This window comes from Drosophila willistoni, chromosome 3R (genome assembly GCF_018902025.1).
Source record: "Drosophila willistoni isolate 14030-0811.24 chromosome 3R, UCI_dwil_1.1, whole genome shotgun sequence".
Classification (NCBI taxonomy): Eukaryota; Metazoa; Arthropoda; class Insecta; order Diptera; family Drosophilidae; genus Drosophila; species Drosophila willistoni.
The window spans coordinates 2,962,760-3,106,938 of record NC_061086.1 but is presented as its reverse complement, the minus strand read 5'-3'; the positions used below and the strand labels follow the sequence as shown (position 1 = coordinate 3,106,938).

Below are 144,179 nucleotides of genomic sequence, written 5' to 3'. Positions count from 1 at the left end.
GCGAAATTTTGTTAGAAGCTTTCTCTAAATTGATTATTCATTGGGTTGAATTTGTTATCAAATATTTATAAATCTCAACATTTCTTACCCCCTTTTGGTAGTGAGTAGCTTAAAAGTTGTGATTTTTATCAATTTCTTCAGACGTTGTTAGTACAAAAACTAAAGCAGAAGCCATTAAGGAGGTTAGTCTTAAAAAGGCAAACTCATTTACATGCACAGGCACAGAAGAGGCAAGAGCACTCCGCGAAGAACAATTGCCACGAAATGTTCCCCCAGGGTGGCGGGGATGGTGATGGCGGTGGCGACTTAGGTGGCCAAATGGCGTAAAAGCATGGACGTTTTTCTTGTTTGGGTCCAGGACATTGAGTTGGAGCCGCTTCATTGGGGGGCCACACCAGGGAACGGTTGGATGATGGTGATGGTAACGGCGTTGCTAATGTAGCGAAACATTCGTTCATTTTGCTGGCTCATTTTTACATTTAAATATTTTATAAAAATGACAAAATGACAGTCGGAACAAGAGTCGGGCAACAGAAACAGTAGCAGCAGCAGCAGCAGATACCTTAAATGTGATTGCTCGGAAAAGCCAACAGACTCTGGCTGGGAGCAGAGCCATGTGTCACCTTGAGGGTTTTCGTTTCGTTAGCTACATACAAAGATATAAACGTTTACACAGACAAAAATTACACGGATTTCCGGTTACTAGCTTTCCACAAAATACTTCTTTGATTAGAATGACATGAATGGTGATCGTCTGTCAATTTGAAGGTTTCCCCTGTGTGCTCGGATTAAATCTGATTGAATTAAAGATAATCTTATACCAAAGATAATCTTAATCGAAAGGGCGTGAAATTATATGTCTGTACAGGCGACATTGACCTGGCTACACCAATAAAAATATGTATAATTGATAAATGATTAGTTAAATAAAGTAAGATAAACAGATTGTCACATTCTATTGAAAGTCAACCATGTTTTGGTAACTAGGAAAAATTATAATCGTTTACTATGACACTCTCATCGCATTCAAGTCAAGGATTTTTTTAAGTTTTTTCCTTCATCTCCCAGTAATTTGGGGATAGAGGCACATGAACAATATGTTTCTTTAAACGACCTTTAATCGATACTAGTTATTCCTCAGGGTTAGCCATCCTTTAAACTAAATGGTTGACTCTATTTATATTTCGACCTACTCCAAAGAAAAGAATCGAGACACACTTCTCTTTTTCTTCTCTTTTTGTTTCGTGTTAGTCGAATCAGAGCTGACAAAATTTCATCTCAATTTCCGATCTTGATATTCTCAACTGTAGTTAAAGCATACGTTTCCTATTTATAAGCTATCTATGATATTTTTCTTTCTGTGCATTGCTTGACTTGTGTATCTATGTATGTATGAAGCCAAAGGCAAAAGGCAGAGCGACCACATCGCAGCGTCCACTTTTCATCACGTGCGGCAGGCGACAACAGACGGTGTTGACTGACTGTAGCTTTTATTTAAATTAGATAAAAGTCCTTTATTGAGTTACGTGAGTTGCAATTTCGTCAAAGTCAACTTTGGTGTGGCTTGGTTTGGTTTTTGTGGCTAGAGCATGTTCTGTGAGAGGGATTGGGAGGGTTTGAGGGATGTGTACAATGCCAATGTCAGACATGTTGGTAATTATTCATTATTTCACCCAGTGAATGGAATTGAATAATTTAAGAAGTGGAAATGGAACTACGCATATGACAAAAAAAAATTGAATTCAAGTTTCCACACATTTCTTCGAGGGATCTTAAATATTTAGCAGGCATAAAATGTTGCCTACGTTAAAATACTTTTTTACTTTACCTTCTTTTATGCCCAGGTGCGAGCCTGTGAAAACTTCCGCCCACCCAAACAAAGCACTCATAAAGCGGATCTGGGACTTATGAATATAGCCAGCGAGGGGGGGGAAAGGGGTGAAAGGGATTGAATGGGTAACACAACAACATAAATGCGATTTCATGTGCACAACAACTCGCGGGAAATGAAGTGTTGTCAAACGGCAAGTGAAAAGAGGATGAGGACTAGGATGAAAATGAGGATGAATCATCATCTTGACATTCACTTTGTGTACCATAAGTTGCTTTTCTTTTGATGATGGGGCGACGCCTTTTAGTTGCTTGGTTGCTCTCTTTTAAGTTTGCACAGCACACACTCCTTTCGCATCCTTAAGATTTTCCTTCTGTTGGCCTCACTCATTTCGCAATATTCATACGCATACAGTGCTCAAATGTCTGACTAACTAGATTAAGCTAACGTTCATTTAAAGCACAGCATTCGGATTTTGAGTTTTTGTTCTTTTCCAGGTTGGGACTCGCTTTGCTCTCAATGATTTTGCACATTTCACGGTACAGTGACTGCTAAAAATAAAGGACCACTTCACGAAAATTTCCAACTTTAACGTTACCGTTTGGCTGAACATCATCGTAATCATCGCCATCGCCGTCGCAATCATGGGCTCACTTATTGATTTTACATAATTAACAATTGCGTGATTTGGGTAAACCGAAAATGGGTCAAGTTGGTTTACTTGATTGATTGGATTGGAAATGACGCAACCGAGGTGAGGCAAGGTGAGTTGGGCCTCGGTTTACCATATTCCTGTTGTGGCTTTGTTTGCAATTAGTGTTTGCCAAATGGCACATAAATATAAATTCATGGCTCTTTTTGAGAGATTAAAATATTTGGATTACTTAGCCATTAGCCATTGTCTAGGCATTTGTTAGGTGCTTCCCACCCCATATCAAAACTCTCAAAGCCTCATTTATCAGAGCTTAGCAATTGGCAGCAGAATCAATCAAAATTAAATAGTCCTAGCCTCCGATGATGTAAGTTTCGGCTGGTGCCAATTAAAAAGTGTTCTTAATTGAATGTGTTCTTAATGGCAAGCATGAAAGTTGTTTCATATTTACTTTACTTCTTTGAGCGAAAATCTGCTGCTGTTATTTCCTTTTCTCAGCGCTGCTTCCAAAAATTAATTAGACGACGAAAAATGACGGCTGCCGACCCCAGCGGGAGCCCATCGATTCGTCCATGGTAAACCCTTCATTAGCAGATGAGCAAAGGCAAACACCAGCCAAATCAGCGAGTTAAAATAAAGAAAAATTTGCATCTTATCCTCAGAATTTTGAACACCAAAGATAGAGTAACGAAAGTTGTATAAAATAGCCAGATGGCTAATAAATGAATTTATGCCAATGTTTCGTAAGGGTATCTAGAATGTGCTATAAAAGTTTACTTAAAAGGTTTTTTGTATTTGCATTTACCTCGATTTACCGCCCAGTTGGGAATTTCCTTTTATGCTTTAATAAGAAACTAAATTACGAAAGAAAACTAAAAAAAAAGAACTCGTTAACCGACCAAGAATACGTATACGCCCTATGAAGCAATAGAATATTAATTCTGGGTACCGCATCATGATGCTTTAAAAACTCATTCGAAAACGTATGAATAAAATTGTTTAATTCGTTATATGATCAGTGGATTCTTACATGAGATATAAATTTGTTCATATAATTCCAGTTATATATCGTAACCGGGAAAATTGAGCATTTCCGTTGAAAAATGCGACTTGTGCAAATTATGCTGACTTGGCCAACAAAATATTTCCAAGCTATGCCTCAGTAGGTTGCCATTATACATGTATGGGCACATTTAATATACAAGAACAAATTTCATAGAATTTAATGAAACTTTTTCAAGCCAACCATGCTCAAAATCCGTAAATTGTTGTATACTTTAAGGGGCTTTGATTGCCCTCCCGTGATGTGTCATTGCTCAAGTTGGGCCCAATCGAAAGGATTACAAGTGTTGGCAAAGTGAAGACAGAAAAAAAAACTGTGACCCTCCATCAGCCACTGCTCCAGCCAGATATATATTTTCCCACGACAAAGCCTTGTTTTATGTCTTTATCCGTGAGAGTTGGGTGTGTGTGTGCTGGTTGAGAACTTTATTGCGCCGCCTTCACTATTAAGATTACTTAATCATAACGCATACCGGAGTCTGGACACGCCTCTGTTCCCGTGCCACTACATATACACACTCATATATATATGTGCAGTTTATAGCACATTAACACACACATATCCTGGAAGCAACTAGAGCTGGGACTGAACTGAAGCCCCATAACTGTATTAAGCCCATAAACAAGGCCATGTCTTTTGACAGTAACTGTTTACGGCTCCACCACATCAAATATAATATCATTCAGATTGGAATCATTTATGCCGCACATATTTCTTATATACATGTCTGTTGACTGATGCGTTTTATGATTTTCAAATTTAATGGCATATGTAAACAAAAAAAGATCTTTCTTCGGTTACTGCTTTTGGCCTGCTAAACCTTTTTTTCATGTTCTGGTCCATCAATCACAAAGTTTTTATGTTCAATTTAAAATGTTTTATATAAATTAACTAAAAAATTTCACAACTTTTCTTTTTTCGTTATTCTTTTTATGAGTTTACACTTTTTTTGTTAGGACCATATTGATTTTGTTCCAAAGTGTTTGTTCATTTAAAATTTTCATTCTATTGCACCCACATAATTATTCAAAACTGATGGCCCGCCCCTACCAGCCAGATGATGTTGGATGGTATATAAAGTCAGTCAAATAAGTGATATGTCGAAGGATGAACACGACCACCATATGTAGCCCACTTTATGCCCTGAATATTTACATACTTCATTAGAATACTAATCATCTCGCATATTTTGCGCCCATTATAAAATATAAACAAAAATTCGAGGATAAACTTCATATATGTACTAATCATTTCGAGTATCTTTTTAAACGAATGAACAGAAGAAACTAATTTCAGAAACACCTTTTCTTTCTTTACCATTTTGATATTATGTTTTCCTGCAAGTTTCTCTGCAGTTCCACAAATTTAGTGAAATCTTCATGTACAAGCAGAAGAATTTTAAAATTCGAAGTGTTAATTTTAGCTTACAACTAGAGTTCTCAAAAATAATTATAACTCGTTAAAAATTCGTTCATATAAGAAGATTGCAAACGACTGAATAAAGCCATGCTGTAAAGATATATACTTAAGTTACCAATTTGTATGTAACCAGCAGAAGTATGTATTGCAGACTTCCTAAAACAGTTAATAAATAAGTAAAATAATTACAAACGTTTTTTATTTGGTTAAATTTTATTTGGTTAGGAAGTTCTTAGTGCAAAAAGTTTATGTTTATTCTATTCAGATGAATAAAATGAGTTATCTCTACTACAAATAGTACAACTATTCTATGCTTAGAGCCAAAAACCCATTTGTTTGATTACTAATGTATAATGGATTACATTTTAATTAAATTATTGAAGTCGGCAAATAAATTTTGCACATATTAAATTAAGCTATAGTGTATCTGAGTTCTATTAATACCTCGAATTCAAAATTAATTTTTATATTTGTCTCAACTAGTAAGCAGTGGTTCAAAGTTTTGGTTAGCTACCCATTATTAATTGAAATGATTAAACTAACTAAAGCCATAAACAAAATAAAGTAATTCATTTACTTGGCTGTTGATGTTGATCAGTATTACTACCTTTATACGATACTATACATACATACGCTTCATCCAGTTAGTTGCAATTCCCAATTTTTTTTACACTTCTACATTAGTTAGCGAGGCTGCTAATATGAAAACTATACGGACAACGTGTTCATTTTTGGTTTGCTTTAAAAATGACCTCGAGCTTGCTCATTCGACAAAAATATTAATATGAAGTTATATACTCGAAATGGTATACTAACGAAATAAGGATAATTATATCCTTGCAGTGCGAGCCATTTTAAAATCGTTAATTTCTTTAAGTTTCCTTGAATAGGCTTTGCTTTTTAAATATTTATAAAATATAAATTTTTCAATATTTTTACTGAGATATTTCTTAAATGAAGTAAGTAAGTCGTCTCGCCGACTTGGGTATACCATACACCAGGTGAAACAAATATTTAAAATTTCGAAAACCAAATGTATGTCTATTTAATTGTTTTAACATGCCCTCATACCATATGCTATCTCGCTCACTCTACAAACACACGAGCACTCTAGCGCCGCCACTAGCCAACGGCCAATTCTGCCCTTATGGATCGCGTAGCAAAATACGTTCGTACGTATATTTTGTATGTTTCTAGTCCGATTTTAATCAAATTTGGTAGTTTGATAGAAATAGATAAGATTTATTAGTCTGCCAAATTTGATCGCGATGGTCAAAAAATTGCAAGAGCCAATCGTTTTTTTCTAAATTATGGAGGCGGAAGTGGGCGTGGCAACATATTAAAATATATGTATTCTGCGCGCATGCTAAGCCAATATACATACTAAATTTGGTGACTTTAGCTTTGTTAGTTTTCGAGAAAATCAGTTTTGTTTAATTTTCGGGGGCGGAAATGGGCGTGGCAAAATTTTTAAATAGTCAATATCTGCGCGTCTATTAAGCTAGCTTACATACCAAATTTAATGTCGGTAGCTTTCATAGTTTTTAAGAAAAACAGTTTTATGTAAATTCCGGGGGCGGAAGGGGGCGTGGCAAAAATTTGAAACAAACTCGATAAGCGTACAGACTACACGAGACTGCATACCAAATTTGGTGGCTCTAGCTCTTATAGTCTCCGAGATCTAGGTGTTCATACGGACGGACGGACGGACAGACGGACATGGCTAGATCGACTCGTTTTTTGATCCTGATCAAGAATATATATACTTTGTGGGGTCGGAGATGCTTCCTTCTGCCTGTTACATACATTTTGGCGACTTTAATATACCATTTCACCCTATGGGTGTATGGTATAAAAAGTGGTTTCTATGGTAGCCAAATTTGATCTCAATTAGGCAATAAAAGGCATCTAAGTACCAAACTTCATTTTCGTAGCTTTCTAATTGAGGGATAATGGGACTTTTTTTTATTTCGACTCGAATTCCCATAATTTTCAAGAAGAATATACAAAAACCAAATTTAACTTTGATGCAATTAATGAAGTCTTTGTAACCGAGGCTCACAAATCGCTTTTGACCCACTGTATATTTTGTGTACAGATGCCACAACAAGATACTGTGGATATTCTGTAATATATTTTTATAATTTCCGGGAATCGTCATCATTTTGATTATCAACTTCATCTTCTCTGGGCAAGAAGTTAAGAGAAAGAATTGCATAAATGAAAGCATTCCTGTTTTTTGTTATTTTCATTGGTTTTGGTGGGTGTTCCGTATAAAGATAGATGAAGATAGAGATGGGGATGGAGAAGCTATAGTTTCATGCATTGATCATGCTGATATAATTGAATGCAGAAAACTGGTCATGGTGGTGGGCGATGAAGCTGGCTAACAAAACTGTGTGGCCGAATCATATTCAAATTGGTTAACAAACAAACTTTCGCAACCAAATCTGAATAGCAATTGTGGAAATTGATTGAATTCCGTTTGATTGTTTGTCTTGTATTCAATTTCACAATTCAACTGACATGTCCACTGCCATTGTATACCCACAAGCCGAGATGACATCATTGACATGGCCCAGGCGCAACTATTCTGCGACCGAGTGGAGCCAGAGTTTTGTCTGTGTGTATTCCTTTTTCCTCTTATAGCTTCTCTCTTGGCTCATTTAATTTATATGCAAAGCTTTTAAAGTCCAAAAATGTTATGAAAAATTATATATATGTGTGTATAAATACAAAAGTATGTACATATATACATCACGATGGAAAGATTGAACCGCAGCAGGAGCAACCCTCAATGATGGTGGTGGATTTACCACCGACAAGACCAAAAAATCCAAGGACCACAAGCACTTGAGGAATCAAGATTTCATCAAAATGGCAGTGACAAGGAGTTCATTGACATGTTGTTTGTTGGGGCTGCAAAAATAACAACACACACACCCTCCTCACATACACAATTCTCAAAGAAAATTTGCTTAAGTCAGCAGCGCACACAGAGCCAATGCCAATAATTTCTCATAACATTCTCGAGCTGTTTGGGGTTAGCATAGTCAGTGCTTAAGAAATTTATCGATTGATATACATATTCCGCTGGTATTATATTAAATATACATATGTAGGGTATAATTTGTACATAGGTACTGAAGCATATATAGTATATTATATACATATGTACATATGTATATTCAAGTGAGTACTCACATGCATGAGAGTTAAGTTATTCAAATTGCACTCGCAACATTTTCCATGTTTTTAATGGGCCGTGGCAAAAAAAAAAAAACTAAACGGAAAGAAAAATTCTTTGGCACGAGACCGAAACCAGGAACCGGGACCACCGAGTTACCCACACAATTATACAATATACCTATAGTAGGGGCACAAAAATACTGTTATAACTATATGTATAAGTTGTAAGACATGTTATTTTGAACTTTTGATGGCGGCAAATGTCACGCGATATTTCGTTCACTGTTTTAAGCACTCAAAATTTCAATTTGCCGTCGGTTAAATTTCTATTTAACTTACATTTACGTGAGATGCGATATTTTGGCATTAAATTTCAACAGAATGAAACCGGAACCGCAAGAACCGTTAGCTTTCGATGATAACTAACAACTGTTGTTGGTTGTTTACGCTTTGCGTGTGCCAGCGTTGCCAGACCAATTGCCAGCACGCAGGCTCTGTGGCCTGAAAGAGAGGGAGAAAGCGAAAGTGAAGCAAAGAGAAAAGCGAGTTTAAGAGAAAGCAGTTAAAGGGCATGTGAAATGTAGTATGCTTGGCTTATGAATGAATATGTCAATTAGGCGCAACTTGTCTGCCCAGATTTCACTATAATTATGCTTACATTTAGACACACACACGTGTATGTGTATATTTTGGTGCATCCTGTCTCTGTATGTAGTATACATTAGGGCGCAAAATAGTTAGCTTGCCGGAAATTGGCTTGTTCAGGATTTAAGATGAGAATCTCAACCACAAAAATCGGATTTAAATTCATGTCGTATAACAAACATCTTGTTCTAACTAAGAAGTCCCAATTTGCGTTGTAAATGTGATTTTTGTACCTTGAGCTCGACCTTGAGGCGCACCCATCCTATCCGCCCATGCCGCTGATTCGGCTTCCTCGATCTCACACAATTGTATGGGCATTGTTTATATGAAATTTCATTGTTTATTATGTTGATAACGCCGCAAAAAGATGAAATCCTCAAAATGAAATAACAAATTTAAAATGCCTGCCCCAAAATATTTACCCCCTGTCTCTCTCTCACACGCTCTCTCTGCTACCAGCATCGGGTTTGGTCTGTGCTTAAAAGGCTATTTAAATTCAACAAAGCCAAAATTGTTTGTTTTACGCACAGTCAGTCCAATAATCCAATGCCCCACTGACTCGCACTGTGTGTGCGTGTGTGTGTGTGTGTGTGAGGGAGATTTCATCTGTGGCAACAAAAGGCCTTAAAGTGGTGTCTGCTTTAGGCCAAGTGGCTGCCAGGGTTGTCTACATTCTTCCCATTTCTAGAGCACATCAACTTGGTCATCACGACTGCTCTTGTCCAGGTTAATCATTTTAAAATTAGACATAAATAAAAAAAAAAGTTTTAATTAAACAGACTTAAGAGATGAGGGAGTTTCCAGTAATGTCGCTAATTCAAGAAATTAAAAAATATATTGTAAGCAACAGCTCTAGAGTTGCATGCGATACCCAGCTAAAACTGGTTGCGAGTTGCACCTTTAAAATTCAAGCCCATTAAAACTATAAGAGGTATTTCAATAGTTAAAATTCATTGGTGCTTGCTTTAAAAAGGGGATTTCTAATTCGGGTTGCTGTAAGTGGAAAACGTTTTTCTTTTCTCTTTTCCTACTTTCCATATTCTTTTGTACCTCAATATTAGCTTTTGCTTGGTCTATGCTGATGCTAATGCCGCTCCTTTTGTGTGTACATTTCTTTTTTGTTTTCGTGCAATACAAAACGTCAACACACACTCACACTCATACAAGCTTCCATACTCACTCACTCACTCTCACTCTCACACACACCCACACCAACAAAACACTCAGCACACACACAAAGTTCTGGTATCGAATAGGATACGTTTTTTCGCTGGAAACGCGTTTAAAAGTGTTCTCCAATAAGTGCTTAAGGCTAGGGTTAACACAAGGGTTAGGGTTAAGGCTATGGTTGGGTTTAGCTGGGTGTTTTCGGACGCTTTGCTTGTTTACTGAGTGTGTTTGATGAAACCACAAAGCTTGCCACTTGCCTCTCCAGGCGGCTATAGCGCTTGAAGGCTTCGTTTGGCAATACAATTAATTCAATTAAATGTGCTATTTGAACGTACATTCAATGCCGACCTGAATACTTGAAGCATACTTCAATTTCCATTGCGCCCGCTTATGTTTGCTTTGGAAAACTGCGAAATGAAAACTGGGAAAATCCATAGTGAAAAGTCAATTACTGCAATCAAATTGATAAGACACATACAATACCAATTGATTCTAGCAATTTCCATTTGCTTATGTTGTCGCAACCAAAGGACTCGTTTCATTTTAATCAACAATTATTTCCTTTTTGAAAAAGAGATTTACACGATATGGCTTTGTGATAAAAAAATGAAGTAAGTAAGTCGTCTCGCCGACTTAGGTATACCATACACCAGTAAAGCAAATATTTCAACTGTATTAAACAAATGCATATTCACATGCTTCTTACAATCATATCTTAGTATCTCGCTCACTCAATCATACGAGCACCCTAGCGCCCTATGGAAAAACGTTTATATGCATAATTCGACTGTTTTTTGTCCGATTTTGATCAAATTTGGTATTGTGCTAGATATTAGTATTAAATTTAAGTGTGCCGAATTTGGTTGCATAAGATAAAAAAATACGGGAGATAATCAAGTTTTTCAAATTACGGGGGCGGAAAAGGGCGTGGCAAAATGTTCATACATACAAAATGTGTGCATTTACTAAGCGAATATACATACCAAATATGGTGTCTCTAGCTGGAATAGTTTTTGAGATAAACGCTTTTTTTAAATTGCGGGGGCGGAAAGGGGCGTGGCAAAAATTTGAAATAAACTTGATCACTCTACATACTACACGAGTCTATATACCAAATTTGGTGGCTCTAGCTCTTACAGTCTCCGAGATCTAGGTGTTCATACGGACAGACGGACAGACGGACGGACAGACGGACATGGCTAGATCGACTCGGTTGTTGATACTGATCAAGAATATATATACTTTGTGGGGTCGGAGATGCTTCCTTCTGCCTGTTACATACATTTTGGCGACTTTAATATACCATTTCACCCTATGGGTGTATGGTATAAAAATACAAAAATACAATGTTGTGCCGTGTGCCCTGTGCCTCTGATTTTTCTTTTCCGGCTTCAGTAAATTGAATATTCTTTTAAAGTCTTCATGAAATTTAATTGTCTTCCTTTTTACGACGAGGATAAGGAATAATCATATTAACTAGTAGAATATCTAAAGCCATAATTGAAAGCATTGACTTGACTTATCGCTTAACGTTGGGTAAAATCTATACAAGTTATACATACATATTTATAGACATATATAGACCATTGAACAAAAGCAATAAACGAATAAATCATAATTTTAATACGAATTTCCTTAAAGTTAAACCAAAATTCATTTCAGTTGTACGGTATTTTGCAAACTTTCTATCTATTTGTTTTTCTGTTCGTTTGGCTTCGGTTTTTATGATGTTGGCTTTCCAGGACCATTCCAAATGGCAACGGCAAAATAAAAGTTTTGACAGAAAATCTGCAGTTAATTTAGTCTTATTGCAACTACAATTTTGATGTATGGCGATTCCCTATGGAAATTGAATGAAGCAGCACAATGTGTTTTATACACTAATCAAATTTGTTTTAAAAACAATAAAAAGTTCGGAAAATCAATATTATATTCACTCTTAATTAGATGTACATAAGATGAATGGGATTCTTGTGAACCGCTAAAAATTTACAGTAAATGAGAAGGCTGGTCCCATTTTGGCCAAGCTGAAGTTCACATACCCTTGCTAGCTTTCGTATTACTCCTTGGAGGCCAGGTGATAAACATCTAAAATTTTGAATTGCTTGCAATGAATGACCGACCAATAACACCCACAATTTTCGCGAGGTTTCAGCCAACAGTTAGTTTCTCTTTATTACCCAGTTTGATGGTAGATAGGGAATCAATAAACAGTTTTTTGTTGAAGGAGTCCGACCTTGATGAAATTCTGGGAATACGTTGATCACAACATATGTATATACAATGCTTTCTTCTATGCGTCGAGCACCTTTGTGCTTAAAAATATTTAATTTTTCTTTTATCGATAAATGTTTTTTTGCAGAAAATTATGTTTATTTATTTAAGGCAATATGTTTGTTTTTGGTACATGTTTTTAATTGCTAATAAAATAAACCTTTTAAATGATTGTTTCAAATTTGCTCGCTCATCTTTCAATTTTAGTTTCATGCAAAATTTCAACAAAGTAATTTGCTTGTTTAAACTATATTCACCCGATCTTGATCAATTTGATTTGGCATAGTCGTTTATATGTGTAATTAACTCACCAATATTCACCAGTCACCGACAATAGCTAAAAAAATAAGGAATTTATTGAGAAAAGTCACTGTTCGTGACATGGCTATTTGAACTCATCTCGTCGTGCTGATCAAGAATATATATACTTTATTTGGTCGGAGATGCTTCCTTCTATGCGTTGCACACTTCTGACCAAAATTAATATACACTTTTTGCAAGGCTATAAAAATATCAAAGAAGCTAACTTAGGCTATGCCGAAGTTTGTATACCCTTGCAGTCCTTGGCAATAATATTTTTACATTTTGAAATTTCTTTCCCACTCAATACATCAATACACAAACAAAATATTATTATTCTATTTACTACAATTTTTTCTTCTTCTTCCATCATTCCCTAAGCAAAGCACGGCACGCATACACATACAGTTCATGTTGCGTTGGGTCGCGTCTGTGTGTGTATGGGTGTGCTCTGTTGATTTGATGATGACGTTGCAGCGATTGAACCGATTTATATTGACTGTAACTTGTGTTCTATTTCAGATTCAAATTTGGGATCTGAGGTTTTATATCCAATACTATCACATTAGTAAATTTCATGGGGATACTCCAATTTTTATGAAAATGTTACTTCTAGAGCTATATGATATAGTGGTCCGATCCTCACATACTTTATCTTACCCGGGCTATAAGCAGCTCGAATCTCAAGTTTCGTCCCAATAGCTCTTAAGATTGCTAAGTAAAGCGCATACGCACCGACGGACGAACGGACAGACGGACATGGGTATATCGACTCAACTTCTTATGCTGATCAGGAATATATATACTTTATGTGGTCGGAAACGTCTCCTTCTGTGCAAACATCCGTCCAGTTTTTTAATACCCTCTGCAAGGGTATAAATATAAAGATGTTAATTTTTGGTATCTTTTCTAAAGTCATAAAATGGTCAGTTCTTGCAAGGTAAAATGAACCTCAGCTCAGGTTCTGTTTCTACCGTTGTAGGATCGATTGGTTTCATATATGTATACATGTTTCGACGTCGATATTGGCATACAAATAATTGGAATTATCTAATAATTATTAAAGTCCCTATAGCTATAGATAATCATATGGCATATTCTATGTTAAAGATTTTAATATTTATGATTGTTTTTGCAAAAAAAGAAGATCCAGTCAAACATATGTATATATATATATGTATATGTGTATGTGTATGTATATGTGTAGGCACATAGGACACGTGTATATGTACAGAAGGCCAAACAACAAAAATTCGGCAAGGCTGGATGGCTCAGAGCAAGCAATTTGTGTTCGACTGGGTGCGACATGTGAAGCGTGGGTACACGTACACGTACACACACACACACATACACAAACATACAACGGTGATGGAAGGAAGATTCCGTCGGCAGATGCCGACGGGAATCAAACAGAGTACACCAAATATTTGCGACATAAACGTGAACGAACAGGAAAATACATTTATTGCTCGAGGAGGCAGACATGTTGATGCCGTTGTGGAGTTATTGCCGCTGAATTCCCCAAGAGACAAGCCCATACACCAATATACCCATACACACATGCACATGCTTACATGCACATACCAGTATGAATGTAACTGTATGTATACATTATATGCGGCAGAGTTTGTCATTTAAAGCCCTCATAATTAAAAGTTACAACATTGTGTAGCTTACTTTTTTGCGCACACCTACACAAAGTAACTTACACACATTCAGATACATACATACTTGCACACAGGACAATAATTGTATCATTTTTTATGTCAAATTAATTGCGTATTAAACGTAAATGTAAACGTCAGTTGCCTCCCCCCTCACCACATTCCCGCACCACGAACTTTTGACCCCGCCAGATTGCAAACTGATTGCAAAATTTGTTCAAGGTTTATTCCATTTCATTAAGCAGGAAGACAGACAAGTCTCCTGGGCGAGACCTCGTTGCAAATTGTGTGTAATTGCTTTTGAGTGCTAAATGTGCTGGCATTAAGCTAATTGTTTTGCATTAATAAACAGTACAGCCAGCCAGCCAGCCAGCCAGCCAGCAAGCCATCCAGTCGAGCCGAAGAGTCGAACTATCTGGGCATAGGCACATCACTGGAGCCAAATGTCATCTGCTATCTGACTTGGTTGACTTGAGTTGAGTTCAGTCAGCAGCAGGCGTTGGGCCAAGGCGTTGGTGTTATTAACGCTTCATAAGTTGCCAAGTTGAGTAGCATGCATACATACATACATGCAAACATATGTATTTACATGTGTACATGGATAGACATAGTGATACTTGTACAACATTTTATTACCGCTGCAGGCTCTGTCAGGGATTAGTTATGTATGCATAAGCCAACCACGACAGCAAGAGCAGCAATAACAGCACCACCAAGGACAAGTACAATAACATGGAACCTGGCATATGATAAGTTAGGTAAGGGTAAAAGCATGGCAATGGCGTAAAAGTTAAAACCGCAAGTTAGTTATACAAAGTTTTTTCCTCACACCCATTAAAGGGCTCACACACTCGCACACACAAATGTTTAGCTAAGCCCGCTGTAGTTTCGGTCGGTTAGCAAAGCAATTTGCCAAAAGTTGATGTTTTCCTTTGTTTATTCATGCTCGTTGCCCATACGCCCCATTGGTCTGAAGCAACACTCGACCCAATATGCCTTCATTATGCATGAATACAAAAGGGCATGGAACTATAAACGTCTAATCTCGTGTGAATTGTGATGTCAATATCTTCAGTTTGCATTTACAATGTCTACCTAACTCAAAATGATCATAGCTCAATTATTCTTAATAAGCTTATATTTTCCATGACAGTGTCTACCAATAAATAAATTAATTGGGCAGCTGCCCATGACGATAAAATAACTTCAATTAAAGAAGATTATTTCAAAGACATCTCAAAAAGGATAGAAGTATATATTTCGGTCTCCTGTGAAAGTCAGGGAAATCTTTTACACTTTTGACGTTTTTTTATCGTCATCGAGTTTTAAACTAGTTAAGAATAACAACCTAATGAAGCGAACTATTATTATGCAAGATTTTAGTGTAAGAGCTTTGCCCCTAATCAACAAATCATTACGGTTAATTTTCTATATGGTACAGCAACATACCAGAATAGATATTTGTTGAATTTAGATTTCGACCAATTTCAACATCAGTCAAGACCACACGCAAAAAACGTGTCTTCTTTAATTGTTGTCTATCCAGGCGTTGATCTTTATAATATGTATTAATTATTGTATATTATAGCTCGAGGTAAATTTTAATGCAGATAATAGGTCTTCGCAAAGCCTTCGGAATAAAAACAATGGATGCGAACTCGTAAGACGAATATGGCTGTGTCGACGTTAATATACATGGTTTGAAATATATGTATCTGCCGATGGCTGCATACATATTTTAATTCATTTGGAGCACAAAAAGCCATGGCAATACTTCAGGATATAAAGGAGGAAAAAAAGAGTTTGGAGTGAAATAAGATATAATGACTCCTAAAGCTCAGATTGATGAACGTTTTAATTTGAATTCTTTAATTTTGTACCTCACATCAAAGCTGATAATCGATGAAACTTTCCTAAATTTTTTTAAACATGCTTAGTTGATAGTTTAAAACTACATATATGCATTTGCAGGCTTTGTCGGAAATTCAGATTTAGATCAATAACTTATTTGTTTCTTAAATGATTTATTCCTTCAAATTTTTCCACTTCATATAATCAATAATATCGGGTGAGTGAGACAGATCTGGGCCAAATAGAAATACAGCCTCGATCGTGGTCAAATTGGAAGATATATTTTGCAGACTTTCGGAAGTTTATTCGGCATATTTTTAAATTTTTGGGAATGTTATGAGTCCATCGATGATAACGTCGTTTGTTCTTTCTGTTTGTTACTTTTCCATTAGAAACACTGAATTCCTTAAAATCGGAAGGTTATTTCAGATAGGCGCCATTCCAGCTCAAGTTTGTATTCCCACCTTTAGCAAAAATTTGAATTTTCAGAATAATGTTTTACATTTTGACAGTTGTAGGTAGGGGAAAAGGATACAAAATAAGATGACTCCCTATTTTTTTATACCCTTGCAGAGGGTATTATAAAATTTATCAGATGTTTGTAGCGCACAGAAGGAGACATTTCAGGCCCATAAAGTATATATATTCCTGATCAGCATGAGAAGCTGAGTCGACATAGCCATGTCCGCTTATCCGTTGGTCCGTCTATGCAAATCAACTTCACCTTCAACAAATGCATTTTCACATGCTTTTTACAAGCATATCTTAGTATCTCGCTCACTCAATCATACGAGCACTTTAGCGCCCCCACCAGCCAACGGCCAACTCCGGCCTTATGGAAAAACGTTTATATGCATAAGTCGACTGTTTTTTGTCCGATTTTGATCAAATTTGGTATTTTGCTAGATATTAGTATTAAATTTAAGTGTGCCAAATTTGATTGCATAAGGTAAATATCAAAGAAGCTAACTTCGGCTATGCCGAAGTTTATATACCCTCGCAGTATACTTGGCAATAATATTTTTCCTTTTTGAAATTTCTTTCCCTGCAACTCAATTCATCAATACACAAACAAAATATTATTTCTCTTTTTACCACAAGTTTTTCTTCTTCCATCATTTTCTAAGCAAAGCACGGCACGCATACACATACAGTTCATGTAGCGTTGCGTCTGTGTGTGTATGCGTGTGCTCTGTTGATTTGATGATGGCAGTAGTAGGCAGCAAGCAGCGCTGCCGGCAGCGTTTGAACCGATTTATATTGACTGTAACTTGTGTTCTATTCATCGGATCAGATTCAAATTTTGGGATCTGAGATTTTATATCTATTACTATCATATTGGTAAATTTCATGGGGATACTCCAATTTTTGCAAAAATGTTTCTTCTAGAGCTATATGATATAGTGGTCCGATCCCAAAGATTTTCATACTTTATCTCACCCGGGTAAAAAAAAGCTCCCAAAAAAAATTTCATCCTTAAGCTCTTAAGATGGCTGAGTAAAACGCGTACGCACCGACGGACAGACGGTCAGACGGACAGACGGACATGGCTATATCGACTTAGCTTCTCATGCTGATCAAGAATATATATACTTTATGGGGTCGGAAACGTCTCCTTCTGTGCGTTACAAACATCTGACCAATTTTATAATACCCTCTGCAAGGGTATAAAAAAATGTGGTACAAAGTACAAAAACGTGGCAAAATTTTTATATACACAAAATGTGTGCATTTACTAAGCGAATATACATACCAAATATGGGGTCTCTAGCTGGAATAGTTTTTGAGATAAACGCTTTTTTTAAATTGCGGGGGCGGGAAGGGGCGTGACAAAAATTTGAAATAAACTTGATCACTCTACATACTACACGAGTCTACATACCAAATTTGGTGGCTCTAGCTCTTACAGTCTCCGAGATCTAGGTGTTCATACGGACAGACGGACGGACGGACGGACAGACGGACACGGCTAGATCGACTCGGTTGTTGATCCTGATCAAGAATATATATACTTTGTGGGGTCGGAGATGCTTCCTTCTGCCTGTTACATACATTTTGGCGACTTTAATATACCATTTCACCCTATGGGTGTATGGTATAATAAATTGGCTCTAGTACGTCATTGCTTGAAATTCACGGAGCAGCTGAGCACACGCATTCATACACAGACGCAACGCTACGTAAACTGTATGTGTATGCGTGCCAATTGCAGCGTGCAGCATGGGGAAGAAGAAGAAAAAGAAATGGAAATGATATTTGGAAGGTTTTGTCTGTGCGTTGATTTATTGAATTAAAATTATTATGGCCAAGGACTGCTAGGGTATATAAACATCGGTACAGCCGAACTTAGCTTCTTTGACATTTTAAGCTTTTTATACCATACACCCATAGGGTGAAATGGTATATTAAAGTCGCCAAAATGTATGTAACAGGCAGAAGGAAGCATCTCCGACCCCACAAAGTATACATATATATTCTTGATCAGGATCAACAACCGAGTCGATCTAGCCATGTCCGTCTGTCCGTCTGTCCGTATGAACACCTAGATCTCGGAGACTGTAAGAGCTAGAGCCACCAAATTTGGTATATAGACTCGTGTAGTATGTAGAGTGATCAAGTTTATTTCAAATTTTTGCCACGCCCCTTTCCGCCCCCGCAATTTAAAAAAAGCGTTTATCTCAAAAACTATTCCAGCTAGAGACACCATATTTGGTATGAATATTCGCTTAGTAAATGCACACATTTTGTATGTATAAAAATATTGCCACGCCCTTTTCCGCCCCCGTAATTTGAAAAACTTGATTATCTCCCGTATTTTTTACCTTATGCAATCAAATTTGGCACACTTAATTTTAATACTAATATCTAGCAAAATGCCAAATTTGATTAAAATCGGACAAAAAACAGTCGAGTTATGCATATAAACGTTTTTCCATAAGGCCGGAGTTGGCCATTGGCTGGTGGGGGCGCTAGGGTGCTCGTATGATTGAGTGAGCGAGATAAGTACTAAGATTTGCTTGTAAGAAGCATGTGAAAATGCATTTGTTTAATAAAGTTGAAATATTTGCTTTACTGGTGTATGGTATACCTAAGTCGGCGAGACGACTTACTTACTTCATTTGAGTTGACATTATCGATCCATTTCTTTTTGATCGGTATAAATCCCTTTACTGAATATTATTTTTAAAATACCATATTTATTTACTATATTAATTTATTATTTTTACAAAATTTATATATGTACATTCTTAGATAGCTTCAATCTTTATATCTTGGTCGAACAAGCATCTGAACGGACTTGAGAGAAATGGTATCGCTCCAACTCATACTTTCGTATGTTCGTAAATCACTTTTAAAATATATTCCGTTGAGGTAGCTAACATTTAATATGAAGGAGATATATTGAAATTGTTAATTCCTGTTTTCTTGAAGTATATAAATAGTTGTTTACTCACACATAGCCACAATCTTTGTGCCACCAGGGTCCATGTATTTTGGCACAATTTAAGAATCCCGATTGATCATTATCTTGATCAAACGTTGAGAATTTGCTATTCAACAGATATTCCATACTATTGTTAGCTGTCCCCCAAAATTTTCCCAACGACTCCAACTTATATTGCTTGTTCTCATTACCAACCCGAAAATCATCATAGCTCGCAAATTTCACCACTCCATCGAAATATTGCATTTGTATATAAAGGATATAAGATACCGAATTGAGTTGGCAATCGGTAATGCGATGCAATTGTTCGAGCCCAATAAAAAACTCCCCTGTCAGATTACCGAAACCATTACGGTACTCAGACCAATTCCTATTGAAGTCGAGGCTACCGTTAAATCGCTTTAGAATAGTTATCCACCCACCACCTTCTATATCTCTGTTGCAGAGAGCAGGAAATGGATCAAGTCCAGGAATTTCAATTTTACGAATTCCCGTTGGGAAGCTTTTGCAGCCTATAGCCATTAGATCTGCTTTGCACTGAGTCAACTGGGACCTTAATTTATCAATTTCAATTTTAAAACTATTTTCCCTATCCTGGAAATCTCTTATTTCTTTTTGCAGAGCATTTTCGATTTCTATATTCTCCGTATTGTTTGTATAAGTGATGAGCGATGAATAATTTTGTTTCAGTGCCTTGATAGTGTCTTGTAACTCGGTCACATATAGAAGCGTAGGCTTGACGAATTTATAGCAATCAGATGCACAGCGATCATCTTCGAAATCCTATATACGAATTTATCAATCAAAATTAATTTCACTTCGCACTAATCACTTTACCACTTACCTCTTGGGGACCTAATATTGAGGAGGATAACTTTGACGTTACTCCTAGAAGGGGCAATAAAGCCAAAACTAAGCACCCACTTTGTAGAATCATTATGGAAATTTGCACGTCTGACTTGACGACTGCCACAGGGAGCAATGATTTAAGTTTTAATTTATTCACTGTATTATATATACGAAAGTTAAACCTGAATGTTCGAGTGTGACAAGTTTGTTTTGTTCCATCAGGTTCGAATCGGGTAGTCGTGGTTAGTCCACAAAAGCTTGTTTGATTCCATTTATAGTACTCGAACTTGTAGACGATTATTGTTGATCCCATAAGAAGTGGTATCTTTATGACCTTTGTGAATTTCGGCATTTCGTTTGCCTTCATGTTAACCATGAATAAATTCTTTATATAAAAAAATATTCAGTATAAAAAATAATGGATTGCCATTCGCACTCTTTTAATGTTGGGGTTTGATTTGGTTAAATACGACATTTTAGACCTTTGATATCATATTGGATTTGCTATATTTATCATTTGCTCAGCTTGACTCAAGAATTTTTAAACTTGCAACCACGTTATGAGTTTATCCTGACCACAAAAACACAAAGTGTTTATAAATAGCTTTTGAAACCTTGTATTATTTTAAGTTTTTAAGTGAGCAGATAAGATGAACTCTTGGTCATTCAATGGAAACAACAAAGTTAAGCATAATGAGTTACATTAAAGATATGTCATAAAATAATAATGACAAATGCGTAATTTGGCCCAAGATACCGACGAACGTGGCTAAAGAAGCCCCATCATGCTGATCAAGAAAATTTATCTATGTATATACTTTAACTTTTTAACAACAATAAATCTGATATCTTTAGCTGGGTCATGTATTAAACATCCAATGAGTCAGTCTTGATTGTAGGGACCTGGAATTTTGCAAAGTTCATTTTAACAGATTTTAGTTTTTAAAGCTCGTTTAGAACAATTAAGCGATCCAATTAATCGTTGAAATATATTTTAAATTGAATATATGATGTCTCACTTAGATTATCTAAACACAGACTGAACATAACAAGTTTTCTCATGAATTTAAGAGACTTTAATAAAATATGTCAATCGAAGGTTATGAGAAATACAATAGATAGGATCTTTGAACACCGAGAGACCAAAATGACAAAGGACTATCGCTTAAAACCATTTTATTAAAAATAAATTTAATTGAGTAATAAAAAAAAAAACAAAAATTTCAAGTCTTCTAAGATTGAAATATATAACGAATTTTTGGCAGAAGGAAAAGTGTCGCCTATAATTGGAGGCATTCAAAATTAAAGTGGGCAGAAGTAATTCATAGAGAGAGATAGAAAATGGTATACTGGTATACATATGTATGTATACGTACATTGAAAACATTTTAATTTGTCCGAAACACGTAAAGATAGTTGGAAACGCTTGGACTTTTTGACAATTTTTTACCGAAATTGCATTTTTTGCCCCTATGTTGGGACTGATTACCGCATTTAAATTTCTGATTTTACTGTTCACCAAATTAAGTGGGCGGGACCGCACCATCACCACCATCTACCGCCCAGAGGCAGAACGTCACACAGATATGTGGCTACATTAATTGCGCTCTTTTAATTACGTTTCGAAGTCTCTTCAATTGCATTAAAATAAATGGACCATCATTTAATATGTTAATGCATTTTATTTTTCGATTTATTTGCTTTATGTTAAAAAAAAAATTGTGGCGAGTAATAAAAATGACAAATGATAATGCAATTAAATATTTAAATTGTAAAACTTTCGTTCGAGTTAAAAAAAAGGAAAATAAAATGAAGTAAGTAAGTCGTTACGCCGACTTAGGTATACCATACACCAGTAAAGCAAATATTTCAACTTTATTAAACAAATGCATTTTCACATGCTTTTTACAAGCATATCTTAGTATCTCGCTCACTCAATCATACGAGCACCCTAGCGCCCCCACCAGCCAATGGCCAACTCCGGCCTTATGGAAAAACGTTTATATGCATAACTCGACTGTTTTTTGTCCGATTTTCAATTTCGAATTTCCGATCAAATTTCGTATTTTGCTAGATATTAGTATAATATTAAAGTGTGCCAAATTTGATTACATAAGGTAAAAAAATACGGGAGATAATCAAGTTTTTCAAATTACGGGGGCAGAAAAGGGCATGGCAAAATTTTTATACATACAAAATGTGTGCATTTACTAAGCGAATATTCATACCAAATATGGTGTCTCTATCTGGAATTGTTTTTGAGATAAACGCTTTTTTTAAATTGCGGGGGCGGAAAGGGGCGTGGCAAAAATTTGAAATAAACTTGATCACTCTACATACTACACGAGTCTACATACCAAATTTGGTGGCTCTAGCTCTTACAGTCTCCGAGATCTAGGTGTTCATACGGACAGACGGACGCACGGACAGACGGACATACGGACATGGCTAGATCGACTCGGTTGTTGATCCTGATTAAGAATATATATACTTTGTGGGGTCGGAGATGCTTCCTTCTGCCTGTTACATACATTTTGGCGACTTTAATATACCATTTCACCCTATGGGTGTATGGTATAAAAACCACATACCATTCATTTCAGTCATTCGATAATCTTTTGTTCAATTGTGAATTGAGAGAATGTGTTTTTCCCCCCTAACCAAAGGCTACCAATTAATTTCTTAGCCCAATCTACGACAGGTGGGCGCGGTACGTACGGCAGGTGTCAATCAATCCGACGGAAATGCGTTAGTGATAGAGTGTTTGAAATTTCTGTCAGTCAGAGGCGGTGGTCGATATCGATTAGGATGCGCCATCAATAATTGCCCTAATGGGCTAGCGACTAAGCAAGTCAGGCAGCCAGAAACACCACTACATACATGACTCATAAAAGTCAATCACTGGCTGCCCGGACAGCCCTTGGCCTTTGTCTTTGTTGAACAATAAACTTTGTGCTGAAAGTGAGCAGTCACTCGGCGGACTCATGCAAGTAGGTGGCAATTTTGTGGCCACATTAGCTTTTATTATCAAAAAGTTTATATCGTTCGCGTTCCCGTGGTTGGGGTGGGGTCGAACCTCATCCTTGTTATTTTGGTGCTGTTTCTATACCCTTGCAAAAATGGTATATTCATTTTGGTCAGAAGTGTGCAACGCATAGAAGGAAGCATTTCCGACCATATGAAGAATATACAGATATCCCTCGTATAACGCGATATTTACATACGTTCCAGAAGAATTGCGCGTTATGTAATTGCGCGTTATCTAAAACATAATTATACCATACACCCATAGGGTGAAATGGTATATTAAAGTCGCCAAAATGTATGTAACAGGCAAAAGGAAGCATCTCCGACCCCACAAAGTATATATATTCTTGATCAGGATCAAAAACCGAGTCGATCTAGCCATGTCCGTCTGTCCGTCCGTCCGTCCGTCAAATTTGGGTTATATACTTCTTTAGTTAGCGCGCAGAAAATAATTGTTCCAACTTTTTGCCACGCCCCCTTACGCCCCCGGAATTTACATAACTCTGATTTTCTTAAAAACTATGAAAGCTACCGACATTAAATTTGGTATGTAAGCTAGCTTAATAGACGCGCAGATATTGAAAATTAAACAAAACTGATTTGCTCGAAAACTAACAAAGCTAAAGGCACCAAATTTAGTATGTATATTGGCTTAGTATGCGCGCAGAATACATATGTTTTAATATGTTGCCACGCCCACTTCCGCCTCCAAAATTTAGAAAAAACCAATTGGCTCTTGCAATTTTTTGACCATCGCGATCAAATTTGGCAGACTAATAAATCTTATCTATTTCTATCAAACTACCAAATTTGATTGAAATCGGACTAGAAACATGCAAAATATACGTATGAAGGTATTTTGCTACGCGATCCCTAAGGGCAGAATTGGCCGTTGGCTAGTGGTGGCGCTAGAGTGCTCGTGTATTTGTAGTGTGACATACATTTGGTTTTCGAAATTTTAAATATTTGTTTCACCTGGTGTATGGTATACCCAAGTCGGCGAGACGACTTACTTACTTCATTATACCCTTGCAGAGGGTATTATAAAATTGGTCAGATGTTTGTAACGCACAGAAGGAGACGTTTCCGACCCCATAAAGTATATATATTCTTGATCAGCATGAGAAGCTAAGTCGATATAGCCATGTCCGTCTGTCCGTCTGACCGTCTGTCCGTCGGTGCGTACGCGTTTTACTCAGCCATCTTAAGAGCTATCGGGATGAAATTTTTTTTGGGAGCTTTTTTTTACCCGGGTGAGATAAAGTATGAAAATCTTTGGGATCGGACCACTATATCATATAGCTCTAGAAGAAACATTTTTGCAAAAATTGGAGTATCCCCATGAAATTTACCAATATGATAGTAATAGATATAAAATCTCAGATCCCAAAATTTGAATCTGATCCGATAAATAGAACACAAGTTACAGTCAATATAAATCGGTTCAAACGCTGCCGGCAGCGCTGCTTGCTGCCTACTACTGCCATCATCAAATCAACAGAGCACACGCATACACACACAGACGCAACGCTACATGAACTGTATGTGTATGCGTGCCGTGCTTTGCTTAGAAAATGATGGAAGAAGAAAAACTTGTGGTAAAAAGAGAAATAATATTTTGTTTGTGTATTGATGAATTGAGTTGCAGGGAAAGAAATTTCAAAAAGGAAAAATATTATTGCCAAGTATACTGCAAGGGTATATAAACTTCGGCATAGCCGAAGTTAGCTTCTTTGATATTTTTTTTAAATAAAATACATACAAAATAACAGATGTACATATATTTTAACTCAATACTAAAGTTCATACTTTCTTATACAATTAAATACACAAGATATGAATAATAATACATATGTACATACATATTTCGCGTTATATAAGCCTAAATTATGCGTTGTACTGAAACCCCTAATTTTTCCAAATCGCGTTATATCGAAAACGCGTTGTATAAGACCCCGTTATACGAGGGATACCTGTATATTATTGATCAGCATGACGATACGAGTTCATATAGCCATGTCCGTCCGTCTGTCTCTCTGTCCGTCCGTATGGATCAACGCAAACTCCTTCTAGACCGTTGGAGCTACAGAGTTAAAATGTTGCATGCAGGCTTACAGGGGTTGTATGTCTCGGATTCAGCCGGATCGGGCCACTTTATCATTAAGCTTTCATACAATCTGCAAAGTCACGAACAGTGACTTTTCTCAATACCTTGGTTACTTTCTAAACTATTGTGAGATTTAATATTGGTGAGTTTATTACACCTTTAAACGACTGTGCAGATCGGAGTACTATATCATATAGCTCCCATAGGAACGATATGTCGAAAACAGTGACTTTTGTAAATAACTTCGTTACTTTTTTAGCAATTGTCAAAAAAATTTACATTTCTCAGGTTAACATAGCTATTAATGACTGTGACAAATTAGGGTGACTATATCATATAGCTCCCATAGGAACGATCGGTCGAAAACAGTGACACATCAAAAAATATTTCTTTGTTTAATATATCTGTTAATGACTGTGTTGAATTTGATAAAAATCGGGTGACTATATCATATAGCTATTATAGGAACGATCGGTGGAAAACAATGACTTTGATCAATATCTTCGTTATTTCTTATACTAAGATTGTAGGCCGTTCTTTCGCAAACATTAGCCTTTTTATACCCTTGCAGAGGGTATTATAAAATTGGTCAGATGTTTGTAACGCACAGAAGGAGACGTTTCCGACCCCATAAAGTATATATATTCTTGATCAGCATGAGAAGCTAAGTCGATATAGCCATGTCCGTCTGTCCGTCGGTGCGTACGCGTTTTACTCAGCCATCTTAAGAGCTATCGGGATGAAATTTTTTTTGGGAGCTTTTTTTTACCCGGGTGAGATAAAGTATGAAAATCTTTGGGATCGGACCACTATATCATATAGCTCTAGAAGAAACATTTTTGCAAAAATTGGAGTATCCCCATGAAATTTACCAATATGATAGTAATAGATATAAAATCTCAGATCCCAAAATTTGAATCTGATCCGATGAATAGAACACAAGTTACAGTCAATATAAATCGGTTCAAACGCTGCCGGCAGCGCTGCTTGCTGCCTACTACTGCCATCATCAAATCAACAGAGCACACGCATACACACACAGACGCAACGCTACATGAACTGTATGTGTATGCGTGCCGTGCTTTGCTTAGAAAATGATGGAAGAAGAAAAACTTGTGGTAAAAAGAGAAATAATATTTTGTTTGTGTATTGATGAATTGAGTTGCAGGGAAAGAAATTTCAAAAAGGAAAAATATTATTGCCAAGTATACTGCAAGGGTATATAAACTTCGGCATAGCCGAAGTTAGCTTCTTTGATATTTAAATAAAAAGTTTTTCCTTTTTGATGGCTACAGATAAGGAAACATTTCCGGAAAAGTTGCAAGGGTATACAAACTTTGATGCGGTCGAAGTAAGCCCCGGCCCTCTGTTTTTTTTTTGTTTGCCGTGGTTGGTGGCAGTAGATTATTATGGCATATGTTATGACAAGGCCGCCCGCAACTCCCCAATCCAAAATCTAAATGCCGCCACCTAACAGTGTGTGGGCAGATAACATAATAACAACATGGTCATAAAAAGAGGTTTATTTGCCTCGAGCAAACAGCGGGCCACAATTCATTACAACGGCCTTTGGAAAAACAAACTTTGGGCGGAGCTGTATAGAGGGGTTGTTGGCAGGACCGGGGCGGGCACCCACATCAGGGCCGAAACAATGCTTGTTGGGGCCTTAAGACAAGTACACATGGTTTTAATCGTAGTTTATACATATAAAAGGACTACTTTGTCAATACATATTAAAGAACAACTTAAAGTAGTCAGTAGTAGTATGAGTTTTCTGTAGTTAAAGGTATTTTTTATGCAATTCACCCTATAAACCCAGTTCTTAAATTATGTGTTTAAAGATAATTATTATACCATGCATCAAGTGGGTAAAATCGGACTGCTTTATCGTGTAGTTATCATACATATGATCCATTAATTAAAAGTTTAATTCGAATTTTAGCTTCAGCTTTAGTTTGTTTTTCAGTAAAGATTTGATGATGATTTACAAGCATCCGTCATTTAATAGATAAATGAAAAAAAGAAAGAAATGCATAAGTTGCCAAAAATTTAAAAAAAAATTGCACTGCTTTTCCGTTAGGAAAATAATATATTGGAATAAAAGTCAGTGTATTCAGTGTATATATTCACATCAATATATCTAAAAAACAATCAGGAACAAGCCATGTACAATTATTGGTGTATGCTAAGATGGATTTAACTCGCCACGGGAATATATATGAGTCTATAATATAGTTTGGAATCAATACCCAATTAAAGGGGTATTAAAACTAATTATTAATTTTGTGTGGAACTGCTCTTCCAATTTAGTAATGATTTTCTAGAGATTTCCTTTCATACGATGGCAACTAATGTCCTGGGATTAAGGCGTAATGCGGCTTTACTGAAAACTTGGTTACACTTGCAAACTAACAAGTCTATGGTTTAATTATGGCTTAGGTCAAACGGTTGAATGCATACGGATAAAATCAAAGAAGTTTTCGGTTTTGTTGACATTTGTTTGCCTTTCTTCTTATAAATCGAGCAATAAGCAAGTGCAATAAGCTTTAAGTGGGAGACAGATATGGCGAATATAAACTTTTTCGCAGTTGTTATGTGAAAAATTACTTAAAACTTTTAATTTGGCCAAGAAGAACTTAAAGTCGACAATGCTACGGTAGACAAAAAGTTTTATTTATCTTTCGATGCTCATCCAGAGGCATGAAACTCAAGTGAGCAGAGAAACTTTTACGCATTTAGGTTGAATAAGGTAAGAAATGATTGCCTGACATTACGTACATATACGCCCTGACATTTGTTTGTACGGAAAAAAAGGGATCAATAAGGCGAAGCCAGAAGGCGACAGGCCAGGACTGACATTGAACTAATGAAGTGGGTAATGCTCTGTAAAAGGATATAAAACATATTCCCTTTTGCCTGCTTCTTGCTTAAGTAAACAAACATTTCGGTGCGAGTTCAGTCAAGAGCTGAGTCAAAAGTCAAAAAAGCAAGCAAACTTCAAATGAGATTTGCGTTCAAAAGATGTCCCTTTAGCCAGTAATCAAGACCAGCACCAGGACCAGCATCAGTACCAGTACCCATTCCCAGTGAAGCAACTAAAATGTTTGCTAGTCACAAAAGTCAATAATGAAGCACAACTTTAACGTTCGGTCAAAAGTTTCGAAGGACGAGCAGAAGGCAACAGTTAAGAAAGCGTTGTGCTACATGCATCTAAAGGAGTGTGTGGGTGTTTGGGTCTATGTCAACGAATTCTACTTCTTTGAAAATTTCTGGCAAAGTAACCATTTAAACATGTAAGTTAAGATCTTAATAACCGATTGGTTATGGTAATGGCTTGCAAATGACATGGAAACATTAAACAACAAATTTAAAACAAATGGATTTATTATACCAGAGCCTTTGTTTGTATTTGGAGATTTCCAAAAACAGAGCAAAACTTATTTAATGGGTAACCTGTTGATGGTTGAGGCACATTTCAGTTGATATATCGGCAACTTGTAAATTCAGAAAACTACATCTTCTAAATGCAAATCATGTTTCACAGTCATTATTAGAAAGTGAAGTTTGGCTTGACTAATATTAATTCTGACTTTCTACGCTTTTATCTAAAGGTACCGTATACTGGTATCAATTTCATGAAAATGTAAAAATTTAATCGGAATAACCATCGAAAATGCGGCACTTTTGCGCGGCTTAATGGCAAAATAATTCTGCATCTCATTACATGGGCTATTTAAGTGTAGATTCTGCTCTTTAATTGTATATTAAGTGCTACTTAAGCCGAGTATCTGTATAATACCTGGGCAATTGATGCACACGGGATGAAATTCCCGCCAACTCCTCCACCTCCTCCTCCTCACATGCGAATCACGATTAAACGCTTAATGAACATATTTTACATAAGTTAATGAGACACATACGTGACAGCTTTGACGCAGTGAAGACCCTTTGTCTTGGCGGGGTGCCAACATATAAATAGAATTCAATTTGTCATTCCCTGCATAGTGGGAGTGAGAAACCCTTAATGTGTATGGACTTGTGTGTGTGTGCGTTAATTATTAGTCGCGAATCGTCCTTGTATTCTGGCCGACAAGTGTATAACTCGCATTTTATGCTAATTAAGAGATGCAATTTCGACTCATTAGTGCAACAGATTGAACCCCCAACCTTTGCCCTTTTGACCTTGCTTTGCCACCGAAAACTAATTAAAACTATGACTCGTTATTTGAAAATAGAAATAAACAAAGACTTTTGTTTCACAATATTTGGGTCAGCAGTCCCAGCACCAGGAGATTAAGGAGGATCCGGCAGGGATGTCAACAAATATTTGCATAGCCACAACAAAATAAAGGCTGTTGCTATCTTATATTAACCTTCCCCGCTTATATCCTCCACGAAACTTGGCTGTATATATTGGTGACGAATTTTAAATATCCCTTTTGTTGGATGACGAAATCCAAAATGCTGGCAATTTACTTGTCTTTGATGGAATGGCAAATGGCAAGCGGCACTTTGATGCGGTCCTATTTGGACCAATGCGAAATGACAGTAAATGATGAGGGGCTATTTGAAACTCTAGACAATTTGTAAGGGACAAAAAGGTTACATCGGTCTGGGCTTTGACAGAAAACATTTTCATTTAAAACACAAGCACGGAGAGTCGGCACGGAGAATCGACAAATACAGAGAAAACGAGAAAAAATGCAACCCAGATCAAGTTTTCAGTACATTTTTACGGGCCAATGTACACGAATGTCGCATTATTAGGAAGTGGTTAGCAGTTGCTCGCATATTTCAGTGTATTTTTCTCTTTGTCTCTTTGTGTTTTAAGCTTTAAATACTTATTATGCATCCAATAGAAATTATTTATTTATTTTTCACTTCAGACGATCATACAGATCCAATCCAAATTAAGGCACGGAAAGTTTACTAAAGTCAAAGTAAATTAAAAATAAAAGACCAATTAATATTGGAGCTTCAATAATAATTTGTGTATGGGAATCATTGTTTGATCATTTAATAATGTGGGTATGCTCCAATTAATCAAGGCTCATTCATGGTTTGGCAGCTTTTGCAATAAATATGAACTTTGTTTTAAATTTCATTCTTGACCTTAAAAATCAGAATTAATTTTAGTTTCAGGAAGGCCAAATAAATTTCTTTCTTCCACAACTCGGCAATGATGTATGAACCGCTTAAAATAGATTAATATGGGTAGACTAGAGTAGCATGGGAACACAAGGGACTACACTTAGAGGTGAGGCAGTTTATGGTTTACAACAACATCTCATAAATTAATGTATTCATTAAGTAAGAATTCATTTGGTTTAATAAATTTTAAATACACTGTAAGATTGGCAATATGAGCAAATCAAAAATCCCACTAGGTGTGAAGTGATCAACTTTTTCATTCTAAAAAATCCAAATTTTGTCAACAAGGCCCATTTAGTATCCATTTTTGTATAATTTTGCATGACAGTTACATGTATAATATGGTCGTCAGATTTCAATAAAATTTGTCGAAATTTCTGCTAACCATTTTAAGTATTCTCTTTGCTGATATTCGCATAAGATCCAAATTATTTTTGGGGCTATATATATTAATAGATAAACACCTCGAATTCGAAAATTTCGGTCTTGAATATCTTGAGAACATGAACTCCTTATATCACCTCTTATCATATATAAGGGTGACTATTAGTTGATTTAAACGACAACTCCAATCTGCTAACTTTGTTGAAATCTATTGTTTCAAGCTAAACTTTCCTTTTTTCGCTTCACCTGCATGTAATTCCCCACTACTTTTAGCGCTGGCTAAATTGGCATGGAGTTACAATTGTATAGTGGTTCTCATTTTTTTAACACAATAGAATCAAAAATCATGATGATTCAAAAATCTAAGAATTTATTGTTCTTTAGGTAGAGAAAGGAGCAAGGTATATAAAATTTAGCATGGTTAGAGTAAGCCTGCAATCTTGGCCTAAAATAACGACACACAGAGTTAATAATTTTCATTTTGTACTCATTTTCAATGTGTGTGTTTATAATCTGATTAAACGTGGCAATTATTGAAAATTGTTTTGCTTTTACAATCAAAGAATTTTGTTTTATCTATGGCAATTGGAAGTTATAATTCTGATGCCATCATACATATATACGTATGTACATTGTATATATGTATATATGTGTTTTATTTTTGTTGTTTAACATTGAATTCCGCATCTTTGCTTTTCATTGGCAACTTACGGGCTTAAGTTGCACATGGAACATTCATGGAAATCAATAAATTCATAATCTTCTTTGGAAAATTCTGTGCTTTCGTTTGCCATTCATCATTTTTGAAGCACTCTCTAAGCAATACCCATCGACGTGTGCTATCAACAAATCGAAATCACATAAAAACCAATCAAATTCAATATAAATATTTGTCGTAAAACGTTCTCTACGTGGTGGCAACATTTTATTTGATCCCCTCTCAAGTTGCATATTGACCAGTTGGGACCCGATTGGACACCAGATTTCGTTTGGTCACGTGCTAAGAAAATGGAAAACCGAAACCAAGTATCAAAATGGTTAAGAAGAATATTTAATTTATATGCTTTTCGATATATGTATGTATGTGCATACCTACACTAATTCAAGATAAGTTTCTTTCTCAGTGGCTTAGTGGCTGGCCACTGCTTTGCTAATTAAACTGTCAGAAACAAGTGGCCAACTGGTGAAAACATCAAAGCCTCCACACCACAATCTGGCCAGAGTTTAGGCAAATCCGGCTGAAATGCTCATTTCCCTTCGACTAAGATGGCGGCATGAATACAATATCCTGTTTAAAGCTAAGCAAACACAAATCGCAGCTCAGGCCATATTCAATTTTGTGTTGCCAGCCAACGGGAAATGAGTTTTCGTATTTTTTTTTCTTTTTTTTTTGGTTTTTGGTATGGTAAACGGAGTGGAGGTTTGGGTTTTTTTTTTTGGTGGCGAGTATTCTCATCCCAATAAACCCGAAGTCTTTATATAACAAAGGGATTTCAACTCGAACTAATGGCCTAGCATCCATCAAGCAGTCAAACTACATAGGCACACGTGGGGCAACCTTTTCTCTGATTAATGTCTAGATGTTATAGCTTACATATGTATGTATATGTATACATATATGTACATATGTATACCAGCCATACATAAGTTAAATTTGTATAACAAAAATAATACATATATGTATATAAAAATAAATTTAACTGGCCGGGGAAAAATGTATGCATAAATCATGGCCAAATTCAATTAGCTTCAGCTGCAAAGTAGGCATTTCAACTTGTGTTTTACACTTATCAGACAAAAGGAAAGTTTAGTTATTTGTGTCTTACGAACCTTTGAAAGAACCAAAGCTCCAGCTTGGCGTTTTGGTTATTTAACTCAATTTAAGATGCAAGGCAACCAGCCGACAGAATCATCATCATCATTGTTACTCTCTGGAGGATGTTTATGCATGTAAGTGATATTTATTTGCACTTTGCCGGTTGGCGCCAGTCTTTTAGCTAACACACACACACACACAGACAGAAACGCACCCACTTGCCTCACATTCGCGGTCTTAGTGTCTACGTAGTTTAAGGATTTCGATTCAATTATCGCGCATTTCACTCTGAGACAACGATACTGTCCGCACTGCTGCTAGGACGAAAGCAAACTGAAATCAAATCACTCAAATCCTTGCTCATTTTGTGGTCAGCGCAGGCGCCGGGCCAAAAGAAGAAAGAGCGGCTTTGAGGAAACAACCTTTCCCAATCCTGTAGCGTCATAGCCGTCTTCCTGCCCCTATACTAAGCCCCAATGCTTGTTTATTCCTTAAAGGCAAGTGCAAGTGTTGGTTTATCATGTTCGGCAACTTACAAATATTTTGATATTATTTCATTTTATTTGTTGCACTTCTTTTGTTTGCCGCTTTGCGCTCTCGTTTTAAGTGCCGGAAAATCATTGTTCTCGATGTGCCCCGAGTGCGGATGACGACGCATTAAAATTAAAAGAAATTCGCCAACTAAACATTTGGCAAATTGTTTACACAACTGCATTTGCACCTCACTCGAATTTCCCCTTTGGTTTGCTTGTTAAAACATTGCACAGAATATTCCATTCGATTGGGAAATTGAACATTTCGAGATAAAATCAAATTAATTATACAATTGACAACGGGCATTCATAATTAATTTCGTTCTACCGTACAAAATTTAATTAGAACAATTGCATATTCCATTGTATTATTCATGATTTGGTTTAACCAAACTACGGCATGCCTTTTTGGAGCAGACATTATTTGTAACAAAGAGGCATCTGATAGAGAGCCATCAATTGAATATTCCATCTGTTGGGCGTTATAATGGGTTTTTAAAAAGTCCGTTGAAAATATTTCATTGAAAAAAAATCAAAGAAGCTAACATCGGCTATGCCGAAGTTTATATACCCTTGCAGTCCTTGGTAATAATAATTTTACATGTTTGTTTTCTGCAACTCAATTCATCAATATACATACATACATACAAACAAAACAATTTTACACTCTATTTTACAATTTGTTCTTCTTCTTCCCTCATTCACAAAGCAAAGCAACGCACGCATACACATACAGTTTATGGAGCGTTGCGTCTGTGTGTGTATGCATGTACTCTGTTGATGACGAAAGACTTAGTAGACAGCAAGCAGCGCTGCCGGCAGAGCTGGGAGCAGAGCCGAATATTATATTGACTGTTACATGTGTTATATTTATCCGATCACATTCAAATTTTGGGATCTGGGGTTTTATATCCAATATTATCACATACGTAAATTTCATAGCATACTCCGATTTTTATGAAAATGTTTCTTCTAGTTCTTCTAGAGCTATATGATATAGTGGTCCGATCCTGATGGTTTTCATAATTTATTTTTCCCGGGTAATAAAAAATGCCGAAAAAAAATTTCAGCCCGATAGCTCTTAAGACGGCTGAGTAAAACGCAAGCGCACAGACGGACGGACGGACGGACAGACGGACATGGCTATATCAACTCAGCTTCTCATGCTGATCAAGAATATATATACTTTATGGGGTCGGAACCGTCTTCTGTGCGTTACAAACATCTGACCAATTTTATAATACCCTCTGCAAGGGTATAAAAATGATTCTGTGTCTTGGCAGATGAGAACTTAAGAACTTGGATGTCTGTAAACAATGAAAGATTTCAACACCCCTTAAATGGCTTTTTTGCTCGAATTACATTGTAAGTGAAGAAATATTTTATATTTCCAAGACCAAATGTATGTCTATTAAATTCTTTTTACATGACTCATACCATATGCCATCTCATATTTCAATAAAATTTGGTAGGTTGGTAGATATTAATAATACTAATTAATACATAATTTAAAGTAATCATAATTGGTTTCATCTAATTTTCGGGGACGGAAGTAGGCACTTACCTACCAAATTTGATGTCTTGATAAATGAACTCTTTTTATTTACATACTACATTAATCTTGGTACCAAATTTGGAGGCTTTGGCTCTTATAGTTTCCCAGATCTAGGTGTTGACAAGACATGGCTAGATCGAGTCGGACGTTGCCTCTGACCAAGAATATATACACTTTACGGGGTTCGGAAAAGCTTCTTTCTGTCTGTTACATACATTTAGCCGACTTTAATATACTATTTCACCCTATGGGTGCATGGTATTAAAATCTGAACCCCGAAACGACATTACTTGGCATAATTATAACTTCATAATTAATTTTATTTTAGAAAAAGTTCCTACTTTTTCTAAAAAGTTCCTACTTTTTAGCCGAAGTATTGTTATTCACCTTCGCTTTTGTATTTTCAAAAATATGAAAAATTAATTAATTGGACCTAAAGGATCAACACAGATAGAAACTTTAGCTACCTACAGTGGATAGATATAGCAAATATTTTAATCCCCTTTTTATTAATATCATCAACAATTGCCTTTTTAAGGAAATCTACAGAATCAGAGATAGTCCCACTCTGAGCTCGAAATACCCAAAAGACTAAAAACGAAAAGTTCTTTCATCATGCGTGAATAAAGACAATTTTCGGAAATCAGGGAACTACATTAAATTGTATTGGACTAGAGCTGTGGCAGTGACACAACGATATGTGCATTCTTTGTCCTGCAACAATCGCTAGTCACTTGCAATGTTCATTTGGCTGACAGCTATACAGGAGAGGGAGAAAAGGTACGGTTACAATCATATTCCGAAAGGGCATACAGAATGAGAAGAAAGATGAATTGAAGGTGATGGTGAATGGAGGAGATGGGACAAGACAAGAGACGGAGCAAGCTTTAAAGGCGATTGTCCTTCTTGCTTTGTTCAACCTAAAGGAGCATGAATTTGACACATTTCAACTGTCGGCCAGCATTGGCAAAGAAAACTGGCATTAGTACAGCATTTCCACTTCAGTTTTTGCTGCTTGTCCCCCATTTCATATGACGATACAAAAGGTTGTCACAATTGCATTGTCTCCGCTTTCGTCTCTTCCCCACTCTCTTCCCCCTAAGCAGTTAGTCGTGCCTTTCCCCATTCTTGCTCCATGCTCAGTCCTACACAAGTTTCGCCTCTGTTACACATGGCGTATGCGTGTTATTATTCTGTTTACCAGTTCAAATAACAATAACAACATGCGAGAGGACAATGTAATTAATTGCCAGACACATATGCATATGTTTGCGTGTACAAGTGTGTGTGTCTGAGTGTGCATGGTAAATGGCAACAATTTATGCTCAACAGACACACAGACAGACAGACAGACACAGGGAAAAAGTTCTGCTCCCCAATGCTCCCATGAACTGCCATAAAAGTTGACGCAAAATGCGATCTCTATTGTAAATTCCATGTGAATAATGGCAACTGTTTTTATTCAGTATTTGTGATTTCTGTGTAAACGATTTCGTTATATCTGGTTGCAGTTGAACTTGTTGCTGATAAAACAATTGGAATACCCCATTTGTACGCAAATAGTAATATTTTTATACCCTTGCAAAAAGGGTATATTCATTTTGGTCAGAAGTGTGCAACGCATAGAATGAAGCATTTCCGACCATATAAAGTATATATATTCTTGATCAGCATGACGAGACGAGTTCATATAGCCATGTCCGGATCGGACCACTATATCATATAGCTCCCATACAAACGCCAAAGTCACGAACAGTGACTTTTCTCAATAACTTCGTTATTTTCTGAGCTATTTTCGTGAAATTATTATTAGCGAGTTAATTACGCCTATAGACGACTGTGCCGTATTTGATAAAGATCGGGTAAATATATCATATAGCGCCCATAGGAACGATCGGTGGGAAACTGTGACTTTGTCCAATAACTTCGTTATATCCTGTGTTAAGATTGTAGGTCATTCTTTCGCAAACTTTAGGCTTTTTAGATAAAACGTTTTTCCACTTTGATGGCTATAAGTAAGGAAAGAGTTACCAAAAAAGTTGCATGGAGTGAGGCTTTGTGTTGAATTTGTTTAGAGTACAGAATGTCATAACTTTCTCTATATCAATAGGGTGAAATAGCATCAACAACCTAGTTGAGCTGCACCAGTCTGTGTTTCCGTCTTTATTAATTCCTAGATCTCTAGAACTATCCTGTTGAATGACTGTCCACTTGCCATCGCTGTTAGTGGTTTCCATCATCATTGCAGGAAACTCATAGGCTAGTACGTACATGAATAAAACTTGAACCTACTGAGAGTTTATATTTTGTTTTGTCTTACCATATCGCTTCTAGGTGAGACTAGTGACTTGTTATACACGCTCGAATTAATGTTTTGTTCGTCGAATTTTGTTCAAGATACACACATACATATGGCCTTTGACTTAAACATGTTTTTCATTTCGTAACAAACAAAGAGAGTAGCAAAGGACACATGTCACTTGGCCACTTGGCATTACTGGCATTCAAATGACTGTAAATCTTTGCTGTGTTCGCTCAGACCTTTATTCACATTCCCACAGCACCGGGCTCCCAATTCATGCAGTCCCGGTAAATTCGAGGAAAATGAAGACTTGTTGCAACCAGACCTGACAATGTGTTTGCTTGTTCCATTTTGTGCTTGGATATTTCTGTGCTGGTTCAGTCAGGCAAGGGGGTGAGTCAACAAAAGCATCGGACCAGAGGGACATTAGGAACTTTAAGTTACTTAAAGCGCTTTTAAATTCAGGAAACTACGACATAACAAGCAGACGTGAGATCGTTCTGTGGCCAAGCGATTCGACGGTAATGGTAGCAATAATGCTGAAAATAAGGACAAAAACTGACACAAAGCTCCAGTTGCTATGGCCCCCTTGGCGAAGGCTTAGCAGCAGACATTGATACTGGCGTCTCTATGATTGCACTTGCACAAGCATCGAGTACTTTGGATGTTGAGGAGCTTTAGCCGGCATCTTGCAATGCAATTAATTCTAATTAAACTTTATTTAGACATACATAGACAGACATTGTGTGTTCCACTTGAAGCTTTTCATTAATTTCATTAGAGACGCACTCTAGTTTAAAGCTAGTCCGCTTATGGGTATTAACTTTTGGCGAACTTTTGGCACAACTATTCGTTTACACAAAGAAGTACGAGTGCTCACTTTGGCCCACTTGGTTCAATACTATTGATATAATTATGCGTAATTAAGCTCTTGGGGCTAAATGCTGCGCGAATTTGACTTTGATATCCATTTCCATTTCTTCGACGCTTTTCTCATCAAATATGCAAATGGGCCATCGGACAGGCAGGATGACGACGGCAAGGCGCCAGTGTCTTTCTGCTTGAGATATGTATGTATATGTGTATTGTACAGACTTGAATCCATATTGTATATATCTATATAAAGGTACATATAAAGTATGTATCATTTGGCTTCAAGAATCAATAATCCTGATTGTGCTGTCGCCGCTCGTCTTTGACTTGAGTGAGATGATCTTTTGCAGTTTATAGATTGCAAAGAGTCCACTATTATCTGACAGCAATATACATAAACTTTTGCCTTTAGAACGGAAATTTTATAACGAAATTAATGAGGTAATTTTCCACTGGCATTGACAAAGTTAATGCATTTTGAAAGGTTTTCCCCCTGGCACTCCGGCCATTGATTTGAGATTGTCGTAAATATTTATGGTGTAAAAGGCCAAAAGAAATATATCATTTGAAACTCAACCACGTGGAAAGCACTTGAGCTCTGACAAAAATACCAAAATGAATACCTCCATACATACATACATACACATATGTATAATACATACATATGTTTGTACTCGAAGGTAGATACATGAATGAAAGTCAATAAACTTCAAAGCCAACATCCTGCATGAACTGCCGAGAACACTTGTCTCTTTCTGTATAGAATACGTACCTGGACATATGATTCTTATGTATATATGCATCTACCCACAGCAGATTAACAGATTCTGCAATTTTCAAATAAATAGCACACAATTCCTCGCGTCAAAGCAGTTGAAATCGCCAAAGGCATACTGTCAACGTCAAGGATAAACAGAAGCAGAGGCAAAGGCGGAATAAAACGCAGCAACTGTCCAAATAGCCTTCAGTCAAATGTTGGACGCAACTGCACAAAGAAACCGGAGGGTCAAGCAAAACTTTGCAACAAGAAGATTCTGTGCCCTTAAAAATCGAAAATTCTCTGTCATGGCCGAATGAAAAGTCAAAATACATATTAGCAAATAATATCACAAAGACCGTGCTTCAATTGTAATTAAAGCGCAAGAATATAAGCCAAAAAACGTTTATTTTACATGTTTATTATTTTCATATCCATATATGTTAATGAAGACAAGAAAAATACATAAGTCACATAAGTCAAATTTACAAACAACATATCATTTTTTATGAACAAGGGCATATGTATTATCCCGAATACGAGTACATTTCGTGTCGTAAGAAAGGTAGTTTAATTGTGCAGTTATTTACAATATTGGCTGTCGTGGCCTCAATTCTGGATGTGGTGCCTTATTTAGTTTCGGGCATCTTCGGTCAGGTTAACAATCTCCATTAACAACCATCATTTCACTTATAATAGTTCGAAAAGCTTTTGGTTTCTTTAAATGACCACCTCAGCCCTACAATCCAATTCCTTAAATACCTTGATTATTTATAAAACAATTAGTATGTCTGTCTATCCTGCAAGTTTTATTACAAAATGAAGACAATAATTAAATTGTCCAATTTTCACTATTTGAAACAATTTAAAATAACAGAATCTAAAATATACATTTCTTGGTTACATATTGCTAAAGGAAATTCGATTCTGGTCGAATAATCATCTGAGCAGATCTGAGATATTCGTTAGGTCACTAAAAATTTTATACAAAAATATAAATTTTACTTGGATTACACTTTAATTAATTATGTACTTACACCCAATAACAATCATTCTACCACCAACGACAAGTGTAGTCAATTGCACAATTTGATGAATCTATATGATCATTGTCACGATCACTTCTGATGTAAGTGGTAGCCCATATGGTTTCGAAGTGTCCCTTTAAATTCTCTCCCCTGCAAAAGGGGTATATTAATTTTGGTCAGATGCGTGAAGCCTTTCCGACCACATGAATAGTCATGTCCGTCTGTCCGTCCGTCGGGATCAACGCAAACCTTAAGTGCTAAAGACCGTAAGAGCTACAGAGTTGATTTTGCATGTAGGTCTATACTGCACAGTTTGTTTATCTCGGATTCAGCTTCAACTTCAAAGTCACGAACAGTAATTTTTCTCAGTAACTTCGTTATTTTCTGAACTACTGAAATTTAATATTGATGAGTTTATTACACTCACAAGCGACTGTGCCAAATTTAATCGGGTGACTATATCATATATATCATAGGAACGATCGATCGAAAACAGTGAACTTTGTCAGTTCAAAAGAGGTTGGGACCTAAATTCTATGGGGCTGAAACTAACGCTGGGTTAATTTTCAATTTCGAGTTATCCTTGCCACCAGCAGGATGCTTTTTTATACCCTTGCAAGAAGTGCACATTAATTTTGGTCAGAAGTGTGCAAGGTATAGAAAAAAAAGTATCTCCGACCATATAAAGTATATATTCTTGGTCAGCACGCAAACATTAGACTTTTAAGGTAGGGAAAGAGTAACTTGCAAGGCCCTCTGGTCTTGGCTTATCTTTGGAGGCCACAAACTTGTTGAACAGCACTCTTATTCTTCTTTATTTTAATTTTTTTCACAAAACTGGCATTCAAGAACCAAGAATACTCCCTTAAAAATTGGCAAATGCCACATTGTAAAACAAAAACTGGCAACAGTGTCTGGTGCTGTCGATGGATATCCCATTGTAGTCCCATATAGACCTAATGTAGTCCGTAGTGTTGCGGAGGCTTGTATCTGTCACGATATGCGTGTGTCTGGCGAAGGCCAAGAGTTGGTAGATTGTTCGTTTGGTTGCATCCTGAAGCGAGTTCAGTAGATGGGCTCCCAGGTTCAAGAGTTTCTGGAACATCCGTCACCCTTAATCTCCCGCAGTTGATGCAGTCTAGTAGAATTGTTCCCATGAGTTGCTGTAAGGCAGTGTCCGGTGAGTATGCCTGTAAGCATCATACAATCCGTGCGGTTCAGACCTTAATAAGCAATTATTTTTAAAAATTTTATGGAAAAATAGCTCAATGTAGTTAAGATTAATGTGAGACATGAGGTGAGACATTTAATTGACAATTAAAAATTCCATTTAAAAACGATCTTCTTTCATGTTTGTGACACAATCCAATGTTCAGTGGATAAACTACATAAATATTTTTGAACTATAGTTATAAAATAATTGAAAGGCTGCAGCTTTGCACCTGTTTAGGTTCCTTTCCCCATTGGCTGGTGAAGTATGTAAACATCACAAAGATTTAATTTCAATTTGCTGAAATTAGCACGCATTTATTAAACCATGAAAAAAAGAGTAGTGTACAAAAAAGCTTAAGTCAAACAATTTGTTTCGGCTACTTAATTACATTTCGTTAGGCTAATAATAATTCATCTTTTATAGAGGTTGGATGATTTCGCTTTCCAGTTACTTATGTTTAGAATTTTTAACAAAAATTGCTTTTGTTCAATGAGTTGCAATTAACTAAGACAAGGATGCCAAATTTAATTGATATAGGTTTTGTCTAGGAGCGATTGGTCAGTTATTGGTTAGGCCCTGCCTTTTGGTCGCTCGGCCTTTCTGGTATGAATGTATATAAAATTTGAATAAATTAACAACTTGCTTGGGTTAAGCTTAAATGCGGTCTTGATTCTAAATGTTGTTATTGTTGCTCGTTTTATTGGGAAAGGAGAGGAATAGGTTGGGATAAAAAAAGGTTAGTTTTTTCTGCTACAGAAAAGATAATCGCGAGATGGCCAGAGTAAATTAAAAATACATACAAAATATTCTCTTTACAAACTAATATCAAAGTTTAGTTATCAACAGTTTAATTTGTGGTCTACGCATGCAGCATGCGACTTCCCTGCTCTCTCTCCAACTATATTCTTATCCATACATATGTGTATGTACTTTTGTGTGGGGATTTGTTTTCTATCCGTTTGTTATGTTTTTTGTGGTTGTAGTTCTTCGTTTGGCTTTAGTTTTTGGATATTTTAGTTAGACATGTGCTTTGCTTTCTCTTTGTGGATTTGTTATTCTAGTTCTATGTGGCCTTCTGCTAACTTAATGCAATAAATGACTTTGTATGCATTACGCGTTTATCACAATTTCATATTCACTTTCCATTATCGTTTGTTTTCAGTTTCATGATTTCTTTTAGTTTCACTCAACAACTTATTGCAATCACTTGCAATGCATGGCGGCTCTTGCTTTATGAATATGTATGTCAACTTTTTTACAATAAATTACAAATGATAATCAGGCTTCTCAGTTAGATTGTACAATTATTGATTTACGGTATTCGGGTCTAGTTGTTCAATTCACAAACATCTAGGATAAAGTAGTTATGCCAAAATATCTTCATGTAAGAATACAAAAAGGGGCGAATCGGAGAAAAGATGTCAAATCTGATTGTTGTGATCGGGTGGTATACTCGGTGTTGTGGCAGTTGTGCCCGACTGTTCTGGTTGCGCGGCATCTGGTTTGCCAGCATTTAATTTGGCCTTTACTTTAAGTAACAGAGCCTCAAAGGAATCCTCCTGCGGCTTTGGAGCTGGAGCAGACTTTGGATACACATAAGAGTGGTAAGTATCCATTCCGGCATTGTCTGCAAAGATTTAGCTGTTAGTCACGACTTGAGGCAATAGATAGTTTATAGCTTACCCAAATCGGCATAGGAGGCACGACAAAAGGCACGTCTACCGCCAAAGCTAATGTCATACATATTGATTTGTGGATCCCTGGCACTTGTATCGATGGCTGTGAAGGCGTCCTGTGCTCGCTCGTATGTCACAAATCCGTACTTCATGCTGTCCGGAATAAAAGAAACAATATGAAATTCTCAGCTAAACCAATTCAAGTTGATTGCGGGGCTTACCCATTCTCCTTGTAGTGTATCGTGATTTGTTTAATGCTGCCATAGGGCAAAAACTTACGGCGCAGCATCTCCTTGGTGGTCTCCGTCTCGATGCGGCCCACATAGACAATGCGACGCTCTTCCACCGCCGGTTGTGATACATTTCGATCAACGAATGCCCGACGATTGTTGTTGTTGCTGGTGTTGTTGTTGTTATTGTTTGACCTGGCACGGGAACATGATCGAATTGGACTACGGCTACGCTCACGATCACTGACATCGGAGCCCGAGCTGGAAAAGTTGCTGGTCCGAGCGTTGGGATTTTTTAAGCGACGCTTGTTGTAGCTGGTGCGACGTTGACGTCTCTCATATTTGCCAGCTTCCGAGTAGGATGAGGAGCTGACCGAGCTGCGATGGCGATGTGTACTGCGCGATGAGTAGCCACCATGGGCAATACTACTGTTTGGAGCTAAGCTGTCCAAATGACGCAATTGCTCTAGGGAATTGGAACGTGAACGGGAACGGCTTCTATAGGATTCCAAACTACTTGAGCTCGACGATGAGGACCCTCTCGAGCTACTAGACCCCTCTGATCCCGATTGGCTGACAACCTGACGATAATTACGATTTTTGCGCAGGCGCTGCCGCGACTGGCGTTTGGTATAGACCGTCGTGAGCACTGGAAATTCGGGTTGCAAATCTGTTTGAGTGGACATGCTAGATAAAGGCTTGCGGACGCGATCTTTGGGCAAGTGCATAATGACCATATCCTCGCCATGTTGCCTGGACTCGGACTCACCAGCTGGCTCACATGGTGCTGTTGGCTTTTTAAGAGTTGTGCAACTGGTCTGCTTGACCACCTCACTCTGTATGCTCGCTATGAGGGAGCTGTTAATATTCTTGTTGGCATCTTGGCTATTGGAAATGTTGTACAACAGCACCGACGACTTGAGCAACGAACGGGGGGAGGTGCGGCTCATTTGATTTGGTGGTATCGTAATTTCCGTATTGCATCCAACCGAAACGATGATTATTTCCTCATAGTCTGGATGCAAACTGTTGTTTGGCTTGCTGCTGATGCTTGTGTCCAATTTCGTTTCAGCGACAGTCTCGTCCCCCTCCTCCTGCTCCTGCACCATGCAATATGTGTCTTTGACAATGTCTTTGAGGGGTGGTAATTTTGTTACTCGCGGTACCTTTGCATTGACACGGGAATCGATTATCTTCAATTGTTGTGCTCGTTTCATTTCCAGCATGCGTAGCACTTTGTTCTTTGCTATGGTAATTGGATCCATGGGTACATTGCTAACCGGGACTTTATCAGGGCACTTCAGACTATTAACAATACTGGCAATCGCCAGTTTCTGCGGCGATGGCTGTACCAAAGGCTGGACCAATTGTTTCGCCACCGCCGTCGTCGTCGCCGTATTTTCAATTCTTGCCTGTTTGGCTGGAGTAGGAGAGGATGTGGCAGTGGGAGCAGCCTTAGGTTTGGCCGCTAGAACTCCGCCACTTCGACGCTGCTTGTATTCCTCCAGATTAAGTTTACGCTTTGGCGGGGCAACTTTGGGCAGCTGCTCTGCTACTGCCTCTGCGGCCGCAGCCTCTTGTTCGTGCTTGAGTAGCGCTAGATTCTTGCCGCCCAATCCCAAACCAGTGAGTGAGCTGCTACATGGAGCTGCGGACAGCGTGTTGTTTGGTTGCTTGCTTATACCAGATTTTTGAGCCTCTGGCCCTTTTTTGGCAGTTGCCATCAGCTTGGTCGATCTGCCGCCATTGACTTTACGTTTCAGAAAGTCGCATTGCTTTTTGCTGGGCACCAGGCAAATGTTGTTACTGGATTTAGGCTTTGCTGTGGTGATTACAGCTGCAGCTACGGGTTTCTGCTGACTATCCTGCATGAGTTTTGGCTATAAGGAAATTCGAAATTCATTTATTTCCATTCGTCAAGTTGGAGAACCATATATTATACTCACCTCTTTGTGAACTCCGGAAGCAATGGTCTTTTTACTGGCGCTTGATTTTGGGGACCAAGAGGGATCAGACTTTACATTGTCCACATAACGCAGATCATCTGGTCCTGCGGTCTGGTTTTTTGCCCGCCACACGGACTCATCTACATCAATGACATCTACCGTTTCGACATCTATAATGGAGTCCGTGTCATCATCGATTGCCGCTGCAACTGCCGGAATTAAAGCGTTAGCAGTTATCTCAACTGCACCTGGCTTTGGAGCAGCACACGGAGATGCCTCTGGTGTCTGTGATTTTTTCTCTTTTAAGCGAATTGTATTTAAGTTTTCAGCAAAATCGTCTTTGGTGATGAACTCGGCCAAATCAAAGTTGTTAACATCAATATTTAGACCGAAAGCATCGGTTTCCGAGGCAATGGTATTGGTACTCAGAGTTCGATTCTTGCGCTGCCCATCCGGATCCGGATCATTGTGATCCGGTGCATCGTTTTCGTCGTCATCATAGTCACTGGTATGCGATTCATAGTCACCAATGGAGGAGCTGTCAGTGCGAGTGCGAAATGTCGAATTGCTGCACTGACTTTGGGCATCATCGTCGTCGTTTCCCATAGCCTTTCGTTCATATTCCACCAGCGCACTTAATTGCCTATGTTGCTCATAGGCCGATTCCTGATCCATATAGTCACTGAAGATCAGCTGCTGTGTCATACGATCAGGGATTACAGATCATTTGCATTACAATCTCTCACAGTGAGACCTACCAAGTTTTTTCTGTTTCCCCCATGGTCCTCACCATCGCCATCGCCATCATCATCATCGTCATCATCTTCCTCACCATGGTGACTGCTGAGTAGTGATACATCAGTTGGCGCTATGGGTAAAATTCCATTTAGTGTATCCGTTAGCTGCAGCCTAAAAATGTATACATATATATCTAGTTAATTATATCCGATCGATGAATTTGAGAACTAGCAACTTACTCATCATCATTGGCTGTCCAGAAATTTGGTTCCGTCTCGTACTTGGCGAAATTTCCTTCAAACGGATCCTCATGGAATACATTCAACATGCCCGAGTCCATGTCTTGGCTAAACAAAGGAGGAGACAAATTTTGTGTCATAAATAATTTCTTTCTAGAAGGCTATGCGAGAAATTTTAAAAATGTTGCTCGAAAGTCATCTTTCATAGACCCATTTATCTGCCATATTTCATTGACAACATAATTGAATAAAAGTAAATTCGTTATTAACTTTCGACAAGAAACAAATTTTTATTGAACAAAAAAAAAATTAAAAAAAAAAAAATAAACAAAAATGCCGAAAAAGGTCATCACAAGACGTCAGCGTAAGGCCGCGGAGGCGAAACGACAGGCTGATGAAGATGCTCGTCTTGTCGTGCCGGGAGATAAGGCATCTCCAGTAGCTGCCGATCGAGCTGCAGGTCCCACCTCATTGCCTCCTGTGGGAGGGCCACGAGGTCAAAAAAGGAAGGCTAACAATAACATAGAAACGTTGATGACGGCCAAGAAGTCGACTCGGGATTCGAATGTTGTGGAACCATCATCATCACCAGCATCGCCAATGGTCCGTACATCCAATAGATCACCCTGTTACGAGACAGGTAAACCAATACCGATGCCCCAATTACCCCCAATCAGTGAGGCGCTAACGGAAATGGATACACAACGATCGTCGGAGCACACAAACAGATTGGCCGCAATGCTTCCATTTGGCACTAGACTGTGTAGACGTATTGCCCGCCGATTCAGGTCTGTATCTCTATCAGGATTATCTAATAAGGAAAACCCGCCTCAGCAGTCACTGGAGGAACCCCAACCAACCCTCAAGCAGCTCAACGCCCTCCATAAAATGTTAATGCAAAAGAGAAAAAGACCATGGCAGGATGATTTCTACAGCAATCTAAAATATCCCGGCCGGAATCGCTCAGAGGCGGTGGAGTGTGGTGAAGTCGAAAAGCAAACTAACGAACTCATGCAAAAGTATTTGCAGCGATTTTACGATGGATGTGACGACTACTCCGAGGCCAACCAGATTAAAAAGCCAACGCCAAAAGCTGCAAATCCAAGCAAACAAAATTGTGAAAAACAAACTGGCACGACCCATCCTCGTCATCCGATGCCCGTCGTTTCCAGGTCCGCAATGGAGCAGCGTCCTCCACTCAAAATTATTGGAAACACGGGCTACTTTATTTTGACCGGAACCGATTCGCAATTGGCGCAGCAGCTCAACGATTTGACCACTGAACACGAGTCCCTAGGACAATGCCTGCTCCTCCTTGGGGGCATGTCTGACCATGTGGAGGACCAATTGTACACATTGGAGGAAAATCGTGATCAGATATTTAAGCAGATGGATGACAAATACGCCATGTTGGAACCAAAACGAGAGCGCCGCCAAAGGAGACCAAAAAAACACAGTAAATATATTAAAAAAAAAATTAACAATCTAATTCTGTTAAATGATCTCCAACATTGCGTTTATCCAAAGAAAAAAACGTTTCTCCTTCTTTTTCCCCACCTCAAATTTCAAATTTTAGACAAGGTTGGCAAGGCTGCCGCTGCTGCTGCTGCTTGTGCTGCTGGTAACACGAATTGCAGTCGAAAAGGGAGCCAGAAAAAACAGCGTGGCACGGGCATGGGCACGATGGTGGCACCAGCCGCTGAACGAAGAGCAGCAACGTGCTGATTTTTATTTTTTTTTGTTATCAAAACATTACATATAACTGTACTTTACCTAAATGCGAATATTGTGATGCAGAATAAAAAAATTCAAACTAAAATCATAAGGGAACGAACTATCATTCAATAATAACAACAACGCAAGCGTAAGGAAGCACATTTCGGACCGTTTAACAACTGTGCAAACTTTGTCATTTATTTAATAAAGTTTATTAATTGCAATTAAATCGGGCCATGGCCAATATAAGGAATAAGAAGAGCCAGTTATTTTGAGTAGAAAATAACAAAAGTTCATAAAAGTTTGCACATATCTTTTAAATGATATCGGTGACTCTCACGCACACATCTCTAGACCCAACCACGTGCGTATGTATGTGTGCATGAGAGCCGCCGATGTGCCATGTGCTTTTTTATGCCCAACAACAAATCAAACACACACAATACGCATTTTTTGCTTTCTTATATTAAACTTTACTATCACATTTCACAAACTCACTAACACTCGGACACCCAGACTTCACATGAAGTGCATTTTGTTTAGAAAGCTGTTTTCAAAAGAATCAAACGTTGGCGAATCGAAAAGGGAGAAAATCAGAAAACTGATACTGGTTGGGAGCCGGAGCACCCCCTCCACAACCGTGATTGGAAACACTTGTCATCAAGACATTACCTTTAAACGATTTCGAATTGCACACTGCACTTTCTTCACTTTTCTGCACTTTAATGTAATAGTCCGTTGCTTTTCCTTTCAATGTTTATTTCTCGCCTTCGCCGTCTGTTTGTCTGCTCTGGCTTAACCTCACATGTTGAGCCGCCGCGAATACTTTAATATAATAAATGTATAATTTTTTTTTTATTTCCAACAGGTGTTCGATATAATTCACAATATTCTGTTTATCAGCAAACGTTAATACAATTTACTGCACGCTCGTGGTCTGTTTTTAGTTAATAATACTACGTGAATCACATTGCTGAAATATGTTCACGTGGAACGTGGCGGCAATTTTTTTTTAAATGTTAAATGGGCCTCGACTGTAAAAATTGAACATTCGCTGTTAATTGGCTGTTAGTTCCAACTACAAAACACCAGCGAATTTAACAGCTGTACATTCGAAATATATATACATTTTTTATTTGTTGTTAAGTATATTTAAAATCACAAAGTTCCGAACATAGAAGGAGCGATGTTCCACCAAAGCAGCCAAGGCCTAATCATATCGAGCTGCATGACCAAGATTTGAAGATTGCTACCAGGAGTTCGTGCGACTGGTGAACAGGAAGGTCAGCTGTGTAGATGGGGCCGAGGACGCTGCCCTAAGAGACACCCGCCTTGACTTTTTCAATGCAATATATAGAGTAGTATGTCGAAATGACGGTGTGTTCTACAACATATTCAAAATTCATCAAAATCGGTGATTCACATACCTGAAGTTCCCCTTGTGAGTTAAGCCAAAAGACTCAGCTGCGAGTCTGTTAAAAATAACTGGTTCATAGAACAATGGCGGGACATGAACACACATTTAAAATTAAACGAATATAGTTGTTTGTCAAAACTTTCCCAAACGGTAATACAACTAGAAATTTTAAAGTAAATTAAAAAAAAAAAAAAAAACCAGAAGATACGAGATATTTCGACATGTATTTTATTCGAATGAAAATACAACGCTTACAGTTAAGCAATTGATCAATTATTTTGAGAACTGATTTATTTTGATTAAATCATGTTTAAAACGAATGAAATACTAACGAAAAATTAGGAATATTTGTTTAAATGTTGGGATTAATGTTTTCCTATCCTAAATTATCTCGAAAAATCTAAGAACAAGACTCTTCTCTAATACTTATTTTCCAAATAATTTCTCACTAAATATTGAATTTGAAATTACGATTATATTTTATTATTTGATCTTGTTAGAATAACAATTATAAATTCCGTTCTTATTATGATGTTTGAATAAGCCTTTTACTGGATGCAGCCGATTTTAATGACTATACGCGTGACTTGTTATCAAATTTCCAATTGGCTGACATAAAAACATTTAACTTGTTCAAGATAAAAAATAAAAAAAAAGAATAGAATAAATTTGTTTCCTTTATAGATTTCTGCAGTACGAAAATGCGGGATAACTCTACAGATTACTTGGCATATTTAACGGCGCTTCACGCTAGTCCATTCGCCATCATCGCCGGCCTTGTTTTCTGTAACAGATAGTTTAAAAGATAAGTTGGAAACTTAAAAGAATATTTTGATTTGTTCTTACCTTTGTCCTGGGGCTGATCTCGCTGCTTGGTGGTAGGTTTCTCGTCCCGAGGGGCGGGAGCTGTGCGCCAATTGCCACCACCGCCGCCGCCACCTTCCTTAGGACCAGCTCCGCGTACGTCACGATCTCGGTCACGTCTATCGCCGCCGGCAGGACGACGGTTGTCACGGTTGTCACTTTGACGTGGAGCGTCGCGCCAATTGCCGCCGGTTTCGCGCTGCTGTTCCTCATTACGACGTGGACCATCGTTGCGGCGGAAACCACCACGATCGCGATCGTCCTCACGGTCTCCTCCACGGCGTGGGCCCTGTCCATCATTCCGGAAGTCGCGATCCCGCTCCCGATCGCCACCACGACGCCATTTGTCATCGCGGGAAGGTTGAGCTCCACCAGAGCTGCCGCCACCATCCTTGGGTGCAGCATTACGCTGAGAATCGGGCTCGCGGCGTACGCGCCAAGAATCGGAGGCACCACCAGCTTCGTTGTCTTTGCGGTCACGATCTGCTCCACGTTCACGATCTGCACCACGATCACGATCAGCTCCACGATCACGATCTGCACCACGGTCACGATCAGCTCCACGGTCACGGTCGGCACGATCGGCTGTTGGAGCGGGCCTACGCCATTCGCTGGCTCCGCCTCCTCCAGCAGCGGCGCTGGGTCGTCCTTCTGGACGATCACCACGAGGACGCCAAGTATCGCGTTCCTTGTCGCTACGCTCACGTTCAACGGCCACCTCACGGGCCAGACGATCCCGATCTTCCTTGATCTTGCGCTCGGCCTCCTCCTCCTTTGCGCGCTGTTTCTCGTACTGAGCACGACGCTTCTCGTCCTCAGCTTCGCGCTCCAGACGCCGGGCCTCAGCAGCAGCTCGTTCTTCAGCTGCCTGGGCCATACGAATTTCCTCCTCTTTGCGGAGACGCTCCTCTTCCTTTTCGCGCAAGTGAGCCTGACGACGTTCCTCGCGGCGACGGATTACACGATCGGCCAAACGCTTCTTCCGCTCTACTTCCAAGGCGATTTCGAATTTCTCAACCTTTTCCAAATATAGCGAGGCGCGTTCCTTTTTAAGTGCCTCCAGATACTCATCTCGATCTGGATACATACGCTTCAGACGTTCCTGCTGGCTAACCGCATCCTTCCGCTCGGTTATGGCATTCTCGATACGCGTCTGCTCCGTGGCTTCCCAGAACTCCTTGTCCTTCACTTGCTTCTCGGTCAGATACTTCTCGAAAAGTGGAATCTCTTCCAGGCGTTTGGCCCGTTCGAAGTAGTCGATTTTCTTCTCTTGCGATTTGAGCTTGGACTGCAATTCCTTCGCTTCGCGCTGCAACTCTTCGTTCTCGCGCTTGGCAATCTGCTCCGCATCGAGTTTCTTGATTCCCTCCTCGTCGAGCTTGGAGAGCATCTTTTTGCCATGGGCTGTCTGGGAAATCTGTTGCACCTTCTCCTTGAGACTCTTCTCGCGAATAGCCTGAATCTCGTTCTGGTGGCGTTTTCGTTCGCGCTCCTCCTGTTCCTGCTCCAGACGTTTCTGCTCGGCCAGTTTGGCTTTGCGCGACTCCTCCTCCTGGCGACGGGCCTCCTCCTCCTCGCGTGCATTGTTTTGCTTCTCAATAAACTCCTTGCGGTCCTCGATAATTTTCTGACGCTGAAGAATGCGCTGGTGCTCCCGATCCTTGATTTCATGATAATGGTGTACCATCTGGGTGCGCAACTTGGCTCGCTGCTCGCGCTCCCGGTCGGGATACACAATGGAGACGGCACGAGTCAACACAGTAGACATGTTAACCAGCTGGGAGCGGATCTGCTCGGAGGGCATTGACTGCAGGGTCGGACCATCCGGACGATACTCACGCTGGCTCTCGGTGAGATCAGTGCCGAAGTAGATGCAATGTTTCTGGTGATCGATACGAATCTGCATGTCATTGTGGCGCACCGACTCCACCAAAAGCTTTTCCAACTCGAACACGTTGCAGAAGGATGCCAGTTCCAGCAGCCGCTTGAACTCGATACTCTCATAGACTTGAGAGATTTGGCGAATTAGCCGCATTATAGTCACATCTTTCAAAGACTGGATGTACGGAGTTAGAAGTGATGTTTCAGCTGGTCCGCTCTCAATGGTGTCCACGACGGACTGAATGCGCTGGCAGAGATTCAGTGGGTTGAAGTCAACCTCCAGCCAGTTGTACAGGTTGCGGAAGTCCTCCGATACGAGCTGGGGTACATTTAGACGCACAACTTCACGAATGAGGGACACTCGAGTCGGTGGCTGGGGCAGACCCAGCAGAATAGCCAGCTTTTGGGCTTTCTCCAAAGGACTCTTGTCGGCCTCTATGAACCGATCGAATTCCGGATGAGCCGATGGCAACGGGATCGATAGAGTGGCCAACAGAACATGAGCGGCCATCCGCTGCAGATCATCCTTTGTCAGATTCTTCTTCAATTCGCGTGTTAGTTGGAACAACTTGAGCAAAGCAGCTGCATGGAACAGTTGGTTGCCAGCCTTGCTGAAGACCATTGCAAGTTTTTGGTAATAGTTTGCCATGGTCTTGGGCACGGGCGTCTTCTTGGAGAGAGCCATCAGACCGTGAATATCCTCGATGGCCTTGTAGGCTTCCTGCCATAGCTCCATTTGAATGGCTGAGTCCAACAGATAGAGCCTAGTATCCAGGCAGAGCTGCTGGGTCTCAACCTTGTTAATAGACACGCCCGTGGTCTGGTTGCTGCTCTTGCAGATGTCCTCCAGATGTTTGCGAAGCTTGTCGCACAGACGACGGAATTCACTCTTGCGGTTGTACTTCAAGCAGAACTGAAAGGCCATGCGAGCAATATCATGGTATAAAGTCTCGCAGTGAGTGTTTACACGCAGCAACTCCAGACACTGGCAATAAGACTCCCACAAAAACTTGACCCAGGGCAAGAGAATGGTGCGATCTGAACGATCCTGGGCATCTTCACCGCACACAGCACTCATTAAAATGCTCTCTGGCGTTGCGATATTGTCCAAATCGTCCAGCTCGAGGACTGCAACAGCAGCCGATGACTGGGCCTGGGCAGCCTCAGTGTGCTCCTCGGCCATCTTGAGGTAGCCACGGATCACATTCTCCAGCGAATTGACGTTCACCAGCTGGAACATGTTGCGGTACTGAAAGAGACCCTCCTTGGCTATGTGCGATTTCTTGAGCTCCACACACAAGTACAAATACTTGAACATAAGCGGCTCAATGACCGTCTCCGAGTAAGCATAGTTCCATCTCTTGTTCCGGAACACTTCCTGCAGAGTATCCAAGGCCCGCAAAGGTTTGCCCACCTCAATAAATTCTGCCGGCAGAGAGAAATCATCATTAAATAGAAATATCAAAGATACCCAGTGATAGAGGCAGAGAGCAAAAACGGCCTGTCATTTTGACATTTCATTTTCTTTCTCTTTTCCACTGCCGCATGGAAAATTCTGCTTGTGCCTTACCATTGGCTCTTTTCAGAGCATTTTCCGGACGTTGCGTGTAACGCGCCATGTTCACTTAATTGCAATTCAATATTCGACCGCTTAAAATTTACTTTTCTATTAATTTTTAGCAGCTGCGAGGCTTGCTTTAGCTGAAAATTTACAAATAAATTTTCGGCTCGCCTACGTGTTGACACGAGTTTTGGCAAAATGGCCGATTTATTCATGCACAGGGTTGTACGCCAAGGGTCTCATCGAAAGTTATCGATAACGCATTAGGTTATAAATGTAAACAAAGTGCAATATTTTTAAAAAATAAAACTAAAACAAAGCATCGAAATGAGCAAGTTGTGGAAGAAGTATATACTCTGGTTCGCCCAGGAGCATGTGGACTTTCGTTTAGCTGAATTTGAGTCACTGTCAAAATTATTTGGCTTCAAATTTCAGCATTTATCCGATCAGTTTTTGGTACAATTCGTTATTGTGAATGAGAGTTAAAATAAAAACCAATTTTTGTTTATTCTAGAAACCGTTTTGGCTGGTAGAGTTTCCCAATGACGAGACTGCCCTGCAGTTTGCCTCCAGGTCCGTTGCCCTGCGTGCCATCTTCGAGTTGTATGCCCACGGCCAAACATTGCACGCGTTTCATGAAAGACTTCGCAACCATGTGGAATCGCACCCAGCCAAAGTTGAGGCACATTTTGGAGCCAACACGAGCTTTAAGATCACTGTGGAGACCTATAATAAGCATTTCAGTCAGCGCGAAAAGATAGACAAGATTGAAACAATGAATTATTTACCATTGTCTGGTCCTGTGGATCTTAAGCATCCTAAAGTGGAGTGGTGGTATATTGAATTCTGGGGATTGGATCCCACGGCCGTGCCGCCCGTTCCAGATGACATACTCTTCGGACGCTTACTGGCCGCAGGCCAGAGGCATTTAATCAAGGACCTATCACTGAAGCATCGAAAATTTATTGGCAACACCAGCATGGATGCCCAATTGAGTCTACTTATGGCCAACCAAGCACTGGTAGCTCCAGGAGATCTGGTCTTCGACCCCTTTGTGGGCACCGGCTCATTGCTAGTAAGTGCAGCTAAATTTGGCGGATATGTAATGGGCGCCGATATAGATTACATGATGCTACATGCCCGCTGCCGCCCCAGTCGTATAACCCAAAAGGTGCGAGAGAAGGACGAGAGTATTAGATCAAATCTCAAACAGTACGGTTGCGCCGATCGCTATATGGATGTGGTAGTTGCTGATTTCTCCAATCCCCTGTGGCATCCGCGGGTATCATTTGACAGCATCATAACAGATCGTGAGTACAATTCTAAAAGAAAAACAGAATAATAAATTGATTTTTTGATCCTTGCAGCGCCCTATGGCATACGCGAGGCTACAGAAAAAGTGGAAACAAAGGTAACTGTCAAAGAGGGCACGCGAAACTCTGATATGGCTCACTATCCCTCCACATCGCATTATGCTCTGCAGCAGTTGTATGCCGATCTACTCGATTTTGCATCAAAGCACTTGAGAATAGGCGGTCGTCTCGTCTGCTGGCTTCCATTTCATCGGTATATCAGATTTATCATGTTAATTTTACTCGATTAAGATACGACTATAACTTTTAGAGAGGACTACAGTGAAGCTACATTACCGCAGCATCGTAATCTCCAACTTGTGGCAAATTCAGAGCAATTGTTGACGGGTCAAACGGCACGACGTCTGCTCACTTACGAGAAATGCTCCCAAACGGAGCCAAGCGATTGGTCCGTACCGCCCCTACACGTTGCCACTCCCTCAGAGGATTTTCGGGACCGTTACTTTAACAATTGTGTGGAGTCGCGTCAGGATCGACGCATGCGCAAAGCCGAACATCGGGAGCAGGGACGCCTTGAAATGCAAAGAAGAGGCAAAGTCCCATCCGATAGTCGGGCCAAGAAATGCGATTTAAATAAATCACGCTTTGATTAGAAATTAATATTGATTTACTAGAAAATTTCATTATCGTCACATTGTTCGGCCAGGCGACAGTCAAAAATTTTTGCAAATTTCGCCAACAGCACTTCACTAGCCACATCCACACTTGTGTGCCTCCCCAGCTGCTCGGTTATGGACGTTACTCCTTTGCCCTCAATACCGCAGGGGACTATGTGATCAAACCATTTGAGATCAGTGCAGCAATTTAGGCCAATGCCATGAGTGGTGACGTAACGAGACCCGTGTACGCCAATTGCACAGATCTTTCTGTCGCCAACCCAAATGCCCGTATCCTGGGTTCTTCCTGCATTTGGTATGCCCATCTGTTGGCATGTTTCAATCACCAACTGTTCCAGGGTGGCGACATACCACCGCATACTAGGCTTAAACTGACGCAAATCCAATATGGGATACGCGACTAACTGGCCAGGACCGTGGAAAGTAATGAGACCACCGCGATCCGTGCGGTGAAAATCTGCGCCCAGGTGACGTAAGCGCAGCTCATCCTCTGTCGTATAGCCACGGGTGCGTATGCCAATCGTGTAGACAGGATCATGTTCCTGGAGTACAATATAATTACGGAAAACGCCGAAATCCGGCCTATTCTTGGTCGACTTGGCCAACTTTCTCTGTAGCTCCAAACCAGCGGTATAACTATGGCGGCCAGCACGCACTATAGTTACCAATGGCTGACGAATGGCCATTCGTTAGACGTTAAAACTAAAAATCTTTAATAAACATTTAAAATGTTGTGTTATATCGATAATTTCTGTGTTCGATAGGCAGCCGTGGAAGTACACTGCCTTACAAAATTGTGAACTCAAATGTTAATCTACGTGTTGCTCAAGTCCTTTATTTTTCTAATTTATACAGCAATTATTGTGTTTATAATGACCTTGGAGCAGACTACAATAGCAGAATAGAAATATGTATAAATTAATCCTCATCGGACTCCTCTGCTTTCTTGGACTCTAACGATTAGGTGGATGTTCTATGACACAGATCCTTATCTACAATAAGATCGTTTAGCGTTATGTGGTTTCTATTGTTACATCCTAGTATTTCTAATAATCTTTTTCGAAGTTCGACATTTTCCTGTTCAACCTCCGATGGTTTTCCTTCCAGTCCTTTGATTTTCTCTTTTAATTCCATAATATATCCGAGAGAAAGCTTCACTGAACTGTAGCAATAACAGGAACACAGTTCCTCCTCAGCATTAACGAATCCGCAATACTAAACAAGCCTTATCATTTAGGAACAATTTCACACTTCTCTGTTCATATTTGTACTCACTCCTTGGTCATCCAATATTGTGGTAGGTGTTGAGGCTACTTTTTGAAATCCAAAAAGGAATAAAAAAACACAAAATAAGACGGCACTTGACCTTTCTCTTGGTAGAAATAAATAAGATTACATTTTTTTTTAAAAATTCAAGAGCAATGATTTCAATTTAAATTTATTCATTCAATTGTTTGTGTGATAAGGTATTATATATAATGACATATGTACCTATATTATTATATATGCACTAGCAAACCCGGCGAACTTCGTAACGCCTAACAGTCAAAGAATTTCGTGTTACCTTTTAGCTTGAAACTTGCCATTTGTATTGCAAACTGTATTAACAGATTTGTATGACACAGAGTCTGTTGGCAACAATTGTTGTATCTTGAAATTTAATCCATGAACGTCCACATTTTTCGCTGCTAAAATGGCTCTTTCTGCCAGCCACTCAAGATTTATATATTGTGTGTGTACATCGGGAAATATACAGTCGATGAGAACATCTTGCGAGTGGACGATTGTGCAAAAACCGGTTGGTAATTTTATTGATCCAGTATTTTCATGTACGGCAACTTTCCCATTGCCAATATCTAATAGCTGTTTCGAAAAAGTTTCGGCGGATGGATCCTGAAGCGTTTGAACGCGCATGAAGAGTTTTCATATTCTTAATGAATGAATTACCTGTTACCGGATCTCGTTGCTTAATTATTTCTTCTTCGAATCACGATTTGTCGCGTAGCTGTATGGTCGCCAACCATGATTCCAGCCACGTCGTCAACAACAGGTGCGTTGAATCGACGTATATGCCCTCCAGCTGGTGTTCTATCAGGATTGATGAAAATAGCGTGATTGTCACTTTGTAGCTTATGCATATGTGATTTGAATAATTTCAACAATTCGTTGTGCTCATTTAACAGAGCGTCCAGCTCGCTGACAATGCGCGTTGCAAATGGTGAATTGAGGTGATTATAGTTGCAACGTGTATTCACGCGATTGGCGAGTGCCCGTTCAGAGTCCTCGCCACCCATAAAGTAAATTTGTAAAAATTTATAAGGTTCGTTTGGCATTGGTAGTAATGAGCCGACTTTGTGGTAAATTTGGCCTTTGATTTTGAATGTAGAATTAAATTGTTGACCATTTGCAGCAGTATTTTTAACTATTTCCGTTGCTCCGAACGATGTCATTTGAAAACATGAATTGAATTGCCGAATTGAGCGCAAGAACAGCGAAGAATTTGGATCAGTACCAATAAGGAGGCCGTGCAATGGTTCCGGCGGTGTTTCAATTTCTGGAAGTTTCACTTTTCCTGATGAGCAACACATCCCAATTGGCTCATTTTTAAATTTAAGGGCTTGACAGTGCGGGCATTCCTTGTCCAATGTACCAATTACCACTTTGGAATGAGCGTAATATTCAACATCAGGCTCATACTGAAATGCTAGTCGAAGAAATGAATGTGATGTAAATGCTCGAAGTACTTGTTGATGTTGGTCAATCCCTCTACGTCTGTTGGCTACGAATCTGCGCGATTCTCTTCGTTCCAATTGTCTTTGTTGGTTTCGCTCATCTCGTACCTCTTGTAATTGTGATGCACGTAACTGGGCCATTCTTACACGGACATCTGCATTACTTTGTTGCCTTTCTGCATCTGATCTTATTGCTCTTCTATCTTGCATGCCTCTAGATCTGTTTGTTTGACGACTCAAATTAGCCCCCCTGCGTGTTCGTGGCATTGTTGTAATAAATCAAGTTGGAAAACTGATTGGTGTATAACGTGTATTATTTTCTTGATCAATAATTAGCGCAGCGAGTTCGGTCGCACTCGAGTTGTAACAACGACTGAACTCGAGACGCACAATTCTTGTGCGCGCCTTCCACCGAACCACACTCGGCGACAGCGACAGAACGCTTGTCCTGAAATTAAAAGAAAATTTCAACTGTTTGTTCCGAAAAAAAAACTGGAAAATTAAATTTTTGTATACGGAAATCCCCAAGCGAAGCCGTGTGAACTCAACAGTGTACATCACCTTACTGAAATCTAGAAAGTCTCAACGTTGTATATGGTTTTTCACGGCCTGTTTCGATTGGAAGATTTAAATTATTTTTGTTGAATTTCATCTCTTATCAAGTAGGCCGTGTGTCTAATTTCACTCGTATAAAACACAGGGTAGTTCAGATATCCAGCACAGTTAGTCAGTTTTAATCGTGAGCTCGTTATTATTTGGGTATAAAAAATAGATGTTGGCCTATTCTCAGTCCTACACGATCTGCATAAAAAATTTCGTGAGAATCGGTCGAGCCGTTTCGGAGTAGTTTTGTAACAAACACAAACACACTCGAGAATTTTATATATATAGATTATATATAATAAATATAATAAATAATAAATATATTTTTTACTGTTGTTTGAAAATTGAATAAAGTGCACAAGTGAAACAATTTTTTAATGCTAATATTTTATATAATACCACTTCCGAGGCCTTTTCGTCTCGTTTAGTGATAAAATTTTTCCTACGGAAACTTTAGGAATGAATTTATACATGTCGTTTGGAGTGACTGCTATGATTGGCAAATCGCTATGCACAATTCAATGAAAAATCAAGCAGTTAGTTTAAATAAGTTAGTTTTAAATTACTCAATTACTTTCTGTGTTAAACTGATTTATATGTTTTTGTATATACTGCATACACTTTTAGTTATTCAATCTTAATTTTAGCTTTAGATAATCAAATAAGAAGCAAGTAATTAGAGGTCAACAATTTATATATACTGCCAGACAAATGAATGCTTTTTTTTACAAATTGACATTTTTTACCAAAAAGAAACAAAATAAACGTTAAGCCACAAAGGATAGTGAATCCTCCAGCACTAATAGAAGGTGAGGCGCTGGTAAGTCGGATCTTCAAAATGTCACCTGTTGAGGGAAAGTTTTTAAGTACAGTCTGGAATTCAGAATAGATACCACAATTAGAACATTAATACATTAATTGACAAAATATGCACAATTATTTGACACGCTGGAAGTGCCAAAAAATTGAATCTATAAGAGGCAGTATGCGAAACAATTATTTTATATACAAAAGAAGGATCAGCTTTGGTTTATATTGCTCAAGGAACGCAATATGCTGATGACCATATAGCACGAGTGCAATGATAAAATGAATATCTTTCCAAGTCCAATGCCTTTGGCCTACGTGGTTACTACAAATCCTTTGACCACGTTCTGCCCGCCTTCATGACCAAATGGATTAAATCACGGCAATTGACCCATGGCGGACGAGCAGTACACAAATTCCTACTTAAATATCGAGAAAAACATTTACAATGCCAAACGCAAGTCCAAAAAGTGGGTTAACAATGATAATGGAAGTCGGCTTCTAGGTGCCAATTTTCCATTTACAATTCTAATTTAATGAGCTAGTTTTAATTATGCCTTATCCTATCGTTTTGAGTCGCTCTCGCAATGAAGTTATGATGATATTGCGTCGGAATCCCAAGTTCCCCGATGTAGATGTGGATAAACTGGTTAATGAGGACAAAACACGGTGACATTATGTGTCCAAAGTAGACGTTTAAGAACCAAAAAAAGTCCATCGAATTTAATTTTAGTTCCTTGGCAATTTTGGGTTTCCATTTTTGTTTTGCCCTCCCCTTGAGTTGCGAAACGACATGATACTTGACATTATATTTTTACAAGTTTCCTTCTACCAAATTATTTAATTTCAATTCGTCCAGCATGTTTTGAGCACGAGCAAAAAAGACGTTTATTCTTTTAGAGCATATATACACCTAGACCTCGCTTTGCGTTGGGGATACGTTCCAAATAAACACGACGCAAACTGAAACGACGCAAAGTGAATTAAGATTTTCTATAGGCAACCATGGAAAGATCAAAGATAGGTTCCCGGGGTATGAAAATACTAATTTCTAAAAAGAAAATTGAACAAAGTAAACATTTAAAAACAAAAATGTTATTGCATTCATTCATTAAAAAAAAACTGCTTCCTTTAAATAAATTTCTTGGTAACAGTTGATGTTTGCAGCTACCGCCTGGGATACCTTAAAACTTCTGTCATTGTCATGATCGTTTTTTATAAAAATCTCCATTGCTTCGTCAATCAAGCCCATCGCTTTTGAAATTTGTTTTTAGGTTAAACACTGTTCTACAAACATTTCTACTAAACAATCCCCGAGTTTTGATATCAAGACGCAATTATAAACAGAAGTAAGTAAGGTACAGTGGCTCACAGCTTATTTCGTGCAGGGGTGTAGAAAAACTTTAACAGCGTGTACCTCTTAAACTATTGAAGATATCAAAAAAATTTGAATGCAGTTTTATTTAGTGATCATTTATGCTATATTTAGTTACTTTATTGGTTTTGTTACTTTAACCCTAAAAATTTATTCACAACAAATTAAACTAGTATTTGGTGTGTCCCTTATTTTGTTTAATGACCTCTTTAATGTGTGTTTCCATCAAGGAAACCAACTTTTTTGGGACTTTAGTAGATATTTTTGGCCACTCTTCCATTATGGAATTTTTGAGGTCACAAATTTTCAATCACATTAAGGTCATGAAACTGGACAGGAGGACTGACCATATGTGGGCAATCCCAGCTCAACCAGGACTTCACAATCCCGGATTTGTGTTTTAGGTCATTGTCTTAATAAAATCGGAATCGGCCCTCTAGGCCTAATTTCTCTCCACTTTGAAGTAAATTCTCCTTTAAAACTGATAGATACATATGTCTGTCCATTGTTCCTTCGATCAAAACCAGGACACTTCCACCGACATGCTTCATAATTAAAAATTAACATTTTAATAAACATTTCATATGTTTAACATAATGAGATCCTTCATGGACATAGTAAATCAAAACAAATTTGAATAAAATTAAAATTAAGGATCAGTCTTCTGCCAAGATCCGAGAATTGTGACTAAGAAAAAGGAGCATGTCCACATGCTTAGCTTTTAAGGCAGCTCTTCGTTCCGTTATAATTTGTCCAGCTTTGCTGAACATTCGCTCCTACTCTGTCGATGAAGCAGGAATGCAAAAATATTTCGTAGTAAGGTCTTTTATACTACTTTCGTTATGCTGTAAATACAGTAACATTAAACATTTTTAAAAATTTTTTGTTAAGCTACATACCTGCCATTATTTGAGGGGATCAACATCGCCCAAGGTGTGATGTTTCCCAATATATTGGTGTAAATCAATTATTGCATCGGAGCGCTTGGTCCTAGGCAAATTTTCTATGTTGATTTTTACAAATTCATAAAGAGGATGTCGTGTTGGTTTTGGTTGATCAATTGGTGTTGGTGGCTCTGAGGTGGGAGCTGAAGACTTGCTCAGATGAATAAGTTCTTCAATTAAAAGTTTTTCAGCACTTTTGGCATTGAATTGCAAACGGAAACCTTGTTTTTTAAACCTTGGATCAAGCAATGTAGAAATGTTAGTTACTGTGCGATCTTCGTACTTGTACAACCTTTTGATTACGCAATCAATTAAAAATTCATTCACTTTAAGGCCAACTTCGGTAAGAAGATTTTTTTGTGCTATTTTCCAAGTTGTTTAAGAGGCCACAAGTAACTGGAATAACTAGTGATACCGTGACTATAGAATTCGATGACACTTCTTTGGAAGTAATGTCAAAGGGAGAAAGTATTTGTGACAAGTCTTTTAAAATGTTGATTTCGTCAGCTGTGAGATGCTGTGGCGCTTTCGACAAACTTAGAAGTGTTATATTGATTGCTTCATGTGTTTTTAAGAGTCTTTCAATCATTAGGAATGCACTGTTCCATCTGGTGGCAACTTCCTGTATTAGACTATATTTAGTTTCCGTCAATTGAGAATCTTTAAATTTCTTGTAAGCAATCGTGCTACTTTTAAAAAACGCGACAATGAACTTGCATTTTTTAAGTACTTCTTTTGTGGAATCCAGCTTTAGGCAATCTTGCACAACCAATTTGATAATTTGATTTGTTGATAAAACAGCAGAGCGAAGACAGTAACTATCTGTAATAAACGAGCATGTGACTGTCATATAAGATTCATTTGCCAGGGACGTCCACATATCAGTTGTGATGGCACAGTGATTTATTTTGCTGAGCTAATTTTTTAATTTAGGTTTCTGCTCATCAAATAAATTTGTCATCATGACATTAGAGAGGGTAATCCGCGACGGTAGTTTGTATCGTGGGTCGAATAGTTTGATAAAGTCGCGAAACTCAGGATCCTCAACTATAGAAAAAGGTTGCATGCCTTGAGCTACAATCTTTATGAGTCCTAAATCAAGCTCTTGTTTGCGCTTTAACGTAGATTCATATATTGTGTTTAAATATGTATCTATTTTACCAGAAGTGATTGGCACATCGTTAACACGCTGACCGGGATGCGCACGCTTCAGGTGGTCAAATAAATTTGAGGTATTTCCGCTCGTCTTATACACACTTTGCCGACATACCGTTGTTAATTTTTTCGAAATGGCCCCACACCGATGATCTTCCGACTCGCTGCCTTTTTGCTAGCTGGTTGTCCTCCTCAATTGCCTCAATGCTGCTGTCTTGTCCATCTTAACAAAGCACATGCATACATAACATATGTAAATTAGTTACTTGCGTTGCTGAGCAGTAAATGGAACTTACCCTGTGAGTTTTTCTAGAGAAATTTGTCCATCCTTCCGCCACCAATACCAACGAAAATTTACCTACAAATAAACACTTATTTTAATATTTAATTACCTTTTCAAAATTTGCTGCCGACCTGCAAAGTTGCGCCAAAACAATAACCATCGATAGCGACGCAAAAATATGAAAATTCGATATATCGATAGTGCCATCGATAGTTTTACAGCTCTATCTCGAGTGGCGAGAGGGCAAGAAATTGCGGCAATTTTTTATGGCTCGGGCGAATTTTTATGGCTCGGGCGAATTCGAGATGTTCTCTTTACGGCGAATATTCTCTCTTAAGAGAGTAAAACGTGCAAGCATGTTGCAGTTGGGCTCATCTGTTGCGGTTCGCCTCGTCGGTTGGAAGTTCCATGCTTTTGCCGCATTTTCGCTCTTTTGTTCCATGCTGTTGCTCTTTCGTTGCATGTTCGGCCTTAAATGGCTCGGTTCGGTGTGGTTCGAAAGAGTATTCGTAGGGTATTCACTTTTTGTGGTGCGATTTAACAATTAAATACATTACAATTAAAAAACAACTTTAAATACTTTCAATTCATTCTATATTTACAAAATGTTTATGAGAGATTCCAAGATGTCATAAAACATGGCAGAATCCGAAAATCTTTAAGATGCCTAAAAATATATTGCCACAAATATATTGCACATCACCATCACGTGAGGATTTCCCAGAAAATGCGTTGCAATTATTTAAAATGACCTCATTTGCAATTATACAATATTATTATCCATTTTGAAAACTTTGTTAATCAGCAACGCATTTTGATTTCCCGCCCAGAATTGTTTGTTTGCAATTTGCATCTGGCAATGCCATGTGCTTTTCAACATGTCGTGATATTCGGCCACACTTTGCCCGGAAATAACCATCGAAAAATTTACATCGATCTATCGCACTTTATAAATTCCATCGATACTATCGATGGAGCCATCGATGGATTTCCCAGCTCTAGCGATTTAAAACGCGTGAGTAAACCGCTCGAACATGTGAGTAAAACGCGCGAACATGTTCGAGTTCGTGAGTAATGTTGGAGTTGGGCTCATCTGTTGCGGTTCGCCTCATCGGTTGCGGTTCGCCTCATCGGTTCGAAGTTCGATGCTTTTTTTCGCTCGATATCGATACATCGCCATCGAAATCGATCTATCGCACTTTATAAATTCCATCGATACTATCGATGGAGCCATCGATGGATTTCCCAGCTCTAGGGTTGTTGTTGCGCGAGGAGCGTATATAATTTTAATCTTAGTCGTTGGGGAAAAAAAAATATATATATATTCAGAATTCAGTATATTGTCTATACAATTTAAATAAAGTTTCGGTCATTCTTTCTATCCTGCCCTTTAGGGCCACAAGACTCCTGCTTATTCGCCAGCAGTTTAAAGTGCGTGTCGGGATTTGCAAAAAGTGTGGCAATTGTCAATACCTATTGATTTGCCATCAACGAGGCAAAGGACACAGCAAGCAGAATTGGAGGCATTCGAATGAAATTGGCATAGTAGAAGGAGGAACCCAGACAAGGGACATGACGACACGTCAGGATGAACGCGTCGGCGATGAGATTAATATTGGAGGTGGCGTTGGCAATGAGACTGCGGCCGCCAATGCCACTGGATATCGCAATTTGCCGCACAGTCCAGAGATGGCTAACTATTTGGCCCATCAACAGCACCTGCTCCATCACCAGCAGCAGCACCAAGGCCAGGGGCCTGGTCCAGGAGCAGCTCCAATGATGTGGCCCCCGCCTCCTCCACCACATTTGGCTGCCTCATTTCAGCATCATCAGCATCCACAGCAACCACATCAGCAACAAGCACCGCCGCCACCGCCGCATATGTACAACGAATACTTATACAACTTGACCTATTCCGGCCAGACTGGTCCGGAAACCTATTCTGTGCTGCCTGTGGGCCATGGCAACTTTCTCAAGGTCTACCACCGTCCCGAGAATCCGGTCAATGATGCTAATGCTGCCCTCTATACGCATATCAATATGACGTCACTAAACCAGCATCCCCAACATCAGCACGCCCAGGTGCAGCCAGCACCGGCGCAGGCACAGCCCACCCCACTCTATGAACTGTTTGCCACCAATCCCCTGCTGCCGAAACCCGAAATGAATTTGGCAGGAGCAACTCAACCGCAATCGCAGCCGGCAATTCCTCATGCTCCTCCTGCATCGGCTGCACCGATGTATCAACCATTTGAGGAGCCACCGAGCAATGCCAATCTGCTGATAAATAATCTGGTAAATAATTGGTCACCCAATCTAACGGGAGGCAGTTACATACAATTCGGTGGCAGCGATGAGGTCAAGGAGAATGTCAATATCAATATCCAGAAAGAGTCCTCGCCCAGTCACCAGCAGCAGCAGCAGCCACTGCCACCCGTGGTATCTGAACCGCCAGTGTTGAAGTCTGTCCAAGCTATGCCGTCTCCCACACCGCCACCAAAGCCAACAAAAACGATTCCCCCATTGGCCAGCAGCATTCCTCCCAAATCCACATCCACTGCCCAAGGAACCAAGTCGCCAATTGTCGTGACAGATCGGCCGGAGGCCAAAAAGCGGATAGTTGCCGAAGTAAAGCCCATGCCCATGTCCTATTCGGATGTGCTAAGTAAAGGAACACACACCAGCAGCAATTCGGCCCGAAATGAAGGTCGCTCCGAGAGTCTTGGCCAGCAGCAACAACAACAACAACAGCAACGGCGGCAAGGCAAGGATCTGGGAGATGGCAGCAATCGAGAGATGCGCATGTCAAAGCGTTCACCGTTACATGAGCCGAAGGATATGCAGCAATCTAATCAAGTGACGACATCCACTGGACATGGGCGTAATAAGAAGCGTGGAGGTCAGAATACCCATCAGGCAGGAAGAGATCATAAACTGCCACCACTACAACAACAACAGCAGCAACCCCAACAACAACAGCAGCAGCATCAGAATCAACTGCCATCCGTTCAAGCTCCTCCTCAGATGAAGACAAGCAAGGCAAATGCGATTAATCAGGAGAAGAAACGTTTCATCCAGCCAAAGATTAACCATAATCAGGCCAGCAATGGCTTTGCCCTCAAATCCTCAAATGATCATAGTAAAAATAATTCATCCTCTGCTTCCTCCTTGGCATCATCGTCGGCATCGTCCTCATCAGCCTCCAGCTCCAGCAGCCAACCAACACCAGTTCCCACTACACAATCTCGCAGATCCAACAACAATAACAAAAGCAACTCCAATACCAATCAATCGAATCAATCAGGTAGCAAACGCTATTCATCCTCGTCAAACACAAACATGGGCTCGAATAGCACCAGTTCCGGCTATTCATATTCATCGAAACGCAGCAATCGCAACAATGTGTATGCCTCCTCATCCTCAAACTCACCATCTCATCACGCCGGTGGCCTTAGCAATGGCAGCGGCAGCAGCTTAACATCCAGTCGCAATTACGAGCTGGCCAAACGCATTCTTCGCACCTGGTGGATCTACACACTTAAACTGCTCACCTGGCTATTCTATCTGGTCTACGACATCATTGTTCTCGGCTGCAGCATGGCCTATGAGCGTCTAACCATTGGTTATGTCTCCGGACTGGCCTATGCCCGGCAACTGCACAAGGAGCTTAAGCAGAATTCTGGCAAGCCAAGCATCTGGTGGCGTAACTATTGGCGTCGCTTTGACGCTCGCTTTGCCAAGACATCGCGATGGGCCCTCTGGCGGCGTTTCTATAAACGTAAACCGCCCGAGAACACTGCCGAGCAGTTCAAGACTGGACGCCTGCCTCAAACGGGCGAAGAGGCCATGTATTCGCTACTAAATTGTAAAGGCAAAGATGCATACAGGTAAGAGAATTGAAATGGTTTGCTATCCGCTTTCGGGTTGCATATTGCTTTTTGCTTTTTTCTATTGCAGCATATTGGGTGTTCCGCCGGACAGTCCACAGGAGCAGATACGTAAGCATTATAAAAAGATTGCCGTGCTGGTGCATCCCGATAAAAATAAACAAGCTGGCGCTGAAGAGGCATTTAAGGTGCTCCAGCGAGCATTTGAGTTGATTGGTGAACCGGTAAGCTAAATAAAAAAAGGATCCTAAACAAGCAAATCTATAAATTAACTCATTGATACAGGAAAATCGTCTGATTTATGACCAAAGCATAGCCGAAACGCTGCATGCGGAGAAGGCCTGGACAGAGTTGCACGATTTGTTGTCCCAACTGCAAACCAAAATGGCCGAAGCAGCCAACACTATAAGGTAAAAAATGAGCGAGTTTTAAGTGAAAATAGTCAGAAGTTTCATGTAATCTTACACAGATGCAGCACCTGCGCCCAGCGTCATCCGCGCAAACTGACCGATCGTCCTCATTACGCGGCCCGTGAATGCGCCTCCTGTAAGATACGTCACTCGGCGAAAGATGTAAGTGTTTGATTTAGATATTCTTGATTCATTAAATAACTCCTGCTTGCAATGTGACACAGGGCGATATTTGGGCTGAGACGAGCATGATGGGATTACGCTGGAAATATTTGGCTCTCATGGATGGCAAGGTGTACGATATAACCGAATGGGCCAATTGCCAAAAGGGGGCGTTGTCCCATTTGGAACCCAATTCGCATATGGTTCAGTATCGCATTGTACGTCACTCTACCCAGCAGCAACAGCAGCAGCAGCAACAACAACAACAGCAGCAACAACAGCAGCAGCAGCAGCAGCAACAACAACAACAACAGCAGCAGCACCATCACCAGCAACAGCAACATCACGACCGTGGCAGTCATCATCCTGGCGCTGCTGCAAGTGGCGTGAGGTGACTAAACCTGGTTTTTCTTCCCCAGACTCACAATATATCACAATCTTTCCTCTCTTTCTCTCTCTCTTTGTGTTTGCAGCGAAGCAACGTTGCACGAGTTTTTGGATAATTTGTATAGCGGTCAGCATCCAGGTGCACCCAATGCTCCGCCTTTTGCAGGCAATTCACGTCGTCGTACGCGCCGTAACTAACCGGAGCACTCCGCCCTCCCTAGTGTGGCCTAATCTTAAGTGTTTTTAAAATCTCTAACCTAACAATTAATAATGATAACAACATAAACATATAATATACAATATATATGCCCATGCATTGCAGTCGGCTGCATGGTTTTTAATCACTTTTCTTCATACACAATGTACATGACTGCACTTGGCAGTCCTCCATACTCCCCTTAACCCCCTTTGATTTCTTTATAAGCGTGTCGAGCCCAATTGAATTCCTTTTTTTTATCATTTCTATCAATTTCCCACTTGTTTATCTTTCTTTTTTTATCTCTAGATCGTACGTATGCAATGCTTTACAATTTTTGTGTTGATAATTCTAATGAAATTGTCGTACAATTGCTTACCAATTACTATATAGTTTACATTTATACCACCTACTATTTAACTTTTACATTTTTTTGCCCACCATTCATGGACAGATTAACACGCCCACATAGCTCGTAGCAACTATGCATAGATTTAAGTTACGTACATACATATAAAAACAAAAAAATATATATAAATATTATTGGCCCTCGCCGATTTGCATACGTCCGTCGTTTGACGTACGCGGCGTGCGGCGAGCCGGAATGTAAATTCTAACGCATTCAAATTAAACACAAACATAAATGTTGATTAAAACAATATCGAAAGCATAAAAAAGCAGAACAAGTGACTTTCATTTCAATATAAATTACTGATTAACTAAAAATTAGCCGACTCTTTGATATATTTTTCGTGTAACAAGTCAATTTAGATTCTACTCGGATTCTTCATTAAGATTTTGTAATGGGAGAGCCAGGCTAATAGCAAAAACCCGCCCTATGCCGAAAGAACTAAGAAACTACAGACATAAGGAGGAAAACTACCATATGTGAACTCTGTGTTTCTCCAAATTAGGCATAAAAAAATAAATATTACATTTACATTTTTGGCGGATTATAAAATTAGTGACGCAGTTTAACTGTTGTCAACTGCGAGATCCATTCCTTTCACATTCGTTGGTATTTATTTTCGGCTGAGCCAATAAATTTTCGTGGATTTCATTATTCACTTGGGATGATCCATCAGTTATATTTGTAATCAATACATGACGATATCACCTACTTGGTTTCGAAGGCCGTTTGTAAAGGCTCCAAAACTGGGAGTTTGACTTTACCACTAAGTTGGCACAGTCCTGGTGTTTCTTAAGGATACTTTAAGGCACCATAATGGTCTAATGCTGATGCGATGCCTCGAATCCTAATGGTTAATAACGTCACAATTGGCAATGAATATTATAAAATTCAGTAGTAAAGTTGGCATTTCGAGATTGATAGTCTCTAGGCTCAATGGGCATCTAGTTGCTGGCTTTCAGATCCTAAACAACTTAAGACTATATTTTTTATCTATTTTAAGAGTTTCTTTCATTAGGAAGCCCATTGCCAATTTGACAAATTTCTGAATATGTGCAAAAAAATGCATAGAGACAAATCTATACTATATCAATATCAGATGTTTCATCAAAAATAGAATCCAAGCTAATCCCTTATAATGATGGGAATCCTTAACTCCCCAACGCAATGTTGCCGACTTAGGTAAAAAAAACGATATGCAATGCAAATATAAAGAAAAAAGTGGTAAAATTTTTACACATTCCTTTTCTATCTTCTCAGTTTAGGTCAAATTGAATTGAATTTGATAATTTGATTTTGTGATTGCCTCTTTTTCAATCCCATCAACGAGAAAGACTTGGTAAACCGAATAAAGTGTTATCTCTACTTACAAGGAAGGTTTCCTTTAACCACAGATACTGTGCTTTTAACATGAAAATCGTTATTCCAGTTAATATACCCATCATCATCTTCTCACCAGCTCAACCATCCGATCATCCTTGATGCCTTCGGGTTATTAGAGAGTATCAAAGTCTCCCAATTTTGTTGTTTTGTTTTGTTGAATGAAGATGGAGAAATACAAAAACTTGCTATAAATTTAGAAAAAACCAGAGGGGCTAACTTCGACCGCGTCATAGTTTGTATACCCTTGCAATATTTTTGGTAACTCTTGCCATCAAAGTGGAAAAACGTTTTAGCTAAAAAGGCTAATGTTTGCGAAATAACGGCCTACAATCTTAGTATAGGAAATAACGAAGATATTGATCAAAGTCACTGTTTTCCACGGATCGTTCCTATATCGGAGCTATATATTACAGTTGCCCGATATTTATCAAATTCGGCACAGTCATTAACAAATATATTAAATTAACAAATTTTAATTTGAAAGCAATCGCGTTAAAAGTAACGAAGTTATTGACAAAAGTCACTGTTTTCGACCGATGGTTCCTATCGGAGCTATATGATATAGTCACCCGATCTTGATCTCTAAAAATTTGGCACTTCAAGATCACTTCGAAGATTCACCAGACTAACGTAAAGACAATCGAAAAAAGTTACTAATTTTAGAAATATCCGTATTTTGGCAAGTGTCCGGACTGATCTCCAAGCATACTTGAGGAACTCCAAGACCAATTGCTCTAATAGATGATTCCATTGATCCTATTTCGGTCTAGAATCTTCTGTCATTTAGAAAGCTTTGATCAGTGGATAATAGGGTGTTTGGGAGGATATTTTGAGAGAATATTTACAGGAATATTGAATATTCTATATACTTTATTGAATAGTACATATTTTATGTTTTCGAAATATTTGTTGTATTTAAAATCTTTACTAAATGGATAGATGATGGGTAAACATTACGTAGAGGTGAAGGTCGTGCAGCTTTCTTCCTTCCACTCCGTCTCTGGTCTAAATGGCAGGTCAAGGGGGTGACATCTTTTCAGACGTCTGCTATTGTTCAGAAGATTAATTGCCAGTACATTGTCATGAGCTTCCAGTCTGCAGCAGTAACGAATTCCATACCTCCGGATCTCGCACTTGACTGACAGGATGATGACAGATGATTAAAATGGCCTTGTATAGCTGCAATTTGTTCCCGGTGCTGAGCTCAGATCGCCTACCGAGTGACCACTGCATCCTAGGCAATATCAGGTTGAGCTGTGTTATATTGAGCTTGATGTGAACTTTCCAGGTTAAATTTGCAAAAAATACTCTTAAATAAGTTTGGTTTTTGAATTTTTTTTGTTTTTTTTTTATTGAAAAAATGCTCCATTCCACTTTCGCCTAATTCTCTACACATTTTATTGTTGGTTTTTGCTTTTGTTTTTTTTCTTTTCCGTTTTGTTTTAATTTCATAATGGATTTTTTTGTTTCTTTTTGTTGATGGTTTTGTTGTTTTGTATTTGTGTTTTTCTGTATAATAATAATAATAATAATAATAATAATTACATAATGTTTACATACTGATCCACAAAAATGGCTACTACGCATACAAAACGTAATGCAATTGCATACCCTATAGAACCTAGAGTGTGTGGGACTTACAGTCTATTTTGTTTGTTTTGTTTGTTGCTTTGCTGATTTAAATTGGATTTATACTTACATATACGTATATATATATATAGTACATACATCATCATCATCATTTTTATATAGAGTATGTATTTATATTAATTTGTGGGGGGATGTTTCGGAATTTGTTTCAATGTTTCTTTTGTTTATCGAAATGAGAGCAAAAATTTGCACATGGCTGCGGCATAATTTATTTATAATAAATTAATTATACACAATCATTTAAGTGATTGTGGTTTTGTGTGTATTTGAATTGGTTTTGTTTTTTGTTTTTTTGCTTGACTTAAATAGCTGATGACTATTTTTGCTTTGACTTTTAGTTGTAACAATTATTGTGCCTTAATTTAAATTACAATTTCCTTTTTGTGTTTGGGTTTCCTTCTCCATTTTTTTTGTGTTTTTTGTTTTGTTTTTACAAAAGTTGTTTGACTTTCGGTGTGCCACATTTATCTTGTATATATAATTATGCAGATTATGGACTAAATTCTATGCTTAAATAGGTGAATTCCATGTTTGCACATTTTTAAATTTAATAAACATTAATTTTTAGTTTATAAACTGCTTCATGCTGGGCTGCCGTTGTTTTTTTTTTTGCTTTCCATTTGTTTTGTTTGATTTTTTTGTTTGTTTTTTGTTTTTTTTTTGTTTTGTTTTATACAGTTTTGTAGTATGTACTTATAATTTATAAGCTTTGTACAACTAAAGTAGTTAAAAAAAAGAAAAAAAGCAACAAAAATGTATTTTTTAATCGTTAGTTAGAAGTATGAATGCATTTAGCAATGCCTATACAATCTCTATATATATATACAAATATTTGTGTATATATATATTAATATGTATGCATCGAATATGTTTAGCAATTGCTTCTCGATCGCCAGCTGCAGAAATACATATGCACATACATATACATATATATACATATATATATTGGAATATCGATTTTCTATCAATAACAATATGTCCCTTCGAAAAGTGTTTCCCCGCGTTTGTCCGTTCTTTCGCTATTTACTTAACATTTCTCCACAATGAATGCGGGTGAGAGGGTGAGTGTGTTGATGTGTGGGTGGGTGGGTGGTTGGGTGATGGTGGTGTGTGGTTGTGTGGTGGTTGGTGTTGTGGTTGTTGTTGTTGCTGTTGTGTAATTATGACTCTGACGCTGCTGCTGCGGCTGTGCTCCATCCTCCCTAAGCTCTGTGTTGGCGCCGACCCGCTTTCTGCCGGTATTATTTCTGTATCTTTCGCTGTGTCAGCTCCTGGGCCACATCGTCCAGCAATTTGGTGGCATGTCCATTGGCATAGCCATTGGCCAGCAGTGTGCCATTTGTTTTGTGCGCACTGCCATTGGCCAAGCCCGACGTCGTCGTCGTCGTGCCATTTGCCAGTGGCTTATAGCCGTTCTTGACTCCATTGACATGGCCATTGCTAAAGGTGGCATTGCCATTTGCCTTGGATGCGATCGTGTCGGCTTGTGGCTGCGGCATGGCCAGATCATCGTGGGCATTGATACTCTTGCAGTAGCCATTGGGTTTGGCGTGTCCATTGGCCGCTGCCAGAGCGGCATTCTTTTTCTGCAAGGAAACACAAGAAGACGCAATCAGAGAGTGTGTGATGAAGAAAGAAACGCCAATATGTTAAGATAGTATTATGCAATCAACTGAACTAAATGATTTGTAGACCCTCCGCCCCCTCCCACCACAGCACTCTCGATTCAACTTTCACTCCGCTGCGGCGGATGCTGTGTGGCCGATGCTGTGGGTCGTTAAACGGCATTCGTTTTGGCATTGTTTTCTTTTTGGGTTACTGCTTTGGGCACCTTTAAAGCCCCTCGTTCCCCTTCGGCAATCGAGTTCCCAGAGACCCAACACTTGACGAAATCTTGTTAATGAATTTGGACCACAACATCAACGCTTCGGTTTGCCATAGGCCCGTCGCAAGGTGCAGAGCGTTGATAGCGATGATATAATCGTTTTGGTTTTGCTTTTTGGTTTCATTTTCATTAACGCAGACCGGAATCTGGAACAACGACGTCGCCGACGACGACGTCACAACTTTGCCGCTCTCTCAGAGTAAAAGATGCTTTTTCTTATTAACGTGGGAAGTGCCACCACCACTTGAATAAGACTGATAACAATGGTCTCTAGGCACGGTGGCCATTAACGATAATGAGATGATCATAAAGGTTGCTAATGTCGTCACCTAAGTGCTGGCCAAAAGTCATTTCCGGAACACTTACCATGAGACGGCTTCTGTAGGCTGCCTTGTAGAACTCGTTGAACAGGAAGAAGAACATGACGGCATGCATTCCGATCCACCAGACAAAGGCCTTCGGGTAATTGCAGTCGATGAAGAGCAATTGGAAGGCGTGCACCATGATCAAAATGAACTGGACCTAAATGGCAATGCAAAAGCATTAATTATCATAACCATAAACTGGGAGATTGCAGATTGAGATGGGGAAAAACGTACCATTTGCAGGGTGGTCAGGTACTTCTTCCACCAGAGATACTTCTGATATTGGGGACCCATGGCCGAGAACATATAGTAAGTGTACATCACAATGTGAACGAATGTATTGAGCAGACCAAAGAAAGTGCTATGGCCACCTAGATGGGATCGGATAGGATTGGATTGGATTGGAATTGAATGACATCGCATCGATTTACAGAGTCAGCACTATTTGGTTACGTACCTGGGGTGAATTTAACGCCGAACCAAACCGACATGGGCATACAGCCGTGATGGATGACATGCAGTGTTGTTACCTGGCTAGTCTTCTTGCGCAACACGAAGAAAATCTGAAGAGACACAAGACAAGCGAGCACCCGCCATCAAAAGTTTTTTTAACGTTGATTTATGAAAGCAATTATTATTATTATTATTATTATGACGATGCGACAAGTCTGGACAAATGACTCCATTTCACATCTTGTCGTCGTCGTCGTGGTCGTCTTTGTAGTCGAAACTCGCTACTCACCGTATCCATGAATTCTGTGAACTTGGAGAAGTAATACCACCAACAGGCATGGACCATCTACACATAGCGGCAGCAAAAATAGATTAAATAATGAAATTAACATTAATTTCAGGAATATTAAGTATATATACTTTATTTTCATTCGTTTGTTTGTGTCAGACATATGCAATTAAGAAGAGTTCTTGAGTTTGCCTTAGCCAAAAGTGAATAACTTTAAAGTGTTATTTTATTCTTTAATAGGTTGATATCGAAATAGAAAGCGAATTATAGGAAATATATAGGAATATTTCCAGCTAACGTGCAATAGATTGTTGAGATCGGACAATATTGGTTAATTCCATTTGCCTTTCGAACCGATTATGTTAATATTTCTAAGAAATATTATAAATTGCATAAACAATCAAGAGATATTAATAGGAATTTATATGTTTACCTACAATATAGGCACAATTGTCGATAATCAACAGATTTGGACTTTTTGTAGATGGAAAGTACATACTACTTACATTAGATGTTTGTTTATTTTAAAAAAGCTTGCGGCTCATTCAAACTTTTGGCTATAAGGGTATAACAAATGATCGGCTATGCCGAAAGATATATTCAAGGGCGTATCCAGATATGGGTAGGGTAGAGAGTTGAATTTTATACTTTTTATTAGGTACTAATGAAACTTCGGTAAAATTGTTTTAAAGTGAATTTTGATAAGAATTTATTACAAAACTTAAGTCAACAAAGTTTTTCGACTTTCTCAATCTGAATTTTGGCTACGCTCTTGAATATATTCACACACTTATACTCTCTCATACACACAGACACACACTTGGGAACTCTATTCTTGATACTATTTAAATTAATTCAAATTCAATTCAAATAATAATTAAAATATAGATTCATCATGCACACACACACGCTTTAATAAACGGGCGGGCGGGGTAAATTGTATAGAAGAAGTTCAATACGATAATTAAAATATTTGATCTAATTAATAGTGGATATATATTGAAATCATTCTTGGGGTGATAATAAGAAAGTTGTGGAGGGGGCAAAGGGATAAACATTCAAATAATTAGAATTGCATAGAGAGCCAAAGAGTCCTAGATAGATAGATAGAAAGTTAGATCGAGATTTATCGTTATTTAGATGAACTAACTTTTGCATTTAGTTACAGAAATATGGGGTAAAAGGGGGGAGACAAAGGGTTGGTTGACAGTTATATACACGGCAGACACATGCTTAATTCGGGGTTATACTCGTAATCGGTTAGTTGTCCATGACAATGTGTTTAGCTTTATAATGATAAGGCCATTAAAACATTTAATATCCATACAACCAAAGAAAAAAATGAAAAAAACAGGGGCTTATTAGGTAGAATATAGTATGTACATTATAGATATATGTATGTACATATTTGTGGATATATAGGAGAGTATATAATGTAAAGACTCCATTTGCACGCACTCACACCAAGCAAACCCCAACACTCGAATACTTAACCAAGTTAAATTAATATAATTGTTATCATTATCGTTATCTTACGGCTCATATTACTTTGTATGTGTGTTTTTTTGTTTTTGTCTGTTTGGTATTTTTGTTTTTGTTCGTGGATGAGGTTAACACATACCCTTAATGTTCTAGGATTATTACTATAGTCGACTGGCTGACATCGGAAGCTATAATGTCCAGTTAGCCAACCGGAAATGCCTATCTGCAAATGTATAGAGATACAAGAGAGTGGCATTTTACATTACATAGTCGATCTTCAGTGGTTGAGTACGATTTTCGTGTGGATGAGATAATGTCATCGACGTTGTCATCGGGTCGAGGTCAAGGACGGAGATGTTACGTTGGCTTCCATGGATGGATTACTCACTCTGTTTTTGTTTCTGTTTCTGTTTCTGATTCTGTGGGCTATTTACATTTGTGCAAGTTGCAATTATTATTAATTTTATCGGGGCCGATGGTGTTGGGTTAGTAGAAACAGCGTTTAATTGTCTAATTTTATTAGGCATCAATGATAACGGTATCAAAGGAAAGCATAAATGTGTATATATAAACGAATAAACAATAAGCACATTTTGCTTAATAATACAACAGCAATAAAAAATAAAAATAAAAAAATTATAAAAATTAAAAAAAAAATTATTATTAAATATATGTATAAACATATATATATATTATTCACCAGTGTTGCTTGGGGTTTTTGTTTTCTGTTGTTTGCTAGCAATTTATATACAAAACAGATCTTTGTTTGTAGCGACTCCGGTGAGAGAGAGACAGAGACAGGGATTAGTTGATAATAATAATAATAATAATAATCGTAGATAACCCTCCCAAGGCTTCTATATGTATATAGCTACACATTTGCTCGTGATCGTGTAGTTAATTTAACCATAAATCAATTGCAATTTAAATAATGTGTAAAAATAAGAATAACTAAATATATTTTATATAGAAAGCATTGTTTGTTAATATGGCAATTGCTTAAAGTAATATGAATTAACAATATAAAGCTTGAGATATGTTGTCGTGTAATCGAATAACTGTAAAAAGAAATATCTTCAATCTAATGCTCAAAGAGATGGCTGACAGTGGATAAAGGGGCTGATAAGATAGGGGGCAGGGCCTAATACAGACACTGAGAGCTAGGCTAGATCACAATATGGACAATAAAAAATATATGGGATGACACTTACTCTCCTCGATGTGGCACTATCTGTGTAGTCCACCGGCTGGCAGCGGAAGCTGTATGCGCCCCACCAGCCGCCCATTAAACACTAAAATTAAATCAAAAGTTAATTGCAAATCAAGAAATAACAGAAAAACAAATGGAAATCATAAATTAAATGTTCAGTTATCTTCGGTTTCCATCTCGGCTTCCTCTGACGACGATGACAACACTAACAGACGCGATGCGATCGTGATGATGATGTTGATGTTGGTGGGGAAAAAGGATTATCTTTGAACTACCTACCTCATAGAAGAGCCACGCGCTAAATACCACCTGTAGGGCATTGTAGACGACCAGCATTTGTTGTAGATGAAACGGTTTCCGATTCTCCATTAATCGTGGCCCCAAAACCTGTGAATTTAAACATTTCTTCGTATATTTCCTTTGACTCATAATCATAATCAGAAATTAGTATTTTTGTGTTGGTTTCTTGATTCTTGTTATCAGGGGCGTTGATTCATATGTCGCCTAGTCTCCCTATTATAAATAAACCCAGTCTGGGTCGGGGGAAGAGTATTTCAGCGTTATCGGCGGCACGCAACACCCAGATATATATGTACACGCCCACAACCACACACAACAAGATATGGCCAGTCTCTTCCGCATGGAAATAACACTTGAGATTGAGACTGCCAGCGATTAGGCGGCTATACGGCGATTAGACGATGACCCAATTCAATGAGCACCTGTTGGCACTTACCTTAACCAAGTAGACATATGTCATACACACAGCCAATGTGGGAAAAGGTGATGACATCATGGGCCAGTCCTTTGTCCTTGAATCTGCAAAACAGACAGAAATGTATGTACATATATGAACTGTAGTTGGGAATTTGTTTGTGGCACGCATGAGTTACATAACAAGTGACAAAAAGTGTTTACTTTGAGCCCTTATCGTTCTCAAATCAAATCACATTTCGAGCCACTGGCCATGGCCATGATGTCTCACGTTCAAAGCCTTGCTCCTAACCCTTTCTTTAGCCACATGAAATCTATCTATGTATGTATGTACATATTTACTACTTATGTATGTAGCATTTCTTATGTTTATGTATTTGCAACTTCATTTCGCATTCAAATCAACTCTTTATGCATATGATTATGCAACTTATTGTGAATCCGATTGGGTAAATAAACCAATATTTCCATTTATTAACAACAAATTATCAAAACGAAAATAAAAAAACATTTTCACGTTGATAACAAAATCCAAAGCCAAAAATCGATTTCATTGCAACTGACGCAGTTTAAATCAATCAATTATAAAAATATTCGATTGTGAAATAAAAAATTAATTAATATTTGTCTACTGAAATTTTGTCTCTTTTGATTTGAACTTATTTTTAAAATATTTGTAACATTAGCCATAATTAGTTGGTATTATTTAATTTCTGTTTATTAGGGTATATGCCACCTTCTAATTACGATTCATTCGTTGCTCCAATTCTTGGTAGCAATTACTGCAAGAAACTGACTTGACTTAACGAGGGTGGACTGATAAGTAATCAGCATTAATCTAATCTACTAATCAATGCATTGCAATGCATTTAAGTGGTACAATTTAACCCAATTCCTTTCCCAATTTTCCATTCATATTTTAAGGGACTCAAGAATGCTTTGTATCTGATAAGTACACGAATCAATCAAATATATAAGAACTTCCATTCCATTCCACAATCTACAATCAGGGAAAGAGCGGGAAAAAATGTCATGAGTTGGTCAAGTTGTTGCCCATCTTGTTTTCTTTATGGACGTTCACACAGTTGGCCAAAGAAGGCTAGTTCTTGAATTCATGTTACTATATGAATTTCAATTGATGGAACATGATATAAATGGAAGACATTGAAAAACTTTAATAAGTAACCCAGCAAATAATGTAAAAGTGAAAAGTTTAATTTAAAAATTGTGACTTCTGTTTTTTCTCATATTTATTTCTCTTTTTCTTTTCTAATCTTGTGTTGCATCAAAATTGATTACATTAGAAACTGTTTCAAGTAAATTGAGACTTCATAAATTCCGAACTTACAATGGGGCAAAGCTGTGTAAAACCCACTTAACCACAAGTGTAAAGGCTGAAGAGCCTCTTAATAGTAAATTACATACTAAAATGTGTTATTATTATTTCAGCATTTGAAATAATTAATTAGGGGATCTTTCCATTTCTTCATATTGTTTTGGAATTGGATTATATATTTAAATGTTTTATTAAAAGGCAAAGGATTTGAATCAATCAAGGCATATATTAATTCGAAATTTAATACGAATATTTTAAAAATCTGCCAAAAAAAAGTAAAAGAAAAAACAATCTTTCTTATCTCTGATTCTTGCCTCGATTTCTGTTTTGTTGTGATTTGAATCTTGGAAAGTCCTTTACAAACAATACGAGTAAGGATCCGTTATTCTAACTAATTACCCTCCGACTGCAGTTATATATGGAAAGAGTATCAGAAAACGAAATGTTTAAAATGATTAGGGTTTAGATAATGGAGCAGTTAGTTATCTGACACCTGATAAAATATTTTGACCTGTTAGGTTGTGTGAGTGTGCATATGATATCTATGATTTTATTTTTGATATTATTGCATGTGAAGACCCTCAAAATAAGAGAGACACACAAACACACGCACACACACATGCACATGTACTTGTGTATATAAAGACAGCGTCTATATATAGTTGGAAGTATATAAATGAGTACATACATCTGATGTTGAAACATAATTTTAACACGTTTCTTGTCGTCAGCGAAGGAATTGCTAAACATTTGTCAAACGTGGTGAGAAGTGAAGGGTGTTTGGTATACCAAACTGAATAAATAAATAAGTGTATACCAATGGATGGATATACCATACATATACATAAGTAGAAAAGAGAGCACCGCATTAAACGTTTGGTATATAAAGTGGAGAATATTAAGCACGTGAATTGCGAGAATAATGTTTTTAGTATATACAAATAAATAAAAATGTAAATTTAATAATTCCGAAACTCTTTCTCTCAAGCTGTATGCCATAAAATTATATATCTTTCTGTTTTTCTCTCTCTCTCTCGCTCTCCCTCCCTCTCTGTCTCTTACTCTTTCTTTCTTTCTCTTGGCCAATTAGTGATCTGGTGTTAAAAATTATTCAATCATTTGTGTGTTAAACCTTTGGCCGTTTTGCAGTGAAATGGGTGAAGGGGGCTAGAAAAGAGGCAAGGCAAAGCAAAAACAATTTATGGTCTAAGCTCACTCCATCAAGGTTAGACAAATTAGCAGATGGAATACCCATGCCAAGTCCATCCATTCACAAAGATGCCACTGAAATGGTTAGATTTGGTCCGAACGATTTATCATCGATAGATCGATAGACGGGCACACATTCTATTCAAGATAGAAAATAATAATCACGAAAAGGGCTAAATGTTGTCAACTAGTCTTCATAAGTCTAAAACTCAATAAAATCCAAAAAAAAATTTTAAAATTTTCTCAGCAGGGTTTTCTTAAAAAAAAATAAAAAAGATCTCACTTAAACAATCAAGACTATGTAAATGGATTGCATTTTTTGACCATGAAGATTTAGTAATGATCTAAACTCTGAAATCCATCTAAATTTATTTTCACAAAATTTGATCCTCTATTCCTGAAAAAAAGAGTTTCTACAAACAAAATTTACAATAATATTTGCTGCGCTTGGATGGTTGAAAAACTTCGTCTTATTTACTTATGAAAATTTTAAAAATCAAAAGTCGTCCAAAGATCTAGTTAAAATTTGAATTATTTTAAAAGTTATGCTTACAATATGCTAAGTTATGCTACGTGCTTAATTGGAACAGATTTTTCAACATTTTAGACATAAAATTTGAAGTGCTTTTTAGCCATTTGATTTGAATCCCTTCATGAAGGGATATACATATAAACGATTTCGACACTAAAATTCTTTCAATCAATTATCAATTCAAAATTTGTATATAAGTAAATAAGTGTGTGAATTGTTGAATTCTAGGACTTCTGATTGGGAAGAGTTGAAATGAAGAACATCTTACATGTCTTCCGATCTCTACTTTAAAGGCGCGTTAAATAGTTAACTAAATTTTGTTTCTTCCTTTTTACATATGTATAATTTTTTGTATTTTAGAGACATTGATAAATGGTAAGAAAATATTGATATCACAAATAAATAGTTTTAGATTATTTTAAGGCTTTTCACTAACTTTAGTGGCTATTTGTTAAGCTCTTGTAGAATACATTCATTAATAAACTTTAAAATTATCAAATTGGCTTTGAATAATTTTGAATTTTTGGGATAGTCTCACTTACCACTATATGAGTCCATATATCTGTTTATGCTGTCGATGTATTTCATAATTAAGGCCATTGTGTTGCTGTGTAGTTGTAGTTGTTTTTGTTTTTAATGATGTTGTTTGCTATTTAATTCAGAAAACTATGTTTTTGTTGTTGCTATTGGTGTAATGCTCGTAAATGTTCTTCTGGCTCGAAACTCTTGGCTAAAGAATCATAAAAGAACAATTGAATGCAAACTGTTTAAATTCCTCCAATGCATTTATTGAGCTGCAACGAGAGAGAGTGAGAGGGAGAAATAAGATTATTAAATTGTTTTCACAAAAATAAAACTAAAACACACACATCTGTACATACTCATACATGTATGTGCCCAAAAGATCTTGGCACGTGATTTGGTCAAGTTTATTTTTAATTTCATTAACATACAGATGCAAAAAAAATATATAATTCAATATTCAAGCGGTATCTCTGCTCAACGTCTATCCACAAAAGAGCCCTGCAATTCCACTACAAATATTTGGAAATCGAATCGAAACACAGAAGAAACAGCAGCAGCAACTGGCAACCTCAACGAAAACGTCCACAGAATGAGGTTAATAAACTAAAAGCCAAAAGCTGCAAAGTCAGCATTTCAGCGACATATTTACATGTTGTTTATATTTGACGTTCGTTCTTCGATATTCGAACGCCTTTTTATTTTTTATTATTGCTATATGTTTTATATATTTTATGTGCATTATTTACGTTAACGATGATAAGCGCAGACTTTGAACAGACGCATTATCGCAAATCGATAAATTGTGTTTGTGTGTGTGTGTGAGTTTTTTTCGGAGATACAAACAAATATACAGAGAATGTTTTTCCCCGTGCCACATTCAGCCAACCAACTAACGAACCAACCGACCAGGCTTATGAGTAATATTTATGAGCAGAAGGGAGTAGAAGAAAGGTTCAAGGACAATGAGCAAAAAAAACGCACACACACACACAAAACAAAAGTGCAAAAGTCTCATCATTACCATCGTCATTATGATGGCGATGATGATGATCAGCTGACACAGTGGTTTTTCAATAAAAAGACACGTCTTGCATAGCAATTGTAATTGATTTGTTGTCCAAAACAAGTCAAAGCTACTTTACATCGAAAATGTTGGCTTATATGGGGGACAACAGAAACAAAAAGTAGCCTAAGAAATATTCACTAACATAGTCGACAATTTTATGCCCATTAATTGGAAACGAGAACTAGAAAAAGTACATTTGTTATTCAGTTCAAGTGAGATAAGAATTAGTTAACTCGATGGTTAGTCGTGTAGTAAATGAATTCTATAATTAATCCTTTCCCTGTGTTAGCCAACTTTTCTCTGCCCATTTCTGAAGAAGTTGGCTTGCCTTTTAAACGATGGATCTTTAATTCCATCTGTGAGATCTGCCCAACAATACTAGCCATGGGTCTCCTTCGATTGCGTTGATGTCTCCGACAAACACTCATTGCATACGTCATAATCACGGACGTGGACTAGAGACTGACCGCACTATCCGTAATATAAATATTTAACAATAATGCTCAAAGGAATCTGAACAAAAGGGCGTGTAAACTATAATTATGCCAGGCAAAGCAAAGAATGAAAAGGGCAAGAGGCATAACCCAACTCAATAACTAAACAACAATGCCATGAAAGGATCCCATCTATGTATGTACAGGCACATACATGGCATAGCAACTGGGTTCATAATTAACTACGAAAGCGTCAACGGCCCTCGACAATCAATGAGCAGAAGAGTGAATAGAAGGAAACTTTCTAAAAGTGGGTGTGGGGGCGACAGGACACAGCTAATACTCTCCTCTGAGGAGAATTTATGATTGTCACAAGAGTCCTTTGATGAGGAGTACAAGCGATAAATCAAAAATAATTAGCGCTCCCTTGAGACGGACAAGAACAAAGAGAAATTTAATTTAATACACAAAAAATAACAACCAAAGCTCTCTTAAACGTTCAGTCTGCCCAAGTCCATGCGACTATACCCATAGATCATATTTCTTAGCAAATACTAACTGTTAAGACACTTAAAGGAAGGAAGCAACAAATCTTAGTAGTTGATTTGACACTATTATGGCTATTACTAATTTGTTGTTTTCCAAACTTCCGAGTAAAAAGTCAGCTGCTGTTAAGGCCAAGTGTTTGACTTTTTCCGCTTATAGAACTATCGAGGTTTCCAAAGCAATTAAAATTCACTTAATATCTTGAATTAATTGCACAATTTTTTTGTCACTTACATGGCAAACATAACTTAGAGCATGTGAGAATTACTTTTCACTTGATTAATTTAGATCAGAGGCTAAAGTTATGCCGGCTCTTTCCTAAAAAGTAGTCTGTAGTAATCAATAAAAGTTTTTATCTAAATAGAGACAAACAGGATTTTGTCATTTGAACAACTTACAAGTACATTAAATATAAATGACAATCTTTTTTCTCCTTTTCTCTAAAAATAAAATGAAATGTGGCCAATAAATTGAAATCAATCACAGCTCTAAAGACTAACTAGCCAAGTAAAGTATTGGTTCAACTATGTCAAGTGTAACGAAATCAAATAAACAAAATAAGCTAGGAGAAAAAAGAGACACAAAAAACAAAGCGAACCCTCCAATGTTTGCCCATCAGTGGAATGGATCTGGTGTTATGGGCTTGGCGGCGGCAAAGGCAAACACCTCAACCAACAACAAGGCAAATTAAGCCACTGCCACCGAAAATCTAACATTTAAACGTATTCAAAGTCAAAACAAGCCATGTCACAACCTAGGGAGGATGAGGAGGATGAAAAAAACAAACATTGTAGTCGAAAAAAGGGACCATGGGCTGGGGGTGCGGGTGAGGGGCAGATGTTAATACCACCTGCCCACCCTACACTCCCATTGTAGTTGTGAGAGCGTGTTCACCTTCATTCAGGCAGCGAAACCCAATGAATAAGAAGAAGGCACTGAAAAGCGATGCCATCCAAACGACTTAAAGCCGTGCCAAATATTGCTATTTCATTGACCTGATTTCGCGGTTGTTTCAGTTGCTGTTGTTGTTTTGGTTGCTGTTGTTAGCCCCCATGTAAGCCCACACAAAAGCCAAGCCATGAAGCAACAATGCAATACATGAGCATGTAAGGCGACACCCTCAACTAAATCCCCCTCCCACTGTAGCCCGCCCACTCCGGCGATTTGGCCCAACCCCCAATATGCCGCTTAACCGGCGACAACGGAGGCGCCACGTTGTCACACACACACACACACACACACACACACACACACATACAATAGACACACACAACCACGTGATGATGGTCCCCAATCCTCCGTTTCTCCACTAGGGTTTCTCTTAGCTCTCTTGCGCACTCAAATTCGTGGCGAAATTTCTTGAATGAAAAACTCATCGAGGAGAGCCCGAAAAAATGTTTTTTTCTTTTCGCTTAGGCCTAGGCTCTGTCGCGTGACTCACCCGAGGTATGTATTAGCCACCCCAAGCCCCTTTAAAAAATGCTCATTTTCCCGCCGCCGCCCTTATAAAACAAATGGTTGCTGGAGGAGTGAAGGGCTAGGGGGAGGGGGCGTAAGGGCAGAACAACTGAAACGTGTTTAATACTCGCCAAGCACGGCATGAATGACGCCAAAAAGGCGCTCAGTGCGTAGTGAGCTGTCGTAAAAAGGAATTGAAAAAAGGGATTGCTTAACAGAGGACACTAAGAGATGAATTTAAGTTGGATCACGTGCGATTTTAGTTATTGATATGTTAAGCGAAAAACCAACAACAAGTTCTCAAACAAGTACATACATAAATTTATTCTTTGACTTGAGGTCAAAGGGGATCGCGCAGCAAATATATTCCAAACCGATTAAAACTTGATATTCATTGTGACATTGTACATACATCTTTTTTTTCTCTTTTTTTTATTGTGATTCTCTTTTCTTTTTCTTTTTGTTATTTCATCTAATTAATAACAATGAAATAATTGAATTTCATAAACAATGATCAATTTGCATTCAAAACAAAAGTTCAATCACTTCACCAAATGCCATTCTCATACAAAATGAAAACGGGCAATCGAAACTGGTTGACTGGTTTTTGGAATTCATTGAAACTCGGATTCGGATTTAGATTTGGATTGGAAGTCCGACTCTGACGCTGACTCAATTCCAGACACACACATATACATATATTTATTTTTTTCGCCTTCTCATTTCAAACTAATTTATGTACAGGTATTAGAAATAGTCGCATGGTCGAACTAAATTGCAAAAAAAAACAACCAAAAAATTGTGTCAAATTAACGGAATTTGTTTATTTTTTTTTGTTTCGAAACTTTTTATTTATTTGCATATGTTACGATATACGTATTTGTGTGTATGTGTGTCTATCTATATATAACTTTTACCCAAAAAACTTAAATTGATTAAAAATTAAAAATTAATAATTGAAAATTGACAAGGAGGTTTAATTAAAAAGTTGTCATCATTGAGGTACAAAAATTTAGCGAAATGGGGAAAAATATGTACATACATTCATACATGTACATACATTTGTATAGAATGATCTGATCTATCGCCTCCAATTGAAACTGGTATCCTTATGATTGAGTCCGGGCTATATGGTGGAAACCTAAGAATTTACCGAACGAACTAACGAAGTATTCCACAAAGTTTTACATAATTCCGTAGTAGATTTAGATGACTTTAATTTTTTGAAAGTATTTACTTTAACTTAAAGTTTATTAAACCAACAACAGTTTTCGAAAATCAAAAAAGTTGTTAAGGATCAATTTGGTCAATAAGGACCTCTAAAATAACAAAAGTTTAAGACACATAATGATAATAAATTACAAAATTTCTTTTCCATTAAAAGACTTAATTAACTATTTGGTCCATTAACTGAATCGATTCGGTTGATGGGATTCGTTAGCTTGAAGTGTACCGAAAATTTACCTTTGATTTTTAGACGAACTTGTGTGGGGTCTTTGTGCCTGGATATCTGTTGCACTTGGCCTATTCTCGCGCTTTGTTAATTTTCGGGGGAAAACAACGAAACTTGGTCATAAAACTACAAATAAAAGCTATTTTGAAAAGCTCGAAAAATTTCTCTATTTTATTGCTCTTTAAACACAATTTAATTTTCGGGAAATTCAATCGCACTTTTTTTTTAAGTTTATAACACTTTACCGATGGCCGAAGAAGGGGGAAAAGGGGGCAGGGCCTTTGGTTAGGGACAAGGACCAAGGACCTTGAGCACAGGATAAACAGGATGTAGCATTTAGTGCACTTTTAGAGACTTTTAGATGCTATCAATTATTAAGCGTTCGCTTTTATCGTTGTTTTTATTTTTTTGATTGCTCTTTCTATTTTTCTTGCCGCTTTTGGTTATTTTCTTTTTGTTTTTATTGTCGTTCAATTGACACGGCGATCCGGCTGGCACGGAGACGCTAGCAGAGAGACGGAGGAGACACACGACCGAAATATTGGACTAGCAAACCACGACTAACTGGATGCCACGGTGACTTGGCCAACTAAGGCCCAGTGGCAGTCACCGTCGCAGTCGCCGTTGACGTTGGCTTTGGCGTTGGCGTTGCTGGTGCCGCCGTTGCAGTCGCCGTCAACGTCAGCTGAGCAGCGAGACAGAGCCGAGCTTGAACCGATGTTGAGTTTCGCATTAATATAAATTTCTAAAGATTTCCGAGTCATAGCGTGTGTGTGTGTGTGTGTTGTGTAATGATGTGTGTCTGTAAGGGGTGTGGGAGGTTACATTGGAGTCGGAGAGTGAGAGATGCTGTTTTATTTCTTATTTTTTTAAGTTTCTTGGCGAAATATAGTGGCAGCCCTTCTATTAACAACAACAGGTGCATATGCCAACAGCGACGCCAACGCCAACGTCGCTACTGAGACGCCGACTTCCTCTCTACTCCCTTCTTGTACCCACATGGTGATCGGTTTCCGAGGCGAGCGTTGCCTTGCATACCAAATCAAAAGCTCCGCACTTGTCGATCAATTAATTATTACGGCATTTCACACACACACACCACAGACAGCACACACATATGTAAATGCTTGGAGCTCGTGGGTTTTTTCATGTTTTTTCGGGTTTTCATTTCACGTTTCTTTGTTTTTTTTGGGGACTTTTGCATTCAAAATCGAATTCATGGTCAAACTCTTTACGAATGTATGTCGCCAAAAACAAAAAAAAAAAATCGAAACGAAACAGGTAAAAACTTGACGAAATGGAAATTGAAACGCGCTTTGTCTTTTGTCGCAATAATCTAATTTTTGTTTTTTTTCGTGTTATTTAAGACAGTCATTTAATAGTTTTGCCAGGCCACAAAAGAAGAAGAATGATATTTCACAATTTTTCCATAAGAAACCGATTCAAAACGAAGAAATATTTCACACGGCCCGCGGAATTATTCAAATGCGCCGGCATGCAAATGCATCATAGTGGGTGACAGAGATGGGGGCGGATGGAATTAGGAATTTAGATTGGGACATTTCCGTTAAGCAGATTGAATTGAAGCAGCCCAAGAAAAGACTTGTTGAGGGGTCAAGAGTTTGAATCCATGTCGAACTTGCACCTGATGTCTAGCTCTCTTTCGATTAAAGAGAAAGAGTGCGCCAAGCGGGAGAGATAGAGAGAGCGAGATTGGCTCGTGAAGAGTGCGAAAGGTGTGATTCTGTTTTTATTCCGTTTCATACTCTCTCTACCACTCTCTCTGTATCGCTGTGCTTATACTATACATACATATATGCATGTACGTTTGGATGTGTCTGTGTAGTATTTTTTCGCTTTTTTTTTGGGTGCTGCTGCTGACTGAATGTCTTGGAATTATGTCATATCTTTTACACATGTCTTACAACAGCATGCATGCCTTCTCTTTTTCGCACAACCCGAGTGGAAGTACACTTCAAAATGTAATTGCAAAGATTTGGCTCTTATCACGGCTTAATGAATGCCAAAAGAAAATCAAAAATGATGGGCACGACAATAACTGATAACTGCAGGTGACAAGGCGCGCACAGCAATGAGAGAAAGAGATAGAGACAGACAGCAGAGAGAGGATGTGTGTGTGTGTGTATGGGTGAGTGAATATTTGTAGTCGTGGTTGACGACTTTGTTGTCGCACTTGGGTCAATTAATGTTGAAAAGGCGTGCAAGGCATGCAAGGGTCGATGGGCACGGGGGTGGTGGTTGGGGAAAGGTGACAGGGCTCAGCTAATTGAGCGCATAATGGCCAACCTCCGTGCACCTCCCATCACCACCAACACCTCCACCTTCTTCCATCTGTATCACAGGTTCAGTTCGCATCGGATCGGTTCGTTTCGAGCCCGTGGGTCTGGCGGCATCACTTAATTTATCGCATTCACTGGTAGTGAGCAGAAATTCGATGTATGACAAAAAAAAAAACTGCAGCTTTCGGTAAAATGTTAATGGGTTTTCTATGGCGGAAACCGTCACTCGAAAGTATTTTGTGTCTGTATTACGTGGAACCCCGTCGAAAAGGGACAGACAGGGTGATAGATAGAACGTGTAACGCAACACCGCGACCAACGAAATGCATAGGGTTTTATTCGTTTCATTTTTCATGTTTTCTGCATAAATTATATTAGACTTTGTGTAGATTTTGAGCCACAAACAACACTTGGTTTTGAAAACACATTACTTTTTGCTTATTGCTTTTTGCAATTTTCCGTAGGCTTCGACTCCGTGGGCTAGCAATTTCAATATTTCAATATATTGCTCAGATCTGACCCAAAAAAGCGAACCAGAGACGAGGAGAGGTACAACCCAAAGCGAAACGAAAACTGAGGCGAAAAAAATGGGCGAAGAACAGGCAACCCGTGAGATACTTTATTAACATTGTGGAGGAGCGAACGGCAGAGAGAGAAAAAGTGAGAAAGAGAGAAAGAGGGAGAGCACGGGCGAGTGAGAGAGCATAAACCAGCAAGAGAATCAAACTTAGGTACATCCATGTGTGTAAGTGTATCTGTATCTAACCATACCGCATGGGCCAAAGGAGCAAATGGGAGAAGAAGCAGATAGTTGCGTCACGCGCACCACCTAATCGCCAGCTCTCTTGCGCGCGTTCTCTCTCTCTCTGTGTGTTTCTCACTCTCTCTGTTAGTCATTTGCTGACTTGCGCTATCTCTTTCGCAGCAAAAAAAGGCCGGCTGGCGAGAACCACAGTTAAAGGCGCCAACTCTTAGACACTCTTAGTTCGAGTTTCAAAACGCTCTTTGCCAACATTCTCCAGCGTGTATCCGTTGAGTGAGGGTTGTCGCCGTTCTCGTTTGTCACAAAAGGCACATGCTCATACGTCATAACAACAACATTCGTATACTTATGCTCAAATAAATGAATTCACCTACAAATATTCACAGAAACACTTTTATAAATACTGAAGAAACTTTGATATGTCTGTTATTGAAGGTATGACCCAGAATTGCCTATTGGATACTAACTAGATTAAAATGACAAAAAGCTATGGAGTTACTTTTACTATAAGTTGAGATTGTCTCTTCACGACTTGGTTACGTCTCCAAGAAAATTGAATGGAATCAATAGATAGTACAATAATTTTCCACTTTTGTTGGTAACTTATTTGTTTGTTAAATAGCATTTCAAGTTTTGAGTCATAATTAATATTTTATTTTGCTTGTATGGCGATGGCTTATATTCAAAGACTTTCTAATATTAACTGACTTAGTTTTGTGAGCATAGGTGTACGTACTAGGCATTATGTCATCCAGTTAGTCGGGAGAGGCCTGGCTGTTTTATTTTGTATGGTGTCTGTTGAGTTGTTGTTTTATTCTTAATTTGCCACAAGAGCAGCCACCCCTTTGGCTTGGCAGGACACAAACACACCAGGACACGGGTCACTTGGTTTATTTACTGGGTGTGTGCTTTCAGTTTTTTTTTTGTTATTGCTCTTTTTTTTGCGGAAATGAACCCGGATATGATTCTACTTCCCGCCTCACTTATATGCCCCTTTCCTTTGCGTTGTAAAGCTGTTCGAAAAAATGTTTTTTTATGATCAAAAACTGTGGAACTTGACACAAAATTGACAAAAAAAAAACTAATCCATAGGATTAAAATTATCGAAATTATTCGACTAAAAGTTACTGTTTTCACTACAAGAAGCTCTACAAGAAGTTGTAAATCTAATTTAATGGATGCGAGTAGCTTTAAAGTTGACAAACTTTACTTATGTATTTATCTATCTATTTGCAATAACAAGTTAATTTGAACTAAAATAATAGTTAAATAAGAGAGTTTCTCGAAAGAGTGGGATCAGCATTGTGGTCAACAACGAATACCCGTTCCAATGGCCATAAAAGTCCCAAAAGTGCCACCACCTTGAACCATCACTTTGCCCACATTGTTGATCAGTTCACGTCCACGTAATCCATATCGAAGAGCTGAGAATCCTCCGAGTAGAGCTCCACTGGCCATACCCACACAGAATCCAATGATGAAACCAGTTTTCATCCTATCAAAACATGTGGGTCCTTGATGAGAGAACGAGCCGGTCGGCATTGGCATTGTGCTTCCCAAGAGTCCTGTCAACTTGGTCTACTTTAGCTTATAACTTGGACTCAGAATCATGTGCGAAATACCTGCGTTTCTATCTAGGAAATAATACGATAACTGATGTGAGAGAATCGAGATATTTTTGAATTTATTACAGCAGCACGTGTTGACAAACTGAAATGTCAGAAAGTAAAAGCCTTCCAGACTACTAATTATCGGGTAAATTTACAAATTACGAATATCAACTTGTTTACACGAGATCAACATGGGAAAAATGCATTTTTAAAATCCATTTCAATAGGTCAATAATAAGTGGCCTATTTGGAAAAAGAAAGTGCGAGCAAACCTACTGAAGAACCAAATAGCTGAACGAGCTCTAACTGTGTGACTGATGTGACAATTCGCAAGTACCCTAGAAAAGTGATTTGACACACAAAATGTGTCACTTCCTTGCATCAGTTTTACAAAGTTGTTCATTGACTCACATGATTAATTGTTCCTTTACCTTTTTCAATTTCAATAATCTAGTTTAATACAAAAGGACATTCCATGAATACAGCTAAGAATAAATTAAGTATCCATTTTAATTTTAAAGCTTGTCAAGGGTTTTTTAACACATTCTGTTAGCACCGGTGTAAATCATCATCTATTACCAGAAAATAATCGACAGCTGAGACAGTGAGCAAATGAGTCAATAAACAAGTGAGCAGCAGCTGCGAGCTAAACTTATCAACTGGGTGATCAACTGAACAATTAAGTAAACATATTCAATGCTTAAAAAGTGAGTAAATCGATGAGTTCAACAAAATTGAGTCGTTTCTTTCTGTTAACCAACAAGTTTCTTGGTAATTCTTAAAAATTAATATGAATGCCCTCTAAAGGCCTAAAGGAAAATCAGAAATTTATCAATGGTCGCTGTCCACCCATGTAAATCTGATTTACTTTATGATTACACGGTATCTAAATACATATCAAAGCATTCGAAATCTAAACACATACACATACACATAGAGGTTTTGTGTGTGTGTGTGTGTGGCAAAACGACAACAACGCGTAGTGCTAGCCCAACAAACTATTTCAAATAACCAATTAATATTGCATTATTACGTAACTGAAATGAACAATAAATAAATAAAATGCGACTTACAAAAAGAAACAGAAAAAGAAGAAGAAAACCTAAAAACCAAACGAAGTCAATTCAAACGAAACTGAGCATGCGCCAATGCCTTTTCCCTATTCGCTTTTCGATTTGGATGATGACGATCGGACTGTATGATTTCGTAAGGGGCCCCCACAATGCGTAGGGGAGGTGGATGGGTAGGTAGGTAGCTAGGTAGGTAGATAGGCAGGTAGCTAGTGGGCGTGGTTTGACTTGGAGCTGGTGGCCAATATTCTTTGGCTGTGGCTTGGGCATTACAATGTCAAAACTAAACATGTCAAGCGCGCGCCATAACCACTTGTGTCATCGCAAATGCTAACGGTTAATCAACCACGTATATACGAAAGAGAGAGAGAGAGAGTGAGAGCAAGAGAGCAAGATAGAAAGAGACAAAATTTACATCTCAACCTTGGATCGCCGAAAGAAACTGTCCACAGAGGTGTGTGGCACACCAAACTCAAGTCAGTCAAGTGGCTGGGTCTCTGGGGCTATCACTGGTGGCTATGCTTTGGGCGCTTGTGTGCCAGCGCATATAAATCGATTAATAAGTTTCGTAAATGAAATGCCATTATCAATCAAAGGCGGACGATTGCGTTGTCCGATGACGCTGCGCCTGCGCAACTTTAACTCGAAATTCAACTCCAGCTTCAGCTTCACTAGGCACTTCCACATAGACAGCATCACAATTAAAATTAGCTTAATTTAACTAGCGTTTCACCGCCTTGTTGCCTCGTTGCAATGAAATATTGCATTACCCTATCTAGTGGTGGGCGGCTGTGGCTGTGGCTGCCGTCCAATTAGTTAATCATCATCTCTTTAATTATAATCATACTCCTAATGGGTTATAAGTAAGCCATAAGCGTCCACATACTAAATTGCCTAGGCCAATGTCTGGTCGGACGGTCGTTCGGTCATATATATGTACATATGCATTCTGCACATGTGCCACGGTCACCTGGAAATGGAGTCAAGGGCAAACGAATTGTACAAACGACAAAAATCACGAAAATTCATATGTATGTACCTGCAGGTAGCTAAAAAATCACTCACGAGTTGACTATCAAAGTTTTCTTTTTTATTTCCAGCCAAACACGTACATGAACACGCATTTTTCTTGTTATTCTCATTAAACTGTAAATATGTTTGTGGCTTGACGTTATTTATCGCAATTTGAAGCGTACAGGACGTGGCCATTAAGTGATTTAATGTCTCAATAGATCAATTAAAAATCAAAGACAAGAATAAAAACTTAAAATTGGTAATACCTAAAAATCGGGTTTTTAATATATTTACCTATCAGCAGATTCATGAAAAACAAACAATTATGGTAAATCAATTTTCAATTAAATGCTTAAGACTGGGAAAATATTAAACAAAAGCCTGCGAAATATATTATATATATATATATATTATATATATATAAAAGTCATAATATTGCCCATCCAAAAGTTCAGTTGAAAATCTATTAATTAATTGTGCCTAACACAAACAAACCAAATCCTTATGTGTTGGAGACTACTTCAAATATGAAATGTAAAACCCAAATCGAATTTTAAACCAGAGGGCCGGGGCTAACTTTAACCGCGTCAAAGTTTGTATACCCTTGCAAGGCACAGTCATTAATAGTTATGCTAAACTGAGAAATATAAATTTTTATGACAATTGCTTCAAAAGTAACGAAGTTATTGACAAAAGTCACTGTTTTCGACCGACCATTCCTAGGGGAGCTATATGATATAGTCACCCGATCTTGATCAAATTTGGCATAGTCGTTTATATGTGTAATAAATAAATAAATATTCAATTTCACGACAATAGCTCAGAAAATAACGAAGTTATTGAGAAAAGTCACTGTTCGTGACTTTGTCATTTGTATGGGAGCTATATGATACAGTGGTCCGATCCGGCTGAATCCGAGATATACAAACTGTGCAGTATATACAAGCCCACATGCAAAATTTCAGCTCTTTAGCGCTTACGGTCTAGGAGGAGATCGCTTCGATCCAGACGGACTGACGGACGGATGGACATAGCTATTTAAACTCGTCTCGTAGTGCTGATCAAGAATATATATACTTTATATGGTCGGAGATGCTTCCTTCTATGCGTTGCACACCTCTGACCAAAATTAATATACCCTTTTTGCAAGGGTATAAAAATCTCAATACATATTCAGGTAACCGTATCCCTGAAAAACTGCATTTCTGCAGTATATAGACAGTAAAAAATTTTTTGCGATATGACCCATAATAAAACGGTTGTAAAAATTCGTGAAGTGTACGATTTAGTTTTAAAGACCGTGTGTTTAGACTGAGACTAAAGTTATAAGTTTCCTTATCTCCCAGGCCACTCCTTTGAATCAGTCTCTGATCCGATATGATTACTGCGTGGATTATTGAGACAATCAGTGTAGTCCGAGTGAGAATGAAATGAAATGGGTCAAAATTGGAAACACTATAATCACGGACACGTTTCACATGAAAATCTATAACATTAACTTGGAAATCATTGCCATAATATGGTAGAAATAAGCTTAGGCCAGGAAGAAGTTAAATTTTCTCGAACTATTAGTCAAAGTGAAAGTCCTTAATCTAAACAAAGTGGATAATTATGAGGGAGACGATTTAAATAAGTGAAATTGAAGTTGATATTATTAAATGCACTTAAAATGGGAATCGTTAAGAATTTCAAAACAATTGTATTTCAATGCATATGTCCAGCTAAAAGGTGATGTTTTTTTCGGTCCCGGAACATTTGGATATCGGGACAATACATTAAAAAATAATAGCCATTTGGAATCCTTTTTCTTTAGAGACTTACTTTAGAAATTACTAGTTATATTATCTTTGAAAATATGATAAACATAAACATTTGAACTTGGCGATATTATTTTAGATAACCATTAACTTATTAGTAAGATGTCTTTATGTTTATGTTTTCCATCGTAATAGATCCTTAAACTTCATCTCCAGGACACTATATTAACAAGATTGCCAAACAAATCTCTGGAAGGATACGACGACTTATCGGTAGAGCAATTACCAACAAATCTATTCGTGCTGGATACACGAAATATATAGTATATATAATAATTGTGGGTATTCAAGATATTAAAAATATTTAATAAAATTTTTTAAAATTTGACCACCCTTTAATAGGTTTCACAAAGTCCTCGATAGATGAGTTGTCTAAGTGGCCCACCCATTTAACAAAGAGATTTATGGTTTATCAAAGACGAATGCCATAACTATATCTTATACTGACAATAATAAGAATAATAAATGTTTAACAAGATTAAATATTTTCATATTATTAGTACCACAGGGTAATTAAATTTGGAACAACAGAAACTACTATTCCAGAGTGTTTGAACTTCCCTGTTTTCCATTTCCCTGGATAAAATGGTCTGCTTTTAATTGGAATGTGTACAATTTGTTTTCTGTTGAAATTCGAAAATGTATACGAGTCCTTTTGAAGATTAACTTGTGCGACGGGATTTGTCTGTTTTACTTAATTGAAGTGGCCAACAATAAGTTCAGTTTTAAATCGACATGCTAGATTTAACTTCCGACCACTCTCCAGTGCTATTCACACTATTAACTAAATCTGTTGACAAGCCTAGGACCCGGCGGATAGAACAACTAGTAACGAAAAGAGACGTCTAAGAAGAGAATAGCAGATTACTCGCTCACCAGCAGCAAAACTTCGCCTAAGGCATGCCAATCGCAACCTCTCCAAGGCGTTAAGCCAGGAGGAAAGCTGGGCTCAAAGGAAATTCATAGAAAAGCTCAGTCCAACCAGCACTAAACATCCTCTGTGGACAGCCCACCCAACTTTAAGCGCTCGTACAGAGACCGATAAGGAGTCCAACTGGTGGATGGGCCCGCAGTGACGAAAAGAGGGCATCCGTATTTGCCACACATCTTAAAATAGTTTTCCAGCCAAATCCAACATCAAACTCATTTAAAAACCACTTAAAGCCGAAAAAAGCCCCTGGCCATGACCTAATTACACCGAAAATGATCCTAGAACTCCCTATCATCGCCATACAATGCATCTGCAAACAGTTCAACGCTATAATAAGAATTGGCTACTTCCCAAGAGAAAGGAAAAGGTCCACTATCATCATGATTTCTAAAGTGGGAAAGGACAAAACCCAGCCATCATCCCATAGGCCAATTAGTTTGCTGCCATGTCTTTCGAAGCTTTTTGAAAAGGTCCTGCAGATCCGACGAAACTCATTTCTGGCATTGGAGAACACAATCCGTTCAAACCAGTTCGGCTTCCGCGAAAAACACGGGACATTTGAACAAGTCAATCCAATAACATCCGAAATACGAACAGCATTCAAACTAAAAGAATACTATCTTTCTCATTGTTGCCCAGGCTTTGGATAGAGTTTGGCTGGAGGGTCTAATGTTCAAAATCCGGCAAAAACTCTGCCGGTACACCCACAAACTCAGGGAATCTTACCTTTACAATAAGAAATTCGCTGTAAGATGTAATGGCTCCGTCTCGGATGATTTTGAAATCAATGCTGGTGCACCGCAAGGCAGTGTATTCGACCCATTGCTCTACCTGCTGTACACTGCAGACTTAACAACGAGTTTAGGACTTAAACCGTCCACTTTTGCCGATGACACGGCAATCCTCAGCAGATCCAAAGGCCCAGTACAAGCCTTTGCAAAATTAGAGGAACACCTCAAGGTGGTAGAGGAATGTCTAGCAACCTGGCGTATCCGGGTCAACGACCAGAAATGTAAACATGTCACATTTACGCTTAACAGAAGAAACTGTCGAGCTCTAATGCTAAACAACGTACCAGTTCCTCAAGCCGATGTCACTTGCCTTGGCATCCACCTAGACAGAGGGCTAAATCACAGCTTAAATTGAAAGCGAGTAGCTAACATTGGATCATCAATGCTCGCTCCCCTCTACGTATGGAGTATAAAGTCCTCCTATACAACTCCGTACCAACCCAATAATAAGTGATTAGGGCCGCCCAGGATTTATCTTAAGTACTACACTAAGAAAAATATCTCAAACTTGTTGTTAGGATCTAATTTAAGAGTAGTCTCAACAAATATAATAAACGTTAAAAAAAAACAAAAAATCTATATCAGGATTTTTGGATTATCCTCATGGCAAAGGTTTTTGGGAGGATTTCAAAGTTGTCATTGTTCATAAATGGGCGACCGGCAAATTAAACTTATTGTCAAACTTGGTGAATTTGTTGCCCCGTCGCTTGGGTGACTTCATCTCATTTAGATAAATTCCTACACTTTACTTTAATTAGTTCAGTTAACAAATATCGACTTCTCACATATATAAAGCGATTGTTTTAAGCCAATAATTGCAAGAAACCAGAGAGCCGGGGCTAAATTTGACCGCGTTAAAGTAATACAATCTTAGCATAGGAAACAATGAAGTTATTGATCAAAGACAATAGCTCAGAAAATACCGAAGTTATTGTGAAGTAACTTAAGAAGGGTATAAAAACATTGTGTTTTAGATAATCAAAGTCCAATACTTATTAAAAATATCAAAGAAGCTAACTTCGGCTATGCCGAAGTTTATATACCCTTGCAGTATACTTGGCAATAATATTTTTCCTTTTTGAAATTTCTTTCCCTGCAACTCAATTCATCAATACACAAACAAAATATTATTTCTCTTTTTACCACAAGTTTTTCTTCTTCCATCATTTTCTAAGCAAAGCACGGCACGCATACACATACAGTTCATGTAGCGTTGCGTCTGTGTGTGTATGCAGCGCTGCCGGCAGCGTTTGAACCGATTTATATTGACTGTAACTTGTGTTCTATTTATCGGATCAGATTCAAATTTTGGGATCTGAGATTTTATATCTATTACTATCATATTGGTAAATTTCATGGGGATACTCCAATTTTTGCAAAAATGTTTCTTCTAGAGCTATATGATATAGTGGTCCGATCCCAAAGATTTTCATACTTTATCTCACCCGGGTAAAAAAAAGCTCCCAAAAAAAATGTCATCCCGATAGCTCTTAAGATGGCTGAGTAAAACGCGTACGCACCGACGGACAGACGGTCAGACGGACAGACGGACATGGCTATATCGACTTAGCTTCTCATGCTGATCAAGAATATATATACTTTATGGGGTCGGAAACGTCTCCTTCTGTGCGTTACAAACATCTGACCAATTTTATAATACCCTCTGCAAGGGTATAAAAACATAATTTTACAATAAATAATTTGCCGATAATAGAAATTGGTTATTTCTCGAAAAACTTGATAGTTAACCTGCTCACCTTTTATGCACTTACCCAAGAATCTGTTAGTAAATTTCATTGAAAAGATACTTCCCAAACTCATTTGATTTTGCACCGATTTTATGTCTCACCCAATGCTACTCGCCTTAATTGAGTGAATCAATCTTGAGGGAGCAAAATAAATATTGGTGCGCATTCGTTAATTCCCAGATAAAACCATTGTGACAATGCATACACTTTCTATTTTCAAGATGGAATTGTGTCTGGATTTCCTGCATTTTATGACCAAAAAGACAAAAAAACGGAAAGCAGCAAAACAGCTTTTCGAAATGTCTGCTGATAGGTCAACTCTCAAATTGCAGCATATAATGAGCGGTTTTTCAAATTCAAAAACCAAAATACTTATGACAAAATACTTAACAGATCTCACAACCTCACAATTATTTGGCGGTGACAGGCATACATTCACACTCACACAGCTATCGCAACTCATTACCAAAGGAACTATGATTCTTTTGGCCATCAAAATAACACACACAACAAGCTTACTGCAAATGATTTCATTAAATATGCAGCAAAGGCAAGACCGGTGGCCAAAACCGAATGTAAACTATTCAAATTGGATTCGAGACCGCTGCTGGGCTGTACTCAAAGTACTCACCTGTGCAATTGCACAATGGGCGTCGAAACCAAAAAAAAAAAGACAAAAACCAACCAAAGAAAGAAAGAAAGAAAAAAGCAAAACAATACATAAAGCCACCTTTCAAATTGAAGGCTTAGTTAGCTAATGTGTGGTAATGATAATGATTAAGCTTGGCAAATAAACCAAATGCCAGATATGCACAAGCCCATGGCCCTCAGTCGTGGAAGAAGCGAAAGTGTGATGGTCAGTAAATGTGACCATGGCTTTCCAAATGGTTCACTCGTGTCACACGCCTGTGGCCAAGTGACTACTTGTTCTATGCCCATTAAAATGGGCACTTACGGGAGTAACAGCTAATAAAACTTTTAGTTTAGCCATCAAATATTTGAGTCCAAACAAGTTCTAGAGCCTGTAGAAACGCGTGAAATTTGGCTAAAAATTAAGCGCATTTGATAATGAGAATCTCATATAGCCAACATGTATGTACATACATACATATGTTAATATATATCTATATATGTATATGTATATGAATGTGTTTGTATGCCGGACACGCCCAACAATGTAGACCAGCTGTTTGACTAACTACCGGACAGCAAAAGGCAAACATCTAAAACCGAACAAGCTAAAAATCAAATTCACTCATGCGTTACGATTTCGCAATTGCCAAACAAACACAAAGGCTAACACACGGAATTCCAGCTTAAGATCATGTCAACCTGTTGGCTACCTTAACCATTATTCCCAAAACAGCATCCAGTTCCAAACCACGAAAGTCAGTAAAGAGGTTTGCTCAATTCTACAAATGTCTAAATCACTTATTCATCCGAATGAATGCTAGCCAATGGTTTTATGTATCTGAGCCTTTGAATAAATAGGTACACCAATTCATTCTAGAATTTAGACTCGACGATGGTTTTGGCATACTTTCGACTTGAAAAATGAAGTAAGTAAGTCGTCTCGCCGACTTAGGTATACCATACACCAGTAAAAAAAAATATTTCAATTTTATAACAAATTTACGTATTTTAAAAAAATTCTCTTCACATGCTTTTTACAAGCATATCACACTATCTCGCTCACCCAACCATATGAGCACACTAGCGACACCACCAGCCAACGGCCAACTCTGGCCAAAAAACGTTCATATGCATAACTTGGCTACTTTTTGTCCGATTTTGATCAAATTTGGTGTTTTGCTGGATATTAGTATCAAATTTAAGTGTGACAAACTTGATTGGATAAAGTAAAAAAATAACGGGAGATAATCGAGTTTTTTTAAATTGGGTGAAATAAACTTGATCACTTTACATACTACACGAGTCTATATACCAAATTTGGCTTTTTATAGTCTCCGAGATCTGCGTGTTCATACGGACAGGCGGACGGACAGACGAACGTTCGGACGGACGGACAGACGGACATGGCTAGATCGACTTGGCTGTTGATGCTGATCAAGAATATATATACTTTATGGGGTCGGAAAGGTTTCCTTCTGTCTGTCACATACATTTTGGCGACTTTAATATACCATTTCACCCTATAGGTGTATGGTATAATTATGGATTTTATGGAAGTGTTAATATCAGACATAAGAACGGTTAATATGCTTGACATTTATTGCATACTTTAAGGCATCAATTGAAAGCGGAAAGCATCAATTGAAAGAGATACTTGGCATTTAAATATGGATAATCTCCTTAAGCTGAATCCAAAAAGACTACCTACAAACTTTATACTGAATATAATCATATATTAACATGATTCAACCAAGTCTATGTGGGATCTGTATAGTTAGGTCATTAAAGGTAAATCTTTAAAACGTTGAAACGTATACATTTTAGCATTTACTCGCGACAATGGCTACCTACTAGAGCCAATATGCCTTGAGCAGTCGACTAATGAGATTTGCAGGGTGCACACAAAAATTTATGTATGGGAAAATGGTAAGTTTTTAATGGAATTACGATTTTTGTTTTTTTGATAATTAAAAGTGCGAGAATATAATTGAAAGTTTATTTAAAATACATACTAAATGGGGAGACGCGGCCGTCCCACGAATCGCGCAATTGCTGGCAAAATTTATCCGAATAAACAGGCAATGTGAATAGTTCAAGGTAAGCAAAGTTTATATGAAGAGGGCCCCCTTATGAACACACACTTACCCATTCTCTATAGGTATGTAGATGCATATACATGTACATATATTTATTTGTCTATGAGTATTCTCTGAACATCCGACGTAGTATTTGCCTAAAGTAGTGTACCTTTAAGGTTAAATATTGGTCAAGTTGTCTGTTGTTTTGATTTTCCCCATTGTTGAATATTTTGGCCATAAATTGGTTAATGCAATCACTTGGATTGGATTGGGAAATATTTTGCGAGTGCCCACTCACACGTAATTGTCAATAGTTAGTGGGCGCGGACACTTCCCTCAATAAGTGCCAACATCTATCGCACGTGTCAAAGATGAGAACGTTAATTAACCGAGAACGCTAACTATTAAAAAATGCCAATGCAATTTCCTGCAAATCAATGGCTCAATCTGTGAGTTAACAACAAAAGTAACGTCGTCATGTCTATCGATTAGTTTAGTTATAGTATAAACAAAATGCCATATAATAGTGAGAAAATTATAGACATCAGCAAAAGTTGTTTTTCAGTCAGTCGCAAGTCAAGCTGCAAAGGCGGGACCCCCATCTAAAGCTAGGATCTTGTGAAGATAATGATTTCTATCATTTATTAACGCCCCTTTGCACACCTGATTGTGGTCCAATCTTTTCAAATTCAACATGTATTTAGTATAATGCTAACAACCTTTTGTTAACTAAGTTAGGTAGAGTTTTTTCTTCTTTTTCATCTTTTACTAAATAGACTACGACCCTTTTGTAATTTAAGTCAAACTTTGCATTTAAAGCGGATCGGGGTAAATCTTCAAAAGAATAATATTTTAACAGCAACACAAATGAAGTAAGTAAGTCGTCTCGCCGACTTTGGTATACCATACACCAGTAAAGCAAATATTTCAAGCATTTTCACATGCTTCTTACAAGCATATCTTAGTATCTCGCTCACTCAATCATACGAGCACCCTAGCGCCCCCACCAGCCAACGGCCAACTCCGGCCTTATGGAAAAACGTTTATATGCATAACTCGACTGTTTTTTATCCGATTTTGATCAAATTTGGTATTTTGCTAGATATTAGTATTAAATTTAAGTGTGCCAAATTTGATTGCATGAGGTAAAAAAATACGGGAGATAATCAAGTTTTTCAAATTACGGGGGCGGAAAAGGGCGTGGCAAAATTTTTATACATACAAAATGTGTGCATTTACTAAGCGAATATACATACCAAATATGGTGTCTTTAGCTGGAACAGTTTTTGAGATAAACGCTTTTTTTTTAATTGCGTGAGCGGAAAGGGGCGTGGCAAAAATTTGAAATAAACTTGATCACTCTACATACTACACGAGTCTACATACCAAATTTGGTGGCTCTAGCTCTTACAGTCTCCGAGATCTAGGTGTTCATACGGACAGACGGACAGACGGACGGACGGACGGACGGACGGACAGACGGACATGGCTAGATCGACTCGGTTGTTGATCCTGATCAAGAATATATATACTTTGTGGGGTCGGAGATGCTTCCTTCTGCCTGTTACATACATTTTGGCGACTTTAATATACCATTTCACCCTATGGGTGTATGGTATAAAGAGGTAATCAGGTTGTCTCTTCGCACATTCCAAAAATTAATAAGTTCTGTTATTAGCAGACTTTGCTAAATATCTCCAGAATTGCAATGGCCTAACAATATCTTTAATGCTAAAACTAGTTGGGAATTGCAACTAAATAAAACGAAACCAGATGGCTAACTTCGACTCCCCCAAAGTTTGCAAGTTTATTGTGTTAATCTTTCCTTACCTATAGCCGTCAAAATGAAAAAGTTTTATCGAAAAAGCCTAATGTTTGCGAAAGAAGGGCCTACAATCTTAGCATTGGAAATAACGAAGATATTGATCAAAGTCACTGTTTTCCACCAATCGTTCCTATGGGAGCTATATGTCACATGATCTCTATTTTTAAAGCAATCGTGTCAAAAGTAACCGTTTTTGTCCGATTGTTCCTTTGGAAGCTTTATGATATATTCACCCGATCTTGATCAAATTTACCACAGCCTTTAACAGGTTATGTTAAATTGAGAAATATACATTTTTATGACAATTGCTTAAAAAGTAACGAAGTTATTGACAAAGTTACTGTTTGCGAATTATCGTTGATATGGAAGCTATCCCAACATCAAAGAGTATTTCCGATCAAAATTATTTTTCGGTCTGTTCGTTCATATGGAAGTTGTATGATATAGTGCCCTGATTTTGAAGAAATTTGCCGCAATCATTAACCATTATATAAGACTAATAAATGGTCATTTTTTGACAATTATTTGAAAATTGAAAAACTTTATTCAAAACTTGGCTTAAGTCGGCGTCAGATCAATAAATCAGGCAAACTTATATGCTCTTTATTCATAGATATCACAAAAGGTAATCAAAAAACATGAAATTCTTTGGACTTTGCGAAAGAAGTTACAATTGTAAAGGCCTTACCAAATCTCCAATGCTCAACTGAAGATTCCGAGGACCATCAAAACTAGATTTTTATAATAATTTTTATACCCTTGCAGAGGGTATTATAAAATTGGTCAGATGTTTGTAACGCACAGAAGGAGACGTTTCCGGCCCCATAAATATATATATATATTCTTGATCAGCATGAGAAGCTGAGTCGATATAGCCATGACCGTCTGTCCGTCCGTCTGTGTAAATCAACTTGACGCCCCCATCTTAAGAGCTATCTGTATGAAACTTGACATTTTATCTACTTATAGCCCGGAGCAGATAAAGTATGAAAATTGTCAGGATCAGATGTAGAAATTGGAGTATCTCTAGGAAATTCACTGATATGATAGTTTTAGATATAAAACATCAGATCCCGAAATTTCAATCAGATTGGATAAATATAACACAAGTTATAGTCAATATAAATCGGCTTTACTACGTCATTGCTTGAAATCCATACAGCAGCTGAGCACACACACACAGATGCGACACTACTTAAACTGTATGTGTATGCGTGCCAATCGCAGTATGCAGCATGGGAAAGAAGAAGATAAAGAAATGGAAATTATATTTGGAAGGTTTTGTCTGTGCATTGATGAATTGATAATACAGTAAAAGAGTTTGGAACATGTAAAAATAATATGGCCAAGGACTGCAAGGGTATATAAACTTCGGCCCAGCCGAAGTTAGCTTCTTTGATACTTTTAATTATACCATACACCCATAAGGTGAAATGGTATATTAAAGTCGCCAAAATGTATGTAACAGGCAGAAGAAAGCTTTTCCGACCCCACAAAGTATATATATTCTTGATCAGGATCAACAACCGAGTCGATCTAGCCATGTCCGTCCGTCCGTATGAACACCTAGATCTCGGAGACTGTAAGAGCTAGAGCCACCAAATTTGGTATGTAGACTCGTGTAGTATGTAGAGTGATCAAGTTTATTTTAAATTTTTGCCACGCCCCTTTCCGCCCCCGCAATTTAAAAAAAGCGTTTATCTCAAAAACTATTCCATCTAGAGACACCATATTTGGTATGTATATTCGCTTAGTAAATGTGCTCATTTTGCTTTTGTAAATATTTTGCCACGCCCCTTTCCGCCCCCGTAATTGGAAACTCGATTATCTCCCGTAATTTTCTACCTTATGCACTCAAAATTGGCACACTTAAATTTAATACTAATATTTAGCAAAATACCAAATTTGATCAAAATCGGACAAAAAACAGTCGAGTTATGCATATAAACGTTTTTCCATAAGGCCGGAGTTGGCCGTTGGCTGGTGGGGGCGCTAGGGTGCTCGTATGATTGAGTGAGCGAGATACTAAGATATGCTTGTAAAAAGCATGTGAAAATGCATTTGTTTAATAAAGTTGAAATATTTGCTTTAGTGGTGTGTGGTATACCTAAGTCGGCGAGACGACTTACTTCATTTTAATTACTTTCAAAAAGTTATAAATCTAAAAAAAAAAAAAGTCTTTTTTTTCGATACGTTTCGAGCTATGACATAGACATTTGATTAAGCTGTCCGCAGGGTATAGAAACTCTTATGCAAAATGCATACTACTTGATTTTAATATTATATTATTATTAGAGTCGTTATCAGTGTTACAATAAAATAGGTCTTAAATGTGAATAAGTGCTGTAAAAACGAAGAGTTTCAATAAGAATTGTGAGTTTTGGTCTTGTAAGCAATATATCTTCAGATAAAATAAGTTTTTCCAAACATTAATATTTTCTTTAAAAAGAATATTTTGCTTAAGCGTGTCTTGAGAATTCCATGTACCTACATACATATAAGGGTTTTCAACCACAAAGTGTGAAATGCCTAAAAACATATTGAAACAATTATTCTAACAATTAACCTTTGCTTAGTGTTTTTTTTTTTTTGTCGAGTAAATTAGACTTTTATTGCATTACTTTTTTGCTGAGGACAACACGCTAATGATCAGCAGTAATTGCAATGCTGGAAATGCACTATCATTTGTGAGCACAATTGTTAAAATATTATTTTTCTTAATTTTGTTTTTGTGTTTGTGGCAATTAGGCACTTGAAATGATGTAAGGTCAACGGTTAGGCTCATTTTTCACCACCTGAAGCATCCTCAAGGTAACTCTCTGCTAATAAGTTACTAATCTGTGTGCAAACTCGGCTATAGAGAATGGCCGACCTATATACTCGTTTATATAAGATGTGTGTGTATATGTACATCTCGCGAATCAGACAATAGAGTTAATGCCAAAAAGTCAGCACAACCGGCCAAGATCGAAAGCCAGACAAAGACAATGTCAAAAGAGTACTATATAAGTATAATATTTGTATGCTTCTTTTAGGTTTTTCATTATGAGCAAATGTATGTACATATGTATATATATGTATGTACATATGTAGTATATAGTATGTATTGTATTATTGTGATAGTTGTTGTTGGTTTTTGACAACTTAATCAACGTCTTCGAACTATGTGATCTTCGTCTCATTTTCAGCCGCATTTCAATGTCAAAATCTTCAAGTGAGAAGTTTTTGTTATTTCCTTTTGTTGACAGATTTATAGCAAGTTAAATGAACGCAGAATGAACATACATATGTATATACATACATATATTAAATGCGGTTACCAAAAAGGTATCTTTTGCACAATTACCTTTTTTTGTTTTCGTTCAACTAATTTGAGCATAAGCACTTACTTTATTTTATTTCAATTTTTTGTTTTCCTCTTCTGTTTTCATTTGCGCACTTATCAAGGCCCGTAAAAGGGTCAATGTCACGGACATGCTTTGACGGAAGTCATTCAACTGATTTAATAAATAACAAGTATGTAACTAAACATAAATATATCACTACGGTAGTTGACATATGTATATGTATGTATGCATGTAATAACTCTTAACTAAACTGATGACTTAAATATATGCTTTGTTACAGAACAATTACATCGACTTTAGCCTTACATATCTTGCCATAAATACAGTAAAGAAGCTGTTAAGACTGTTTGTCTGAAGAGTTGTATTCCTGTAACTATTTAACTCTCTTCTACAAAATTGAAGGTAATTTGATCACAGATTAAATATATCGTACGACAAATTTGTAAAAAAGGCAAATGTTGCAGTTTTCCACCGTTTTATATTATAGATTTGGAATCCAGGGTTTTCATAAGTGGTTTAGGATGCAACATGTACATATCTACTAGATATTATCTAGAACCATTACACAAAAGTTTAGTCCTTTGCCATTGCCTCAAGGACAAATCTTTCAGTCAAACTAATACCACGTAGTTTATATTCTTTTTAATGCTATTTTCTGCGTCTACAAATTTGGGATCATTAAAAATATTGGTCAAATAGGCTAAACGGTTGGCTCACTGTGTTCACAAAAATATGTCAGGGTTAAGATACTTTTTCAACCCAATCAGGAGTCGTTGTTTTTCGTGTCTTTCTTTTGTTCTATATCTGCCATAAAATTTGGTATTGCTAATAAAAATTGACACGGCCGTACCAAACTTCGGCTTTTTAAAAAATGTGTTATGTTTTCTTTTTTAACAATAAGCTAATTTCGTTAATCATGAAATGGGAGTGAAATTTGATCAAAATCGGATAAACTAATTATATAGCTGTCATATACGCATACAAAATATGAAGTAAATAAGTCGTCTCGCCGACTTTGGTATACCAGGTGAACAAACATTTTAAATTTCGAACGCCAAATGTATGTCTATTAAATTCGTTTTACATGTCTCACTCGCTCTCGCTCACTCTCACAAAAACAAACGAGCACTCTAGCGCCACCACTAGCCTACGGCCAATTCCGCCCTTAAGGATCGCCTCATGTTTCTAGTCCGATTGTAATAGAGTTTGGTAGGTTGGTACATATTAATAGGGCTAATTAGTGTGCTGAAGTTGGGTAAATTATGAAAGTAGGCGTGGTAGAAATTTTTAAAATTGTTAATCTGCACGCAAACAAATCTTCATACCAAATTTAGTGGTTCAAGCTTTGTTGGTTTTTCGAGGAAACGAGTTTTTTTAATTTTCGGGGGCGGAAGTGGGCGTGGCAAAATTGAAAAGAGCAAAATCTGCGCTTGTACTAAGCCAGTACACATTCAAATTTGGCGTCTATAGCTAGTATAGTCTTTGAGTATATCAGTTTTATGTATTTTGTGAGGTGTAATAAACTTGAACACCGTAGGCATTACAGGGGTCTAAGTACCAAATTTGGTGCTCTAGCTGTTATAGTCTTCGAGGTCTACGTGTTCATACGGACAGATCGATCGACTCGGCTGTTACACTTTGGCGACTTTAATATACCATTTCACCCTATAATCTAATTTATTTCGGAATACTTTCCAACATGAATTTACCAAGAGATTCCTTTTTGGATTCCAAAAAGTAGCCTCAACATCTACCACAATATTGGATGACCAAGGAGTGAGTACAAATATGAACAGAGAAGTGTGAAATTGTTCCTAAATGATAAGGCTTGTTTAGTATTGCGGATTCGTTAATGCTGAGGAGGAACTGTGTTCCTCTTATTGCTACAGTTCAGTGAAGCTTTCTCTCGGATATATTATGGAATTAAAAGAGAAAATCAAAGGACTGGAAGGAAAACAATCGGAGGTTGAACAGGAAAATGTCGAACTTAATATTGCGAGAATTGAAGATTTTGTCAGCAATGTGATTAATAAATTGAAAAATAAGATTGAAGAAGGGCAGCTAAAGATCAAAAACATTTTAAAAATAAAATTGAAGAATTACGGAAAATCGAAAAACAACAAATGGAGGAGATAGTGAAAAATTTGAAAATAGAAATATAAATTTTAAAAGTGAACTTGGCAAACGTTCTCTTACGAACTGCAGTTCGTAACTCCACGAAAAATTGCATCGCATCACCAAATCTGAACCCTATGAACTGTATATACAAATAGGATTCTTTAACGGAAGTGTCGGATTCGCGAGTTATGATAATTTTAGAATTGGTAATGAATACGAGAAATATGAATTAAAGTCGCTGGAGAATATAAAAGGACAATTTGAAACCATATGGGCTACCACTTAAGTTAGAAGATGAGTATCGACTCATATATCGATAGCCATGTCCGTCTGTCCGTCCGTCCGTCCGTCGTTTGCGTATGCGTTTTACTCAGCCATCTTAAAACTATCGGAATGCAATTTTTTTTGGTGCTTTTTTTTACCCGCACAACGGCCAACTCCGGCCTTATGGAAAAACGTTTATATGCATAACTCGACTGTTTTTTGTCCGATTTTGATCAAATTTGGTATTTTGCTAGATATTAGTATTAAATTAAAATGTGCCAAATTTGATTGCATAAGGTAAAAAAATACGGGAGAAAATCAAGTTTTTTAAATTATGGGGGCGGAAAAGGGCGTGGCAAAATTTTTATACATACAAAATGTATGCATTTACTAAGCGAATATACATACCAAATATGGTGTCTCTAACTGGAATAGTTTTTGAGATAAACGCTTTTTTTAAATTGCGGAGGCGGAAAGGGGCGTGGCAAAAATTTGAAATAAACTTGATCACTCTACATACTACACGAGTCTACATACCAAATTTGGTGGCTCTAGCTCTTACAGTCTCCGAGATCTAGGTGTTCATACGGACAGACGGACGGACGGACGGACAGACGGACATGGCTAGATCGACTCGGTTGTTGATCCTGATCAAGAATATATATACTTTGTGGGGTCGGAGATGCTTCCTTCTGCCTGTTACATACATTTTGGCTACTTTAATATACCATTTCTCCCTATGTGTGTATGGTATAAAAATTGTTGTAAAAAGAGTAATAATGTTTTGTATTGATTTATTGGGTTGCAGGGAAAGAAATTTCATAAAGTAAAAATATTATTGCCAAGGACTGCAAGGGTATATAAACTTCGGCATAGCCGATATTAGCTTCTTTGATATTTGTATACAATTTTTAGCTCAACATTATCGTTAACAGTTTAACAATATGGAATCAAACACCAAATATTTGGAAATTAAAATTAAATAAAATTAATATTATGAATGGAATTATAAAGCGAAAATGGATTTGACTCTGATTATTCAAATTATTATAAAATTTCATTCTTTTTTTTTGGTGTAGAAAAAGCTTATTGAGCTATTATATGTTAACCCGATCAATCCATGGCTTACAAGTATTATGGTCTTTCCAAAAAAGTTTGAAATTTAATTTGAACAAAATTTTGTATTTGTTCGTCCTAGCCAAACTTTAGATCAACATTAATTTGCCAAGAAAAAGAGATAACTAAATTACTAATTTATTTTATAGGAAAATAAATGCTAATGCCTATCGTACACAATAGAATCAAAAAAGACAGGAGCTAGCGTTAAGCCGGAGTAACTTTTGCCATTTTATCTTATGTTTTCATGATAAAAAAAATGAATGGATGATTCAAAATGGTTTAAATTATACCTATAAATTGAGTAGAAAAAGCTAAAACTTTCAGACTTTCTAAAAGCAGTTTAAATATATTAAGAGTAAATTTAGATAATGAGAAGTCATATCGTGAGAAAAGGCAAACGAAAAAGGTTTTAGATCTCAAAAAGAATTTTCAACTCCCTAAATAATATCTAAATTATCACAAGGGAAATATCACAATCACAGCTCATTGCCCCTGTGCAGGTAAGTGAATGTAAGTGATTGTTTAAGTAAGTACACGAATGTTAGTAAATATATGTATGTTTGTAGTGTCTTGGACCTATTCATTTCTATGCCAGTATTTTACAGTAGACAAAGTATTTTACGACGGGGCATTAGGTCAAATTGTTAACATATTGTTACATATTGCTGTAATGTCTATTTCTGCTGAAACTTAACTAATCGATTGCAAATTGCAAGTGTGAAAAGTAACAATTAGCCGATTTGAAAGTATTCATTTGGTAGAAGTGGATAATGCTAAACAACCAAATAAATAAATTCATCTTATTGCAAACTGTACGACCGATGATATAAAGGCAAGTTTTCTTTATTGTTAACACCTTATGTAGTCCTGATTGCTGGTCCAGCTGGTGCACCCTGCGTATGAGTAACGAACCAATGAGATGGGAAGGAGAACATGTGAGAACATTTTATGAGTAAAAAATAAACAAAGGAAAATGGAGTGGAAAATTACGTTCATAAATGCAGCAAAAATGCAAAAACTTCCTTAATTTAGTTAGCAATTTGTTTGCTGTAATTGAGTTTAGTGTTTTTTAATCACAATTTACATGTTTATAATTTAGTTGAAATGTGCAAATCATGTCATAGGTTAGCTAATTAAACTACCTTCCGCTCCCTCTCTCTCTCTCTCTCTCTCCCGCTCACTCTTTCTCTGCCTTTCTCTTTGTGCTCTTTGCGTATCTTTACCTAAGTATTGAGTTAGCCTGCTGACTGACTAATACACTGACTTTACTCACTGATCTGACATACACACAACATTTGAGGCAAAAACAAATCATTTATGGAAGATTTTGTAATGATCAATTTGTTGTTTTAGCTGATGTTGTTGTTGTTGTCGTCGCTGTTGCTTGTTCGCGCTTTGTTTGTGTTTAGCGCGCTAATTACGGCTATTAACAGGCAATATCTGTGGCCAACATACAATACATACACACAGACATATACAAACATACATACATATATGTATATATCTACAGATATACCTACATATGTATGTATCTTTCACTGTCTGAACATTTTGTATTTCTTGACGATTTTGTGAAATAGTAAATAAAGTGGGCCAACCAGAGCAATGAAGTTCAATCAGTTCCGAGTAGCAATCCAAATTTAATTATGCATACTTAGTTGCAATTCCATCATTATGCTTATTGATTAAATGATAATACGAAAGGAAATGTACACTCTACACACAGACACATACTAACACACCTTTTAAAGCTTTGGCAACATAGTCTGTCAACTGATTGTTGGAATTGCTGATCTGTCTGCTCCCGGTCTGGTCTATATGTATGCATCACACGTCCAAAACTCTGTTAATTATTTTTATTAGTCACAAAAAAAAAAAAATAAATAAAACCTCATCTGTCTGACAAATGAAATGATATATATTTACATATTGTAGCGAGGCATTTTCCATAATTAGTCAACAAGTAATACGAGGGCTAGTCATGGACTTTTTTTTGGGTTTTAATCCTACTCACAGTTGTTGGGGAGGAAACTTTCCCCCCACCAAACCGAGATTTCACTTCTAAAACTGATTTTATTTTAATATACAAGGATGGATTGATTTCATTCATCAAAATGATTAGCTTAGTCCGAACTGATTCATAGCCATAATATATTCATAATAAGTATATGGGAAAAGACTAGAGGTTCTTTAGAACTTAAACATCTAGTACTTAAAAGTTTTTCAAATGAATTTGAATCATTAATAATTTATTCAAATCAGTCTAAAGTTTTAGAATTTATATTTCGGTAAATATTATGATTTTATTGAATTGGACGTAAAGTGGCAAATTCCGATAGTAATAGTTTTAAATCAATATAGAACAATTCTCCTAATTGTTAAATTTAAATATTGACTCTAGAAAAACGATCTCAAAAACAATTTTTTGTATATTTATAAGACAAAATAACGCAAAAAAAAATATTTTTAAAACAAAATAACGCATAAATATTTAAAATATTTATAAAACATAAATATTATTTTTCGAATTTCAGTTTAATCGTTCATACATTGATTATCATTTACAATTAAACCAAATGTTTGTTAAAGTAATCAACCAACTTTCAATTTTTAAAATCTAAAAAAAAAATAAACATCAGCATCATCATTTGACAACGTTTCTTTTTTTTAAACTTTAGTTCCCTTAATAAAATTACTTGAATTAGTTTCGGTTTCCATATATGTATATCTAAATTTTACATTGCTCATTTAGATCACTATTACAGTAGTACGATTTTTCTACATTTCCATTTTATGCGACATTTTTTTTTTAAAAGTTGACTTTTCGATCGATGGTTTCTTTGGTACCTTTAGTGGTTTGATCCGTCCAATTATCATTCTTGATCTCAATTTAACAATAAAAAGCTTAAATCGTAATTTCTCAAGTATATGGCAAAAATTATGTGTATAAAAACATATTTTGACTTTAAGCTCAGTTAATGTTGACATTCTTAATTTCGGAGTGCTCAAAACTCTTTGAATGACCCTCGTCTACGTGCTTGATTTCACAACAGTCTGAGTGCAAAGTTCAAATGGCCAAAAACAAATATGACGTTTCAATTCTAAAATAATTATTTATTTATTTCCACCCATTCGGTCACGGCGTCTGAACAATCACCAGCTATTTCCCCTGAAATTGCTACAGTTTGAGAGCCATTGTCTATACCTGAGTTAGCTGTCATTCGGCATAGTTGTTTGTTTGGAGTGTTGTGTGTTATGCTTATCAATTAGCAAGCTCCATCCCCAAGCCCATTTCCAACTTTGGCCATTTGACGATGATGATGATGATGAGGAAACATAGCACTGGCAGATCCTGTTCTGTGTACACTTTTAGTACTATTTATAGAGAGTGAGCCATAACCAGCCGCGTGTAAGTCATACCCACGCGAAATAGTCAGTCAGTTCGTCGGCCAGTCACTCAGCGGAGTGACAAAGTGTTAAACATTTAAATGTTTGGGTAATTTTGTTCCACGACAGCTACCACCGATCGGGAGGCGGGCCTTAGATCTTCGAGTGCGATCACTGGGAAGCGGGCATGTGAGAATCGGTCTGTGTAATTCACTTGAAATGTATTCTACGTGCGCAGCATTCCCAAAAGTCCGACCAGCCAAAGGCACTCAAAATATAAGTGTATGGAATTTTTGTAAGCAAAATTCTCAGGTGATAATCGAAAAATTCCCAGACAAAGGAATTGACTTGAGTAAGAATGACTGAGGCGAGAACTGGATTTGATATTGAGCATCAATCTTGGCAATCACTTATGAAGGTCCTAGTATCTAGTAGCTAATCAAGTCCAACCAATTATCGTCACTTAATGGCCCTACACGGAAGTGGGGAATGGCACATGGAACTTTTATAATAAATTTCTTGAAAGTTGTTCCAAAAGTCGTGTAACAGAGAAGAAAAAACTGCAAAACAAAACCCACATCCCGGAAAAGGGAAAACAACGAGGCAGAACCCGACAGGTTTGAGGGGGCGGGGGGTAAGCATTCATAATGTTGTCAGATGCTCGTCAATGCCAAGTCCAAGGTCGTGTCTGGCCAAGACGAGCTTAATGGAATATTTTTCCTACTTGCATTGATTCTGTTGCATCTCGTTATGTATCAGGTGGATGCACTGTATCCACATTAACACTAATTTGACACCTATTTTGTGTGGGCGGGAAGTGTACTCAGCAGGGTAAACAGAATACAACTAGCCAAGATTTGTTACCTTACCTGGCTTACTATTTTGCAAGAACAACAACAACAAAACTCGGAAAACTTGAATCCGAGGCGAATGTGAAATGCCCAAGAATTGGCAACATGGTAAATTGTGAAATTTCAAAACTTTAAAGTAAACCAAAAAAAAAAAAACAAAACCCGCTACATGTAAACACTTTAATTTTGTATACTTCGTGTTGATAAACTTCTTGTCATAGGGAAAATGATCACTTAAATTAATTAATGAAATTTTAATATAGTGGAGTTTAGCTTAGTGTGTGTGATTTCTGTGTGCGGGGTAATATTTGTCTTTATTATTTCTCGGGTTCAGTTACCAAAATTTATATTGCTGGCGTTGCCAGATCAATCGAAATATTGACAAACCCCCCTGCCAAATAAAAAAGAAAAAGAAACACCACATGTGAAATAATTGGTGCGTCGGCGGGTGGTGGGGCTAGGGGGGAAGCAAAACTTACCAACTCTAACTACATACATACATACTCAGTCACTCACACTGACACACACACGGGGAAAATGTTGGCAAATCACCGCGCAGAAACCGCACTCAGAAATTGCGCGATCTGGCTTCGAACTATTTCACAAATTTGTAATTGTTGCCAAAGAACTTTGTTAAAATAATTATTTTCGCAAGTGCACACACACTGCACATACCAATGCAGACTCACATACACCGCACACACACTCACAAACACGTAGGCACCGTTTCGTGGCGAATGCAAGAAGGAGAAACAAAAAGGAGAGAAGGAGAACCTCGTCGTCGAACGCGCGACTTCAACTTCTGAATGAAAACTGAGCTTGTCGAAAATTGTGCAGCCGATTAAAGCCAAAATCCGGGCTTTGGACGGAACCGCCAAACGTCGCTGCGCAGCAGCAGAACTTGGACCGAAACAAGCAAATGTTATGGGTGGGGTGTGGGTCGTAAGGGGGGTTTCTCGCGGCTTGGGGACTGTGTTGTGGCCGAGGGGCCGGGGGTGTTAATAATTGCAAATGCATCGACAAAATAAATCCAGCTGCCGGCCAAAGGTGAGTACGAGAGAAAGAGGGCGTAAAGTGCATAATGCATATGTATGTATGCATATGAAAAGCAAATATTCTAATTGCTCCAGTCCAAACTGAGCAAGCGGACCTAGTGCCTCCTCCTGCTGCTCCTGTTTGTGGTACACCCCCCTCCCCCACCCACTGTCCAAAGTTCATGTGAATGGAAATCGGTTTCTCCCATTGAGTGGTTTTAGGAGATCATCTAGAGAAATTGTATGCATTAGCTTAGAATCGCCTCTAGTCATTAGCCACCTCACGTTATAATTATTCCACCCAAACTATTAACTAATGCACTAACAATTAGTCAAGGCGACTGGAATGGCAATTTAAAATTGGGTATTAAAAAATTTAACTACAGTTGAGATCCAGTTATTCAGATCTGTGATTACCATATATACCTACATATTTACATATGTATATATGTCTAGACCTAGGCCCATTCATATGGAAAGAAACTCCATTTTTTACCTCAAGTCATGTTATAAGTCGCCATGTACATACATACATATGTAACAAGCAGGATAATTATAATCAAACTGATGGGCCTTCAGTTCCGTTTATCGTTGGAAATAATTTTTAATTTTTTGATCCGTATTATGCGATAAAAATAAATAAATAATAAATTCATACATATCAATGGCACAAAATGACCGAATCGGCCACTAGGTGCGCTAGTGTGCTGAAAAAAGCAAGCGTTTGCTATTGTTGTGTAAAACTGGTAAAGCAAAAATATGTTTAAAACTAAAATTTATATTCAGAAAAGAATACCGAGATAAAAAAATAAGTACCCAACTGTCTGTTTTGCTGGCATTAAACACGCAAAATTTTATTTAATATCTGGACTCCTTACAATACAATGTGCCATAGCATTTGAGTTTTTTCTTATTTCTGCCACGTTCACAAATTGAACCCACTTTGGCACCAAAATCAGTATCAAAGTTCGATAATCAATGTGCTAATTTGGTGGCCGCCACTGTACAAATATCAAGTGCAATAGGTGTCAAACGAGTGGAATTTGTACCTATTTCGAAAATTGTATACCGGTGTACTAACGGCAAAGACAAAGGCATCCTTAGCCTTATATGTAGTATACTTCATCAACGGGAGGCAATGTTCTAATCGCTTCCATAGAAGCAAACAACTAAAAAATTAATTATTTCGCCATAGTGAGTGAGTGTGATAAGATTTAATATTTCTTAAGATGTGATAAGATTTAATATTTCTTCAGTTTCCAGATAGTTGCAAATACACCTGTGAAATTGAGAAAAAAAATGAATCTTATTTTCAAACTCTTTATGCTACATTCATGTTACATACCATTCTGTCTGAATACTTTGATGTTGTCAAAAAGCCGATAGAGAATAAGTTTCTGGTATATCTTATTAACTGTAAGAAACTGCATTTTGTGTTAAATAAATGTCTTAAACATGTCTTAAACATTCTACCGTATGGGTTAAAAGAAATGTTTGTACTGATCTTTTTAAGCTTCCTTCCGTCCATGTCCTATAAATTGCTTACAAAGTGTGGTATTTTTTCTAACAGGGCTTCATTCGTCTTTACAACGATCATTTCCTTCCCCCACCAGCACACATTCTTAGTTCCAATTGATATCTAACGATTTGGCTGTACACACTATTTGCCTCTTGATTGAATACAATAAGTATGGGTACTTAGTTTTAAAAAATTGTAGGTTTCAACTTAACTTTTATATTTACACTTCAATCAGCTGTAGGTCTATATGAAGCAATAACCATTCCTATATCTTTCTAAAGGGTATGTTAATAATGGCCTGATGTTTGTGCAGGAAGGAAAATAGATTTTTTAATTATTTAATAGAAAACTATCGAAATACTTTTTGATTGTATGTGGTGATGATGATTGATAATTACATTAATTACACTTTTAAAAATGAAATTACTTTGGAAATTAATAGTTATTGGAACGCATAGAGTTCTAAATGGGGAAAACCCTTCAATGCGTAATAAGCTATTTGAATACACGTGTAAGGGGATAAATGTATGTAGGTAATTAATTCAAATGAAATTCTCCCTTTGATTCGAGAGGGGCAATTTGATGGCGAACAAGGAATATTTGTTGCTTTGTTCGGTAACGTTCGGTAAAGTTGTAATGGCAAATTACATAACAATAGAGCTAGAGTGACAAAGTGCATTCGTGAACAAGGGGACAGTGAGACGTGGACATGTCTAGTTGCCTAGTTGGCTGGCTCATCGCCACTTTTAATCGAAGCTGCATCTATCTATTCATCCCCATTCACATGCATTTAGTTGTGCAAACTATCAGCTGCCCGCACTTTGGCAAGGTCAAGTGGGTGTCAAATATTTACCAGCCAAGCGCTCATCCTCATCATTAGCATCCTCATCATCACCTTTTTGACTCGGCACACGCAGTGATCCACACAAAGCGTCAAGATTGCATTGCTGTCGGCTCCATTTGTTTGCCAATAATTAGTCAATTAAGTAATCGCTAATTTTTACATTTAAACGATACCAAACGAATCAACGTTATAAACTTTTACCCAACTCCTACCTCATGTGGCACGCTTCTTTGCCTTTGGCCAGCCAAGCGGCAAGTAACGACCTTGGCGGTTTTTACTTTCGACTCCAGGTGCATTTGAATTTGAAGCCAAGTGTACTTCGGGCAAAGTGTCTTACTATAAGATCACACTGCGGAATTTCAACTAGCCCCGGATGCGACAGTGCGGGTGCAAAGTTAATCGATTTGACAATTTCCGATTTTAGAATTTTATTGACTTATTAACGAATTATTTGTATTGCGGTTTCGGTATAACCAAACGTAATCTTAAATCGTAACCCAAAACTTGCATTTGCAATAATAATTTACTTAACTTATTTTTACAAATTGAATACCCACTTACTTATACCTTTGTACTACGACTTAAAATAGGAGATGATTTAAAGCCAGACCCAGAGACTTACTTTGTTTCAGCTTAACATTGAATACCCTCCACTAATGAAACAAAAACTATCAGGAATATTAAAATGGATAGGTTCAATTGGTATCAGGCCCGGACTGGGCCCTAAGGGCCCACCGGGCACAAGTTGAAGGGCCCCCTATACTATATTCTTTTTTGGGTTTTACATCAAGTATGATCGTTTATGTGAATAAAACAAAAACAACTTCTTACAAATAAACAAACATTTTTATTTGAATATTTTTTTTAATGCGTAATTTTACTAGATGGATTTGAACACTCATCAAACAGTCAAATGCTTTTTAAGTAAATTGCTCCGTAAGGATAAGGCGTTAATAATTCGTTCATCTTCAATTTGATTCAAGTTTTTTTTTCAACTGCCATACGCAAGAAAGTTTCTAAATGCTTTTGCGTCAAACAGCTTCTCAATCTGTTTTTGACATATTTTAACTTGGAAAATGATCTTTCAATGCAAGAAACAGCATCGATATGAGGAAAATTTTTCGGGTCGAGGCATGAGAAATCTGCTGTTTTCCATGTTTCGTAAACCGTGATTTGATTGCACAAATGGTTTTATCAATAATGACATTGTGAACTTCTACCATAAATTTTTATTGAGGTTCATCGATTGGTTCATCACGGTTTTTCTCACCCGGTAACCTTTTCTTTTTGTGCGGCGTATTTTACTAGGAACCTTGTGTATTAAAACATAGTAAAAATAAATAAAGTCCTCTGCTACATAATACTTCTTCGCTTTGGAAAACAATGCCTGAAAATCGAATGTCTTACAGAGCCTGTGAACGACAGGGGCCCCAGCGCCCATCGATTTATTATGGTACAAAAATGATTCTTAGTGGGAACCTCGTACGAAGGGCCCTAGTGACTAAAAACTGCTACTCTACTACATGAAATTTCATCAAAAGGGGCATTTGCCCGGTTGCCCGGTGGGCCAGCCCGGGCCTGATTGAGATGGTAAAACTAACGATGCATTTTCGTTCACACAAAAAAAAAAGATATTTGACATAAAGGCAATAAGCGATAAGTCATGACTGTCATGGCTGACTCCCTACTAGACCTGTTTTGAGAGGTCGCCCCTCCTGTGTTGCAGAAAGAGGTCACTTGCGATCAAAACGTCGTCATAGGATGAAATTATATGTTAAAGTTTTTCCACAGCTCATAAATCATATAGTGGTGGTCACCATATTAGGACGTTTTTGGTTTCTGAACTTTGATTGTGATTTTCACGGCTTCCATATAACTTATTGAAGAATTTCTGTGCAGTAATTTGTTTATTATTGTATTTAGATGATGACCGCAAATGTCGTCGTGCCAGCTTTTCCATTTTTTTCAACAGGCTCACTTGAACACCATGAGCCCATTTTGTATATTCTTAATCAGCATCATCAGCCGTGTCGATCTAGCCATGTCCGTCCGTATGAGCAGCTAAATCTCGTAGAATATTCGAAGCGAAATCCATTAAATTTGATATGTTTGAGTACACGCTTTTTTTTTTTTTTTGAAATTAATATAGATTAATATAATAATATATTAATAATCAACTTTGTAAGAGTTGAATTAACAAAATTTGAATTAAGAACAGAAGTCAAATCGAGGCTTCTAAACAACATTTTTGTTGACCAAACCTAAATAAAACTTGTATTTCTAATAAACTCACCAACATTAAATTTCATAACGAAGTTATTGAGACAAGTCACTGTTCGTGACTTTGCCGTTTGTATGGGAGCTATATGATATAGTAGTCCGATCCTCCTGAATCCAAGATATACAACCTGTGCACTATATACAACCCTACATGGGAAATTTCGGCTCTGTAACTTTTACGGTCTAGGAGGAGTTTGCGCCGATCCAGACGGACGGACGAACGGACGGACGGCTATTTGAAATCGTCTCGTCGTGCTGATCAAGAATATATATACTTTATATGGTTGGAGATGCTTCCTTCAATGCGTTGCACACTTCTGAACAAAATTAATATACCCTTTTTCCAAGGGTATACAAATTATTATTATTAAAATTATTATTATCTATCAAAATCATTTTATTAAAATCGAACTAGGCTTACTATATAAATACAATAACATAAAGCTCTGATTACGCCTAACGTGCCTTGAGATGTTAAATTGGAAGCAAGTGATAAGGCGTCTGAAAAGATGGACCTGTCGGAGTTAGAATGGTGAGCTGACCCCCGAACCTCAAAATAGCTGTCCGTCACCCGGGTAACTATTTTTCGTCGTTTCAATTATATTTGAAACACAAAGCTAAAATCTCGGATTGTCTTGACAGGCTCACTAACCCATTGGATAATTTATTTGTTTATTTACGTCAACTAACCAACAGTCGACGAAAAAGCTTAAGCTAAGCTGAATAGGAAAAAAGTTTCTGGTCCGACGTGAAGGAACACAAAAATATAGCGTATCTAGTAAATTAGAAGAAATGACTTTACCGTTGACTTGCTTATGGAGAAAGAGAATGCCAAATACAAGCCTACGGTTGTAAAGTGAAGGAAGATTAATAAAAAGAATCTTTTGGGTTCTGCCAATAAGATTCGATTTTAACCAAGCCAACAGTTTCGGGGAAAAGCCACTAATGTTAAGTTTCGTAAGAAGCATAGAATGGTCAACCGTATCGAAAGCCTTACTAAAGTCGGTGTAAATAACATCAGTTTGGCACTTTTCACGGAAGCCATGGTGTACAAGGGTAGACAATTCTAAAAGGTTGGTAAGCGACGAACGACCTTTCATGAAGCCATTCTGACAAGGAGAAATAGTGGATCTGGATAGGTGTTGCAGGGAAGAGGTAATAATTTTGTCAAACAGCTTACGTGTTGCGGAAAGTTTGGCGATGCCACGGCGAAAGCCACAAGTCTCACTCGCTATAAAGAATAACCCAGATAAACGCATAGATAGGGAAATCGAACACATTTTAAGGATGCAACTAGGTATATTATCAGGCCCGGGTACGAAGGAAGACAATACAGTCTTCAGTAATACTAGGAAAAAACATACAATTTAAATGTGGGATTGAGAAAGGATAGGATGTGGGATCCGAAGCAGTAGTAGAATAAGTCTACTGAAAGAATTTAGCAAATCTGCAGATCTGCAATATCTCAATCATTATTAGCAGTCTGGTCATTAAGTCTGAAGGTGGAAGGTAGTAAATTAGAGCGTCGTTTAGAATTAACAAAGTTTTTAAATCTTTTGGGGTTCGAATAGAATTCAACCCTACAGCGCACGATATAATTATTGTAGCATTGAGTATTTAAGATATAAAATTGAGACTTCGCTACACAATAATTTGCATAGTCGAGTCGCGAACCTGTTTTTTAAACCTTTTAAAATATCTCGGTTTAATGTTACGGAGATTAGACAGCCTTCGTGTGAACCAGAGCAGAGTAGAAAAAATTCACTGCACAATCTATATCACAGCACTCAAATAGAAATGACCAATTAAAAGAGGAAATAAGGTTGTTAAGAAGATTGAAATTTGTTTTACGAAAACATCTACGCCGAGAAACTGAGATATTATTAAATGAATTAGTAACGGAATTGTAAGAAATAATAACTTCAATGGTAGGGTGATAAGGATCTTCAGGCTTCAAAAGGGGCTGTGTTTGGGATACAGAACTCACAGTGGGATCCGAGACAAAAACAAGATCGAGGATTCTTTTAAAAGAGTTAAGTAAAGAATTCAATTGATATAGCGGACATTCAAGTAGGCTATCAAGAAAGACATGTTGAGATGAAGGAATTAAGAAAGATAGATTATCATCAACCAGCCAAGAAATATTAGGCAAGTTAAAATCACCTAAAACTATAAGAAAATCACGATCTTTAAGACGACTAAAGATAGTTTGTAAAGCATCAGCATGGTGCATGTAGATCATGATATCAGAAGCTGGAGGAATATATGAACAAGAAATAAATAAGCTAAAGTTGGAACATGTAACTTCAACGCAAATAAACTAAACACCTAAGGGCAGATCAATCGGCACAACACTTGAACACAGATTCGAGTTGACAACAATGCGCACTCCACCGCCACGACGACCAACACGATCAAGACTATAAGAAATAAAGTTATTAGAAAGAATTTCGTTATCCAAAACAGAGGAGTTGAGCCAAGTTTCAGAAAAAGCTAATATGTCAGCCGAAAAGGTTTGGCTATCACAGAACAGTTTCGAGAGCTTGGGAAGAAGTCCTCTTACATTTTTATAATGAATGCAAAGACTTGACATTAGTTATTAGTTTTTTGAGGCAAAAGATGAATTAGGAAGGTGGACAGGCAACGGACGGGAGCGCTTATTGGGGGAAAAATCGTGTACAACTAGGCCCTCTGGCCAAAATTAGGGTCTACCATAGCTGAGAAATACTCATTTGGTATTGTAATTTTAAAAGAGAAAATTTCGTGAGGCCTAGAAAACTTTAACTTTTGAACTAGAACCTTAGCAGGGCATATATTACCAATGTAAGCTGCCACAGACGACTCAGAAGCCTGCAGATAAATAATTGTTTGCGACGAGGCCCTACAGTTAGTGAAGGCGGAGGAGCATTGGACTCCATAAGTGATTGAGAGCCAGCATGATCCTGTAATTGATCAGAGTTCCCGTGAGGGATAGATTGAGGTACACCAGGGCTTGTACTGGGTACTTCAATCTGAAAAGAAGAGGGACAAGAAGATGGTGAAGGCGAAAGTAACATGGGAGAAGATGCAATAGAGAGTGCTGGCGACTGCTTATGAGGCAACTGAGGGGTACATTTCTTGGGCAACTTCTCAGAAGGTGGAACCAACTTGAATTGCGACAATAAATGTACGCTAGAGTCACACTCGTTAGACAGCTGCTTAGCAAGTTTGTTTAAAGAAAGAAACTATAAACGAAGATCCCTGTACATATGGCTAAAATCAAGCTGCTGGCTGGCGCAAGATGGGCAAATCTAGTACATTAAGTCAAGCTCAGGCTTAGACACAGACAAACCAGAAAATTTGTCATAGTCGCGGCCGTTTAGGCCAGCATATTTTAAGTGAATAAGATTATCGCAGAACCAACAAGACATTGCTCTATACTGATCATCAAAACGAACAGAAAGCTTGCAAGTAGGTAGACAACAAGCCATTGAAAAGCCAAAAGAAACACAAGGCAAAAATATATTAAAATATATAGAAAATTTAAAAACACAGCACTAAGATAATTATCGATAAAAAATCAAATCAATAATAATTAATATCTATTGGAAATAGCTCTTGATAGACTGCAATTAAGTGCCCGAAGAAATCCCAGATTCAAATCAGACCAATTTGGTCTAATGAACATAAATACTTAGGTATTTCATATCTCAGCCTTGAAATGAAATGTTACATATGAAAAAAAAGAACGTAAGGAAGTAAACTTGCTCCTCCTCCTCCTCCTCCAGCACAACGAGAATTGATTCGTAAATTCTTTAGACTTTTACACCTACTGGCTCCTATATAATAAAGCTATACTTAATAATCACTGTGCCAATATCGGGTGACTGTTTCTTACCGACCATGCAGACATTCGATAAAATTGTTTAAGTTTGTGAGCCGTTCTTCGACAGAAACGCATTTAGGTAGGGAAAGAGTAACAGAAAAACTAGCAAGAGTATGTAATATTCGGTATGGCCAAATTATTTTATTTAACATAATACCAATGTATTGATAAGAGATGACAAAGCGACTCTCTTCATCTTTTCGTTTTTGGACCTTATCACACAAACAATTGAATAATTAAATTTAAAATGAAATCATTGCTCTTGAATCCGACATAGACATCTGACGTGCAAAGTGAAATTAAAATTATATAATCTAATTAATTTCCGAATACTTTCAAACATGAATTCACCAAGAGAAAGGCCACGTGTCGTCCCCTTTTGTGTCATTTTATTCTTTTTTGGATTCCAAAAAGTAGCCTCAACATCTACCACAATATTGGATGACCAAGGAGTGAGTACAAATATGAACAGAGAAGTGTGAAATTGTTCCTAAATGAAAAGGCTTGTTTAGTATTGCGGATTCGTTAATGCTGAGGAGGAACTGTGTAGCTCTTATTGCTACAGTTCAGTGAAGCTTTCTCTCGGATATATTATGGAATTAAAAGAGAAAATCAAAGGACTGGAAGGAAAACAATCGGTGGTTGAACAGGAAAATGTCGAACTTCGAAAAAGATTATTAGAAATGGGCAATTTCAAAGGTCAAAATGAACAGATTGAGGAATTGCGAACAGCAAATAAAGACTTGAGAACCCTTCTGAAGGGTTTTGCTCAGCAGCAGAATAATATTGCGAGAATTGAAGATTTTGTCAGCAATGTGATTAATAAATTGAAAAATAAGATTGAAGAAGAGAAACTTAAAGCAGCTAAAGATCAAAAAGATTTTAAAAATAAAATTGAGGAATTACGGAAAATCGAAAAACAACAAATGGAGGAGATAGTGAAAAATTTGAAAATAGAAATAGAAATTTTAAAAGTGAGCTTGGCAAACGAAAAGATGAATCTAGATGAAGCTAAAAAAGACCTTGATTCGAACAGGAATGAATTGAAAAATTATCAGTCTAAAGAAGAGAATTGCATGAATGAAGTTAGGGAATTAAATTCTAAAGTCAAAACTTGTATCAAAAATTTGGAAGAAACTCAAACTAAATTAGATCATAAAAGTAGTTTACTTGAAACCAATTCTCTGCGAATGAACAAAACTGAAGTCAATTTACTCGAATACAAAAAAAATCTAACGAAAATCGGTTGCGAAAGCCTTTTATCCGAAATATATGAAGTTAAAGTTAAAGAACTTGACCCGTTTTCTGTTTTGTGCAACGGATATATAGAAGGTGGTGAATGGATAGTTATTCTAAACCGATTTGATGGCAGCGTAGACTTTGATAGAACTTGGAATGAGTATCGTAATGGATTCGGTAGCGTTAAGGGGGAATTTTTTATTGGGCTCGAAAAATTGCATCGCATCACCAATTCTGAACCCTATGAACTGGTTATACAAATAGGATTCTTTAACGGAAGTGTCGGATTCGCGAGTTATGATAATTTTAGAATTGGTAATGAATACGAGAAATATGAATTAAAGTCGCTGGGTGAATATAAAGGGACAATTGAAAACCGTATGGGCTACCACTTAAATCAAAAGTTTACTACAGTTGATCGTGACAATGATCATCGGGATAGGTCAAATTGTGCAATTGACTACAGTGGTGGTTGGTGGTACAAAGATTGTTATTGGGTGTAAGTACATCATTAATTCATGTGTTATACAATTAAGAATTAAAAATTGTGATAAATTTTTGCATTCAATTTTTAGTCACCTTACCGGCAAATATTTTAAAAATGAAGTAAACAACGTCAAGAGTGTCAACTTTTATCCTTACAAATCTATCAAATCTGTTCAGGTGCTTATTCGATCAAAATCTATGGCTTAACATTATTAATTAACAACAATAACAATATGTACTGAAAAATATTTATAATATTTTAAATCCCAATAAATTGTGTTTATAAAAAACATGTTTTTATGTGAAATTTTATCGAATAAAGTAAGTAATTCGTAAATTATGGAGAGATGAGAAATGAATTCTAGATAGAATTGCACTAATGATACTTTTTGAAAAAAGTAAAGGTTTTTACACAGGAGAACCAAAGATGGCAAGTGGTAAGATCTTTCCAAACATAGTTAAAACTCCCACATTCGCCCATGTGTTAGGATTCTACCAGACCAAAATATGCCTAATCATTGCTAATAGGAGGAACAGATTAATTATAAGTCAACTCATTTACAGAAGAAGTAATATTTGCTGCCATAAGAGATTATAAAATAGGGATACCCAAGTACATTTTTTTTTTAATTCGACATTGTACTCGTTTGATAGCTATAATAAGGGCGAAACCCGTAGCCCTGAAACCTATCTTAGATCTTTAAATGCTTTGCTATACAAAATCTTGATTCAATGTGCGTCGTTTTAATTTAGGCAGTGTTTTTTAGAACGTATCCCCGACGCAAAGCGATCTATTGGTGTATATAAACTTCGACGAGTCTATTGTTCACCTGTGAGGTGCGACGAAAAAATAAACTCAAAACACATTTCCCACTGCAAATTACATCTTTTATATTTAAAAATCCGTAAACAAATTTCAATAGTACATAACGATATCTCTCTCCTGTCTCTCTCTATTTTTGTTTTATATGTTTTGGATAAAGAAAAAAATTATTAGGCCGGATATTTGATTTTTGGAGCATTAAAGCATTTTAATTTGAACACAATAGCATTATAATATTCAAATTTTGTTGCCAAAGCGACAATGTAGTTCTTTCAATAGGTAAAAAAATGCTTAACATTAAATGAGCTGTTTGCATACTTTTAGGCCGTATTATTAATGCATAGTTCGAGCAAACTTATGAAAAAGACATATATTGTATCATGTATGAAATGGATTATTATCCATAGATGATCTAAAATTTTAATTTTTATTTATTTTTAGCGCGCTGAATATCTACACAATTATCTATTAAATGAAAAAAACTGATTTACACAAAATGAAAAAAATAAAAAGACAGTAACATGCACAAACTAAAGCACTTGGCACTTCTTACCAACAGGTGCCAATTCGTTAGTTCTATTCTGCTCCTTTGTTTTCAACTTTGCACAATTGATAAATTGCTGACTTGTTCTACTAAAAATGATTTTTTATGATATTTGGGACGATAATTTGACCTTATGCCTCAGGAACTAAATTGCATACTGCATCGTGTAAGACAGACACTCCTAAGTGTTGAAATGTTAAGCAATATGATTTTTATGTTTAATTACAATTTCGAGTGCAACAATAAAACACGTTGATATGTATTTTGCTTGAATTTTATGTTTTTATATAAATTAATAAGCTTTTACTCAGGTTTTTCATAGTTATAGTTTTTGAACTTGTCAGCTTAAACCATATACATACATAACTTAACAAAGATACCTTTACACGGATTAACAGACACGGTTACAAATAGCTTTTTCATACTAAAATCTTTAAACATTTTCGACAATCTAACAGACCAAAAATTGTGTGAAAATTACAATACAATTAAATAATACGCACAAATGCAAAAAACCAAGTCAAAAAATAATAAAAAATAAAATCCAATAGAAAAATATTGAATAGTTAATAACTTTTGCCAACTCCTCTATTTCTCTCACACACACAATTTATTTAATAAAAGAAAAAAACCACCATTTTTGAAATGCTTATATCTCTTAACCGAGACTGATTGTCTTCCCTTTCATTCAGTTGGTTCACTTAAAGTCTAAGAGCCTGTTGTTTGTGCTGTACGATGTGTATGTGTGTGTTAATTTAACAATTTGCTAGCTAATTACAACATTGCGCTTTACATTTAAACATAAGTTTTACTATTAGACCTTTACAAAGTATTCCAACAAACTTTACTCTATACCAAAAAAAAAAAAAAACAAAAAAAGCTATAAATAGTTAAACGTTTTCATTTTCAATTTTTTTCTTTCTAATTTTTCTTTGTTTCTGATTGTACAATTTAAAGCAGTTTTTTTTTTAGTGTTATCGTGTACCATGATTAGGATTACACCTTCAGCTTGTCAGCGTTATCAAAATTTGCCATAAAAAAGTTTACAACTAGAGTTCTTTTGTGTAAGTGTGTGAGTGCATATACATTCATATATATAAACTAAATGTGTGTGTGGCATTATATTGTACCTGATACTACTTTAGAATACACTTTTCACATTTTTATAAAGATATACATGTATGTATAATTCGAAAATATACTTATATATACTCGTATATGTAGCAATTAAGTGCTTCTTGTCTGTGGGATGATTGTGGGGCCCTGTAAAATTGTGCCTCAATCTATAGAAAACATTTATATAAAAAAGTTAAATCAGTTTTTGCATTATCTCTGGTTGGTTTTTTCTCTCTCTCACATTGTTATCCTTAGTTTACTTGGTGACGGCTCAGGTGAGGTGGGGTGGGATTGGGTTCTTGTTGAGGTCTGGTTCGGATCCGTATCGGTTTTCTTTTTTTGGGTTACTTTCTTGCTATTAAACCTATTCAACATTATCTGACGATTCATGTGGTGAGTGAGTTTAACGTTTTTAATGTTATAAATTATTAAAAAACAAATAATAGATTGAATGTTTCATATTTATCGCCATTCATTTGGCTTCCCATATTTCAGCCAATTGTCAATAGTCATGCGCATTTTCACTGCTGATGCTGTTTGTTGTTACCAAATCGTTTGGCTCTTTCTTCCACTTCCACCGACTCCTACTCCTTCATCTTCATCTATTACTTGCTAAACACTTAAAGTACACATAATGAATATCATCTTAGTAGATCTTAGTAGTAGTTATTTGACTTTGCGTTGATGCAGACTAGAGCTACTGCTGTCCGGATTCAAGATGGCATCGTTGCTCGATAGTACGCCCTCCTTGAAATAGCCATCTTCAAAGGCAGTGGCATGCCCATTGCTCTCTTTAACAAATTCATCCTCCAGCACAGGCTACAAAAAGAAGAGAGATTATGGTTTAGTTTCAACTTTTTCTACGATCCAATAGATACATATCATGATGATTCTATATATGAGGATGGATCATTTTATAGCAATTTTTTCTATTGGTATTGAAATTTGATTACGAATTTTCGTTAGAAAATTGAATAATGACAAATCATGGACACTAAGGCACGTGCGTCTGAAATACTCAAGCTAAAGTTCAAATGCGTTGCATTTGTGTGAGTGTGGTGTGTGTGTGTATGCTTTTCTAATGGACATGATTGCGATTAGGCCTTCGCATCCGGCTTCACATGTGCGCGCTAATTGAAACGTCCCCCGCGAGCGTTGAAAGTTTGCAAGTGATGTTTGCTTTGCTTAACTTAGCTAGTTAGAATTTTTAAGTTGATAAACAAAAATGATGATACAACTGACTGCCCTATCGACTGACTGGCTGACTGGACTGAGTTAATGTCAAGTGGTCTAGCCGTCTGTCTGTGCACTGCTCAGTGGGCGAGAGTTGTCAATTTGTTTGGTTGGCCATGGCCAATAACTAATAGCATTCAAGGGCCACTTGATTTAATGTTGTTTAATTACGCATCAATGCTAATAGCGCAACTTACCATGCAGGCACCCTTATTGCTGCCGTTGCCGTTGGACAGGGGACCATCACCGGAGCTTAAATGCTTCGCATTGCCATTCGCTTGCAGACGACCATTCGAATGTCCGTTCACTTTGACAGCCTGCTTGGCCTGGCGGCGACGCTGCACACTCAGATATTTGGCTTTGTAGAAGTCGGAGAACAGAAATAGGAACATGACGCCATGCAGACCAATCCAGACCATGAAACCTTTGGGATAGTCACATTCGCGGAACAGCAGCTGGAACTGATGCGTGAAAATGGCCACGAATTGAACCTAAAAAACAAAATCAATGATTTTTGAAGAAACAAACGAACAGTACAACGACCGATAACATATCTATCGATGTCAATGTAATTACCATTTGGAAGGTGGTCAGATACTTCTTCCACCATATATACTTTTTATAGTTTGGACCCATGGCGGCGACCATATAATAGAAGTACATCACAATATGTACAAACGAGTTGAGCAGGGCGAAGAAAGTGCTGTGTCCACCTGCGATAAGAGATAAGGTAAAATTAGATTCTAATTCGTTTATTGGGTCACGATAAGGCGACAAACACAGAGCTGGAGCAGCAGTGCGCACCTGGAGCAAATTTGAGTCCCATCCAGACGGAGAATGGCATGCAGCCATGATGAATGACATGCAATGTGGATACATGCTCGTTCTTCTTGCGCAATATGAAGAAGAGTGTGTCAAAGAATTCGGTAAATTTAGATATGTAGTACCACCAACAAATGTTGACCATCTGCAATGAGATCAAATATCGTGTTTTGAAAAGATCTCATATCGAAATATAGACGACAATACTTACACGCATGGCCAGGGGACTGTTGCTGTAGTCAACGGGCTGACATTTGAGACTGTAGTGGCCCCACCAACCGCTCATTAAGTACTACAAAAATCAAGAAAGATAATTGAATTAGTATCAGTAAGTACAAAATTAAAGTTTGAAAAACCTTTTTATATTAACATCAATTGTTTTTCTACAAATCTTCATTAGGAAAGTGGACAAATCTTTGTCTAAACTAACTTTCATCCAAAATCAAAAGAAGTATAAGACTGATCCAAGTAACTAGGGAACCCTCGGGGCTCAGCTAAGATAAGATTGCATAGGTGGCTACATAAGCTTGATTTCGCGAATAAGATTTTTGGGTCCGGTTGTGTGTGTTTTTGTGGGTGACTCTAACCTCATAGAAAATCCATGCGCTGAATATCGTCTGTATGGCATTGTAAATGACTAGCACCGAGCGTAGCTCCATTGGTTTTCTCTTGGCCATCAGTTGTGGTCCCAAGGATTTGCTGAAGTATGCATAAAATATGCACATACCAAGTGTGGGTAACGGTGAGGACATCAAAAAGAAGTTATTAACCCGAGGATCTAAGGACGAGAGATAAGAAATATTGAATGTAGAAAAATGTTATGTCACTGAATGATCAATTGACTTACCGCTCTTATTGTCGAAGAGGTCATTGTACCAGTCGCGGGCATCATGCAAAATTATATCCATTTTGGTTCTTTTTTTTTTATTAATCTATAGTTTTGTTGTTGTGTATTATTGTTATTATTATTATTATTATGAGTAATGTATATGAATCTGTAATGGGAAATTGAGAAGCATTTCGTTAATATGTGTCTTAAAGTGTTAATTTTGTTGTTTTCTTTTGAAACTGGTAATGAAACTCAAAGCCAACTCTGAAATTAACAGTTTTGCGTTGGAATCGTAAGCGAGAGTGAATCAAAAGTGGAATAAACCAAATCCCACAAAAAAAAACGGAAAATTTACACAGATTCGGAGCGAATTAAAATAAGGCAATTAATTAAAAAACAACAAAAAATAAACGCACAAAAGCAAAAAGGAAGCACACAAATATTTTATATGCCCCAAGTACGATAAATGACATTGAACTTGCCAACAGATAGTAAGAGAGAAAGAGGAAAAGAGAGAGAGAAATACAAAGCTAGAGAGAGTGGGCGAACAGAGTTTCTGAATATCGCAAGCTTGATACTCTCCTGTTATGTACATATGTATGTATGTATGTATGCATGTTTGTACATTTATGTACGATTATGTTTTCTTTTTTTGCCTCTCTCTCTCCCAGACAGCAGTTTTAATTGCATGACAAAAATTCATGCCATTAAAAATAAAATCATTTTACCGTTAATCACACACCAGAACAGGAAATAAAATATGTAGTTGTAGATGTGGGCGTTAATTATCCGTTTTTCTTCGATTACATCGATAAGTAATTACATGCATTATACAATGCAAGCCGTTATTTTGATTTAGGGACAACAAAGAGAGTGCACTTTGATGCCGCTCTCACATTACATTCCATTCAAATTGCTCAACTGCTCTCAGTAGCTTATTGGTGGGGGTAGTGGGGATGTTATTTGGCACAGATTTTCGTATGTTTCACAGCATGCATATGTATGACTGACTCCCGGCTTCCCTTTTCCTATGCTGATGCGATGCTGTCTACGCCCCTGACTGGGTTAATAACCGTCTGATTGGCGGTTCTCATCTATGTACATATGCATATATCTCTTTTTGTCGCCAGCAAATTGGAGGGGCGGAGCCATTCGAATATCAATCGAATTGGTTTTCCTCATTTGAGTAGAAGGATCGGTCCAAATGAAGTTTGCCTTGGCCATGCTTTTTGGGGAACCACTTAAAAAGCTGTCGTTGCTGCAAGCGGTTTTTTGTTTTTTGAATGTCATGAACAATGACTGGCTACGTAAGTGGCCCCGCTGCCGCTGCCTCTTTCGCTATCTCTGACTGCCCCACCAGCGGTTACTCAATCCACCGTTGACAAAAATGTGCCGCTTTTATTACCGTTGCGCATAGCTTTCGCAATTGTTGTTATTGCTGGCTGGCTGGCTGCCTGACTGGCGTTGTGTGGGTCAGTGGCACGTTCAAACCTACACGCTACAATCATTTAAAGCGAAGGTGTGCAGCATCCCAAAGAGAGAAAAGTAAAAGAGGTAGATACAAGTGTGTGTGTGCGTGAGTGTGAGTGTGTGTGTGTATGGCACAAAGACGATAAATTTTGGCATTTGTTTTTAGCGCTTTTGCATAAATTATGAAATCTTAAAGTGACGCTAACGCCGCACACAGCTCAGCAGCCTCTCCCCGCTGCCACAATGTTGACAGTTCGTTCGAATTGTCAAGGTAAATAGAGAGATATGTATGTATGTATGTATGTATAAGTATTTATGTGGGTATGTATATTCGGGGGCAGGGCATTGTAAATCCGCTTATATAATAGGCTCGTCCAAAGTGCCAGTGCCAAGAAGAAGAGATACAAAAAGCAAAGCGAAGCAAATAAAAATTTGCAAACAAGTGGGTGCGGATACAGGAGTACTGTGAGAATATATACATACATATGTACATACACACATATTTACATGCATACATATGTACATACATACGTGCATATGTATGCACACATATTTGCTCTGTCATCGTCTGCGCCCAGTTAAACAATCAATGAGCCACATCAAGAGACGCCAAGACTGCCAACCAAGCACCCTCCATCCGTCTAAAAAGTATTCGTCTTCCACTTGGCAATCACTGCCCCTGCCCATCATTTGAAGAGGCAGAGTGTTGGTGAAAGATCGATAGGAGATCGGTGCAGGAAAAGGCGTTTACATGAACATGTTTACACGGTCTGTTATGCAGTTGGTGTTGTTTGTGTTATTTGCTGCCGGCTTGCATTTTCGAAATCAATTAGACCAGCTACGCCCACCGCAGCTCCACCCATCATCCCAACGACACGTAAATAGTTTAGAGTATGTTGATTTTATCGCCCCGATGGCATAATGTAGGTTATAAGGCCATGCATGCAACCATCCCCCGTTCCTCCCAACGTCGGTTGCCCATTGTCATAGTAGGTACATTGAGAAGACTTAATTAAGTGTAAAATCGATGCAGCAGCGCGCTAATTGTGAGTCCTAGACAATAAATGGAAGATGACGCATGGCAAAGACCCCCTCCCTGGGTCTGAGTCACAGGGCGAATGCTTAATCTAAGGCAGATAGGAAGGCAATTTCCTTTGAAGCCAACTCATACCCATTATTGCCCTCAGTAATCAGTAATCGGTCCACTTGCTGCCTATTGGGTTCTTATCAGAAGCTTCTACACTCACACTCACAAGAATATCGCCTTAGGAATGCAAATTTAATTTAGAAAGTTAAACTTTTTTTTTCCATTTTTTGCAAGTGTATCAATTGACTTTGATTAGCCAAAGGTGGCAATTAATTTGTAATCTGGCCTTTTTGCACTTGTGGGATTGACTAATTGGATTTTGGGGGTGATAAGCACACAAGATTAGCCAAGAGTTGGCTAATAAAACAAAGCGCGCGCGCACACACACACAGACAAAACACTTGAGTGGAGCGCGTCCCCCATCTGATCAGTGGCACTCGTTTATTTCAGCTAGCCGACAAATTGAGATCATAAAAAAATGTGCTTCTGACCAAGTAGATTTTGTTGTTGTTGTTATTGTTGTTGTTGCTGTTATCGATATCGATCGCTCTATAGTCCCGGCACGTTTGAAGAAGGCACACTTGGTCCGATTATACAATGCGGCAAATTTCAAGCAAAAGTTCATTAGTTTTTAGCCACGCACTTGGCTTATTTTATTGTTATTATATTATATTAGTTTGCTTTTTGTTTGTTTTTTTTTGTTTTTTGGGAAAGTTTATTTTTTTTTCTTCTTTTTGGTTTTATTTTTTATGCATTTGTATACAGGTACATAATGTGTGTGTATGTATGTAAGGTGTGTGCTTACAACGATTAGATAATCACTAACAAGACAAGACAAGACAATCACAAGAGAGCAGAAATTTTATAATATTATAATTATTATTATTTATTTTGTTAACTGTGGTTTTTGATTATTATCATTTTGTTGGTTACAGGTTTTTTTTTTTATATTTTATTTTGTTCCGATGCTTTACCTTGCACGCTTTTCAGCCAACTGACAGTTGGTTGGATGTGCGTCTGAACCTTATCAGGGAGGCACAAAAACGACAACGACCCACCAACCGACCGACCGACTGTTGGAATCGATCAGTGCGCGCACGAGCAAAGCGATTATACGGTGAATCACTCCAAGTACCAGAGAGGGAACGAACGAACGATCGAGCGGGAGATTTTGGGATAGAGCGAGCGGGAGCGGTAGAAGAGCTTATCAAAGTAACAGCCAACGGCGCAGACACCAATCCGATTCCGCTACTTGAACCGTTGGCCAGCGTGCCAGAAATACAACTGAATTTGGCTTCCGATCCGAGACATGGAGCTTGGCTTGGCTTAACTCGGCCAGTGTCGCCCTCTTCTCCCCATAATGGTTTATGCTCCACTCTAGCTTACGTTGCAAAATACACAGAAAGAAAATCACAGAGAAAAACAGAGAGAGAGAGAGAGAGAGGCAGAGAGAGAGAGAGAGCACGTCTGAAGCTTAGGCGGCAAGTCGCCATCATCTGATGTAATGGCCATTTTTTTTCTCCTTTTTTTCTTATGCCAGTGGTCAGAGCAGGCTTTGAGCCATTAGAGCAGCTGCCAAAACCACTTTCGCTTTCCGGGTTGACTATGCGAGCGATCTGTGTCAGTGGCTCTACGTATGGACAGAGAGAGATAGGGAGGGAAACAAAGAGAAAGAGAGAGAGAATGTGGTGTGTGTGTATCGGTATGGGGCAGACGTTTTGCAGACGCCAAGCTTGTGCTGCATGCAACAAGTGTGCAAACAAGACGAGACCAAACAAAGTTTTTGCCACTGCCACTGATACGAAAGTAAGTTAAAATGCCATTAACCGTCAAGCAAGACACGAAAAGCAAGAATTACGAGCCAAATAGAACCATGATAAAGAAAACAATAGCTCACTGGGAGATATTCCTCATGAATATAGAATTATTTTGTAACAATTGAAGATTTAGTATGAAAAACTAAATGAGTAACGATGATGGACTAGCTTTCGCTTAGTTCTCTCTTCGTACTCCAAACATATCATAACTCTGGTTTGATCGAATTATAGAGGGTCGATAACCTCACACAGAGTATATACTCATATGAATAAGTAGTAAAGAAATTTGAATTCGAAAAATCTATAAACTTGGCATGGTTGAAAATGCTTATCCATCCAAACTGAAATGCTGGTGAATGTGAATTAGAAAATAGTAAGTCAGAGCGACTGCGGCTGTTCGAATTTAAAAAACCGTTAACTGCATGCTTTGAGGCCTAATTTGTTAACTGGTTGGCTAAGCAGAGACAACGAACCAGAGCCAGACATGGCCAACTGGAAACGGAATATTATATTATATTATTCTTGATATTTTCTATAGAAATGTTTCTGTTTCTGCCTCATTGCTTAATGATATGCAAATGTGACGAGTTCTTTCAACGAGTTATTCAATGGCCCTGCCCCTGGCTAACTGGGTAGGCGTTTTCTTAATACATTGTGATAAAGTTTTACAAAGAAATATAATTAGTAAATAAAAATTTATCACTTTTACGCAACAATCGAAGGTTGAATGTATTTTAAAGAAGAAACTAAACTAATCACCCAAAAAGTATCTAGAAATAATAATGAATCATTCGATTAGATAGTTTAGTATATACATACATAGGTACACATACATGTGTGTTATCGTATCTTTAATATATTACCAAATAGCACATATAGATTAAACATTTCAAACATTTCAAAGCTCAAGTGTTGAGCTAACAAAAACCCACAAAAATGCGTACTTGATTAGGTGCGAGGGAAACTTAAAAAGTTATTTCTGTTCTATTCTAAGGGCTCACAGTACATTCAATAGAAAATGCTACCAACTACATAGCTAGTTTGGGCCATGGACATGTCTGATCTTTATAACAGAAATTAAAGCAGGAACTTCTCCACAGAAATACATGACCCAACAAGTCCAAAAGAGCATTGAATGAAAGGTAATACTTTTCATTCTGCGCAAGATTGCAGATCGATCAAAACTATCACAGCGAACAGCTGAAATAGTAAAGTCAAGACTTTGGATAGGAATGATCTATAAAATTCTTTATCGTGACATTTTCTTATCTCAGACAGGATATAGAACGGTAGCTATTTGGAATGTCTTCAAAGAGATGACTTTTGATTTTATATCGCGTTGCTGTATCCAATAGTCAATTGTAGATGTTTTTAACTGACTAACTTACAGGAAGTTATGACATGCACGTGGCAGCTAATTAAGGGTTGCACTCTGAACATTTAGCTTAATACATTGTAGAGATGGCAACCAACAAATGTTTGCCTTAGGGCAAAAACCAATTGAGAAATGCATGCCATTGGCACCACCTTTAGAATCTATAGGCGAAAAACAAATAGGAAATCTATTTTAAAGTTATTTGCCTGCATCTAGTTACATATTTTTGTAAATATGTATATTTAGAATCGCAAAAAACTTCACCTTGGCCTCTTCGACAATTTGGTTAATTTGGCGAATAGGGAAACAAAAACAAAAAAAGGCATGAAATTAAAAAATAATACGCAAAGCGGGTCAAAGTCAAAAATTTATTACAATACGACTGAGTAAGTCGGTCGTTCGGTCCTCCGCCCTCTCACAGGGGAATTGAACGTTTGTTTGTCTCTCTCGAGTACGAGAGAAAATTGCACAAATCAGCAACAACAACAACAACAACAACAACAACAACGAAGCTTGCTTACAAAACGGAAATAATAACACGTAGCCCTAAATGAATTTCATGGTCAAATTGCGAGTGCGCAGCCAGCAAAAGAGTCAGCCACATATATGTATGTATCTTGTTAGATGGCTTAGACCAATTATGAGTGTACAAGCAAAATCACAAATTTGTAGTTTAGAGCCAGGCAGATTGTGGCTACTGAATCCTCTTGTACGTACATCTAATTAACGCTAGATGGCGCTGATTGCTTGGGTAAACAAAATGGCGTCGTCGTCGTGTAGGCTCACATGCCTCACACTGTGTTCAACATGGTCTTAAAGCAATACATATGTTATTTATGAATGAGTTGGGCATACATACAGATATATTGGAAAAAGAAAAACACCTGCCAAACCAACCGAACCACCAACTAAGACACACACACAAACGCACTCCGCACACCATATAACACAAGCAATTGGTTAACAAAAAGGCCAACAACAACACAAGAGCCAATTAATTTTTGATGCCCTGAAAATTGGCGCAATAAATGAGTTCACGTCCAACGATTTCGCTAGAGATGAGCATAAACATAATTTTGATTGGGTGAATTGCTTATTTATTTTTGAAGTAGCGGTTAAAGCAATCATTTACAAGCTAAAACGTAAACTTTTGGAATAGAACATATCCTCCCAAAAAGTTCAAAGGAAAGATGCGATCAAAATTATCTCAAATATATAAATCGTCCCTAATCCTTTCTAGACTTCCATTTGTTTTGGATAGCTCAGCCATTTCTTTTTAAGAATATTATTATAAGAGAGGATTCCAAAATGTTGTATAAAATGTCCAATTTTATCGGATTATTATATTTTTATAATGCAAAGCAACAAATTTTGACATTAGCAATTTGAACACTTAAAGAATTTTTAGAGTTAGTAAAACTATGAAAAAGTGTGCCCCAAATTTCAGATAATTTTAGCATCAGAATCCCGTTCATAATGTGATATTTGGTATCTCTATTTCGGTCATACGAATGAAAGTGTAATCGATTCCCCATCGAATAAGATATTTATCATTACAATCGGATAAAAATGAAATATGTAAATTTGAATTTTGGATTCGCAGACATTTTTAAGGACTAAAACTAAACATGACTGTCTAAGGTTAACGGTTGTACATTGGTCCTTATGAACTGACATAAGTGGAATGAAATTCTAAATTATATAAATGGATCATCACTCGAGAAACAAGAATAAATATAAAATTAATAAATATAAAATTAGATCATGCTTGCCGGTTTCTTCTTTGGTAAGTGTCAGGGGACGTGGTGGATGTGCCAGTAAGGCAACGAGTTATCGACAAGCAGCAACAATGGCCTTGAAAAGGCCAAAAGCATTCATTACGAATAAATGACTCAATGGCGAATGTCTATTACCCTATAAATAGGTCAAATTATTAAGAATCGGAAGCAAGTAAGTAAATAAGTTTGCAACTACTTTTATTCTATCCAATCGAGATAGTGCAAAATTATCAACATTTTGCTCATCTCTAAGCATTGAAATCGGCAGTTAATAAGCCCCAGCAAAAAAAAGAGGTCACAGTGTAAATATATATATATAAAATGAAGTAAGTAAGTCGTCTCGCCGACTTAGGTATACCATACACCAGTAAAGCAAATATTTCAACTTTATTAAACAAATCCATTTTCACATGCTTCTTATAAGCATATCTTAGTATCTCGCTCACTCAATCATACGAGCACCCTATCGCCCACCAGCCAACGGCCAACTCCGGCCTTATGGAAAAACGTTTATATGCATAACTCGACGGTTTTTTGTCCGATATTGATCAAATTTGGTATTTTGCTAGATATTAGTATTAAATTTAAGTGTGCCAAATTGCATAAGGTAAAAAAATACGGGAGATATTCAAGTTTTTCAAATTACGGGGGCGGAAAAGGGCGTGGCAAAATTTTTATACATACAAAATGTGTGCATTTACTAAGCGTATATACATACCAAATATGGTGTCTCTAGCTGGAATAGTTTTTGAGATAAACGCTTTTTTTAAATTGCGGGGAGGGAAGGGGCGTGGCAAAAATTTGAAATAAACTTGATCACTCTACATACTACACGAGTCTACATACCGAATTTGGTGGCTCTAGCTCTTACAGTCTCCGAGATCTAGGTGTTCATACGGACAGACGGACGGACGGACGGACAGACGGACATGGCTAGATCGACTCCGTTGTTGATCCTGATCAAGAATATATATACTTTGTGGGGTCGGAGATGCTTCCTTCTGCCTGTTACATACATTTTGGCGACTTTAATATACCATTTCACCCTATGGGTGTATGGTATAAAAAGAAAAAAGCACAAACCAGGCGAGCGTTCAGCTGAACGCCCAAAAGAAACATACAAAAAAACCCAAAACCAAATCAAAACCGAAAGAAATGAAGTAAGTAAGTCGTCTCGCCGACTTCGGTATACCATACACCAGTGAAGCAAATATTTCAACTTTATTAAACAAATGCATTTTCACATGCTTTTTACAAGCATATCTTAGTATCTCGCTCACTAAATCATACGAGCACCCTAGCGCCCCCACCAGCCAACGGCCAACTCCGGCCTTATGGAAAAACGTTTATATGTATAACTCGACTGTTTTTTGTCCGATTTTGATCAAATTTGGTATTTTGCTAGATATTAGTATTAAATTTAAGTGTGTCAAATTTGATTGCATAAGGTAAAAAAGTACGGGAGATAATCAAGTTTTTCAAATTACGGGGGCGGAAAAAGGCGTGGCAAAATTTTTACACATACAAAATGTGTGCATTTACTAAGCGAATATACATACCAAATATGGTGTCTCTAGCTGGAATAGTTTTTGAGATAAACGCTTTTTTTAAATTGCGGGGGCGGAAAGGGGCGTGGCAAAAATTTGAAATAAACTTGATCACTCTACATACTACACGAGTCTACATACCAAATTTGGTGGCTCTAGCTCTTACAGTCTCCGAGATCTAGGTGTTCATACGGACAGACGGACAGACGGACGGACGGACAGACGGACAGACGGACGGACAGACGGACATGGCTAGATCGACTCGGTTGTTGATCCTGATCAAGAATATATATACTTTGTGGGGTCGGAGATGCTTCCTTCTGCCTGTTACATACATTTTGGCGACTGTAATATACCATTTCACCCTATGGGTGTATGGTATAAAAAGCAAAAGCTCTTCAAGTGCGTGACGTTTGTACGTTTCGGCGTTTTGGCCGACTCGTTGGGGCAATGCTAAAAACAAAAAAACCTGCAGCCAAAATAAAGTGAAATGCTTAGCATTCCAACCGTTTCAATGGCCAAATAAAGGCGATCGCCTTTGGCGCTGATAATGTTGAAATGAAAGCGCAAGTATAGCCATCCGATTCGATCGACCCAGCCCCAACTGTATGAGTACCCGGCCCATTCTCTTCGATATCTGTTTATTTACTCGAACAAATGAAGGCCCAACTACATCTTCGAAAGTTTCACTCAACTGGGAACTTGTTAATAATATCAAAAAGAAGAAAATAAAAACCGCCGGCATAAGTAGGTATACAAACATATTTATAAATGCATAATTTTGAATTTTGGTTTTTTCTTTTCACTGGCGCATTCTAAGTTGTAGTGAAACTTTCAAGTTTATGTTACATAACCAAATATCAACGCCAAAAATCTGCGAACGAATGAAACAATTGAGATACTCAGCACTGTTTCGTAACTTGCAAAGTTTAGAATATTAATTGTGTCAAACTAATTTGATGATTTCAAAATATACACGCATAGGAAGCCAACCTGACTGAAACAAAACAAAGTTAATGTACTCTTTTTGCAAGGGTAATAAAATTCGTACGCTTAAATACTCTGCGTATTCGGGGTTCATTTTGCGATAAACTCAATTAACGACTTTACCTTGGGCACAAGCCAACTTCAAAAAGTTAACGATATAAAATATCTTTCGATCGGAGGGCAACTATAAATGTTTGAACTTCTGCTAAAAACTAAAACAATCAACTTTGGTTAGGATATAAAACCTGCCTGGAAACTAAAATGGGAGGGCCCAAAGATAAACGAAAACGAAAGGGAAGTTACGCCAAAAACATATATATAAATATTTATATATGTGCATCCCAAAAGCAAGGCAAACCTTCCACCACACAAATGTGCGAGACAAATTTGAGCCAAAGTTGTTAAACTTAAAAGAAAAAAAAACGATAAACTGCATGAAATTCATGAGACAAGAGTTTCGAGATTTTTCGTTGAACTATTGGATTTTAATTTTGAGTTCAGTATGCCAAAAATTAAAGAAAATATCATTCATAAACTCCTCATCATTAGAAAAATATTAATTTAGAAGTAGAAATACCCCAAAAGAAGTATATAGTATTCTATATTAAAACTAAGGGATAATTTACTGGTTAACTCTTTAAAATATTTTTCATATTTTTAGACAACTAAAACACACTACTAGTTAGTAGTTAGTTTTCTTAAACTCTTCAAAATACATTTATAATTTGTCTCTTAATCAATGAAATGTGTGCCAATTTTGTTTTCTATTGACTAAATTAGAAACTTTTTCTTTTTACACAAATTTTGTGATAGCATTGACTTAATTTTGTTTAAGAACGCCAAAGAGTTTAGGTTGATTTTGCCGGTTCGTTTCTCACACTGAAGAAAAGTTTCGAATATATGCAAATTATTCATATATAGAACCCACTTACATCATGAATAATAAAATATGGGTAAAATTCTAAAGGGTTTTTAATTCAAATCGAATTGTAATCGAGTTTTACAACCAGCATCGGCATTCGAGAGAAGACTTAAAACTGTTTGGTAATAATGTGTTGCCGCATCTAACGGCATCTTTTGGCTTCATCAACATAACCGCAGCAGCAGCAGCAGCGACAGCGGCAACAACAGGTGGTGTTTTTGAAATGTTTGTGGTCAAACACAATCAAAGAAATGTGTGTGTCAACAACAACAATGTGTAGTACAATGACCGTAGAAAAAAAGTTAGGAATCGCATTGATTTTTGTCGTTGAACATTGAAACCGGTTGAGGAAAAGAGCAACTTTGGTTTGTTTTCGATGAAGTTTAAAACGCAAAGTGCTTATCAAGCATGAGATGCCAAAATACAGCACACACACACCACACACTCCACCTACTTACTTACATATATATTTACCTAGTATAACTCCAAGTTTATGCATATGTCTTTGTGGTCTATCCAATCCACCTTCCCACAGATAAACATACATACATTAATATGGTCTCATCGCCACCGACTGACCGAGCGACCACCGAAAGAAGAAAACAAAAAACGCTCTGTGGACTTTGAACCAAAGCTGCTCGACGTTCATCGTTTTGCACTGAAATGAAATTTCTATGTGCTACGGAAACAATATACATATGAACCATGCATACATAAAACAAAATACATATATGTATATATATACATACATACATACTTGATTGTGCTACGGCGAATTTTACTCTCAATAAATGAAAAATGAAACTGAGATATACTCGTCGTCCATTATTTATACATACATATGAATATGTATGTATCTATATCTATATGTACTTATATTCGCTGATGTTACTTTGTAGCGAGGGAATATCAATTGAATGATTAAAATTTTTAGATATTTAACAAAGTTTGCTTATACTATTATTTACAAGGTTCTATCCAGTGCTACTACAATTAGCCATTTGCTATTGACTGTGCTATTAACAGTTGACGTAAGTCACCGACTGACTATCTTCTAGAATTTTAGTGTCTTCTATCCAGAATTGGTTTTTGTGTTTTGCTTTAGGGCCAAAGATCAATGGAATTCTATTAGCACCTTGGGATTCGTTGTGCACATTGGCATTAGCCTGGCTGCAATTCCCCCAAATACAATATTTGCATAATCCAAACAAAACTCAAGTCAATAGGAATTTAAGTACTTGTCAAGGAATGCAATCAAAACGTATTTACACAATTTTTGCCTCTGAACTTACGCTCAATCTATATATGATGTACATATATTTCATCTGATGATTATTTTATGCCAAATCATCATGATTTGTTTATATACTTAAGTATAAACTGGGAAGAACTTTTAATTGAAATTGTATTAAAAATTTACTTGAATTTACTTTAATATTTACTTCAATACAGATCAATGGTTCAATTGGTTAAAACTCACTTTTATCCAATTAAGCAAATAATTATATTTTAGGTACAAAAAATAATGCTTATTTAGGGTTCCCGATTTTGAAATAGTTCTAAATTTATTATATGTATATCAAAATCTGGTCTAAAGACTTCTTTCTTACTTTGCGATAAATTAACTATTATAAAATATAACTTACTATACAATTTAATTAAAAACAATCTTTTTATTGGCAACTTTTTCTATAATTTGAATTAGAGTAATAAAACTTTAGGGTCAGAAATGCTTTTTTTTCAAAGAAACTTCCAAATGCATTTTGCAGTGCCAAGTTTCAATAAACTTTAAAGTTTGTTGAATTGTAATTGAAATGGTTTATTATCATATTTCGATAATACATGCTGCTTACGATTCAAAATCTTACAAATTAGTAATATTTATTGACTTCAAGTCGGCTCAAACACAGTCATTTGGCTTATTACATATTTTCAGCGTTTAATTTTAAAATTTATGATATAGTTTTTAGGTATTTTAGCTGAATTAAAATCAAATTAAATTTCAAATTATAATCGAGCCGGATTTGATTATTCTACGCGTTTTTATAAATTTTAATTTTCTGCCATGAGTGTAAACTCATGTAACGTTTTTCATGAACGTAAGTTCAGGAAAAAAGAATTTTAGCTTCGTTTTGAAGGATAACTGGGTTCAACTTATCATACGTTATAATTTATTTAACAAAAAGAGTGCATTATATTT

At 37.5% G+C, this 144,179-nt stretch overlaps 9 protein-coding genes, 3 long non-coding RNA genes and 1 pseudogene across 18 annotated transcripts; 5 read left to right on the top strand and 8 right to left on the bottom strand.

Moving 5' to 3' along the window:
• Positions 1-41,380: 41,380 nt before the first annotated feature.
• Positions 41,381-48,665, bottom strand: LOC6650112. 2 transcript variants are annotated; one of them, XM_002072685.4, is made up of 7 exons: positions 48,316-48,665; positions 45,928-46,035; positions 45,709-45,859; positions 44,951-45,646; positions 42,996-44,884; positions 42,782-42,927; positions 41,381-42,725 (listed from the first exon to the last, which is right to left on the bottom strand). In XM_002072685.4, exons 2-7 carry the CDS (start codon positions 46,026-46,028, stop codon positions 42,520-42,522), a joined length of 3,189 nt encoding a protein of 1,062 aa, XP_002072721.3. In that variant the 5' UTR covers positions 46,029-46,035; positions 48,316-48,665; the 3' UTR covers positions 41,381-42,519. The 2 variants fall into 2 exon arrangements, with proteins under 2 accessions (XP_002072721.3, XP_015032382.2); XM_015176896.3 differs by having other exon boundaries at positions 44,951-45,643.
• LOC6650111 lies at positions 46,142-47,746 on the top strand. 2 transcript variants are annotated; one of them, XM_023180113.2, is made up of 2 exons: positions 46,142-47,383; positions 47,455-47,572. In XM_023180113.2, the coding sequence occupies exons 1-2, from the start codon at positions 46,261-46,263 to the stop codon at positions 47,550-47,552; spliced, it is 1,221 nt and encodes a 406-aa protein (XP_023035881.1). In that variant the 5' UTR covers positions 46,142-46,260; the 3' UTR covers positions 47,553-47,572. The 2 variants fall into 2 exon arrangements, with proteins under 2 accessions (XP_023035881.1, XP_002072720.1); XM_002072684.4 differs by having other exon boundaries at positions 46,143-47,383; positions 47,504-47,746.
• Positions 48,666-49,515: 850 nt separating the features above from the next.
• Positions 49,516-53,556, bottom strand: LOC6650110 (eukaryotic translation initiation factor 3 subunit A). The gene is made up of 3 exons (XM_002072683.4): positions 53,376-53,556; positions 49,907-53,230; positions 49,516-49,844 (listed from the first exon to the last, which is right to left on the bottom strand). Exons 1-3 carry the CDS (start codon positions 53,422-53,424, stop codon positions 49,795-49,797), a joined length of 3,423 nt encoding a protein of 1,140 aa, XP_002072719.1. The 5' UTR covers positions 53,425-53,556; the 3' UTR covers positions 49,516-49,794.
• Positions 53,557-53,621: 65 nt separating this feature from the next.
• On the top strand, positions 53,622-55,339 carry LOC6650109 (tRNA (guanine(10)-N2)-methyltransferase homolog). Its single transcript, XM_002072682.3, has 4 exons — positions 53,622-53,822; positions 53,881-54,676; positions 54,734-54,932; positions 54,990-55,339. Exons 1-4 carry the CDS (start codon positions 53,694-53,696, stop codon positions 55,330-55,332), a joined length of 1,467 nt encoding a protein of 488 aa, XP_002072718.1. The 5' UTR covers positions 53,622-53,693; the 3' UTR covers positions 55,333-55,339.
• On the bottom strand, positions 53,880-56,112 carry LOC6650108 (putative lipoyltransferase 2, mitochondrial). Its single transcript, XM_047009374.1, has 2 exons — positions 54,155-56,112; positions 53,880-54,092 (listed from the first exon to the last, which is right to left on the bottom strand). The coding sequence occupies exon 1, from the start codon at positions 56,040-56,042 to the stop codon at positions 55,350-55,352; it is 693 nt and encodes a 230-aa protein (XP_046865330.1). The 5' UTR covers positions 56,043-56,112; the 3' UTR covers positions 53,880-54,092; positions 54,155-55,349.
• A 3,088-nt stretch (positions 56,113-59,200) lies between these two features.
• On the top strand, positions 59,201-60,171 carry LOC26530108 (annotated as a pseudogene).
• A 1,256-nt stretch (positions 60,172-61,427) lies between these two features.
• Positions 61,428-63,331, bottom strand: LOC124459730. Its single transcript, XR_006953766.1, has 3 exons — positions 63,269-63,331; positions 61,773-63,195; positions 61,428-61,718 (listed from the first exon to the last, which is right to left on the bottom strand). It is a non-coding gene; the product is annotated as an uncharacterized LOC124459730 (long non-coding RNA).
• A 1,115-nt stretch (positions 63,332-64,446) lies between these two features.
• LOC6650607 lies at positions 64,447-68,442 on the top strand. Its single transcript, XM_002072680.4, has 6 exons — positions 64,447-67,142; positions 67,213-67,366; positions 67,428-67,552; positions 67,612-67,714; positions 67,777-68,105; positions 68,188-68,442. The coding sequence occupies exons 1-6, from the start codon at positions 64,828-64,830 to the stop codon at positions 68,297-68,299; spliced, it is 3,138 nt and encodes a 1,045-aa protein (XP_002072716.1). The 5' UTR covers positions 64,447-64,827; the 3' UTR covers positions 68,300-68,442.
• A 3,385-nt stretch (positions 68,443-71,827) lies between these two features.
• LOC6650606 (elongation of very long chain fatty acids protein AAEL008004) lies at positions 71,828-115,163 on the bottom strand. 4 transcript variants are annotated; one of them, XM_015176895.3, is made up of 11 exons: positions 115,038-115,163; positions 81,757-82,008; positions 78,160-78,242; positions 77,703-77,810; positions 77,425-77,505; positions 76,353-76,436; positions 74,732-74,788; positions 74,447-74,552; positions 74,224-74,360; positions 73,991-74,146; positions 71,828-73,325 (listed from the first exon to the last, which is right to left on the bottom strand). In XM_015176895.3, the coding sequence occupies exons 2-11, from the start codon at positions 81,812-81,814 to the stop codon at positions 72,981-72,983; spliced, it is 1,215 nt and encodes a 404-aa protein (XP_015032381.1). In that variant the 5' UTR covers positions 81,815-82,008; positions 115,038-115,163; the 3' UTR covers positions 71,828-72,980. The 4 variants fall into 4 exon arrangements, with proteins under 4 accessions (XP_015032381.1, XP_023036655.1, XP_023036653.1 ...); XM_023180887.2 differs by lacking the exon at positions 76,353-76,436 and having other exon boundaries at positions 115,038-115,162; XM_023180885.2 differs by lacking the exons at positions 77,425-77,505; positions 115,038-115,163 and adding an exon at positions 89,428-89,516.
• Positions 90,949-91,489, bottom strand: LOC6650605 (reactive oxygen species modulator 1). Its single transcript, XM_002072678.4, has 2 exons — positions 91,382-91,489; positions 90,949-91,324 (listed from the first exon to the last, which is right to left on the bottom strand). The coding sequence occupies exon 2, from the start codon at positions 91,305-91,307 to the stop codon at positions 91,068-91,070; it is 240 nt and encodes a 79-aa protein (XP_002072714.1). The 5' UTR covers positions 91,308-91,324; positions 91,382-91,489; the 3' UTR covers positions 90,949-91,067.
• A 991-nt stretch (positions 115,164-116,154) lies between the features above and the next one.
• Positions 116,155-116,861, top strand: LOC124459728. The gene is made up of 2 exons (XR_006953765.1): positions 116,155-116,594; positions 116,653-116,861. It is a non-coding gene; the product is annotated as an uncharacterized LOC124459728 (long non-coding RNA).
• On the bottom strand, positions 116,222-117,102 carry LOC124459727. 2 transcript variants are annotated; one of them, XR_006953764.1, is made up of 3 exons: positions 116,870-117,098; positions 116,742-116,820; positions 116,222-116,675 (listed from the first exon to the last, which is right to left on the bottom strand). It is a non-coding gene; the product is annotated as an uncharacterized LOC124459727 (long non-coding RNA). The 2 variants fall into 2 exon arrangements; XR_006953763.1 differs by having other exon boundaries at positions 116,742-117,102.
• Positions 117,103-128,510: 11,408 nt separating this feature from the next.
• Positions 128,511-131,142, bottom strand: LOC6650604 (elongation of very long chain fatty acids protein). Its single transcript, XM_002072677.4, has 7 exons — positions 131,015-131,142; positions 130,755-130,945; positions 130,379-130,459; positions 130,150-130,312; positions 129,922-130,058; positions 129,543-129,836; positions 128,511-128,931 (listed from the first exon to the last, which is right to left on the bottom strand). Exons 1-7 carry the CDS (start codon positions 131,073-131,075, stop codon positions 128,779-128,781), a joined length of 1,080 nt encoding a protein of 359 aa, XP_002072713.1. The 5' UTR covers positions 131,076-131,142; the 3' UTR covers positions 128,511-128,778.
• Between the last annotated feature and the right edge of the window lie 13,037 nt (positions 131,143-144,179).

Excerpts from the sequence above, each read along its gene's own strand:
- LOC6650606 (XM_015176895.3), bottom strand. The coding sequence starts at position 81,814 with ATGGCCTTAATTATGAAATACATCGACAGCATAAACAGATATATGGAC. Across the intron at positions 74,789-76,352 it reads ATAATCCTAGAACATTAAGG|ATGGTCCATGCCTGTTGGTG; the intron begins GTATGTGTTAAC and ends CGCTATGTGTAG. Across the intron at positions 73,326-73,990 it reads CCTACAGAAGCCGTCTCATG|AAAAAGAATGCCGCTCTGGC; the intron begins GTAAGTGTTCCG and ends GTTTCCTTGCAG.
- LOC6650604 (XM_002072677.4), bottom strand. The coding sequence starts at position 131,075 with ATGGATATAATTTTGCATGATGCCCGCGACTGGTACAATGACCTCTTC. Across the intron at positions 130,059-130,149 it reads GGGACTCAAATTTGCTCCAG|GTGGACACAGCACTTTCTTC; the intron begins GTGCGCACTGCT and ends CTCTTATCGCAG. Across the intron at positions 129,837-129,921 it reads ATCTGACCACCTTCCAAATG|GTTCAATTCGTGGCCATTTT; the intron begins GTAATTACATTG and ends TTTGTTTTTTAG.
- LOC6650607 (XM_002072680.4), top strand. The coding sequence starts at position 64,828 with ATGACGACACGTCAGGATGAACGCGTCGGCGATGAGATTAATATTGGA. Across the intron at positions 67,143-67,212 it reads AAAGGCAAAGATGCATACAG|CATATTGGGTGTTCCGCCGG; the intron begins GTAAGAGAATTG and ends TTTCTATTGCAG. Across the intron at positions 68,106-68,187 it reads GCTGCTGCAAGTGGCGTGAG|CGAAGCAACGTTGCACGAGT; the intron begins GTGACTAAACCT and ends TTGTGTTTGCAG.
- LOC6650109 (XM_002072682.3), top strand. The coding sequence starts at position 53,694 with ATGAGCAAGTTGTGGAAGAAGTATATACTCTGGTTCGCCCAGGAGCAT. Across the intron at positions 53,823-53,880 it reads ATTTATCCGATCAGTTTTTG|AAACCGTTTTGGCTGGTAGA; the intron begins GTACAATTCGTT and ends TGTTTATTCTAG. Across the intron at positions 54,933-54,989 it reads TGCTGGCTTCCATTTCATCG|AGAGGACTACAGTGAAGCTA; the intron begins GTATATCAGATT and ends TATAACTTTTAG.
- LOC6650605 (XM_002072678.4), bottom strand. The coding sequence starts at position 91,307 with ATGCCAATGCCGACCGGCTCGTTCTCTCATCAAGGACCCACATGTTTT.
- LOC6650112 (XM_002072685.4), bottom strand. The coding sequence starts at position 46,028 with ATGGACTCGGGCATGTTGAATGTATTCCATGAGGATCCGTTTGAAGGA. Across the intron at positions 42,928-42,995 it reads ATACACTACAAGGAGAATGG|CATGAAGTACGGATTTGTGA; the intron begins GTAAGCCCCGCA and ends TATTCCGGACAG. Across the intron at positions 42,726-42,781 it reads TGCCTCCTATGCCGATTTGG|ACAATGCCGGAATGGATACT; the intron begins GTAAGCTATAAA and ends AAATCTTTGCAG.
- LOC6650110 (XM_002072683.4), bottom strand. The coding sequence starts at position 53,424 with ATGGCGCGTTACACGCAACGTCCGGAAAATGCTCTGAAAAGAGCCAAT. Across the intron at positions 53,231-53,375 it reads TGCTCTGAAAAGAGCCAATG|AATTTATTGAGGTGGGCAAA; the intron begins GTAAGGCACAAG and ends CTCTGCCGGCAG. Across the intron at positions 49,845-49,906 it reads AGATCAGCCCCAGGACAAAG|AAAACAAGGCCGGCGATGAT; the intron begins GTAAGAACAAAT and ends TATCTGTTACAG.
- LOC6650108 (XM_047009374.1), bottom strand. The coding sequence starts at position 56,042 with ATGGCCATTCGTCAGCCATTGGTAACTATAGTGCGTGCTGGCCGCCAT.
- LOC6650111 (XM_002072684.4), top strand. The coding sequence starts at position 46,261 with ATGCCGAAAAAGGTCATCACAAGACGTCAGCGTAAGGCCGCGGAGGCG. Across the intron at positions 47,384-47,503 it reads AAGGAGACCAAAAAAACACA|ACAAGGTTGGCAAGGCTGCC; the intron begins GTAAATATATTA and ends TTCAAATTTTAG.